Source organism: Mustela nigripes, chromosome 6, assembly GCF_022355385.1.
Source record: "Mustela nigripes isolate SB6536 chromosome 6, MUSNIG.SB6536, whole genome shotgun sequence".
In the NCBI taxonomy this organism is placed as follows: domain Eukaryota; kingdom Metazoa; phylum Chordata; class Mammalia; order Carnivora; family Mustelidae; genus Mustela; species Mustela nigripes.
The window spans coordinates 3481510-3621198 of record NC_081562.1 but is presented as its reverse complement, the minus strand read 5'-3'; the positions used below and the strand labels follow the sequence as shown (position 1 = coordinate 3621198).

The 139689-nt window shown below is 59.8% G+C and overlaps 1 protein-coding gene and 1 long non-coding RNA gene across 4 annotated transcripts; both read right to left on the bottom strand.

Moving 5' to 3' along the window:
* Positions 1-55053: 55053 nt before the first annotated feature.
* WNT7B (Wnt family member 7B) lies at positions 55054-102647 on the bottom strand. Of its 3 annotated transcripts, none has more exons than XM_059401780.1 (4): positions 102391-102647; positions 77882-78104; positions 63375-63646; positions 55054-57492 (listed from the first exon to the last, which is right to left on the bottom strand). In XM_059401780.1, the coding sequence occupies exons 1-4, from the start codon at positions 102484-102486 to the stop codon at positions 57013-57015; spliced, it is 1071 nt and encodes a 356-aa protein (XP_059257763.1). In that variant the 5' UTR covers positions 102487-102647; the 3' UTR covers positions 55054-57012. The 3 variants fall into 3 exon arrangements, with proteins under 3 accessions (XP_059257763.1, XP_059257765.1, XP_059257764.1); XM_059401782.1 differs by having other exon boundaries at positions 77878-78104; positions 102391-102644; XM_059401781.1 differs by lacking the exon at positions 102391-102647 and adding an exon at positions 98067-98238 and having other exon boundaries at positions 77878-78104.
* On the bottom strand, positions 87423-88499 carry LOC132019119 (uncharacterized). Its single transcript, XR_009404707.1, has 3 exons — positions 88280-88499; positions 87735-87878; positions 87423-87539 (listed from the first exon to the last, which is right to left on the bottom strand). It is a non-coding gene; the product is annotated as an uncharacterized LOC132019119 (long non-coding RNA).
* Positions 102648-139689: the final 37042 nt, after the last annotated feature.

Sequence of the window (139689 nt, the reverse complement as noted above, 5' to 3'; positions counted from 1 at the left end):
GTCCGAGGCGGTGCAAGGGCCATGTGGGGATGGAGCACTGACTCGGGAGGAGGGTGGCCAGAGGAGCAGCTGCAGCGGGGTCGTTGGGGGAGGGGACTGTCAGCCGGTGGCTTCTCTGGCCTTCTGTGCTAGGGGGCCAGTGAGAGCAGGGGCTGTGTCTGTCTGATGTCCCCTGTGTATCCAGTGCTTTTAGAGGCAAATCACATTCCCCTGCCCATACTCACGTATTGAAGCACTAACCCCAGCACCTTAGAATGTGACAATATTTGGAGATAGGGCTCTTTAAAGAGGTGATTAGAATGAGGCTGTTAGGGTGAACTTGAATCCAATCTGACGTCTAAGAAGAAGAAATTTGGCTACAGAGAGATAGCAGGAGTGTGTGTGCACAGACGGACTCACACGAAAATCAGCAAGAGGAGGCTCACCTTTAAGCCAAGGCGAGAGGCCTCAGAGGAGACCAGCCGCCGGCACCTTGATCTCTGGCTTCCAGCCCCGGGAACCGCGAGAGGATGGATTGCTGTTGTCGGAGCCAGAGTGCGGCGGCCCTAGCAAATGAATACCGCGCCACAGCGGCACTGAAGGCTGAATCAAGCAGATGCTCTCACCGTGGCCTTCAGCGTGTCCTGTGGGGAAGAAGACCTGTAAGCGAAGAAGCCACAGCCCTGAGGGTCTCAGTCTTCCCAGCCACAGCTCACACAGGTCAGGACGGCCGGGAGGGCCTTCCAGGCAGGGGGCCGGTGTGGACATCAGCCTGGGGCAAGAGACAACGGCCACCTCGTGCTGAAGGGTCATCTGCCTGCCTAAGGACTTCGGGCTGTGGCCTGAGATGATGGGGAGCCCCCAGCATAGAGTCTCCCTCTGGAAGCTGCAGGCGTGTTGGACGGGGCAAAAACAGGCCAGGCCAGAGCCCGCCTGGCAGAGGGGAGAGCTGCCAACTCCGGCCCCAGTCCCAGTGCTGTGTGAGCTCGGCGTGCTGCTGGGCGTCTCTGAGCACTGGTGTCCACCCCTTCTCCATCAAGCAAGAATTAAGGTGAGGACCAGCCCTCTGGCTTCGGTAAGGGGCTCATCATTGATGCTCGGCAACGGCATCTGTTCTGCTGGGGCCCCCATGGGGTGGGGGAGTAGACCCCAAAGAGAATGGTGCCCTGGCAGCGGAAGGCAGAGCCCGGGCTGGACTCGACCTTGGCTCCAGCCCCGCCCTGCTTCCTTCCACAGGACCGGAGCCAGTCCTACCTCTCCCTGTTCTCCTAAATACTTGCCATTCCTTCAGACTCCACCATAACGCTCTCCTTCTCCAGGAAGTCTTCAAGGACTTGGGTCCACCTTAACCCGCACCTTCCAGTACTCCCCGGGGTAGGCCGCTCTGCCCTAGAGTGTTTCGTGAGTGGGACTCAGAATAGGCACCGGGGGAGGGAAGTGAACCTGACACCGTTAGGAAACAGCAGGGCACAGGAGTCCCGAAATGGCCAGCAGAGCCCTGTGCCTTTCGCACACCTGCGCTCTGCCGACACTGACCTGCCTTTCCCGACGGCCCCGTCCCCACGCGCAGGGGCCTCCCTCGCTCCTGTACCCTTTCTAGTGGGCTCAAGTAGCGCCCGTTTTAAAGAAAAAGGAAGCCTCCCGTTCCAAGTTCCTTTTATTCATTATCTAGCCTAGTTGTCTTCAAACTTTTTGTTCACATCTCCCTAAAAGAACTTCGGAAAAAAATGATACCAACATTTCAAGCTGATACTTAAGTTTTTGATCTTTGGTCTTTATAGCTAGACGTAATATAATTTGCCATAAGTAGTAGAGCTACTTTAAAATATATCACTCCTTTCAGTAATTCGAGTAGAATTGAAATATCAAAAAATGTGACCCCCATCATAATCCATCTTAAAAATGAACATGCTTGTTTTAAAAATGCCTGGAAAGTTTACTCTAACTTTTCCTTCTGCCTTCTCTTTGATTTTCACACAGAATTCTATCCAAGTGCCCCCGTTTTAATGCTTGAAATTATACAGAACGCGCATGCTTTCGTATACTGAATTAAGTACTGACCATGACAGAATTAAATTAAAATCTATAACAAAAATCTGGAAAATATCTGAACACTTGGAAGTTAAGATGTACACTTCTAAGTAACCAGTGGGTCAAAAAGGAAATTATTAAATTTAAAAGATTCATCTGAATGATAAGGAAAAGGCAAATGTATGAACATTCTTGAAATGCTTGTAAAGTAAGGGATATGTAGGGCTTTAAAATGCTTTATTAGAAGAGCAGTTTAAAATCAATCATCTAGGGGCACCTGGGTGGCTCAGTGGGTTAAAGCCTCTGCCTTCAGCTTAGGGCATGATCCCAGGGTCCTGGGATCGAGCCCCACATCAGGCTCTCTGCTAGGTAGGGAGCCTGCTTCCCTTCCTCTCTCTCTGCCTACTTGTGATCTCTCTCTCTCTCTCTGTCAAATAAATAAGTAAAATCTTAAAAAAAAATCAATCATCTAAGTTTCCACCACAAACTAGAAAAAGAAGAGCCCATGAACCACTAAATAGAAGGACGTAAACAGTACCAATAAAAGCATGAGCCAATCACGTAGAAAACTGGCGAATAGTAGTGAAAATCCATAAAATCAAAAGCTGGTTCTTTGCAAAGATCGACAATATTTCTGAATCCCCAGTGAGATTGCTCCGGAGGAAAAAACCCACAAATTATGAGGAATGAAGGATGGGACATCACTACAAATCCTACAGACACTAAAGGAAAATGAGAATATGACATTATACCAAAACTATTTCTGTGAAAGATTCAGACTTTCAAAATGGACACAAAAGGAACTAGAAGATTCAGATAACCCTATATCTATTAAAGAAATTGAATTTGCGATTACTCTTTCCACAAAGAAAATCCCAGGCCTCTACCTCCAGTCTTAATGCCCTCGAAAGCACGCCTCACCTGGCAACCTGTGACCTTTCTACAACACAAGTCTGCCATGCCCTTCCCCTCCCCGAACTTCTTCAGGTCTGACTCCCCAGGATGACATTCAAGGCAGCTGGACCCCAGGGGGCCCTCATCTCCAACCGGGTCCTTCTCCCCTCCTCCCCAACCCCCCATCCTGGAGTGGCAGCACACCTGATTTCTACCTGTCCCTCTCTGGAGGCAGTACCCCTTGCCCCCACCAGGGGGCATTTAGGAATGTGTGCAAGTGTGAGTTGTCACACTCCCAGACTCTGTCCCCATCACGGACATTTAGAGGGCAGGGGCTGGGGTATCAGATGTCCAGCAGTGCCTGGACCAGGCTCCACAGTGAAGAATGACCCCGTTGAGAATGCCAGAAGGACCCCACGGAGTCACACCTGGGAACGAGCCTTGCTCCAAGCTCTCCCTGCTCCCATCTCCCACCCCTTCCTCACGGGGCCAAAGATAACTGGGCCTTTGGGGCTTGGCTTCAGTGTTGGAGAACTTCCCAAACACACACCCAGGATTTGGCCCCCCACTGCCACACCCTTTTTATTAACTCAAGGTCAGTTCAATTCCAGGACAGAGGCTGGATCTGAGTATACTCTGGAAAACACTAAGAAGGGGCATGGAAAGTTCTACTGTTTGCTCCGTAGCTATGGAGAAGCCTCCCCACTCCTGACAGAGAGGCTCCTGCCTAGTCTGCATTTTCCTGGATTTAAGTGGTTTTTCCAAGAGCTCTGGCTCCTACCTGGGCCCTCCCCCCTCTTCTCTTCCTGGTCCCCTTCCCTCCGGGCTTTGCCTCTCCCCACCCCCCAGGCCGGAGTGTCTACCTGTGGGCCATCCCACCCCCCAGGGCAGATCCTCAGGAGGAAAGGACAGAGTCTGTGGGATAAACAAGGCGAGGACAAGAGCCCTCCTGTGGCCCTCCCCGTGGCACTCCCCGTGGCACTCCCCGCGTTTGCCAGGACAGCCCAGCCACCGGTCTGGTGTCACTTTTTCAACATCTCGCACCGGTAATTACGGGTTGTGGGCTTTCTGAAATCTGCAAAATGCGGAGAAGAAAAGTCTCCTCGGTGCTGTTGTCCTTGATTCTCTGCTTCTCTCCGTGCACGGCTGAGTCTAAAGACCTGTCAGTCAAGGCGAGAGGATTAGCCTCACCCATGTGAAGGGAAAATTGGGAAGAAAAAAAAAAAAAAAAAAACCTTGTCTGAACTTGAAAATAAAAATGCTGATGTGGTTTTTATTCCAGAAACATATCTTACTGATTAAGAGCATGGGGAGCTACCGGCTCGTGGGTGGGCCGCCGGGAGCTGGCGTCCCCGCTCTGCCGAGGCCGAGGCCGGGCCAGGCGGGGGGCGGTGGGGAGGCCCCACAGGGACACGCGACCACGCACGTCCTCGCTGGTGGGCACGGCCGCACTTGCGTGCACACATGTTCCGTGGAGACGGGGCAGGGACCCTTCCCTGCCTCTGTCCACCTGCACACGAGGGGAACGGAGAGGCAGGGGTCCCCGTGGAAAGAGCGTGGACTTGGGGGCAGGTAGGGCTGGGTTTAGCCCCGTGCAGCTGCTTGTTAGCTGAGGGGCCCTGGGCAAGCGACACGTTCTGTGAGCCTTGGTTCCTGGGCATCTACTTGGTCGAGATCGAGATAAAGCAAGTGTGGTGGTTGACATGTCCGTGCCCGCGCACGACAGATGCTCTGTGAGCAGAAACCCCTCCAGGGGCAGCTCGATGCTCTCCTGCCCCTCGCCCCCACCCCTGCATGCCCTTGGTCCCCCAGGCCCATTGCCTCGCCCCAGCAGCCTTCCTCGGTCTGGGTTCTCTACCTTGGGCTCGCGCTGCGGGAGAGGCGCTGGCCCGGCGGGCCTTGGTGCCCACGTCTGCGGAAAGGGGCCGGTGCCTCCGCACACTTCGACCACACAGGGCTGTGGCTTGGCATGACCGCAGAGGCTGCCGCCAGGAAGGCCGACTGCGCCAAAGCCTGGATTCCTCCCGGCCCAGCCCGGCCCAGCTGGCGTTTTCTCCAGTTTCATTGGGTTGGGTTCCCGAGCGATGGCAGCGATCGATAATGCTGTAATTGGGGTGACCTGGGTATTTTCCTGGGCGCTGCTGCCGGTGACTCACGCTCCGAGGCCGCCTCCCGCTGTCGTCGGCGCAGGAGACGGCCGACTAGCCCGCTCAGGCATTCGGTTTCACAACTCTGCTGTCTGGATGTGAGGTCCTTGAGTCACCCGGAGATTCCACACCTCGGGAGATGTTTACGTGGAGTCTTTGTTCCCAGAGTCCTAATAGATACGGTTTTCTTTGCGGCACCAACCTGACACGGGGAGGCTTTCCAGCCCAGTCTGTTCTAGCACTTACTCTCCACTGTAAATCACGCACGCGCGGGGGAGCCGAGCTCCCGAGGCCCCCATCCTCCCGGCCGGCCTCCGCTGCCCCTCTCCGTCCTTCTGGCTGCCTCCACTCCACCCACCTTCCCGCTCCTCCCCGTCTCTCCCTCTCTTTCCTCCTGCATCTTCAGAGAAGTCCCCACCTCTGCCGGCCCCCGGCCCCCCACCCCCGGCTCAGGGCAGGGCCGGTCCTGGGGGGGGATCAGGGAGACACGCCCGGGACGCATGCTGTCCCCAGCCACCACGGCCGTCACCCCGTTCATCGAGCAGACGCAGGGTCCGGCGGCAGAAGGAGGGAGAACGCAGCTCCGTCGGCAGCCGGCCGCCGTGGCTGCCCCGGCGCGTGGCAGGAGGGGCGAGCCCAGAGGCCGGGATGTATGGAGAGGAGGCAGCAGGTCTGCACCGGCCCAGAACCGGGTTTCTCGCCCCTCTTCCTGCCTATCCCCCTGGAAACAGGGACATCCGCCAGTGCTGAGTCTGAATCCCGGGTGCGTGGCAGGTGCTCAGCCCCCGGCAGACAGACCAGGTCCCTGCTCTGCTGGAGCGGAAGGACAGGTACGGGAGGCCACTCCAGACATCGGTACGAAGAAGTGACAAGGGGAGCGCCTGGGTGGCTCAGTGGGTTAAAGCCTCTGCCTTCCGTTCAGGTCATGATCTCAGGGTCCTGGGATCCAGCCCCACATCGGGGTCTCTGCTCATCAGGGAGCCTGCTTCCTCCCTCTCTCTGCCTGCCTACTTGTGATCTCTGTCTCAGTCAAATAGATAAATAAAATCTTAAAAAAGAAGAAGAAGAAGAAGAAGAAGAAGAAGAAGAAGTGACAAAGTCCCAGACTGGGGATGGGGGTCAGGTAGGAGACCAGCCGGGGGAGGGAGGGTGGGGATCCTTCCCATAGCAGCGGACAGCCCGTGTGCCCCTGCAGTCGAGCAGAGGGATCAGCCCCTCTCTTCCTAGCTGTGTGGCCTTGGCCAAGTGCCTTGACCTCTCGGGTCTTTGGCTTCCTTCTGTATAGAGTGGAGGTCCCAGTAACCACCGCCTGGAGCCGCCAGGAAGGCCGGGTGAGCTAGCACACTGAGAGCAGTGCCCGGGGCACCTCTGACTGCATTCGATTCAGAGCCAGAAAACAGAGGAGCATTCAGAGGAAAATCCAATGCTGGCAGGTTGGCCCGTTTGCAGGGATTCCAGAGAGAGCCGGCTTCCCAGCTGTGGGGAGGCCGCGTGTGGCCGAGAGGTGATCCTGCACTGCCCTCTGGGGGATGGCCTCGCAGGAGGGAGAAGGATGGGCTGGCAGCGCCCAGGCCCCCCCAGCCCGCCCCGCACCCTCCGGCCTCCTCGGCTCCCAGGGCACTGGCGCTCTTCCCGTGGGACTCACAGGTCCACAGCCCCGGGGCCAGCCTCGGCAGGGAGGCCAGCGAGAGCTAAGGAGCCCCCGATGCTCGTGCTGACTGGCCATGACCGAGGCCTTTAACCCCCAGCAGTACTGCGACACGGCTGCCCTCGCGCCCACCCTCCAGACGGGGACGCTGAGGCAGAGGCGGCCTCACGGACGCTCGCTCAGGCTTGTCCTCCCACAGGCACAGCGCGGCAATGCCCCGCCGCCCGCCACCTCCCGTCTCCTCCCCGCAGCTCTCCAGCCCCCACTAGAACCTTCCGCAGCCTCCCTCCCCTCTGTCCGTACCCGACTCAGCGGTCTTCATTCACGCTCCCCCACCCCCCCGCCACGGCCCCTGGCCACGTGGGATTCCCGTCTGGCGAGGCCTTGTGCCCCTTCCGTGGCTGCCCTCGGCCTGGAGGGAGCACTCGCCACGGAGCTGGGTGCTGCAGGCGTGACCCGGGCACCTGATGTCCTTCGCCCCGTGGCCCGTGGGGCTGCATGCCCGCCCCTTGGCGTGGGGCCTTCCTCCCAGTTCTGGAAGCAACAGGAACCACGAAGCGCCTGTCCATCCCTTCCTGGCCTGACCCGCGCCCCCGTCCCCGAGCAGCCTGTGCACCGGGGTTTCTCCCATCAGCAGGACCCCGCTGTTGAGCCCACCCAATCTCCAGTGGAAAGTCCTTTCTCTGCTCTTTTCAAAAGCAAAACCCCTCGGAAGAGTTGTCTCGCCATCTCCAATTGTCCCTCTTCTCCCGTGAGCCTCTCCGATGCAGCTCACCCCTCCCCTGCTCCAAAGGCCACCGAGGACCTCATGTCCTTGCTGGTTCTCGTGTCCCAGCATGCTCCTGGGTGTAGTCGGTGGCATTTTTCTATGTCTACACCCACTCCTTGGAGATCTACCCAGTGTAGATCTCCACTGATACTCAGATGCCCCCATTTAGACCTGGCGTGGATGCCCCTGAGCCCCAGACCCTGGATCCCACTTCGTGCTCTGTGTTACCACAGGGACAGCGGTAGGTGTCTCACAGGTGAACACGTGCACCGCAGTGCCTCACCCACCCACCCCAGCTCTGCCCCTGCCCGTCCTCCCAAACCCACAAAAGAAAAAGTCCAGCCTTCCAGTAGCTCACACCGAAACCCTTACAGTCTTCCTGGACCCCCTCTTTCCTGAACCCCACATTCATCAGCATATCCTGTGGTTTTACCTTCCACGTATGTCCCAAATCTGGCCACCTCCTCGTCTAAGCCACTGTGAACCGTGTTCTTTGAGGTTGTTACAATTGCCTCCTCATGTTATTTTTCTCTGCCCAAAAACCTCCACAGGCTCATCACGCTCACAACGCTGCCCAGTGTCACTGGAGTTGATGGGGTCGCCTGCTTGGGCTTCCCTCCCTGCAGCTCTCACCCCACAGACTCCCAGATGCTCCTTAAGCAAGTGAGAGTGTGTCCTGCCTCAGGGCCTTTGCACGTGACATTCCCTTTGCCTAAACACTTTCCTATCAGATCTCTCCCAGCTCATTCCCTCATCTCCTTTCGGTCTTTGCCGAAACATCACTTCCTCAGTGACATCATGCCTGTAGCCTCCTGCCTTCCCTCTCAGCAGCCCTGCCCCGTCCTCTCTTCCCTGCTTCCTAACTGTCTCCAGCCAGGCCAGTGTCTGTTTCATGTTTTGTCCGGTTCTCAAGGGCGGGGATTTTGACCTTTCTGCTCAACGTTGCATCCCCCACACCCCAAACAGCACTGGCCATGGTGGGTGCCTATTAAGCCTCCACCAAGTGAACAGCACAAGGACAGCTCTTGGCTCCTTGCTCAGAAGCACGAGTCCCAACAGGAAGGTGCACGGACAAGCTTACCCCAGTTCCAGGGCAGCCCTGGCCCCTCCTTTCAGCCCCCAAGGGGCTTTGAGCCAGGTTAAGCAGGATGGATTCATATTCGGTGGTTCCCCGGGGCCGGAGTGGGTGGTTGTGACCCTTGTGCCCTGGGTGCTCAGTGGGTGAGCATCAAAGCCAGATTAAGTCCCAGCTTAACCCTGGCTGCCACATTCTTGTGACAGTGGTGGGCTGAGGAGACGCCATAGCCCCTGTCTCAGACTTGGACTCAGACCTCTGGGAGTCCTCACTAGCACACACACACATACACACACGTGTGTGCACACAGGCACACTGAACACATGCACGCACTTGTTAGCACTACCACCTAGATGCTAATGGTTGATTAGAGCCCTGGCACTGGCCTGGACCCCAGAAATTTAGTTCCCAGGCCTTCCTGGCAAGACTGTCTTGTTTAACAGCTTATTTCACAGGTCAGGACCCTGCCCAAGGACAAGACGTGATCTATGTCACCTTTTGCTCCCTATTCCGAGGGCAGAGTCGCCCCACCATGCCATGCTTGGACATGGTAAGGGAGAGCACCATCCCCCACCCCACCAGACACACAGTAGCCTCAGCAATCACCAACCCCAAATGGGCATGAGTAATGTAGGCCCCATCAGTCACCGAGGGAGCCAGAAAAGATACTCAACAGGCAACGCCCCGATCATCATGGCTCTCGAGAACCAGGTTGGGGATGACTGTGGTCCTTGTTACCGTGATTCGAAACTCACATTGAGATGGCCTGAACAGCAATGAGCACCCCAGCCGGCTGTTATCTTGTTTTGCCCCCAGCTGGGTTGATTGGTTTTTTGCCCTTCATCCTGGCCTGTCGTACCTCAGACATTTCTTGCTGGGTCATCAATCTGTTCGTCCAATTGAGGGGGAAGTGCCCTCTGAACCCCAACCTGAGCTATAACCAAGGGGCCCTAGGTCCTCCCAGTGTTGGCATCACTGAGTAAACATCAGGCTCTTCTATCTGCATGAACAAAGCCCCAAACATGCTTACCAGGAGGCTGGTTCTGGCCGCCTTGCCTCAGTCCAGGTAATGCTTACTGCCCTGACCAGCCCAGGTACCCTACAACCTGGGCCAAGTCACATTTCAGTCTCTGTTTCTGCTGAAGCTACACCACACCCACTTCCAAACCAGCAGCTGTGTTATCCCTTGGGAGGCCCTGGTGAGGACTTGCCATGAGAAGAGGGCTGGCATTTTATTTTATCCAACTTCACACAGGCTCCCACAGCCAGCAAGGAAGACATTACCAATACTTGGATTAAGAAGAGGGAGTCCTTCTGCTTCTGACCAAGATGAATAACAGGCCCATGTGACTCCTGCTGTAAACAACCAAAAGAATTAGCAGAACCAGACACCCTGACTGTATTCCACAAGTTCAGTGATAAAGTAGAGACATGGAGGATAAAAAAGACCAAACCAAACCGCATTGAAAACCACACTGCACAGGATAAAACACATAGTGGGCACAATAACATGAAATTAGCATTACAAGAGAAAAGATTAGCGAACTTGAAGACATGGTGATAGAGAGTATCCACAATGAAGCACACAGAGAAGAAAGAATCACCCCCACCCCCTGCAAATAAAAAACATCCGTGAGCTGTGGGCCAACTTCCATTGGCCTAATATATGTATAATCGGAGTCCCTGAAGATGAGGAAGAGAGGGAACAGAAAAAATATTTGAAGAAATAATGATCAGATTTTTCCAAAATGATGAAAGCTATAAACCCACAGCTCTAAAAGATCAACAAACTCCAAGCACAAGAAGCGTGAAGAAAACTACATGAAGGGACATTGTAGTCAAATGGCTCAAAACCAGTGAAAATGAGGACATCTGAAAAGTCACCATAGAAAAAGACATTACATAAAGGAAAAAAATAAGAAGGATGGCAGATTTCTTGTCAGAAACAATGCAAGTAAAGCAACTGCATTTTTTAAAGTCCTGGAAGATAATCTGTCACCTCTACTTATCTTTAAAAGAGGAATATCTTTTAAAATATAATTCCAGCAAATATATGCAGAGTAAAATACCTTTGAAAAGGAAAAGTGAGTAATGACATTTTCAAAAACATGAAAGCAAGAAGAAAATTCATCAGCAGCACACCTACACTACAAAAAATGTTACAGTCCAGGGATGCTTGGGTGGCTCAGTCTGCTAAGCGTCTGCCTTTGGCTCAGATCATGATCCCAGGGTTCTGGGAGCGAGTCCCACATCGGGCTCCCTGCATCAAGCTCCTTGCTCATTGGGGATCTTGCTTCTCCCTCTGCCTGCTGCTCTTTCTCTGACAAATAAGTAAATAAAATCTTAAAAAAAAAAAGAAAAGAAAAAAGAAATGTTATAGTCCTTCATGCAGAGGAATAATAATACTAGTTGGAAATACAGATCTACACAAAGATATTAAGAACACTGTAAATGGTACCTACATGGGTAAATATGTAACATTTTCCAAAATTCAAATCTCTTCAAAAGACAATTGAAAAGAAGAACTAAACAAATGGAACAATATTCCATGTTAATGGATTGGAAGTCTTAATGTGCTTAAAATGGAAATACTATCCAAACTAATCTACAGGTTCAGTATAATCCCTATCCAAATTCCAACAGCACTTTTCACAGAAAAGTCAACCCTCCCTTTCACATGAAATCCTAAGACATCCCAAATAGCTATCTTGAAAAGGAAGAACAAAATTAGAGGACTCATATTTCTCAACTTTCTAACATATTACAAAGCTACGGTAATCAAAACAGTCTGGTACTAGTGTGAGGACAGACCTATAAACCAGTGGAATAAATCTGAGAATCCAGAAATAAACCTGCATGTCGATGGCCAGTTGATTGTCAACAAGGTTGCCAAAATCATTCAATGGGGGAAAGAATACACTCTTTAACAGGTGCTGAGACAACTGCATATCCACAAGCAAAAAAATGAAGCTGGACCCCCTATCTCACACCATACACAAAAATTAAATGTTTGAATTTAATTCAAATTAAAATTTGAATTAAAATTTTGAATTGAAGTGTATCAACAACAACCTACCTATCAAAGCTACTATAAAACTCTTAAAAGATAATATATGAGTGCATCTTCCTGGCCTTAGATTTGGCAATGGAGTCTTAGATATGACACCAAAACCATGATGAACAAATAAATAAATTGAACTTCATTAAAATTAAAAACATCTATGCACCAAAAGACATTACCAAGACAGTGAAGAGGCAGCCTACAGAGTGAGAGAAAATATTTATAAATCAAATATCTAATAAGGGTATAGTATCCAGAAGATATAAAAGACTCTCTTACAACTCAACAGCAAAAACGAACAACCCAACTTTAAAGTGACCAAAGGAATTGCGTAGCCATTTCTTCGAAGAAGATACAAATGGCCAAGGACAGGAGGAAATGTTCAGCATCACTAGTCACTAGAGAGATGACAAACTAACATCACAGTGAAATACCACTTCACACGTTTTCACATGACCACGTGACACATAGTTTCCAACATTGTTTGGAACAAAAGAAATAAGCATAGGGAAGCGTGTGGAGAAACCGGAATCCTCATACATTGTCAGTAAAGATACAAAATGGTTTGGCTGCTGTGGAAAACAGTTTGGTTGCTCCTCAAAACATTAAACATAGAATGACCATAGAAACCAGCAGTTCTCCCAAAGAACTGAAAACAAGGACTTGAATCCTTGCACACCAGTGCCCATAGCAACTATATTCACAGAAACCAAAGGGTGGAAAGAACCGAAATGTCCATCAATGGATGAGTCGATAAACAAATTGTGGTTTGTCCACACAATAGAATATTCTTCAGTCATAAAAAGGAGTAAAGCACCGATATATGCTACATGTGGATGAACCTCGACAACATTAGGCTAAGTAAAAGAAACCAGACACAAAGGTCATTTTGTGTAAATGATTCCATTTACACAATATATTCAGAATAGGTAAATCCATAGAAACAGAATGTAGATGAGTGGTTGCCAAGGGTCCAGGGGGAATGGGGTATAATGTCCTAATGAGTGTGGGGTTTTATTTTGGAGGGGTGGAAATGTTTTGGAACATCTGTAGGTGGTGATTGTTCTACAATATTGTGAACAGACTAACTGCTGCTCGATTATTCACTTTAAAATTGCTAATTTTGCTATGTGAATTTCACCTCAATTTTTAAAGAGGTGACTGTTCACATCCATTTATAAAATAAGTGAAATGTATGGCAGTAGTATAAAGGTCGGGGGAGGAGTGGAAATACTATTATAAGGTTCTTACACTCTACTAGGTGAAATAGCATAATATCACTTGAAGGTAGACTCCGATAAGTTCAAGGTTATAGTATAAGCCATAAAGCAATCACTAAAATAATACAACAAAGAGATATAACTAAGGAGATGAAAATGGAATAATAAAAAATACTCCACCCAAAATAAGTCAGTAAAAGAGAAAAAAAGAACAAAAAACAGAAGGGACCAACAACAACAACAAAAAAATCAAAAACCCACAAAACAAAGAGACCTAATATGTCAATAATCACATGACATGTAAGTTGTCTGAACACCCCAACTAAAGGTCAGAGATTTTAAGATTGAATAAAATAATCAAGGTCTGGGGCACATGGCCTGGCTCAGTCAGAAGAGCATGCAATTCTTGATCTCAGGGTCATGAGTTCAAGCCCCACCTTAGGTGCAGAGATTACTTAAATCAATAAATAAATTTTTAAAAAATCAAGTTCCAATTATAATATTGCATACAGGAAATGCACCTTAAATATAAAGACACAAATAAGTTAAAAGTAAAAGCATAGAAAAAGACTTGCCAGTATCATGGTAATCCAAAAATGCTGGAATAACTTTATCATCCAAGTAAATTTCAGAGAAAAGACTATTATCAGAGATTAAAAAAAAAATCAAAACCCAGCACGTAATTATAAAGGTGTCAATTAATCAAGAGGACATAACAATTTTTTTTAAGATCTTATTTATTTAGGGGCACCTGGGTGGCTCAGTCAGTTAAGCGTCTGCCTCGGATGGAGTCCTATGTTGGGGTTTCCTGCTCATGGGGAGTCTGCTTCTCCCTCTCCCTCCCCTGATCATGGTCTCTCATTCTCTCTCAAATAAATAATAAATAAAATTTTTTAAAAATATTTCATTTATTTATTTGAGAGAGAGACTAAACATGAGTGGGGGAAGGGGCAGAGGGAGAGAGACAAGCAGACTCCCCACTGAGCAGGGAGCCTGACACTGGGCTCAATCCCAGGACCCTGAGATCATGACCTGAGCCAAAGTTAGATGCTTAACGGATGGAGCCTCTCAGGTCCCAAGAGGACATAACCATCCTAAATATTGAGAGCTTCAGAAAACATGAAGCAAAAGCTGTTAAACTGAAGGGGGAACTAAATCACAATTATGGAGAGAGATTTCAATATTCCTCTCTCAATTACTGATAGAACAAGAGACAGAAAATCAGCAAGGATAGAGAGGATTTGAGCCACACTATTAGCCAACTTGACTTAATTATAATTTATAGAATGATTCACTCAACAATAACAGAATAAACATTTTTCTGATGCGTGCATGGAACATTTACCAAGATACATCACATTCCACCTCATGAAATTTAAAAGGATTCAAGTTATATAAATTATATTCTCTTACCATGATTGAAATCTATAATATAAAGATGTCTGGGCAAGCCTCAAATATTTGGAAACTAAATAAATTTATATTATACTCCCATGAGCCAAAGAAGAAATCAAAAGTAAAATCAGAAAGTATTTTAAAATGAATGAAAATGAAAACACAACATATCAGAATTTGAGAGATGATGCTAAAGCAGAGATTAACTATGCCTATATTAGAAGATGAGATGCCTATATTAGAAAAGAAGTAAGATCTCAAATCAGTGACCCCAATTCCACCTTGATAAAATATAAAAAGAGCAAATTTAACCCAAATCAAGCAAAATAAAGGAAACAATGAAGAGCAAAGTGAAAACCAGTGAAATAGAAAAGAGAAAAATAATAAAGAGAAGAATGAAACCAAAGAAAGGCTATCTCTTTGGAAAGATCAATAAATCTGATAAAACTCCAAGCAGACTAATCAGGGAAAAAAATAAAAGAGAGAGAGAGAGAGAAGATACTAATTACTAAAATTAGAAATGAGAAAGGTGGCATCACTACAGACTCTACAGACAGTAAGAGGATAATAGGAGACTATTATGAATAATATTGTGCCTATAAACTTGACCACTTAGTTCAAACAGTCAAATTCTTAGAAAGGCATGAATTTACAAAGCTCACTCAAAAAGAAATAGATAGCCTGAATACCCCTATATCTGCTAAAGAAATTGACATTGCACAGAGAAAGCTGCAGGTCCAGATGTCTTCACTAGTCCATTCTATGAAACATTTAATGAATTCTACAGAAACTCCCAGAATATTAAAGAAGGGATGTATTTCCCAATTAACAATATATAAAAAGGACAACACAGCATAACAAAAGGAGCCTTTTTTTTTTTTTAGATTTTATTTATTTATTTATTTATTTATTTATTTATTTATTTATTTGACAGAGAGAGCACAAGTGGGCAGAGTGGCAGGCAGAGAGAGAGGGAGAAGCAGGCTCCCTGCTAAGCAGAGAGCCAGATGCAGGACTCAATCCCAGGACTTTGGAATCATGACCTGAGCTGAAGGTAGGCACTTAACCAACTGAGCCACCTAGGCGCCCCTAAGGAGAGCTTTTATCTAAGGATTGCAAGATCAGTTTAATATTAGAGAATTAATCAATGTAATTCACCATATTAACAAACTTGGGAAAAAAAACATATGGTCACCTCAATAGGTACAGAAAACACATTGAACATTGGACAAAAATCTACATCCATTCCTGATTAAAAACTCAGTAAACTGGAAATTGAAGGGACCTTCCTCCACCTGAGAAAAGGCATCTACAAAACACCTACAACTAACATCATGATGGAAGCATGAATTTTCTTCCCCTAAGATTCGGAACAAGACAGGATGGCTATTCTTGTCACTTCTATTCAGCACGGAACTGGAAGTTGTTGCCAGGGAAATCGGGCAGGAAAAATAAATAAAAGATCCCTAGATTGGAAAGGAGGAAGTAAAGGTGTCTGTACTCAGAGGTGACAGGATCTTCTATATGGAAAATCCAATGAATCTACAATAGAGATTTCAATAAGTTTGCAGGAATAAGATCAGTATCCATAAATTATCTGTATTTCTATATACCAGCAACGTGTAATCAGAAATTAAGACTTTAAAATTCATCTTATGCGGGTTCCTGGATGTCTTTGTCAGTTAAGTATCTGCCTTTGGCTCAGGTCAGGTCCCAGGACCCTGGGATCGAACCCCGCATCTCCTTTTACCTCCGCTACTCCCCCTGCTTGTGCTCTCTCTGTCAAATAAATAAAATCTTTATAAAAAGATGCATTTTATAATAGTGTCAAAAGAGTATGGAATACTTAAGAGTAAATCTGATGAAAGACATGAGAGATCTATTACCCTGAAAATTACAAAATATTGCCAAAAGAAATTACAGATCTTCATAAATGGAGAGGTGGACTGTGTTCACGGGTTAGAGGGACTCAAGATTGTGAAAACGGCGCTTTCCTCCAAAATGGACATGCGCATTTAATGCCTGGCGGCTCAGGCTGCAGCATCCTTCTTGTAGTGGCTGACAGATGACCCTTGCACTCCTGTGGAAGTGTATAGAACCTAGAAAAAACCAGAACAACTTTAAAAACAACAAAAGTGGACAATGCACATGATATTATTTTAAGACTTATTATAAAACTACTATAATCAAGAGAGTGTAGTATTGGTGTCAAGATAAATGAAGCAATTAAACATGATAGAGACCCACGCATAGACAGGCAACTTATTTTTGACAAGGAGCCAAATCGATTAAATGGAAAAATGATCGTATGATCGTTCTTTTAACAGACGATGTTAGAACATTCAAATATTTGTATAAAAAAAAAAAAAACAAAAAAAAATGAATAAACAACTGAAGAGCAAACTTCAACCACTATCTGGATCCACATACAAGAATTAACTTAAAACTAGACTGTGGAAATGGAAAGCCTAAAACTATAAAATCTTTAGAAGAACTTCACAATCTTGGGTTAGACACCAATTTCTTAGATACGACACCCAAAGCACGATTCGTAAAGGGACTTTCTTAAAGTCATAATTGGACTTGATGAGAGTGAAAGCTGGGATGCCTGGGTGTCTCAGTCGTTAGGGGTCCCAGGGTCCTGGCTTCTTGCTCAGTGGGGAGCCGGATTCTCCCTCTGCCCGCCACTCCCCCTGCTTGTGCTCCCTCTCTCTCACTCTGACATATAAATAAATAAAATCTTTGAATTTTTTTTGCTCTTTGAAAGATATTGTCAAGAGAATAAAAAGAAAAGCCACAGACTGGGAGAAAATCATTTGAAGCCCTTAACAGATAAGGGCCTTGTATCCAGAATATACAAAGAATTCTCGAAATGCAATGTAAGAAAACAAACAACCCACTTTTTTTTTTTTTAATATACAAAAGATTTGAATAGCATTCGCCAGGGAAGATATAAGAAGAACAGGTGAGATGGAAAGATACTCAATATGTTAGGGAAATGCATAGTAAAACCGCAGCAAGATAACCTCCACATCCATCTGAATGACTAACATGAGAAAAGCTGACAACACCAAGTATTGTCAAGGATGTAGAAAAACCCCCGCTGCTGATGGAATGTCTATAAAATGTCACAAGCACTTTTGGAAAGCACTTCGGCAATTTCTTAAAAAGTTAAACATACCCTGAAAACATGTCCACACAGAGCTTTATACATGAATATTCATAGCAGCTTTATTCGTAACTCCAAATGGGACACGACCTCAATGTCTATCCGCAAGAGAATTTAAAAAAAAAAAAAAAAAACCACCCGAGCTGTGAGATCTGTATATCCAGCAGAAGAAAGCACGCACTACTGATTCGCCCTACGACACAGATGAATTTCAGAGTCATTCTACTGCAGGGGAGCACCCGGGCGGAGAACATACTAGACGAGTCCATTTATCTAAAATTCTAGGAAATACAAACTAACTAATTGTTGCAGAAAGCAGAAGGGGAAAGGTAGGGCAAGGAAAGGCGGGCGGGGTGGGGGGCGGGTAGGGACTGACTGCAAAGGGACACTTTGGGGGACATGGGATTCGTTCTTGGTTTTGACAGATGCGAATACAGGTCAGAACTTATCAGATGGGTACCCTTTAAACACGTGCCATTGAGAATTAAACCTCAATAAAGCTGCTTTGGGAAAAGGGCAAGAGGAATGTTCCAGAACGGAGGCCCCTTCCGGCTCACAGCCTCACCACAGACGTACTGGGCAACAGAGCTGACCCAGAAGCGGAACAGCCGTCCTGGGGCTCATCGGAAACCCAGAGGCTCCGACCTCTTACTCTCCTCCTCCTGCGAACTGGCCTCGGTGGAATCCTTCCTGACCTCAGGAGGGCCCGCCCGTGACTGGTGAGGGCAGCACAAAAGGACCCCAGTCCCCATCCCACACACACAGAGCACGTGTGGCCAGGCAGAGGGGTAAAATATGTTCCGGAAGCATCTCAGGAGTAACCGTCTGCGAATCCACGTGGCAACAGACCCCACGAACAGACGCGCCCCGGGCGCCCTGGAGCTTCCACTCCATGAAATGAGCGGTTCCCCCTCACACCGGACCTGCAGCCTTGGGGCTCCATGCCCGTGGCCAAGGTGCTCGCACAGTGGAGAAGAGCGGGACACGGGTGCACGTGGGGGTTTTCTATAAAAATTTTGGAGTCTAAACGCTTGGGCTTGACCCCCGCGAAGAAGCGGGCGGCCTGAGGGCTCGAGCATTGCTGGATCTGGGTTTTAGCCACGGATGAGTCCCCCCCACCCCAGGCCCCCACCTGTCAAAGGGAGGCAGCCCTGGACTCCGAGACCCTAAGGAGAACCAGCCTCCGTGATGGAGGCTGAGAGCGGGAGCCGTTCCCACCCCGTCCTCAGTGTGACTTGGGGCCTCCCTCTGCTCACCCCCCGGGGTCGGATGCAGCTCAGGGCTCCGACATGTGTGGGAGCCCCTGTCCCTAGTTTGTCTGCAGCCCTGCCTCTGCCTGGCCCGCCCCTGACTCTCAGCACACGTCACCAACCTCTTGGGAGCTCAGTTTTCGTGTCTGTCAAACGGAGACGCACGTGGGGATCTCCAGGCCCCATCCGTGAAGGCCGCCTGAGATCAGGCGCGACCAGCACCCGTTACAGGGGCCGGAAGGAATTTTAAACCGAAGCCCTCCCCCAGCTGCTTGCCCTCTGCCAGAGACCAGGCGACCGGTCGCCTCTCTCTGCAGCTCTAGTTCCCGCCCCTGGCCTCGCGGGGGCCCAGGTGGATGTCAGTGGCCACCCCGCTCCAGAGCGGGTCCCAGGCAAAAAGAGAAGGGGAAGACCCAGGGTGCCCGAGTTCCCCTTCCAGCGGGAGAACGTTCCCATGGCAACGGTCCGGGGGCCTCGTCCTGGCCCGTGAGGCCTCATTGGTGCCCTTGCACGAAACGCTGGAGATGACACTTGGCCAGCCTTGCTGCTCACCCATCGCCCACCCATCGCTCACCCATCGCTCACCCATCGCCCACCCATCGCTCACCCATCGCTCACCCATCGCTCACCCATCGCTCACCCATCGCTCACCCATCGCTCAAAGGCACGCGTTTGTCTTCCCTCCCCTTGGAATGTGTCAAACACGTTTGAACAGAATCGCTTCTAATAGGGGCGTCCTCAAAGCCGCAGCGAGGTACAAAGACACCCAGCCCCCCGAGCTACCCATGGGGCCTTTTCGCATAAAAGCCTCCACTCCCTTCGAGATCAGACGTGCTTCTGGGATCCCGCCTGCCCCAGCAGGACAGATTGCCTTGGCGAGTCGATCAGATTCTAATTAGCACTAATTAGTGCCTCGGCAATCTGTGAGACAAGTCGCCGTCGACAGAACTGAAATGGCTCCTGTTGGTTCAGAGCGCGGAGGGACTCGAGCCCCGGCCGCTGCTCCCCTGTAATCCGCCCGCATTTGCCACCCCTCCCTTGGCGGGACCTTGGCCCGTTCTCACCTGCAGAGCGGGCCGTTGGGACGTTGCAGACGGTGGCACTGCTCCCGGGCCCAGGCCCCCAGCCAGCTGTCCTGCCCGCTGCTGCCCCCAGGGGCCCCCCGTCAACCTGGGTGTGCGGCACGAGCATGCACGGGTGGCACGGCCGAGGCACACGCAGGCGAGGTCCGTGGTCCTTCCCGCGGGTCCGCCACCCAGCCGAGAAGCCAAGGCTGCCGCAGACCAGAAGCCCCTCCCCCGTGCTGGTTCTGTGCTGGGGCTGGGGGCCCACGAGCCCCCGAGGGAGGATGGCTGCCTCGGGAACTCAGTCTGGGGAAGGTCGGGGTGCCAGGGGTTTGGGGCAAAACGCTCCCCAGGACTTCTGGAAGACAGACAGCGAGGAGCAGGGGTCAGAGCTGGGGGTCGGGCAGACGGAGAGGCGCAGAGCCCAGCGGAGGGCGCGCGGACCATCCCTCTGCCGTCAGCGGGGCAGGAAAGGAGCTGTCTCCCCACCACCTTCTCGCCCCTCAAATGCTCGGGGACCTGGGCACAGCCCATGTTTCCCAGATGGGGTAACGCCTGGACCCCAGTGAGCCCGGGGCCGGGGTCGGGGAGTGGGCATGCGCACAGCGAGGATGCCGGGACTGGCTCGGTGCCCTTCCCAGGACACAGGCCGCGGAGGGCCCCCTCCTCCACCGGGACCCAAGGGCACAGAGCTGCTTCTGTTAAAGGCCTGATGGGTTTCTCCCCTGGTTTCATACCGGTGCTCTGGAAAGACTTGGCTCTGTGGCAGAGACTGTCTCCAAAGCCAGTGAAGCTTCTGGAGCTCAGACAGGACACTTCAACGAGCCTCGGGTCCTCCTCCAGAGAAGGCGGCACACGGGCGGGGGTGGGGCTGGGCTGGCAGCACAGCTCCGGAAGGCTCTGGACCATTTCCTCGGGAGGGGGCCACTCCCCGTGAAGCAGGGGACAGGTGCAGCCACGACCTGACCCTGTGGTGAGCTTCTGGAGCTGGGAACAGCCTGGAGGAGACCCAGTGCCAGAGGCCACAGCGGTGGGTGGCAGCGCATGGCCCCAGCCTTCTGCAGCGACCTCCTGCGTCCAGGTCCCAGGCTGCTTCTGGAAGCCCTGGACAGCGGCCAGGTCCCGGAGGGAGAGCCAAGGGGGTGACTGGACCATGGGGAGAAGCTTTCTTCCCTCAGAGCCCAGGGACGAGCCTTGACCCCACGCAGGGTCTGGCACAGGGGACGGCGGAGTTGGCCTGGTCTGCTGACCAGCCCCGCTCCCGGGGACAGCCTTGCCTGCGTATCGCAGTTTGTGGGGCAGGAACGGGGTCAGGGGTCGGAGCGAGCTCCGCTTGTGTTCGTCAGACGCCCGGGCCTGCCTTGCCCGCTTTGGGTGCGGGGGAGAACATTCTGGCTGTGTCTGATGCATTTGGGGACGAAACTGGACAGGAGCCGCCGATTTCATTGATTTGCTAAGGATGTGGGAAGATGTTTCTTTCCCGCAAGATTTTTTTTTTTAAGCAGTATTTGGCTGGGCTTGGGTTTCTTCTTTCCTAATTGAATTCCATCTGTGCAGGAGAGAACAGAAAAAATACTGTTTGACTCTGCCTGGCCCCTCCCCCCACCCAGAGGAGGAGGAGGAGGAGGAGGAGGGCAGTTGCCGGGAGGGGCTGCTTTTCAGGCTCGTGTGAATGAGCGGAGCTGTCCTGACCCCATGGGCCTGCCGGGAACAGGGCAGGTGGCTCTGGGACAATACCCACAGGCCCTGGGCATCCTTCGGGGGCAGTGGCAGGTGCTGGGGATGGGGAGGGCCGGGGACCACCCGGGGGACAGAGCTCTGGAGGCAGCCCCGGGTCCCGGGGCTGGGGCCTGAAGGCAGCGGTGCTGTCCCTGGGACCCTGCTGAATGCAGAGGCCACCAAACCTGGTCAGATTGTTCTCTCCACGTCCCCTGCGGGGGCGGCCACAGATGTCCTGGGGGTGGTGGTTCCACAGACACAAAGGCCCTGTGGGGGCTGGGGCTGCGTTTTTGTTTGGGGTTGGACCAGTGAAGCAAGGGAGGCCTCTGCTTAAACTTGACCTCCCGGCACTCTGAGCGACCTCTCCACCTCTCCGTGGCTGGCCCCCGAGGGCTCGTAGTTAGCCCACGAGCTTCTGTGTGCTTCCCCGGACAACAGCAGTGGGCGGGTGCTGGTCCAACAGTGACAGTGACGTCCCCGCCCAGCAGCTCAGCTTCGTGGGGGCGTCGGCTCGCTCTTCCTGTACCCGAGGAAATAGAGGCCTGGGGGGCTGAGCCACTGGCCTCCCAGTTCCACAGCCCCACGGGGTCTGGGCCGGGATTTGAACACAGATTCCCGCCCCCGCAGTCCTGACTGTGGGCCGCCCCTCACCTCACTCTGTCTCTTCTGTGTCCCTGTGCCTAGCCCTGTGCAGGCAGATCCCCTGGGGTGGGGGACCCCCCCCAGCTGCTGGGGCTCAGCAGGCCCGTATCCCCGCCCCCTGGGGCCCACCGCCAGACCTCCCTGGAGTTTGTTACGCCTTTGGCGGGGTAGATCTGCCCACCGAAGACTTTCTGTGGCCACACTGCTCAATGGGAGAGTGACCCCGAGTGGACGGTACCCACACACTGATTCGTGGCCACAGCCAGCGGAGGGTCTGCCCCACAGTCGCTGAGCACCTGGGATCTGCTCTCCCCCGTGCCCTGTCTCACGGCCTCCTGGTCCTGCTGCTGCCGGGGTGGGGGCATAGGAATGTTAGGAGACTTGCGCACTGGGGGGCGGCAGGTGCCCCTCCCCAGGGAGGGCCCCACCCTGCTCCGGTTGCTGAGAATACAGGGGAGCACCCAAGCACCAGTCCAGTCCAGGGTTGACAGCCTCCCCCACGTCTGTCTCTGTGTTGGGGCAGCTCGCCACATAGTGGCCCACAGGCCGCTCACCACATACCTTGTGTATGTTAAGCAGGGAGCCCAAGGCAGCCCAGGAGCACCTACGAGAGGTCAGGGCCCCCAGCTCTGGCCTGGAGGTCGGATATTGTCCCCAGTGCCCAACTGACCTGTGTTTGGTGGCATTAGGCTGAGCACCTGTGAATTGTGCCCCTGCCTGGGGTTGGGGGGGGGGGGGGGGCGACAGCACGGCTCAAGGGGAACCTGGAGACAGAGACGTTGACGGACTTGCCCAAAGTCACAGGGCTTTCTGGGGAAGAGCCGCCTCCACCGCTCACCCGCCAGGCTCCCGGCCGCAGACGGATGAAGGACAGAGGATGCCCAGGGACGAGGCTGGCAGCGAGGCCCGGGACCTGGGGCTCAGAGTTCAGAGGGAGGCAGCTGCTTCGCGGGGTGCCGGCGCCAATCCTGGGGCCCCTCGCCCTTGTGCTTTCCAGCTCCCGAATTCAGGCCCCGTTCTGCAGAGGGAGGGAAGGGAGGTGAAGCTTGACAGGGCTGATGGGGGGCTGGGCCATGGCTTCAGGGGGCTGCGCCTCTGTTCCTAACCCACAGGCCCACAGGTGCAGAGCTGACCAGCAGGTCACAGCGAGAAGGCTGCTGTCCGCGGGGTGAGACACGCCCCGGAGGCCTCAGGGTGAGGCAGAGGGGCTGGTGCGCAGGCAGAGCGGGTGTGCCTCGCACACTCACGGAGCCAGGGAGAGCCAGGCAGAGGGGCCTGCCCGGGGTGGGACGGTCAGGGCGAGCTGGGGAGCATCAGGAGAGCCGGCCGGAGCCGGGCTCACCATGCCTATTCTCAGGAGGCCTGACCGGGCACCCGCGTGGGCTCCATGCAGCCCGAGCAGGGGCCTCTTGTGCTGGGCCCCTCCCCAGTGCCCGCTCCTCTCACTCCCGCGGGAATCTGCTTTTAGGACCTGCAGGGAGCTCCCCTGATGTCACTCGCGTTGCCCTGCCTCCCTCGCCCCCCGTCGATGATAATCACCGTTGCCATGATCACGGTGGGGGGGGCCACGTGGGTCCCTGAGCTTGGTCGTGTGCACCTGGGCTCGCTGCCCACGGTCCTGCTCCAGGCCCTTCTCACCACCACTCCCCAAGCTCCGCGGCGTCCTCTCTAGGCGTGCGCCCTGGGCGCAGTCCTGCCACAGGTTTTATCTGCTTGGAACAGTCCATCCCTGTTTTTCAGATGATCAACCCAGACACAGAGAAGGGAAGGAACTGGCCCAGGACCCCCGTGCCTGCAAGCGTCCAATGCCAGACTCCAGGGAGAGTTGGGGGCACCTGCGAGGCCAGGCCCCCGGGGTGGGGCATCGGGCCCTGGGCACAAACAATCCGGTGAGTCCAGCCCGGCAGGGCCTCCTCCTGTCCTCGGGCTGTCCCCGAAGACCCCGCTTGCCCTCCCCGGGATGCCCCAGGTATGGGGCCACGTCAGACCACCCCTCGCCAGGCACCGTGGCTGACAGCCGCAGGCAAGCCGTGGGCACGCGCCAGAGCCCGGGGCCAGCTGCTCTGTAATTTCACATGTAGCTGGGCATGTGTGTGTTATCGGGTGATACTTAAATCCTAACCTTTTCAAAAGCAAACCCAAGTAAGTGCATATTTGGGAACCATAATTCCAAGCTTGGAGGCGTCACCCGAGGCGGACTGGGAGCGTGGCATCGCGACCGCTAACCGAGCCCTCTGTGTCCTTGGGTTTGACAGCACCTCCAGCTGTCAGAGGGAGTTGTGACGAGAGTGGCTGTCTGGCCCCAGGTCCAGCTCACACCTCTTTAGAGCAAGGCCCAGAGAGGCTCCCAAAGCTGTGAGAGCTTTGCCGGGCCACTGGCCACAGCTGGGTCCCCGGAGCCAGAGGCTGGACGCAGGTGAAGGGCCCAGGAGAGTAAGATGCCCAGCGGCCCACACCGTTCAAGGCTCAGACGAGTGCGGTTGGGGCCACCGGCCAGAGGCCCCTGGGGAGGCCAAAGGGCTAGAAGAGGCCTCAGAGAGAGCTCAGGGTCCTGGTGGCGGGCACAGTGGAAGGCCCTCACGCTACAAGCACAGTGTGGGGCGTAGACACTCATGCCGGCTGCGTTCTTGTGGGCAATGGGGAGCTGTGGGAGGAGTTGGCGGGAGCAGAATGTATTTTAGGAAAAGTAAAAACATCTATCGATCCTAGCAGCTTACAAGCATGTTCTTACATGCTGTGGAGGTCAAGGCCACGGCTCCTGGCCAGATTACCCTTAACCCAGAAGATCCTGGCAAGCCACGGGGCCTCGGTGTCACCGCTTTGTTTACTCTCCGACGGGGTGGTGGTGGTGTCCGCGCCGAGCCATCGTGATGGGCAGTGAGGTGGCGCTTGTCCGCGGGAGCGACGAGGGCAAGGTGTCCCCCACCCAGAGCCAGGAGGAGAGGCCCGGGCTGATTCCCAGGCATGAGGCCGTCCCTGGGGGTGGCTCTCCCTGCCCCTGTCACCGACACTCTGGAGAGAGTGGCCTGGCTGTGAGCAGGGCAGAGGGTGGTCAGCAACCTCTGGAAAGGCATTTTCGTGCCAAGAGCCTTGCTTGGGTGTCAGGACGTGACCTTCGGGCCTGCCCCAGCTCCGGCCGTGGTCACCTGGAAACCGCCCCACCCGCCATCACTCGCTTGTCGCTGGTGCCCTCTGCCTTGGTTGCTCCCTTCTGTCCCGATCCTAGGCTTCATTCAGGTTGGGTCCAAGCCCCGTCCCCTGCCTTCCTGGACCCGGGATCTTATCCTGAAACATCTACTCAGTGCGTCCCTTGGGTGCCCATTCGGGGGGACAAGTGAGCCCCTCGGAGACCAGCAGCCCTTCAGGCAGCCTCCTGAAACCTGACCACCTCCAACCCCCTCCCCTGAGCAGGTGAGGAAATCCTGCTCAGTGTACACATCCCTGGACAAGACCTCTGCAGCCCCCTTCTGTGAGGGGGACTTCGGGACCTGGGGACACAGTCTCAGGCAGAGGGAGAGGCACCTGTGTCCACAGCCCCGCTCCCCAAACTCCTCAGCCCCCTGATCCCTTCTTATCATGCTCGTCCTCCAGAATGTCCCCTCTGTCCCCAGGACCGCCACCAGCCTTGCAGCCACCATGGTGCTCTCCCTGCCTGTCTGCTCATGCCCAGCTTGAACACGAGGGCCATGCTCAGGGAGGCCGTCCCCGGGGGCTGGAGGGCGCCCCGCGGTGAACCTCGCCCCGGGTCTGACCTGATGCTCCCAGACTCCAGCGCCCAGAGGCCAGGGAACAGAGGCCAGACCGAGCAGGGACTGATGCTTGCTTGCTCTCTCCAAACACCTCAGAGGGCTTTCTGGGGACTTACGCTCCCTCCATCCTCACTATCCACCAACGAATGCCCGTGCCCAGGTGTCTTCCCAGGCGAGTGCCTGCTGCAGTGGGTCCCAGCCCCCTGGCGGCAGACGGGGGACAATAGCTGTCCCCCTACTTCGAAGGGGACGGAGAGGGCCCAGGTCACCGAGAGGCACCCAGGTCCGGCAACTTCCTCGTCCAGGGCGGCTCCATTCCTGCTGCCCCCAGCGTGTGTGGACTGACACACCTGGCCATGCCACCCAGGGAGGGGTCAAGGGCAGCCCCACATCTGGCCCGGGGTTTGCGGCCGGACCCTCCGCATGGAGCGCCCGGGATTGGGAGGGAGGAAGCAGGCACAGAGGACTCCAGAGCCCACCAACTCTGTGGGCCTCGGGTCATCTGTGGTCCCGCTCAGCGGCACCCTCCAACCGACCTACCTCTCCATGGTCGTGCCTGCTACCTGCGCACACCGCCCTGAGTCCGCCATGTGGACACCATGTGCCGTCCCTCCTCTGGCCCTTGCTTGTGTCAGTCCTGCCCCTGCCATGCTCTTTCCCCTCTCCGTCAGCCAGGCTGACATGTTCCCTCTACACATTTAGCTCAAATGTGTACCTCTTCCAAGAAGCCCTCCCTGACTGCACCCCAGTCCAGCAAAGCCAGGGCTGAGGGCCGGTCAGGCTTTGAGGCTGGGGTCTCACAGCTATCTCGCAGGGACAATGTCTATCCACCACCACCCCCCACACTGGTCTGAGCTCCCCAAGGGCATGCTCAGGTCATCTCAGGGGGCTAACCCTAGACCCAGGACCTCGGGGGTTGTAGGAACGTGGTTAATGTTTGCAGAATCCCACGGGATATCAGCAGGCTGGAAGGAGGCCGTGATGAACATTGAGGTTCCCCCTGCCCCTGCACAGATGGTCTCTCTGATACCCTGGGCCAGGCCCCTGAAGGTTCTGGACTGTTCCAAGGGCAAGTTCATTCACAGAGCACCTGCTACAGGCCCAGGGCTGTGCTAGTGGATGTGTGTAAATGACCTAATTTCCTACTGTTCACAGCAGGTGGGGAAACGGGCTTGGGTGCGGGGTAGGGTTTGGCTGGGAGAAGCCCAAGGGCAGAGGTCGGCTTGCCAGGGTCCGGTGGGCTGGAGCTCTGTTGGGGCCCATCCTCTTGTGAACGAAGCTGGTTGGCCCCCTTCTCCTCCGGGCACGGGGACCTGAGCCCAGAGCCACCGACACACACGCATGCACACGCACACGCACAGGCAAGCACCCAGCACGTACACATGCGTGTGCATGCACACTTCCATTCCCCATCCTCCGAGTGCCCTCCGGGCCCCTGCTGCTGTCCTCCAGGCGGCCCACAGCCCTGAGCCAGGCCCTTAGTCACATCCTGGCGGAAGATCGTGGCCGGAGCCTGGTGGCCGGGGCCGGGTGGGGGCTTGGGCAGCCTCCCCGGGCACCACCTGACGGGGCATGGATCAGCCAAGTTGCTTCCTCATCAGAAATGCGCCCTCCCCGCTGGGGCAAAGCCAGGCCTGTCGGCAGCAGGCCGGGCCCTGCGGCTGTTTCTCGTACTCCCACGGACGCCACACGCTCTTGGCCGAGGGCGAAGCTGATGGGACCCAGATGGGAGCTGGGGCAGGCCTCAGAGGGCGGTGTGGGCCGCGGTGAGCCTGGGGGGCTCCACCTCCTGGTTTGGGGGCCCTGCTCTGCCTGCGGGAGGATGACGCCGACTCTGGCCAAGGCCCAGGTGCCTTCTCAGCAGGCCTGGCACGGGTGTCCGGGTGTGCCCCGCAGGGCCCCAGATGTGCTCTGGGTTGGGGGTGGCTGCCTCACCTGTGCGGATAGCAACGTGCTCCCTTGGGGTGGCCCAGGGATCCGGGGACAGCCATGGGCCAGGGGTAGTCAAGGCAGCCGCTGGATGTGGCAGGTAGAGCCCACTCTGCCCGAGGCCGGACTGGGACACTCCGGGTCCCTTGAGCTTTGCTTTCCCCGGGACATAATTGGGATAACCCGCACCCGGCAGTCTGGAGAATTAAAAGATGAAATTATTGTGCGTGTAGAGGCTGGGCCAGGCCCGGGTTCCGGTCCTTATTCCCCGGGCTTGCCCTCTGGCGCCTGGACCCCCAGGTCAGCCCCCTTGTGGCCTCAGACCCCAGTCTCCTTCCAGCTCCCCCCGGGGAAAGCTGGCTGCCCCCACGGCCACCACCCTTCCTCACCTGGACTAAACACAGGCTTGAACCGTCCGTAGCCGCCCCCTCCAGCCCACCCTGCTGAGGGCCCGGCCGTCCCCTCCGGCTCATTGTCAAGGCAGCCTCAAGACAATTCTCTAAAGGGCAGGAAGGAGCTCATCACCCCTGTGGGCTCCTTTCCTGTCAAAGGCCACCATCCCTCATCCGTGACCCCGGTGTTTTGGGGCACCCCCACCCATGCTGATGCCCGTGTAACTCCACCCCCAACAGTCTCATCCCCCCTTCTGTCCACGCCTGCTCCTCCCCACTCAGGGTCCATGGCCAGAGGCAGAGCCCACCTTCTGGACCTTCAGAGCTCCCTTCCAGGAGCTACACGGAGGAAGCCCGCTGTGCCCAGCTCCGGTGGCCGAGGGAACGGCTCTGCCCGGCCCCCCGCGGGTCCCCTCGTGCACTGGGCACTCCCTCCACCTCCCCTTCCCTGAATCTCCATCCCTGTGCTGAGCCCACAGGCTTGGCCTCTGGCCCGTGGTTGATTCTTGGTTCCCGTGAACAGAGGGGTGAGGACAAGGGGGCTCCCAGCCCCAGCCCCAGGCTGCCCATCACTCGGCCCCACCACACACAGTTTTTAAGAGGTTGCTTTGAGACAGTCGTGGGGCTCCCCTGAAGAGTCACTGGCCGCTGGGCTGGGGAGGTCTTGCACACTCAGACTTGGCGCTGTCCGGGACGTGGGACCGGGCCTAGGGCCCGTACAGAGTGGGTGCTGGCGGCGGTGGGAACCTGGGTGGTCTCTTGGCGTCCCTGGAGGCCTCCTCTGGGGCTTATGAGGAAGGCGAGGGGGTGGGAGGGGGTTCAGCCCTGAGAGCTGCCCCAGAACAGAGAGAGCCATCAGCAAGTCAGCTCCCGCTCTCCTGTTCTGACCCTGACCGCTCTGGCCGGCTGGCGGGGAGCTGGGGTGGGGGGCCCGGTGACCCCCGCCCCTCCCGCCAGCCGCACCGTGACTAACGCCTGAGCCCCCGCCCCGCCCCACTGACTCTGCCAGGCTTTGTCCATCAGGCCTTTCTTTCTCTGCCGGACCATGGAAAAGTCCGTGTCAGCGCCCGCCTTTGTCTGGCCCTGCCCGCCGCCGCTGTTCTCAGGACTGGACAAAGCCCGCCCGTTCGCAGCCACCCGGGCGGATGGAGCGATTCACTGTTTGGATAATTCAACCACAAAAAGCATGTGGCCCTTTCGCCTCCATCAGCTGGACTCAGCGCCCCCGGCCCCGGGAGAGAAAATTCCCACAGGCCCTAAGGCAGCCGTGAGCCCTGGAAAAACAGCGGCTTTGGCCTCTGACACCCCTTGTCCAAATCCCAGCGCTGGCTCTGAGGCCTGGGGCACATTACCACCGCTCTGAACCTTGCTTCCCCATCCTCCCCCGCCCACAGGGCTCTCTGCACCCAGGAGACAGCATGAGAGTGCCGGGCGTGTGTGCGTGGGAGCGCGGCAGACATGTTGGGACGCGTGCAGTAATCAGGCTGCTGTAGCAAGGGAGACGCCCACTAGGCCCCAGAGGGTTAGATCCTACACTCCCTCCATCACGATCCCATCAGATCTGAGACCGACTGCCAGCCCCAGACCACTCCCCTTTCTCCTTCGAGCGCCTTGTCCCTGAACACCCCATCCTTCCTTGCTCTGACCTCGGCCCTCCCTATCTCAAGAAGGAAGCCCTCCTTCCTTCCAAAGGCTCAGAACGAAACCCTCGACCTCTCTTGCCTCTTTTTCCTCTTTGACCCCACACTCCATCCATCAGCAAATCCCGTTGGCTCTGCCTTCAAGAGATGTCTAGAACCCAGCACCCACCCTCCCGCTCCATCCCCCGGCTGCAGCCACGGCTCTCGCTCTCCCGGGGGCTCCTTTCCACCCTCAGCCTCCCCAGTAGGCAAAGCTCACAACCCTCGAACGGGTCCCTTGAACTAGGAGGGACAGACCTCGCTCCCACCTCCCCTGCCTTTCCCGGACTCCGTTCCTGTCTCGCGCTGGAGCTGTCATCCTGGGAGGCACCTGCTCCCTGGTCTGTCTGCTCGTGCTTGGCCCACGGCACCTGGGACACCGGCGCCCAGCACGCAGCTGAGAGAAGTCACGGACGACCCGCCCTTTCAGTGGGGGACCCTGCGACACGAGAGCCTCCGGGCCCCTCCCTTGCTCCCTGACTGCAGTTTCCCCATCTGTAAGGTGGGCACGGACCCCCGCCTCCTCACAGCCCAGGGCTGTGTCATTGCCCACCCCCCCAACCGTGACTGTCCCTTCCTTGGGGCTGTCCAGATAGCCCTTGGCGACTCCTGTTTCTGGACGGAGAAAATCCGGGAGATCTCTAGAGACTGCCTAGAGATCCCCTCAGCCACACAGAACGTCCAAGAGAGTCCCGGCTGGCCCCCCGGCCCTGGGCCGCAGCTGCCTGGGGCTGATCAGTGTGGGGGGAGCCTCTCCGATAGCACAAGACCTGCTTCTGCCCGCTTGTGGGCCCCCCATCAGGGCCGGGCCTGGCAGCTGTGGTTTGAGGGCTGCAGTGAGCTGGGCTTGGGCTCTGCTGGGGGAGGGGCAGGCCTAGCAGGGACTGGAGGTCACATGGGCGGCATCCGGCCCGCAGACCTGAGCGGGACCCTGTCAGGGGCCTCGTCTGTCCCTTTCTTCCTGGTGCGTCCCAGGATCCACGGAATCAGCTGCCACAGCAGTGGAGAGGGCAGCCTGCCAGCCAGTCGCCTCGCTGTACATGCGGAGAAACTGAGGCAGAGGGCAGGCTCCGGCCAGAGGTTGGACAAGAGACTGGCAGCATCTCGTGACTATGAAACCCAACAGCTGCCCCGGTGGGCCGGGCTGTGCCCACTCGTCGCAGCCCCGCCAACTCCACAAAGAGCACGCACTGCAGAAATGTTTAATGTGGGGATTTCCTAAAGGTTCCCAAACTGTGTTCCCTGGAACCTCACAAGGCATGAAAGCTGGGCACACGAGGGCTCAGGCATCACAGACCCCTGGGTTTGGAGCCATTTCAGGGCCTTGTCGGGCTGTGGGAGAAGTGGCTTTGGTGCTGCACCACCGCCTGTCACGACCCTGCTGGGCCCTTCCCCACACAAGCTCTTTGGTCATGTCTTGGCTCACCCCACCTCTTCAGAGTCTAAGGACAGCGGGCGGCTCTCAGTGGCTGAAGCCCAGGGACCTGCAGGGACCCCCCTCAGTCTCCGGTCCCCAGGGCGCGGACAGCCCACCTAGACCCTCAGCAGCAGAAGCTGGGCCAGTCGGGGAGACCCCTGGGGTTGGGGCTGCAGCCCTGCTGACTCAGGACGCCAGAGGGCTGTCCGTCCCCACCCCCAGGACACAGCCAGCGCATCACCAACAGACAAGTCGTAGAGCAGAGATGTTCCCGCTCCTCCCACGCCAGTCCAAGAAAGCTTCCCTCCTGCCGGGGGGGACTGGGGGGCGTGGTGGGGAATGCCCACTCTCGCGAGCTCGGCTGCAAGTGCGGCCTGAAGACAGAATTCTTCCTCCTGCGGGGACGACCGCGCTCACCGACCCACCGGGTAGGGATGTGCCCAGTCGTGATACACGCCGGTTCCGTAGCTGCAAAGCTACCCGTCAGGGGCTGCGCGGATCAGCCTTGACCACTGGTTCTCGGCCCAAGTGACGGTCAAACGACCACGTTTCTGGGGTGACGCGGCGGCGACACACACAAAGGCGTCCCCGGGGGCGGCAGAACACGTGCTGCCCGCCGTCCCCCGGCCCTCGGCTTGGGAGGGCTGCTGCCAGAATCAGCCCAGGAGACCTCGGGTGTCGCTGTCGAGTGTTTGCAGACGGGGCTTCTCTAACCTTCCCCTGCGATTCTGTAAGGAAATCAGCCGCGATCTTAGCAACTATTTCAGCCAAATGAGCGCTGGGCAGCCTCCTAACTCTTCCAGGCCCACGAGGACTTGAGAACCAGAAGCCGTTCACATCCGGCCCCACGGAAGGAAGCAGGCGAGGAGGAGGGATAGCTGGACCCCCGGCCGGGGAGAGCTTCCCGAGACCGATGGTCGGATAGTCGGTGGCCGGTGGTCGGGGCTGGAACCGCTCGGCTGGGGGCAGCGGCTGTGGCAGCTGGGCTGGGGTGGGGGGTCCCCTGACTTACCTGGTGAATTCATCTTCTGGATCGAAATGAGATGGAACCAAGAGGCCCCCCCAGTTTCCCGGCACGTAAATTTCAATAGTCATTTAGAAGAATCATAAACAGAGAAAACTTGTTGGAGTGAGATTTGCTTTTTACCGTGCGTCTTTGGTTGTGGCATGTTTGCGCCCTGGCCAGAGGACAGACGGCAGTGGCTGGGGGCACGCTCAGGCTGAGGTGTTTCCACATTTCAGTGTAAAATATTAGAACCAAGATCTCCCTCCTTTGGCAGGGCTGGCTCTGGGCTCAGAGGGCGCCCTGGGCTACAGGGAGAGGACCGTGTCCACCAAAAATACTGTCACCCGCGGGAAGCTTGGGCGGAAGGTGCCGGCACGTTCACCTTTGGGGATCCTTACAAGCAACGTTGAAGGTTACAGGAAAATGGATAGAAATCAGCCCTAAAAACAATTAGTCCTTATTAAACACACATGCACTGGGCAGACAAACACCGGGACAAAGGGACAGACAGGGCTCAAAGACGTGGTGTGACTTAAAAGCCACATGCTATGGTCATTACCTTTTCATGTCCTGGTGACCGACGCACGGGACGGCCTTGCTCTTTCCGTGTGGCTTCCTGTGACTGGTCTCAACCGTATGAGAAATAGTCGTACCGGTTTCAAAAGGCCTTGAACCTAAGGGCACCTGGGTGGCTCAGTTCAGCTCTTGATCTGGGCCCGGGTCCTGACCTTGTGTCGCAGGCTGGAGCCCCATGCCAGGCTCTGCGCTCGTGGGGCGTCTGCCAGAAATCTGCCTCTCCCTCCGCCCCTCCCCTCCCCAACACATAAATATATATATATATATATATATATATATATATATATATATATCTTATAAATGATATAATCATAAAATGATATTTATAGAAATACATTTCTATAAATATATGTAATATAATATGTAAATATAAATATTCACAATTATAAATAAATAATAACTATATTAATTAATTGATAAAGAATAAAAACGGTTTTGAAGCAGACTACTTGGGAGACCCAACCCTTATGATAAAACTGGTCAAGAAATAAACATTCAAGCAACGGACAATTTAAATGATTTTTAATACCTCCCTGCCTTTGCTCTCCAAAAGCGACCTTGTTCAGACAATAACTAATTTCCCTTCTCTGACCTCCCTGCCCAGGGGCCCGGCTGGCCCTTCTGTCCCTCCCTGGGCCTGGGGTCTGTGTCCCTCCCCCTCAGGCCGCCCCCTTCCCGTGGGGCTTCCGTCCCTGCCCGTGCTGTCCCGACCTGCTCCTGGCATTGCCCCCGAGGTCTCATGATCCCCTGGACAGCCTCACGGGGAAGCCCGGGAGCCCCGGCCCCGTGCGTGAGACCCTGGTCTCCGCATAGCCTCGTCTTCCCAGGCTTCAGTGCGGCGGCCCTGATGCTTCAGCTCGATGCTGTTGCCTGGTCGGGGGCTTTCCGTCGTCCTGCAGAGCACAGGGAACCCGAGTGAGCCAAGTGCTAGACGGAGGAAGGCTGGAGCCAGGATCGGAACAAGCGGGGGCTCCAGAACTCCTTTCCCCACGGCTCTCCCACCCCGCCGTTACCGTAAACTCACGGGCGCCGCGTCACACCCACCAGCCGTGGCGGACCTGATGTACCGCTGTGCCCCACCGGCCCCTCCCAGAGGACGCGGCCCCTGGCGAGGGCCTCCCAGACCACCTGACTCACTCCGTCCTCCAACTCGTTCATTCACGCACGCTGCCAGCAGGATCAGGCGCCTCCGGCGGGCACCGGGCCCTTGGAGAGGATTCAGCCCAGCCCTTTCCCCAAAGGCTCCCCAGCCCAGAAAGGGGAGCAAGGAGATAAGCCAGTAAACCCCGAGTCAACTCAGAGTGGCGAGGGTCCTCGGACAGGCCTGCCTGCCATCCTCCGTCAGCTCTTCCTGGCTCCCTTCACTTAAACCGCCATCACCCCCTAAAGGAAGCCTCCCTGACCCTCAGACAGGGCTCCCATGGCCCCTGGGTCTTCCTCATCAGAGCCTTTCACAGGGAGGAAGGAGGGAGAGCTTCCTGGAGGAGGGGCTCTGGAGCGTTTTCTTGCAAGATGAGTAGGAGTCAGCCTGGCGGACAAAAGAGGAAAGACTCAGGTGGGCTCTGAGGTCCGGAAGGCCGGCTGCAAGGCCAGGGCGTTCGGTGGGGCAGAGATGTGGTCTGTGCTGCACCGAGGTCAGGAGCCCCCTCCCTGCTTGGGCCTGGGGGGAGCAGTCCTGGGAGGGGGATCCCTCCGAAGGACACAGGAGAGAAGCCGCTGGGACAACAGAGGACCCCAGCCATCCTTCTGGCCTCAACCCTGCCTGTACTCTCTCCCCTCGGATGCTGAGTTTAACCCCCAAGGCCCAGAAACAGTTTCCATCTGGCCAGCCCTGAAGCCCCTGTCCCCTGGGGCTCGGCCCTTCACCCTGGAGCTGCCTCCTCAGCCCACTGGTGGTCAGAGCACGAGCGGACACTGGTATGTGATGGGCCAGGATGGGGAACCACAGGAGCCTGTCCAGCTGGATTCTTGGAAGAGCTGCTTCCTCCCACAGAGGGAAACTAAGGCCCAGAGAGAAGCCACCAGCTTGCCAGAGACCAGAGGAGGGCAGCAACTTAACCAGGTCCCTGGAGACCACCCTCTTCGGGGGAGGCCGAGTAGTGGCCCTGGAGATGGAGCGATGGCGTGAGCGGGGAGATTGAGGCCAGGGCTCCCACTGAGGATGGCCCACGTTGGACCAGACTGCGGCCCGGTTGCTGTCCACAGGCTCCGCTGGCTCCCTGGCTCCAGCCAGGCCTCAGATGACGAGGAGATAGGGAGGTTTCTTGTAAAAACGGATGGGACAGCCACCTGCCTCGATGAACTTGTTACTTGCAAATATTTGGCCAGTTTTGAAAATGTCCTCCTTCGGAACCGGGGTTGGCTTCTCCCACCTAACAAGAGATTTTCTCAGGCCTACTGCACGCTGTCCGGCCCAGGCTGCGAGGCTCCGCCGTGGGCCAGCCTGGGCCTCATCACCAAGTCTGTCACGTGAGGAGCTGTCCAGTCCCCGAGAGTGCCCCGGTCCTCACATCCAGGGACACAACTGGGTGCCGCGTCTCAGACGAAGCCTTGGAGACTGTTTGCCTACTAGGAGCGCAGCACCCGCCAGGGCTCGTGTCCCCTCAGCTTGGCGACGCATCAGTCCCGCCTCTACTAGGGTAACTTCCTCCCAGTCAAGGGAATAGAAGTCCCAAACACAGCTTGTGAATTACAGAGAACCCCGTGGCCCACTGGGTGATGTCCCTCCAAGCCCTCCTCCAAGCTCCAGAACCTTCCATGGCTCCCAAACTGCCCAGAGAACAAGGGCCAAACTCCAAGACCTGGAGTTTCAGAGCTGCCACGATGTACCCCTTCCTCCTTCTCCAGGCTTATTCCCTCAAATGTCCTTAATGGGGCACCCGCCAGGCTCTAGGCAGCCCTGGCTCCCACTCTGGGGGTGGGACACGCAGGCCCGGCTGGCAGCGAGAGGTCCAGGTGCACCTGCTAGGAGGAGATGACCGTCTAGAGACTGAGCCGGGGGCAGGGGCTCACAGGCTGATGAGGGGTCCAGGCCCCCGTGGGGGAAGGCCCCCAAGAGGCAGAGTCAAGGTCAGGTTCGTCAGAGAGAGCCAGGCCCTGGAGTCAGGGGCTCTAAGCTCAGCCATCACCACCCTTCTCTGGCCAAGAGGCTCCGACCAGGCTGCTGCAGAGCCCTGGGGCTCAGATTTCTTACCCAGACGTGGGGGGGAGATCCCAACCCGCTGCAGACCTGCTGGGTGCCCCGAAATGAGATGAATTCATGTAACAAGGGGAAGCACGGGTGGGAGGCTGACCGGAAGTGCCCGTCCCGCGGATCCCGGGACCAAGCTGCCCAGGTGAGCTCTGGGCCACACGCTCTGGGCACGGTGCAGGTCACAGGGTCAGGAGGTCACTGCTGTGCTCAGTTCCCAGGCCCCAGTCTCCACCTGTGTAGCGGGGGTCAGGGTGGGCCCCCCACCCTCGGTGGGGACGGTCCAGGGAGGGAAGGCCTGGCGCTTGGCAGAGGGAGGCTGGCCTTTGTCTCGGGCTGCCTGACGCTCGCCGGAGGCAGTGCGGGCCCGGCAGGGGTGGGGCGGGCAGCTTGGCGGGCACCCGCCTCAGTTCCTTGCTTCTCACCTGCACCTACGCTGCAGGGGACCTACAGGGCTGCCAGGGGTCCTGAGAGCCAGGTGCCTGTGCAGAGCTCTCTGCGGCCGCTAGCCGGGTGCTTCCTTGTGGGCAGCAAGGCTCTTCTCCGGGTGGGCGGCCGGGGAGCAGCCTGGCACCCAGAGGCAGGAAGAACAGGGTCCCAGGACCCAGTGACCGCCATGGTAGGCGCGCCTAGCCAGTCCCAGCCCCAGGATCCCTGCTCCCTCGGCCTGTGAGTGAGGGGCAGGGCTGCCTGGAGACCGCCCAACAAAGCCCATCTCCCCCGCCTCCTTGGACTACCCCATGGTGCCCCGGGCAGCCCTGCTCGTGGACTTACACTCCGGCTGGTCTTAACGTTCACACGTCTGCCTGGCGCTTTACAGTTTGCAAGGGGCCTGCCTCGGAACTAGGGTGAGTGCTTACCCACCAGGGGTCCATGGCCCTTGTTTGCAGGTGAGCCAACGAGAGCTCAGAGAACAGAGCGACCTGCCCAAGGTCTCACGGGGCAGGTTTCCCTTCTCTGTCCCAGCCACGGAAGCCTTGATGGCGACTGCTCTCTAGAATGGCTATGGGAAGCGGACAGTGGGAAGGTCCACCTCGGGGCAGTGCAGATCCCCACCCCAGCTGCCAGCAGGCCTGGTCTGGTTAACGAAATGCTTAATAGTCAAGGGCCAGTGAGGAATTCCCGCCTCCCCTCTCCGCACATGCACACACGCACTCACCGAAGCCTGGAAAACAAATCCCCCCACCCCCACCCCTCCCACCCAGAGGTTTGCTGGGGCCTAGAAGTCACTTCCAGGGACCACGGGGCTGGCAGAGGACACACCCCGTGCAGCAGGCCAGCTGCAGGCACAGCCCTTCCTACATGGCAACTCTTCAAAATAGCATCGATCATTTTTCTTTTTTTTTTTTAAAGATTTTATTTATTTATTTGACAGACAGAGATCACAAGTAGGCAGAGAGGCAGGCAGAGAGAGAAGAGGAAGCAGGCTCCCTGCTGAGCAGAGAGCCCGATGTGGGGCTCGATCCCAGGACCCTGGGATCATGACCTGAGCCAGAGGCTTTAACCCACTGAGCCACCCAGGCGCCCGGTCAATCATTTTTCTTAATTAAAAAGAGCATTGCACGAAGACTCCTGCACAGCACATAACACGGGAAAGCTGTGGTGATCGAGACAGGGCGGCGTTGGCGAAGGGACAAACGGATCACGGGGCAGAACAGAGAGCTTGGAAACAGATTCATGTAAACGTAGTCGCTGATCTCGCCAAGGAGCAGACACACGGCGGAGCCGGGACCGGCTCCTCAGCAAAGGGCACCGGGACACCCGGGCATCCCGCGCAAAACAGCAAATCTGGACACAGACCTTATGGTCTTCACAAAAATCAACTCAGAAAGGGACATAGACCTACGTGTCAAACGCAGAACTTTACATAATAGACTCCTAGTAGATCACAGAGGAGAAAACCTGGACCACCTCGGGTTTGGAGATGACGTTGTAGACACAACCCCAGAGGCTCGGTCTGTGAGGGAGAGAATGGATGAGCCAGATGCATCCCACCTAGAAACTTCTCCGAGGAAGACACAGTCGTGAGAGTGAGAAGACAAGCCACGGTGGGGAGAAAACCATCGTAAGACGCATCTGCTAAACGGCCACGGTGCTGAGTAACAGAACCTTAACTCCGTGATAGGAAAGCGAACTAAAAAAGGGGCAAAGATGTAAAGAGATAACTTACCAAAGATGACAAATAAGCATCTGAAAAGGTGCTCCCCTTCTGTATCATCGGGGGACTGCAAATTAAAATAAGATACCACGACACACGTCTGAGAAAGGGCAAAATTCAGACCACCCACCGCGCCCAGTGCTGGCAACAATGTGGATGGAAGGACTCGGGTGGGTGGCTGGGGGACACGAAGAAGGGGGCGGCCACTGTGCGGGACGAAACGCATTTTTTTAAAAAATGTGGTTTATTTTAGCGAGAGACAGAAGTGGGGCGGGTAGCAGAGAGAGGGAAGACTCTCAAACAGGCTCCATCCTGAGCTCGGATCCCGACACGGGGCTCGATCCCACGACCCTGAGATCACTGACTGAGCTGAAAATCAAGAACTGGACCCTTAGCTGATGGCGCCATCAAAACCAACCATACTCTTTCCCTATAACCCAGCATTTGTGCTCCTCGGGGTTTACTCAGATGAGCGAAACGCTGATGTCTACCTAAGGACCTGCCCACAGATGTTTCTAGCAGTTTTACTTGTAATCGCCACAACCTGGAAGCAACCAAGGTATCGGGCAGGTGGACCGACAAATAGATTGTGGTTCACGCAGCTGACATGCAGCCCCCTGAAGAGGAGTGAGCGGTAAATGCACATCCGTAAGGGAAAGAAGTCTGTGTGACAAGACCCCATACTGTGGGGTCCCCACTCTGTCACATTCTGGGAAAGGCCTGGAATATGGACCCCGTGAAGGGACCAGTGGTCGCCAGGGCTGGGTGGACAGAAGTAAACAGAGATGTGAAACACCAAGGATTTTTAGGGCAGTGAAAATACTCTGCAGACTGGAGGGTGCTGTGATGGTGGAGCGATGTCATTGTTCATTTGTCCAATCCCGTAGAATGCACCCCACCAAGAGTGAGCCCTAACGTCAGCTACATACTTTACGAACCATAACAGGCCCCTATCGGCTCGTCAACGGGGACAAACGGGAGATGTTCGCCGCAGGCATGAGGAGGGCAGCATAGAAGAAGTCTGTACTTTCCCCTCGATTTTTTTTCTTTTTTTCAGATTTCTCTGAAAAATGCTCTAAATTTTTTAAGAGTGTTACATGAGTTACGCCCACACGCAACAGCGTAGGGGAACCTCGCAGACGCAATTTCTGTTTGTTTGCTTATGCATTCCTTTTCCCCAGCTTTCCTAAGGTAGAACCGAAACCTAGAAAGTGTACGTATTTAGGATTATTGCCATCAAGCTAGGGGACATACCCTGCACGTCGTCTTCTTTGGTTTTGGGGTTTCTTTCTTTCTTTTTCTCCTTCTCCTTTTTTTAACAAACACAATGTTGAACAAAGGAGCCAGACAGGCTTTGTGTGACCCGTTGACGTGAGGACAGGCCGTGTGACCCATTCCTGTGGGGTATGCAACAGGCAAAACGAATCCACGGCCGTGGGAGTCGGGAGCGTGGCCCCCGGGTGGGACAGCAGCCAGGCGGGGATCGAAAGGCTTCTGGGAGTGGGCCGTGTTCTGTTTCTGACCTTGTGCCCGTTACGTGCAGGGTTTGTTTTGTGAAAATTCGTCGAGCTGTATATTTCTGTGTCCACTTTCCTGTGGGTTATACTTCATTAAAAAGTTCCAGAAAAAATAATGTTTGTGGGAGAAAACTGGAAATCCCAGAAAGGGGGAAGATGGGTCCTGTCGTCCACCCTCTTCCCACTGGGAGGGGTCCTCGACTCTAGGTGGCAGATGACATGCAGCCCCCACTGACCCCACCTGCATCCCGGGCTGGGTTGGGGGCTCCAGCCCCACTGGGGGCTGAGCCCCGAGCCCGCTGGGAGGAGGGTCGGCAGGTCTCGGGAAGGCCTCCCGGCACGGGTGAATCACTGCATCTTGGAAACATGTTCCCTTGGTTCAGGAAACCTCCCCTCAAAGCCACCTTGGCCCGTCCCAGAAGTTGGGACACTCAGTCCCCGCCTCCAAGGGCCTCCCCAGGTCGGTGGCCCCAGCAGTCAAGGCCCGGGTGTTGAGGGCCAGGGATGCCTAGGGCTGCTCTAGGACAGGTACCTGAGTCCTCACGGTGGTGGCTCTGAGCGATCCCAGGGTGCCCCTCGCCCTCGAGAGGCGGTGGCAAGGCGGGAGCCTGGGCCAGGGCTGGGGCTGGGCCAGTGACATCATGAATCGAGCTTGCCAGTTCCTTCTCGACCTCGGAAACCCCAACATCCCGCTCCAGGAACTGGCCTGTGGAATTGGCTTTGGCTGGCCGCCCCAGGAGTGTGGCGGGGAGGCCCCACACACCCCCCACCCCGGCGGCCTGTCCCTGAGGCGCCCCCTTTCCTTCAGGGGCTCCCGGGAAGCCCGCACCAGTGTGAGAACCAGCAGGGTCAGCTTCCTCGGTCCCGCCCCCGCCCCCACCCCCAGGAACTGCAGGAAAAATAAGCAGCTGTCCCCTCTCCGCAGCTGGAAACACCACCACAGCCGGAGGCCTCAGACCAAGCTGTGGGGCTGACTCACTGTCCGCCCGGGTGGGGGCAGTGAGAAGGGGCTCGGGGCTGCCCCGAGGAGCCCCACGGTGACCTTGGGTCAGGGCCACCCCTATCTGGGCCCCACACTGTGCCCTGAGCCGGGAGGACCCGGGCTATGCCCGCCCTGCCGCACCCCTGCTCTCCCACAGCTCAGCCTGAGACCTCCGGCGCCGACCTCTCCTGACTTCAGTGGCCTCGTGGCCTCCGCCAGATGCAGGCCTGGGCACCTCTTGCTCTGACCACAGTTATGGACAGCGACGGTGGCGGCTGCGGGGCAGGGGTCTCCCCGGGGCCACAGCCAGAGGAAGGCCTCACAGAGCAGGGTGGGAAATCAGATGTTTCAGAATGATTTCAGGCAAAGGCCTCCCAGCAAGCGTTGCCCAGTTTGGGGTCTGCCGGTCCGGGAGGGGCCAGCGATCTGGAGGCCGCCCCCACCCCCCCGCCGGTCTATCTTCTCTCCCCCTCCCCCTCCTTCCTTCCTTCTTTCTTGCTCACTGATAAACTCTAGATTTCTCCAAGCCCGCGCCCTCCTACAGATGGAGGGCACGGTCAGGAGGTGGCCCTTTCTCCCGGGCCTACGTTTGGGCTGGTGAGGGACACTCCGGACCCTGCCTGGCTCCGCATTCACAGCCTACACGAGAGCCTCCCCTGGGGCCTGGGGATCCTGGGTGCCGCTCTGTGCTGGGCCTGGGCTGGACCCTGAGTCCTTGGAGACGGCTCTGACATCTGGGGACAGGTAAGGACAAGGGATGAGCTGGACAGAGGACATTTGTCACAGGGGCCTGCTGTGAGAGCGTGTGGCCGGCACGTCCCAAGAGAGGCTTGTCTCAGGGGAGGCTCTGCCAGGAGGACTTGTGCTGGGTCTGGGGGTGTTGGTGGGGAGGGAGCCTGCCAGCCCAGGCGAAGGTTCAGAGGGTGCTGTGTCTGGAACAGGCCACAGGAAAGCATGCCCAGGGCCAGGGGAGCTCCAGGGAGACCGGCCAGGGCTGCCCCGCAGGCTCCCCCTGGCTCTGGGGTATGACAAGGGAGGGGCCGGGAGGCTGAGCAGAGGGCCTGGCGGGGCAGGGCGGATCAGAGGGCAACCGGAGCCCCCGCTGGGTTCCCACACCGGACAGTGGGGCAGGTGTGGCCTCAGGGTCAGCTGAGCGGCGGGAGGCTGGGGAAAGCCCTGGTATCTGGCCGGGACAGGCGGGCCAGAGCCCCAACCAATTAACCTGCCCAGGGAGATGCTAAGGGGATTTGCCTTTTGTCTGGCTAATTATTCTGCATCTACACTTTCCCTTTCCTAGGGAGCTCAGACCCTTTGCAGAGCTTTAATTAAAAGGAAGCCGCTTTCTCAATTACCCCAAGGGTGGGGCAACCAGTGAAAACCCCAGAGGTCGCCCTCCCGGGCCCAAGCAGAGGCTCTGGGGCATCTTCCCAGGGCCCAGCTCCTGCTCCCACAATGCTGGGGGGATTATCCGCCAGGCTAGGAGGAGGCCAAGGCCCCAGAGGGGAGCTTCAGTCCTGAGGCCAGAGGCCCACCAGCACTGGCTCTCCTGCCTGACCCCCCCACCCCCCAGCTCCAAGACATCCCCAGAAAAAGGCGGGAGGCCCTGGCAGCTCAAGGGAGGGGGACTAAGGCAGTCTGTGAGGTCTCACCGAGAAGAGCCGGGGAATCTCCCAGGACTGTGACAACAGGGCCATTTCCTGGGCCCACCAGACCTGAGTGGTATGAGGCGAGCACCGGGTTCAGCCCGTGAGACCCCCGTGCGCCCGGTCCGCAGCCCTGTGGGGCACCCGGAAGAGTCAGAGAACATTCACCGCATCGAGAAGACAGGCCTGGCCTCCACCAGCAGCGTGGGGCACTCAGAACCTCGTGCAGCTCTGACATGACCTTGCAGCCTGGGCACGAGCCCCATTTACAGATGAAGCACCAGGTCGGTGGGACTGAAGGAACCAAGGGCTTCCCCTTGGGTGTGCACAGACCCCAGACTGACGAGGACTTTGTGCACCGAGGGGCTCAGGCCTGCTGCAGCTGAGAGCTGGGGGGCCCGGGGCAGCAAGGTCAGGTGCAGGAGGAGGAAGAGCCTCCTGCGGGGCAGACCCGGCAGCCGCCCTGTGTCCTAAGAGCCTCGTTCACACTCTCGAGTTCCATGTGTCTTTGGGGTTTAGCTGCTCCGTTAACAGCTGCCGTCAGGAACAGCGGCGGTGGAAAGCCAGGCGCCTCCTTTGTACCTGGAGCTGTGCCTGCCGGGCATCCTCACCCAGGACCGTTAGGAAAATCCCCATTTTACAGAAGAGGAAGCTGAGGCTTGCAGAGGTTAGGCCGCCCAGCCCCAGGCATGGGCAGAAACAGGAGGACCAGGCCAGGACCTCGAGGCCACCCTCTCCTACCACACCAGGCCCTCATGTGCAGGTGTCTCTCCCAGCAGAAGCGAGCCCCCCAGACTCTGCTCCGGGCCTGCACTCGGGCGGGCGTCTGGGCCTGGTGTCGGCAGAATGACACTATCGCCCCGCACGGTCTCCAGCGACCCTGCAGCGCCCGTTCCTGCCCTCGTTTGCACAGCACTGGGGACTTCCTGGAGGAGGGGATGGATGCACGAACCAGCCTTGAAGGATGTGTAGGGGTTGGCCCAGCAGAGAGGACTAGAAGGTCACCTTAGGCAAGGAACTGCGTATGCACCGATTTGACCCCTGAGTCACGAGGCCATGGCCAGGGCCACCAGGGATAGAAGCAGAGTCAGTGGCCCAGGCTTGATATTCAGGGCCTGAACACTTAGACCCAAGCCCCTGCTAGCCTAGGGACACTGAGACGACTCCCCACGCCCATCCGGCCCTAGAGCTCCCTGAGCTTTCCTGCCCGCAGCCTTGCCTCTGGAAGTCCTTCTCCCAACCCCTCCAGTTAGATCATGGGGGTTAAATTCTGCCTAGAAAGCTGGGGGGTGGTCCTCCTGGTCTGAGCCCCACAGTGCTCCTTCTGCCCAGATGATTCTCTTTGGGTCCTGGATCCTTGTCTGATTTCCTGGCTGGCAGCTTCTTCCAGCAATGCCAAACCTTTCTCACTCCACGGGGTCCAGACAGGAGGCCCAGGGTCTCAGGAGTGTTGGGTGATGGGCTCCACTGTCCCCTCATGAGACTGATCAACACTGAGCCCCACCCTCAGTCCCTGGGCACAGGGGGACTGTGCCCGAGCTCCCCTCTCCATGGGGTGACACCCAGCCGTGGGCGGTGGCAGCCGGCCCTCCTGGGAAATGGCAGGTGCGTCAGGAAGCAAACTCTCGCAGCCAAGCCAGGCTGCACCCAGGAACACGGGTCCCTGCGCCGCCTACCCTGACCCAAGACCTCAGTGGCCGGTTAGCACGCCGAAAATCTCTGAGCATTCCTGGACTAGTTTTTTATGCGATGGTCTCATTTAGGAACATTTGAGAGCAGAATCTCCCGGCTTTGGCTTTCTACTGGAACTTCCCGTCAGGGCCTCCAGCTGAGCGTGGGGCATGGGATTGGAGCTGGGCTGCTCTGCCCCAGGCCAGCCCCGGTGTGGGGGGAGGGGTTGAGAAGCCCAGCTTCAGGCAGCCTCTGTTTGGGGGAAGAGCCAGGAGACCTGTGTAAATAAACTGTGTGGCCTGGGGCAGACCCGGTCCCTCTCTGAGCCTTTCGTACCTTCCATGAAACTATAGAGTTGGACTCCTTTCGTGGTTTTTCCGACATTTTTAAAAAAGTTTTTATTTTTATATATTTGAGAGAGAGGGAGTGAGCCAGAGGGGGAGGGGCGCGGAGGGGGAGGGGCGCGGAGGGGGAGGGGGAGTGACTCTTCAGCAGATTCTATGCTAAGCACAGAGCCTGATGCGGGGCTGATCTCAGGACCCCGAGATCATGCCCTAAGCTGGAACCAAGAGTCAGATGCTTAACTGACTGTGCCACCCTGGCACCCCGATTTTCTGACATTTTTAACAGCAGAGCCCCTTTGTCAAACTAACCCTTCTGTGGAACCCTGACTGTCAAACCCGACCAGAGTCGCTCTATGTTGCTGGGTCTGAAGGCCAGAGCCCCTGTCCCCAGCAGCCCCTGGACACCGCACAGAGCCTGGGGCTCCCCGAGCACAGGAGAAAAGCGGCGGGAGGCACGCCCCAGCCCGTACCCACCTGGAATGACATGAGAGCCAACAAAGGTAACTCGGCTGGTAACTCGGGCCCAGACCCCTCCCTCCAATCCTGCTTCCTGCGAGGTAAGGCCCACCTAGCCATGTGCCCAAGGTTAGCTGCACCGCCTGCGGATGGGCTCAGGGCCCGGTACCACCCCCAGCACCGGAACATCCCTGGACCTGGTTCTTAGTTCACTGTTGGCTGAGCGGTCTTGGCATACAGTGGGCGCTTAATACATGCATTCACTGGACAAAGGCTCCACATGAGCGCCTAATCTTGTAATCTAAACCTAGTCAGGGCCTCAGGCCCAACCCCCCACTCCCACCACCCTTGCAGCAGGGGGTGGGGGGGGTGTTGGGGGAGGGACGTCGCTGGGCCCAAGCAGGAGCCTCGGTTTCTCCTTAGATGGTTTTCTGCTACTGACGGCATTTTCTCATCATCGAACCAATGTCTGGGACACATCTGTCTACTGGGTCAACAAAACACGGCTGTATTTCTGCTCTGTCCCAGGCACTGTCACCGGGCCGCTATGAGGAGGAGGCAGCAGTGTCCCATCCAAGGGTGCGTGTGCTGACGGAACCAACCAGAAGCCTGGGGGACGAGCTCCGTGAGAGGTCTGGGGAACAGGTCGCTCCTAAGTTTAGAGCCTAGAAGGATCTCTGAGTCAGTGACCATCACCCTGAGCCCTGAGGAGCAGGAAGGCAGCCACCGCCGCGCAGAGGTCTCGGAAAAGAGCGTCCCAGTCAGAGGATGTCTCAACCACCTCCACAGGCACGTCAGGGGACAAGACAAACGCCCAGGGTCCTACGCAGACCCTAACCAAGTTGGAGGTGACCTAGAGAGCCCTGGGCAGGAGGAAATGGGTAGGGACAGAGCAGTGACGAGAAGCCTCAGGGCCACCACTTATCAATGTTTGTGGAGGCAACACCTGGAGGAAGGGCCTGGAGCCGTGGACTGTGGTGACCCGCAGGGCTTCTTGCTGGTGCTGGCGTGGGAGTGAGGCCGACCCAGGCCTGCTTCACCCCGGGTGGTCGGGGATGCCACGAGCTTATGTTTCTGTCCAAACCCAAACTCTGGGGGCGGCACCTCCTGGTCTGCCGTCTGCCTCGGTGGACCCCTCCCTGCTTGGCCTTCTCCTCCTCCCGGGGAGTCTGTCTTCATGGAGACCTCACGGGGTCCGTCAGCCTCAGGGGTGTCCAGGTTCGAATCCCAGAGCCTATTCGGTGTTTCCCTCTATGGGACGTGTGATTAAGGAAGGGCCGGGAGAAGGGGGATGAGCCCGGCTTGTGCTCGGGCCCCAGATGCCATCCCAGGGGGCCTTCTGAGAGGGAGCAGATGCCGGGGGTGGGGGGTGTCCGATGCCCAGGGAGGAGCAGGTCACACAGAGAGACGGGCAGATGCTGGCCTTGGAGGCTGGAGTGACCCGACCGTAAGCCAAGGACGCTGGCAGCCACCCGGAGCTGCCGCGGTCCTCCCTCTCCAGTGCTCAAGGGAGGCAGCCCCACGGACACCTTGACTTTGGACTCTGGTCTCAGAACCCCCGGAAAGTAAATGGCTGTTGTTCGAAGCTCCCCTGGCTGGTGTCTCGTCAGGGCGGCCCTGGGCCAGGGTGCGTCGGGAAGGCGCCGCAGGGAAGCCGAGCTGCCGTCCCACGACGCGGCTCAGGGATGCGGGTGCCTCTCCCTGAGGCCGCGAGCGGTCTGGGGAGTGTCCCCCTCACGTGTGCCCGGGAGCCGATGCGGAGTGGTCAGAATGGCGCCCCAAGGGAGGGCCACCTGCCCCCCACATTGCTAACTGCGAGGAGTCCGGAGCAGGGGAAGCCTTCTTCAGAGCAGGAATTTCTAGAACGTGGGATTTCCAAGCGGCTGCCCCTCCGGAGAGGGCAGGTGGTCCGGGCCGGCGGGGACAGCAGGCTGAGCTGGGCGGGAGGCGGGAAGCTGCCTGGCCAGTTCCTTAGAGGACAGCCGGGGCGGGTGGGGCCCTGGGGAGGCTCCTGGAGCCGCAGGGTGGGGCCGCGGGGAGGCAGCGCTGGGTGCGGCGTGTGGGGACCGGCCAGGCTCCCTCCAAGCCAGCGTGGCTCCCCCGAGTGAGCGTGTGCTTCAGGCCCCAAGCCCGCCACCCGAGCCCTTTTAAGAATAAAAACAAATATTTGTGTAGCACGTTGTGTGTGTTGGGGTTTAGTTTTCTTCTGGAGGCTAAAAATAGGCGCATCTCAGTGTCCCTGCGGGGATTCCTCCCCGCCCCCCCCCCCCCCCCCCCCCCACGTTGTGCAAGGCCTGGCCTGGCGCTCTGGGGCTCGTGCCAAGTTTTGACTTAACTGCCAGTGACAGGGCATGACGGTATCAGAAGACGGTTATGGATAAAGGTGCCCATTACGGCTGCGCGGGGGGCACGTCCCCGTGGGCTGACCACGCCCGGCGGGGGGGGCAGGGGGGCAGGGGGCAGGGCCAGGGCGCCCACCCTCTGCCCCCACAGTCATCGCAATCACCCACCTGCATTTCAGAGTCAACAGACAACAGTAACACGTTAGGGGTAGCGCGGGGCACCTGGTGCAGAGCGGGGCGTCCCGGAAGAAGTGACGTCAGGGCGACCAGGAGGGCCCCAGAGGGCCCCAAGGAGGGTGGTAGGGAGGGGTGAGTGAAAAGCGTGCAGGCCTGTGGGGGATGGAGGGCGAGTGGGGAAACGTGATTGGCCAGTTCGGGAGTCTGAGCGGGTGGGGCCCGCCAGACGGCCCAGGGGCCCCAGCGACACAAGGCAGCATTCCAGGGGTACCGCTGGGACATGAACCTGGGGGTCCCTGGAGAGGGGACTGTGCCAGGCCCTGTGGAGTCCCAGGGGGACGGAAGCAGTCTGGGGATATGCCGGGTGCTGCTGGTGGGAGCCAAGGGTCAAAGAGATCGCTGGCCACGGCAGCCAGGGAGACAGCTTCCTGACCACTAAAACCCTGTGATGGGGACAGGAGGGGACCCTGGGGTCCTGAGGCCCAGCCTCAGTCAGGGGTCAGCCAAAGGCAAGAGGCCCCTAGCAGGAGCTCGAGAGGGGTCGAGCACCAGCTGAAGGGACCCTGGAAGACCAGAGAGAGGCTGAGACCTGGGTCTTCCAGGCCCTGAGCCAGAATATTGTCCTAGGGACCTCTGTAGCACGTAGGAGTAGTGAGCACACAAGTCTAGGGCACTGGTGTCTTCCCAGAGCACCGCATTTCTCAGCATCCCCAAGACCTGCTTGGGTACGTTGGCCTGGCGCGGACCCACACGGGGTCCGTCCACAGGCAGAATTTCTCCAGCGAGACAGTCGGCTTCCAAGTCAGGGAAGGACAGGGAGGGGTCTGCCAGGCCCTACCGCACCCCTCGACTGATGAGCCTGCCCAGGGAAGGGGCCCCTGAGCAGGTGGGTGGTCGAGGGGCTCCCCGAGGTGAATGCTTGGCTGCCTGCTTGAGGGGCACGTCTGCCCTCTGCTCCTCAGTCGGCCTGGACCGTGAGGAGGGCGGTGGCGGAGGGACGGCTGTTGACTTCTGCTGACTCATCACTGGCCATGCCGCCGCACCCTCTTCACCGTCCCTAGGCAGGTGCTCTCATCCGAGCTTACAGAGGGGAAACTGAGGCAGAGTGGGGCTGAGGTCACAGAGGCAGGTAGTGTGGGACCCAGAGCCCCAGTGTGTTTCCGGGGGCCCAGCTGTCCTGGCCTCTCCTTCATCCACAGGCCACAGACGGGACGAAAGGGTAGGGGCTCCTCCAGCCTCCCCACCGAGCAACAGGCTGGCCCGAGTCCTGGTTCCTCCCCATCCCACACGGGCCCTGGGGTAAGTCCCTCCCCACGGCTCTCAAGGGACCGCTGGGGCTCCCAGCCTGGGCGGAGCCCGGCACTGGCCTTCTCTGGGCCTTTCCTTCTCTGGAGATTCCTGTCCAAGGCCCCAGCTCCCCTCGGGAAAGGTTGCTGCCCTGTCTGCCAAAGCCAGCCAGAGTCCGCTGCTTCTTTCATGGAGCTTCCTGCCTGGACCACATCAGGAACCCCCTTACCCCGTCTCCTTGCGTCCTGGCTCCGGGGAGAAGCCCCGGAGACTTTTCCCAGCGGACGATCCTAGGAGAGATGAAGGTACGCCACAGCCCCACCGGCCAAAAACCTCGTGGGTCCTGTCATTGGGACGAAAAGCTCCAGACCGCACGGGCGCCCATGACCCGGAGCTGCTATCTGCCGAACCACTTCCCTGCTCTCCCTTCCCTCACTCGGTTCCAGCCACGGCACCCCCGCCCCTCCCCCAGACTGCCCCTCACTCTCTTTCCTCCGCGCCCCTGGCCCGGCCGCCCCACTGCCTGGAAGTCCCTCGACAGCTTCCTCCCTCCTCTCCCTCACATCCTGGCTCATCCACGTGGCCTGCTCTGACCCCCCCCCCCCCCCCCCACCCCTGCTCATCCCACCTAACCTGCCCTGGCTGTTTCCTTCTCCCGGGCTGGATGCTGGATGGCTCACGACGCTTCCCACATGCCCCACAAACACTTACCACCTCGTGCGCCTTCCAGACTGTCGGCTCCCCTTGGTGGCTTCCCCAGCACCTGACACATGGCGGTGCCCAGTATTTGGGGAACACACGAACAAGGGTGAGGCAAAGAGAGTCTCCCCTCCGGAGGGAACTGCGATGTCAGGCAGAAGGAGCGGGCAGCTTTCCCAGAGCCTGGCGCAGTCCGCCCTCCTCCCCGGCCCAGAGATGTGACGCCTCCCAACCACGGAACAGAGAGTCTTGGATCTGAGCTACACAGCCGAGCCTCTGCCCCATGAGAATCGTGGGATCGGAGCACCACGGAGCCGCATCCTTCCCTGTCTGTTACGTGGAGATCAAACCATGCTTGCATTCCCCTAGTGATGGTCAGAACTCTGTCTTTATAGCTCTGGCCCCGAGAAAGTTCTCCTAATATGGCCGGAGGCCTGCCCCCTTGCCAGGCCTCCCAGGGCTGCCCTGAAGTCTCCTCAATGAGGCGCTGACCTCTCTGAGGGCCTGCAGGCCCCTCCAGGAGAGAGGGGCCCTTTGAGATGAGGGAGCTCTTCACCCTGCCATAGGCACTCTCCTCACTCCCAGAGAGAATCGTCGTGACTCAGCTATGTTGCCACCGGCTGGCCTCCCTCTCCCAGAGAGCTTGTCACTGAGATTTAGTCGATCTCTCTTCCTTGGGAACCCAGAGGGGGAAGCAGTTGTTAATCACCCTGCCCATGTCGGGAGCATCAACAAGGCTGTCCCCCCCCCCCCCCCGGTCTCAGCAGGCAGGGTGCGCCCTCCCAGACTGGTTGCAAGAGAAGTTCAAAATCCTGGCATGGCCTTGTTAGCTCAAAGAGGCTGGACCTGGGGGTGGCCACCGAGGCTGTGGCCCATCCTGGCTCTGATGACGACCCTGGGATCAGCCAGTCCACATGGAGCAACTGAGGCCCGGGGAGGCCTCTCCTCAAATGCTTTCAATGAGCTGGTGGGACGAACCCTTGGTAACCAACAGCTGTGGCCCCTAGCCCAGCAGAGGGACCAGGATGGACCAGGAGCAGCCTGACAAGGGCCCCAGCACCTACCTTTTGCTCTCCAAACACTTCACAGCCTGAGGACTCCAATTTGAGCTACTTTTCTACTGGAGAACAGGGGCTCCAGACAGGGGCTCAGGGAAGCCAGCAGGCACGCAGGCTCTTTGCCCAGAAGTCACCGGACTCTGTTGGGTACCAGGGGAAGGGCACCTGGGGTGTTCCTGCCAGATGCTGGAGACCATGAAGCTCAAATGGCCTGGGGTGTTCCTGCCAGATGCTGGAGACCATGAAGCTCAAATGGAAGGTTCCCTTATGGCCTTCCAGAACCTTCTGGAACCTTATCAGGTGTGAGGGAGCTCTTCAAGCTCTGCTCTCCCCACTGCCCAGCCCCCAAGCCCCATGCTCCACCATCCACACTGTTACCCCAGGCCACGTTAGAGCCTCTCTCCCCCGGTCCCATACCCGAGGCATCCCGTTTCCCGTGTCCCTCCCACTGCCTTTCTCCCCTTTTTTCCTGGGCCTTGGCCTGGATGCCAGCTCCTCCAAGAAGTCTTTACTGACTACCCTAGTGTCTACCCAAGGGGGGTTCCCCACGGCTCTGCATCCCCAGACCCTACTTTCCTCCGTTGCAGCCTTGTGTATAGGGGCCGATGGAGCCTGTGTGTTCACCATTCTGTCCCGCATCCGGGCTTGGGGTCGATGAAGCGAAGCATTCACTTCGCATTCAGCTCTGGGACCCCCAGTGCCTAGCCAAGCTCTGGGCACTGAGGACTTTAGCAATGACGGACAAGTGGGCAAAAGAACGTGTGACTATTCGGATGCCGTATCCCGTCCTGTTTGGTGGAAAAGCCAGGGGCTCAGGAACCAGGAGTCTGAGCCGGGAACCAGGGGACAGACCTTGGGCAAAAACCCCCTCCCCACCAACCCACATTGAGGTAGGGATGTGGGGTACACAGGTCAAGCCAGCAGAATGGCCCCAGCTGGCCCCCAGCCCGAGCGGCTCAGGCAGGGGGCCTCTGGAGCTGCAGACACCTGGAGAGGCCTCCCCAGGTGTCCTGCCCAGAGGGGCCAGTCTGGACCCCTTGCTGAGTCAGTCCTAGAAGGACTAGAGTCCTGAAGGCCACCCTCAGGCCTCAAGGTGAGTGGGCTGGCCATCCATGGGAGACCAGTGGCCCCAAGGAGGCTACCTGTGTCCAAGATCTGGAGGGTGTCCCAGGCCTGCCCTGTCGGCCACTGGCCTCTGCCTGCAGGTGGAGTAAGAGGACCCCTGATCCTGGACCTACCGGCCTGCTGGGCTGCTTCCTTGCAAGGCTGTGAGGGCTTTCTTTTCTATCACCTCCCATATGAAAGCAGAATTCCAGCCACATCCAGAGACACAAGAAGGGGAGCTGGCCAGGCAGTTCCAGGCTTTTCCGGGACAGGCTATAAGGAAGCCCCGATCCCCAAAGTTTTTGCCAACCCCCTGGCCAACCCTCCCCCTCCACTAGGCCTCTGCTGGGGCCTGAGGGGGCTGCTAAGCCCACAGCCCTCTCGGGCCTTCTGAGACTCACTAGGGCCTGGGACGCCCAGGCCAGGCTGCTGAGTCCCCAGGGCCCTGCAAGGGAAGGGCCCTGTGATGGGAAGGCAGGCGGCATCCCAGGGAAGGAAGGTGGACGCAAGCTCAGACCCACAGGAGGGAAGGGGGCCAGGACAGCTGTAGGCGAGCTCCAGGCTGACATCCAGCTGAACTTTCTGGCTCCTGGCGGCTCCGTTCCTGGCCTGGTGCCTCCAGGAGCAGCCCTGGCCGCTCTGCTCAGGGGAACTCACACTTCCCCTGTTGGCCTGAGTGCAAAGAGCTCCAGCTTCCGCTCACCTCTCTTCCCCAGCCCGTCGGCCTCCTGCTCTGGGAGTTGCGAAGTTCGTCTAGACTCTAACCCAGATCCTGCCCGCGGCCTTCAAGCCAGTCTTTCTTGTTCCATCCTCGGTGGAGGCAGAACACGGCCATCACCACCACCCCTGGACCTGCCTCGGCCATTCTCTTCCCGCTCGTCTCTGTACAGCCATAGGCAAGGTCCCAGGGCCTCAGTTTCCCCTGGTGGGAGGAGGCATATGAGTCGGGTAGAAGGAAGACCCCAGAGGACAGTTCAAATCCTGACGTTGCCTCTGCTGGCTGTGTGACCTTGGGCAGAACTCTTCATTCTCTGTGCCTGGGTTTTCCCATCTGTAAAACAGAGCTAGCGCTGACCTATGTAGGGAAGGGGTATTGTGAAGATGGTGGGTACTGTGAACCAGACCCTGCGTCTGGCATGGTGGGAGTTCAGGGTTCCACAGAGCCTCTCACTTCTAAGGTCCCTAGACCTGCTGGGTGCAGGGACAGTCACAGCAGCAGCCCCCCTCTCCATCAGCAGAGAAACTGGGTGGAGGGTAAAAGAAACATCAGGGCCCCAACAAGTTTGCTGGAAAGTGAGCATTATGGGAAGGGGTGTGGTGGAAAGGCCTTCCTGGCCAGAGGGCACAGCTCCGGGGGAGGCCGGGCAGGGGCAGGGGGTGGTGTGGAGCTCCACAGGGAGCTCTGGGAAGGGCTGGCTTGCCGGCAGGGCAGGGGGATCTGCGTGGAGGCAGGGTGGGCACAGGCTTAGGAGAGGAGACAGAGGATCAGGAAGGCCTCTGAAGGCCTCGCCAAGGAACAGCCTGTGAGACCTGTGAGCTCTGACCGCAGACAGCCTGGGCGGTCCTGCGGGGGGGGGGGGGGGGCGGGGGCACAGCTGGGAGGGGTCCTGGTGCTAAAGCCCAGTTGTGAGCCAAGTGTGGGCAGGGGCACCCTCCACACCTCCACACACAGAAGGAGAGAGGTGGGCTGGGCCGGCACCACTTGCTCCACTATACCCACTCTAGAGAGGAAAACTGAGGCCCAGAGTTATGCCAGCACCCACCCAAAGCCTTTTCCTATCTGTCAGGCTGTCTCAGCCAGGGGCTGCCCCGGAGAATAGGCTGACACTCAGGGCAGGAGAGCCAAGTGAAGAGCCAGAGCCCCAGGAGATCAAGGCCAGGCGTGAGTCGCCACTATCCCCAGGGCCCAACCCAGGGCCCAGCCTCCAGCACCACAGAACAAGCGAATGAGCAAGGAATGAATGAATGCCTCATAGTCTGCCCACATCTGGCACCCGGTGACCGCCTCTTGGAGCACGGTGGGAAGGCAGGTCTGGGGAAGGAACACCCCTGGGCCATCATGGAGAGGGAGTCAGATACCTGGCATGCCCAGCTAGCTAAGAGCAGGGCGCCTGGAGCCCAGGAGGCAGACGCACCATGTGGAGGAGAACTAGCCACTGCGGGGGATGGAGGCTGTCTGGGGATGCTCCTGAAACTGTAGCCTCAGAGGCGGAGCCCGGGGCTGGGGGTCAGGTGGGCCCCCAGGCAGGCTGGGCGGTGTGAGCTCCACACCTCAGGCAGGGCCCCTCGGAGGATGTGCCAGGTGGCCCTGGGAGGCTGGGGCTGGGGTTGAACCATGGCCAAGAAGTAAGTACAGTCTGGGCACCGGGGCTGGGGCATTCTTGAAGCTCTTTCCTCATTCCTGGCCCTGTGGGAGTAGCCGGACCCCGGCTGCAGCCACCACCGCGGATTTGCTTACCGTCTCGCAGGGAACCAGGGCCTCCTGCGAAACTGCCCGGCCCAGGCGCAGGCCCCACGGGCCCCACTAACCACCAAGTGCTGGCCTGGGCCACCTCCTGCTCTCAGATGGGGAAACTGAGGCTATAGATTAGGCAGGGCCACCCTAGAGGTTACCCATGCCTGGCTGTTGGAAGGGTTGGGCTTGGGCTCCAAGTCCAGAGCTTTCTACATCCGTCTTCCTGTCTCCACACCCTCCAAGACGCCTCCTCCTTTAGAACCCCACCGAGTAGCTCCTCCGCTGGGGTCTGGGTCTGGGGCCAGGCTCCGTGGGTGCCCCGGCGGGCACAGTGTGGACGGGGCCTTGTTTGATCAGCGGTTCCGCCCGATGCCAGGCTGCCGGGACAGCGGGCAGTGGCCAAACCGGCCCCACCGCATGCCTTCCAGCCCTCGGCAGGAATGCCATTCATCCTTCTATGCTCACACGGCTACCGCAAGTGCGGGGGCCCGGCGGCACCCAGGCCTCCAAGGAGAAGCAGCAAGGCCTGGTGGCCAGCCAGGGGCTGCTGGGCTCCCAGGGGCCTCGGGCTGTCTTCCCAAGCCTGGGAGGGACTAGAAGCACCCAAGGGGGGCACCTGAGCAAAACCCCACCAGACACAAAGGATAGATCCACAGGGATCCCAAGACCAGTTGGGGTCCAAAGCAGGAGACAGATGGATGGAGCCAGGCCTCCTGGCTGTGGGTCTTCTACCCTCAAGCCCCCCTTTCTCCTAAGAACAGCCCCCACCCAGCCCCATGAGTTGGCTCTGGCACCAGACCTGTGGCATCCTGTCCCCATACCCTGAGCCCAGACTGTCCAGAGACAGCCCGGGCTGTCCAGCAACCCAGCATCTGTTTTCAGCCACCACCGGCGGCCCCTGCTGGGAACTGTGGCCCCCAAAGGTGCCTGAAGGCTTGTACGACTCAAGGCCTCCCCTGGAACCTGTGCGACATGTGAGGACAGAGGTGCATGGGCACAGTGCCTACTCAGCCTGCACAGAGGGGAAAGGAAATCAGAAGGTGAGGCCCCTGAGGGCCGACGGGGCTTGAGCCTCAGGGTCCCCGTGGACAGCACGTTCGTCCCCACCCCCAGGGGGAGAGAGCCACAAGGGCGTCGCGTGGGCTCCGCACACACTCACTTCTGATTCCAGCTTTATTGGGACCGGACGCTCCCCTCCAGGGAAGGCAGGACACAGCCCATCCGAAACCCACCAGCTCTCTTCAAGTGGGAGGGCCACGGGGACACGCAGTACCCCGACCGCCCCCGCCCCCGCCCCACCCGGGCCACACTGACCCCTCTCACCCGAGGGAGGGGCTGCCGCTGACAGACTCTTGAGGAGGGTTTCGGCAGAGGCGCCTGGATAATACGTGTGACTCGATGGCATCCAGGGCCCCAAGAGTCCATTTCAAGCAGAAGGAGGAGCCTGGCTCGGGGCACTGCGTGAGGCTGTCCCCTCCCTCCAGTACCCAGTGTAGGTCACAATAATTTAAAAGACACGATAGACATTTCGACGCTATATAACAATATAAGTTAACCGGGCCTGTGGACTTGGAGTGTCCTGGGACCCGGAGAGGAGGGGACCGGGGCGGGGCATTCACCGTGGCCTGGAGGTGCCGGGAACAGCAGCTGATGGAGTGTCCTGGCATCCCCACGGGGTAGATGCCAGGGCCAGGGCCCAGAGAGTGTCACTCACCCCAGGCTAATGTCGGGCCCACTTGGCTTGTCAGCTGCCTGAGGACACATTTCCACAGGTTTCTGCATGAAAATACCCTAAACTGGGGGCCGGGGGGTGGACACACGAGCAGCGGAGGGCAACACACCAGGAGCCAGCCGCACACCACCCTTGCCGGCAAGCCACTCCCCGAGGGAGGGTGGACGTGTTCGCAGAGGACATGTCAGCCCCGAGTCCCAGGGTTCTGGTCTCTCCCCAGCCCGCACATGAGACCTGAGCAGGGACCCCTCTCAAGTTTGAGGGTGAGTTGAACTCCAGGGGAGGGTGGGTGTGTAGGTAGGGACCCTGGGGGAGGGGTCTGGAGCGCAGACACCTGCCGGGACAGCAGGCTGGCTCTAAGCTTTCTCAGCATTGGAGTCAGGGCCCAAGGAGTAGGACTGGACACAGAGGCCATAGAGAAGCCCCAGCAGGCATCTCTGGGGGTACAGGTCCCTGTGTGGCGGGCGGCAGGGAAGGAGGGGTACAGCCCGATTTCTCAAAACATGGGGGCAGTCTCAAGCCACCCTGGGTGTCCCCAGAGCATGTTGCCCAGGGTCAGGATGCACGAGCCAAGGCAGGAGCCTCCGCTCATCACTTCAGGGTCTCTGGCTCATTCTTGAGCCCTTCATCTATCAAAGAAGGCAGATACCCCTGACCCGCCCCCCACCCGCCAGCCCACCGCCAGCCAGCGCAGGGCTGTCCAAGGCTTCCGGTTGGCTCCGGGCAGGAGTGGGCTCTGTAAACTGAGGCTGCTGGGCTGGCGGGGGCACTGGGCAGGGGGGACAGCATTAGGGAGGGGACGCAGCACTCCTGGAGCCTGAGGTGGGGGACATTTTGATTTGTGTGATACGATTTTCAAGAAGGGTCCCTGTCCGTGGCTCTCCTCGGCCCTCTGGGGGCAGGGTCAGAGGGTGCTGTGCAGGGGGGATGCTCCCTGTCCAGAAACGGGAGAGCAAGTGGGGGTCCCAGGGGCTGCGCTCACACGGGGTACACTTAGGACTGGCTATGCCTTAGTGCTACTCTTCTCTGATACTAACGACACATAAATAAACTTGGTCAACATCTGCCCGGGCCACCCCGAGGCCCCGGGCGGCGGGTGCGGCCAGGGGAAGGGTCCCGCGTGGGGGCCCGCGTGGCGTGGCCGGCCGCATGGCATTTCCACGTCGTCCGTGCCACCAGGCGGGGGAGGGGACGCTCGAGTCCCGGAGGGTCCGCTTCCCCAGAGAAAAGCAGGAACTCCCTAGGCCCCAGAGGGACACCTCTGGGCTGGTCCGGGACAGGGCTCGGCCACAAGAAGAGACCAGCGGGGCGGGAAGGAGCCCCCCGCAGTGGGGGGCGGCGGGGGGCGCGCGCCGAGCGGTGTGCGCATGCGCGCCGGCGGGGCGCTCACTTGCAGGTGAAGACCTCGGTGCGCTCGCTGCACGTGTTGCACTTGACGAAGCAGCACCAGTGGAACTTGCAGTTGCACTGCCACACCTTGGTGTACTGGTGCGTGTTGTAGCCGCGGCCGCAGCACATGGTGTCGCAGCCGTCCGCGCCCGGGGACGTGCGGTTGCACAGGCGGCCCTGCGTGCCCACGCTGCCCGTGGCCGCGTCCTCCTCGCAGTAGTTGGGCGACTTCTCGATGTACACCAGGTCCGTCTCCATGGGCTTCTGGTAGCTGCGCAGCTGCTTGATGCGCAGGAAGGTGGGCTGCCGCAGGCGGCTGGCCCGCACCACCTCCACCTGCACCGCCGCGTTGTACTTCTCCTTGAGCATGTGGCCCACCTCGCGGAACTTGGGCAGCGTGGTCCAGCACGTCTTGGTGGTGCACGAGCCCGACACGCCGTGGCATTTGCACTCCAGCTTCATGCGCTCCTCCAGGACCTGTGGGCAGCAGGGCTCAGTGTGCGGGGCCGGGGCCTGGGCTACCCCGCCCCACCCCCGACCCCACCCCTCCAGGGCCTGTGGGCAACAGGGCAGGAGCTCAGGTGTGTGCACGGGTGGCCCTGGTCTGGGCACCCCGCCCCTACCCTCCCCTGCCCCCCCCCCCCCCCCCCCCCCCCCCCCCGACTTCCCGCTGTAGGGTCCCGCCTGAGTGCCTCCCCGGCCCAAGCCTCCCTCTTCTCATCCACCTAGTGGGGCTGCTGACCATAGGTCCCCACTGCAGAGGACCTCGGGAAGGTCCAGTGAGAATATCCGGGATGCAACAGAGCCCGGCGTATGCTTATCAAATGTGGTTCACTAAATTTTCACAATCCTTCAGGTCAATGCGCCGATGTGGAAACTGAGGCCCGGCGGCACGCGGCTTCCTGCACATCGCAGGGCAGCACGTGGAGAAGCTGGGGCTTCCGCCCAGCCTGGTGGGGTGCAGGTGCCCCGCGGGGAGCCCCACCCAGCTACGGTCGGTTCTTAGGACGTGCCAGTCCCCACCTCTCCTTTGTACTTCCGCCCTCCTGCCCAGGGTAGGGCCCAGTATGTAGTTGGTGCTTAATAAAGGACTGTTCAGTGGTATTTGCACGGAGCTCTGTGCGTGTCTGCTGAAGGACAGAGTGGGGGGACGAGCAGGGGTGAGGGCACGGGTCAGCGAGGCCCAGGCGTGCCGCCTGCTGGGAAGCCGGCCCCCGACTCTGTTGTTCTTTCTTCCCGGCTCCCCGAGGGCCCGCGATGGGCGCAGCCGTGTGTTTTCCTTGGGCCTCCTCCGTGGTCCCGGAAGGCCGATTCCCAGAGCCAGCCCTGACCCCAGGTACTCATTTACCTGGATCGAAAGGGCCCTGCCAGCAGACCTGATTAAAGATGGGGAATCATTAGCCGCCGGCCCGCGGCTGAAGAAGGACCATTTGTCAGCTGTCTCGGCCCCACGGGCCTCACCTGGGCAGCCCCACCCGGAGGGAACTTGGCCGCCCCCCCCCCGCCCCCGCCTCCTGGGCCAGAACCCCAGCCCTGGCCCAGACGAGGAGCCCCACAGGGAATGAATGACTGAATGAATGAGAGGAACATCGCACAGGGCCCGCCACTATCCTGATCACTTTCCCTGCCCTGCCGTCATGGCGCCCTGGTCTTGGGCAAGGACCTCGGGGGCCCACAGTCCAGCATGGGGAACGGAAGAAGAAGCCTACGCAAACCATCCAGGGTGGGGGTTCCGGGGGCTGGTCCCTGCCGTGGTAAGGGGGCTTCCCGCAGGAGGGGTGCCTGCATGGAGTGTGGATGGGGAAAGACGAGCTGCTCATCTGGGCAGAGAGGACAGTGCTCCAGGAGGGGGAGGGGGCAGACAAGGTCTGTGGAGGAGAGGTTCGGCCCACGTGAGCGTCTCGTGGGTGCTGGGTGGCCCCTGAGGATGGTGTCCTGGATGGGAGGGGGTGGGGGTGCGTGGGACTGCCTGGTCCAGCATCCTGTGGATGATGTGCTGCGGGGGAGACCTGGAGGCTGGCATGGGGAGAAGGAGGGGAGGCCCCACTGTCAAGAGGAAGGAATATTCCAAGCTGGAATTACAGAGCCATGGGGTGTCTGGGTTGAGGCATGAACCAGAAGTCTGCCCTGGGGGTCTATGGAGGGAGGACCCCCTCCGGGGGGGAAGCACATCCTGTCTGCCTCCTGCCCCTCTCCCCGCCCTCCTGTCCGTCCTTTTCCCTCCCTCACCCGTACCCCATGTTCGTCTTTGCTTTAACCCTCCCCTCCCCAGAAAGACCCTTCCCCCACCAACCCACCCTTCAAGGCCAGCAATCTTCTCTTGCCCTGACCACACTGCCTGCCACATACGACCCCCAGGCCAAGAGCTGACCCGATGGACGGCCTTCTCAGAGTCCCCAGTGCACTGGGCTGCTGGCCCAGGAGATGCCTCCTCCGACAGGCTGTGATGGCCTGAGACCCGCCAGGGCTGTCCAGGCCAGGTGGCCCAGGCTACCCCCGCCCCCGCCCTGCCCCCATCTCCCTGTCCTCACCAAGGCCAGGCGGCCCCACACCCACTGCCCGCCCGGGCACATTCAGACCACGCGCGGCCAGGCCGGGACGGTGGGCAGATGAAGCCGATTGGGCAGCTGTCTGCGAGTGGGGAGCCGCATCCTCGCTTGGCTGGGTCCCTGGGGACCGAGCCTGTCCTGGGAAGTGATCACAGGATTCAAGAATGTGCCGTTTCCGTCTCCAGCGCCCTCGAGATAAGAGTGACAGCGATGGTGGCGCCAGCCCTGCTGCCCCAGGAGACCACCTGGGAGGGCGCAGCGTGACCAGCCTCGCCCAGAGAAGTGGGGCCTCGGTTTCCCCCATCGGGGGTGGAACGGGGGCCTCCAGGAAAAGGCCAGCCTGGTGTTCTTTCTGGAATAAGGGCACGGCCCAGGCTCTGGGAATAGTGCTCTGTTGTGGCCAAGCTTCGGGGGGGGGATGTGTTGGTCACAGTATCCTCACGTCCACAGAAGGCACATAACCCGCCACTTGGGCACTGGCCTCGGGCAGGAGGGATGGAAGCAGCACATACGCCTCACACATTGCTTTCTGGGGCCTCAGTGGTGGCCTGACCCTCCGTGGGTGTGTGAGGCCCGGGGTGGGGGACGGTAAGGTCCACGTCGGCTTCACCCTCTCGCCCCGGCCACCGTGTGAGTTGGGCGTGGGCACGGGCACCAAGCAAGGGAGAGAGGGAGTCCTGTGCCCCCTCCCCCCACCTGGGGACCCAATGTGGCCAGCAGCTTCTCTACCAGGGATTTGCATAAGTCACCCCTCCTGGACCCTGGGTTTTCATCCAGAATGGTGAGCCCCCTGGGGCAGGACCAGCTTGGACCCAAGATGAGGTCAGGTTAGGGCTGTAGCCCCTAATGGGGGTCCTGCCTGAGCTCCTAGGGCTTGGGACCCTTCTCAGCAATGGCTTTAGACCTCTGTCACCCCCAGGAAGAGCCCGGGGACATCCCAACAGCAGACCTCCCCGGCTGGGCTGGCTCCTGCCTTACAGGGCAGTAGGCGCGAAGATCTGCTACTCTGGCGTGGCCTCCCTCTGCACCCAACTGCTCCTGCCCATCCCGTTGGGACCGCACAGCAGGATAACTGCTCAGTAAAGGCCATGCTGTCCAGGGGAGGGCTGGGCAGGGCGGCCCTGGTGTCAGTCTCGCAGAAGCTGGTGGTACGTGGGTCTCCTGCTCAGCCTGTCTGACCCTATCCCACCAGGGGCCTGGTGAGCTGAACAGTGTCTCCCCGTTAGGAAGCTCAGGATGTGCCCTTGTTTGGAAATAAGCCTTTGCAGGTGTAATTAAGGTTCGAGAGGAGGTTATCCTGGATCAGGGTGTGTCCTAACCCCAAGGACAGGTGTCCTTGTAAGGGACAGAAAAGAAATCAGGCCCAGAGCTGGAGACCACGTGCAGATGGGGTCAAGCAGGGTTATGAAGCCACCAGACAAGGAGCCACCAAGAGGCAGGCAGGGTCCTGCCCCAGAGCCATCAGAGGGCATGGCCCTGCTGAACCCTGGGTTTAGGACTTCTGGCTCCAGAACTATGAGAATAATTTCTGTTGCTTTGAGCCATCCAGGCTGTGGGACTTCACGTGGCCCCGGTGAGCTTGCTTCCCACCCAACTTGCTGAACTTTGGCCCCAGAGAGTCAGACGTAGCCCGGACACACTCTGATGGGACCAGAAAGAAGGTCTAGACTCAGCTCTTATGGAAACCTCAAAAGCCATGCCCCCACCCCACCATGATCAGTGCTGCGGGGAGCCGAAGGACCCCTGCCCTGCAGGGTCATGGCTGTCACCACCAGTGTCCTTTGCCAAGGGCTCGGGCCGCACGCGTGCTTCACAGCTCGGGCTCGGGGGTGGCTGGAAGGCCCTCAGGGAGGGGGACGAGGTGCATCATGTCACTGTGCAGGGTGCATCATGTCACTGTGCAGAGGAGGGACTCGCAGACAGGGAGGAGTGGTGCTGGCCCCAGAATCCTGGCTGCTGACCCCAGGAGAGCTCCTTCCTGCAGCCTGCCTGCCCTGCTGGGTCCTCTCCCCACAACCTGCCTCTCCCCTACTCCCCGTCTCAGTTCACGGCTTCACGGTCCTAAACCCGATGTGCTGACCCTCCCGCACCCAGGCCCCCTGCCATGACGCCTACGGCCCAGAATCCAGCCAGAATCCTGCGTGGTTGCCGTGGCCCCCTGCACTGGGAGGCCTATCCACGTGCCAGCCGCTTGCCTGCCTGGACACCCTGAGCTGGGCCAGCAGGCCCCCTGCACCGCATACACTACCCGAGGCACACCCCCACCCCACCCACCCCGGCCCCCCAGCCCTGCCTCGCTGGCGCTGCTCCCTCCACCTGGAGGGCGCTTTCCCCCATCTCTGCGGCTTCCTCGGACTCTTCCCACCAAGCACGAACCAGAGCTCAGGCCACGGGAGCCGTCAGGGCTTTGGCCGCCCACTGTGGGCCTCCGCGGCCTCATGTGTGAAATGGAGATGGTGAGACCTTCTTCCCAGGGGTGTTAGAAAACCCTGCGTCAGGACCTAAGCTACTGCAGAGGCTCAAGGGCCAGCGGTTGCACCCAGGGCACAGCACACCTCCTCCGGGGAGCCCTCCTCATGCCTTGCCTTCCTCCGCCTCTCCCAGCTCAGGTGGAGACCTGACTGCCCACAAGCTGTCTGTGAGCTCCTCGGAGGCACAGACTGTGTCACTCCTTTTTTCTGTCTGTCTGTCCCTTCGTTTTACAATCATTTACTAGCCACTGACTGCTTACGTCTACAAGATAGTCGATCCCTTGGCCTGGCATTCAAGGCTGTCCCAGCCCGGGCTTTGCTTACTCCTTGGGCAGCCCCTGCCCCGAGCACGCCCTCCTGCCGGGGCTCTTCTCAGCGCTGGCGAGTCCTTCAAGGCTCTGCTTAGACATCACCACCCCCAGAAAGCTTCTGCTCCCTCCCCCCAGGGTCTCCCAGCTCTCACTGCCCCAGGGTACGGCCTCTGTACCCCTCATGAGGACCCAGCTGGTGCCGGGTCTTCCTCTGCCTCGTCTCCTGTGCCTGGCCCAGCTAACGCCTGGCCCAGAGAAGGGACAAGGAGTGTTTGTTGAGTGAACGAGTGTGCAGCTGGCTCACTGTGGTCCCTGGGGCAGAGGCAGGCAAGTCTGTCCTGCAGAGACCCGCAGGGCCTGGTGCCCGGGGCGCAGCCCCTGGGGCCGGGGAGCCAGACCTGGAGAGGCGTTCCGCTCGGCTGGCGCCCTATCTCGGGCCATCTTGCCGCCATGGCGGCCGCTCCTCCCAGCCCAGTATCTGGGGCCCTCATCTCCCTGAGGCGGGGCCGGGCTCGCCCTGACTTCTGCCCCAGTGTGGTCCTGCCCGGACCTCCTCCGTTACTGCCCCACCGCGCTGCTCCGCCCGGGTGTGAGGCTGGCGGCTCCTGGGGTTTCCGCCCTTCCTCAGGCTGTTCCTGCCTCCTGGGAACATCCCTTCCTTCAGTCCAGCAGGCAGTCTGAGCCAAAGGTGCCTCCTCCAGGAAGCTTTCCCGGTGTGCTGGTACGACCCGTCTGGTACCAGGGCAGGGACACGGAACTATGGCCCAGGGGCCACCCCCACACTGGGTCCTGGTCTCAGCCTTGCCACGCGCCACTGAGAACCCGAGCCCCACCCCCAGCCTCAGTCTTCAGACCTCTGGAATGGGAACCTCAGAGCTGCCGGGAGGCTCAGACGGGGCTTCGTGCCCAGTGCCCCCCACCGCACACCTCCAGGGTCCAGGCCCCCAAGCACACCCCCAGGTGGGGAAGGAGAGCCCAGGTGAGGCCGCAGCCGCTCCCCCTGCCCCCGCCCGGGCCGCCCGCCCTACCTTCCTGCCGGCCTCGTTGTTGTGCAGGTTCATGAGGCGCCGGGCGTTCTTCTTGATCTCGCGGGCGTCCACGAAGCGCCGGGAGAAGTCAATGCCGTAGCGCACGTCGGCGGAGCACCCGCCCCACTTCCAGCCCTCGGCCTGGTTGTAGTAACCCTGCTTCTCGCGGTCACACCCGCAGTTGCTCAGGTTCCCCTGGCTGCAGGCGGCCGTGACGGCGTGCGCGACGCCAGCTGCGGTGATGGCGTAGGTGAAGGCGGCCTCGCGGCTCCCTGCAGGGGGATGGTGTGCGCATGGTGAGGCCCCGCAGGGCTCGGCTCCGGCCCGCTGCTGGCCCCTGGTGCGACCCCGCCTTGGCGCTGGCCCTCTCTGGGCTGCCGACTCGGCTCAGGGGGTGGCAGGTCCTGGGTCTCAGGCCATGATGAGGACGGTGCCTGGGGTTCCGTGGGCACTCGGTGTGGGCCCTGGCCCCACCACCAGCGACCACTGCTATCTCTCCCTGTCCCAAAAGCCTGGACTGGGTGGGGCGGGGGGGGGGGGGCAGAGAGGGGTGCATTTTCCCCAAACCTGGGAGAGATCCCAGGCGCCGTCACCCAGCAGCCGAGAACCAGGCAGAATCCACACATCTCAGAGCACCCCAATTCCAGGCTCTGTGTTGCCGCCTTCCTGTCTCTGACCACCAGCTGTCACCCATCACCAGGCCCAGCTTCCTGCACCTTTCCTCTCTTCCAGCCTCCCTGCCTGACTCCGAGGCCCCCAGAACTGCCCAGACCTTGGGCTCCAGTCCTCCCCAGCTCCCTCACGCCCCAGCCACCAGCCTGGGAGCCCACAGTGCAGTTTGGGCTCCTCTGTTCTATACCTGCTTTGCTCCTCCTCTGCCTGAGCTGGGAAGGGCCCGAGGCCAGCCGGCTTCCCCGTCCCGCCTCCCCGTTCTCGGCCCCAAACAACAACTCTTTCCTTCCAGTGCTGTTCACATGCTCCTGGGCGTCTCCTGGTCTTTTGAAGGGAATTTCCTCCCCCTTCTCAAATCCTAATGACCTTCCAAGGCCGGGTCCGACGCCTCCTCTTCCAGGCAGCCTTTCCAGACTGCCAGCCAGCAGGGAGCCCTGGCTGACCCCTTCCCCTCAGCCCCAGATCTGGCTCCTCATCGCTCGTGACTGTCCTCGGAGTCGGCTCTGTCACTGAGCCGTCCTGGCTCCAGAGGGGCTATGGGCTCCCCGCTGGAGGGCTTCAGCACTGATTCAGTCTTTATTCTCCACGGGCTCTGGCTGGGCATCCGGACACCTTGGCCCGTCCCCTCTTGCCCATGAGCTCCAAGGCTCTCTGTGGGCCACGTGGCAGGTATGTGTGGCCCTCCGTAGCCGGCACCATGGGCGTGGAAATCAGGGACATCCCCGTGCTTGCACAGGCCCCGTACCTGTGACCACCACTACCCCATTACTGCGGCGAGAGCAATCACCCCCAGATGGGGAGGGTTGAAGTTCAAGTCATGTCCTTTCCATGAACATCCATGAAGCACCACCGACTTGCCCGCCGTGATCGGCCTTGGGTATGTGCTCTCGGGTCTACCTCCTCACCTACCAGCCCTCTGGGGGGAGCTTCCCCTGGGGCTCTCCCTCTGTGGGGTTCCTGTTCCCTGGGGTTTCTCCCATCTGGACTGAGGACCAGGGTAGGACCTGCTGGTCTTGGAGGCCCCGTGTGGAGGAGGCTTCACCTCTGTCGCCAAAGAGAGGCGACGGCACCCTGGCAACTTCCCTCCTCTGAGGGAGAGTGGTGTCGGGGGTCCTGGTCTGCAAAGGACACAGGACTGCCCCGGGGGCCCTTGCTGCCCACCCCTGCCCCCACCCTGCCTGGGGTCAGTGCCCGATCCCCCGAGACCTGCTGACCAACAGCATGGGTTCTGCGCCCCCCGCCCCCCCCCCCCCCCCCCCCCGTGAGAAGAATCTCTCAGCACAGATCCCTTTTGAGAAGCACCAAGGCCCCCAGCCGGGCACTGTCCAGGTGGGCTGGCTGGGAGCTCCAAGGTCAAGCCCAGGGAGAATATGGGGCCTCGGCCTCCTCGGATTCAAGTTAGGTCAAGGTGATCTGAAGGGAAGGGCATCGCATTACCGAGCTCCCGGCTGTTGCCCAAGCCCAGCAGGGTCTGCCGACAAGCTCCCCACATGGACCCTTAGGGTGCAGGGGAGTGTGCGGTAAACTGCATCAGGGGTTCCAGGATAGGAGGTGACCACGGAGCTCTTCGAGAAGGGCTGAGGGGTCCAAGAACCTCGATGATGTCCCCACCTGCCTCTCTGAGTGGCGGAGTCTAGGAAGGCTTCCTGGAGGAGGTGACACCTCCTTAAGTAAAGGGAATCTTAACAAGAAGTTAGACTTAACTCCCTGCAAGTGCATAGGAGTGTGTGTGTGTGGTGTGTGAGGGTGTACGTGTATGGCGTGTGTTTACGGAGTGTCTTTGTGGCCCGTGGCCGTGTGCGGTGGGTGCGTGTGCTCTGGGCAGGGGACACGGCAGGAGCAAAGGTGCTAAGGTGTGAAACAGGTTGCTTATCTGGTGCTAGAAGTATGAGCTCAAGCGTAGGAAGGAAAGAGGCCATCGGGATCAGGAGGAGCCAGGCATGGGTGGCCAGAGACACCCCTGAAGCACACAGTGCTTTCTGTCCTGGTGCCAGGACCAGGGCTGCGGATCCCACACCAATGCTCTCACTCGCCGTCTCTCCCGGTGCACTAGACACCCTCACGCTCGCGTCTGTTCTCCCCGAGCACTGAGACAGTCGTGCGAGGCGCTTCATCATGGTTCCAGCCCAGGCAAGCCCATCAAACTCGGGGTTAGTGGCCGGAGCAGGATCGGAACCCAGGCAAGTGGCATCAAGGCCCAGAGAGGCCGAGGGAGGGTGTCTTTGCAGCTCAGCGACTTCATGCAGAAGAGAAGGGGAGAGGAGGCACCTATGGGGGACTTTGGGAAGGAGATGCCGCTCTTTGGACCCTCTGTGGACCTTGGGGCTCAGCGACCGGTCGGCAGGGGAGCACAGGTGGGAGCCAGCCTCAGAGAGGGCACGTCCCAAGCTCAGCGCCTTGGAGGTGGGGTAGAGATCTCACAAGATTGTGCAATCACACCTAGAGGCCTGGCCCATGGAGTTACAAGTCCCAGGATGGAGTGGGCGTTCCCTCGGAGGCCCTGGGACAGGCCACCCAGCCCCCTTCTGCCCAAAATTCAACTTGGCGCCTCCGGCGTCCTGCTGTCCCAAAGCCTGCAGGCCGGCAAGCAGGTCCAGAGTCCCGTGCGCTTGGAGGACAGTTCTCAAAAGCCTCCCTCTGTCCTTTGTGAGAGTTCCCGGCACCCCCCGGTTTATACCCAAGCCCAGCACCGACTCCGGTTACTCATCGGTTACTCACAGGGCGGCCACTCCCGCTAATTCCTTTTTTATTTGGTTTTAATGAGCCAAACCCTCCGTCTGGCCATGAAGACAAGGGGGAGGTGATCGGGGAGCGAGTGGCAGTTTGGGGAGATTCGCGGGAGGCGACGTTAGGTCTTAGATCCGGGGTTTCACCGCCCCGCTGTCCGCACACACACCTCATGTCATTCCCACGACAGCCTCATGGAGCAGGAGCGTCACTGTGCCAACCCACAGAGCTGGATACCGCACGGGGTGTGGGGGACAGTCCCCCCCACAGCCACTCTCGGGGCCCTGTGCCCGCCCCCCCGGTACATCTTCCCCCAGAGGAGAATGAGTGGGTGCTGGGTTTAGGCGGAAGCCCCTCGAACCTCTGGGCCTTGCTCAGTGACGGCAGGTGGCTCTTGAGATGACCTCAAGCCCCTGGACCCTGACCTCACCCATCCCCACCTACCATTCCCCTCGCAGCCTAGCTTGGCCAGCCTCACTGAGGGGGGAGGCGGGGGGGCGGGGAGCAGAGGCAGCTGCCTGCCCCCGACACACCCCTAGCCTTGAACAGAAGAGCGGCCTGGTTCCCTGATGCTCGCCGGTGGGCACCGGCCTGCTGCTGCCCAGGTCCACGTGTCCGCAGCTCCCTGTGCTGCTGGCCCAGCGGAGAGGCTGCTGCTCCCTGCTCTGTGGCTCCGGGCAGCTCCCACACCATCTCTGAGCCTGTATCCCCATTTGTCAAGTGGACTCACATTTCTCTCCTGGGGCTCCACTGCCCCAGGAGAAGCTCCAAGAGCAAACAGGGCAGCTGGGCATGGCCCTCACCATCCCCACATGGGGAGCCGGCCTGGGGCCTCCAGAGTCCACGGGGTTCCAGAACAAGCCCAGAACAAGCCCAGCGATCACTCTGCTTCCTCCCAGGGGCCGATCCACTCGGCCCTGCCCCGCTACCCCCTCTCCGCATATTCTGCATAAACCCAACACATCTGGAGCAGAAGAACCTTCAGAAACCACTGCCGCATGGGTAAACCGAGGAACCAGGCCCCCTTGAGGGGCTGCCCAGCTCTATGCCTTCTCTCCGACAGGTTGTGCAAAGTCAAGCCCTCACTGACCCCGCCGGACGACAGGTTCAGAGAGAAAACGGAGGCAGCCCCTGGCTGGCTGCAGGCCCTCACGGTGCCAGCCAGGCCTCGATGTCCCGAGTGAGGGTCCTGCCCAGGACAGCAGGACCTAGTCCCTCCTGTCGTCCCCCCTCCCTGACCCAATGGAGGACACTTGGCACCAGGAGGTCATTATGAGCAGCTGCTGGAAGGGACAAAAGCTTCCTGAGCAAAGTGGGGCAGAACTGAGCTCCCCATTCCCTCCTGGGACAGAGCCGGGGCCTGAGCCCACCCTCCCCACACCCCAGAGGCTCCCCTCGCTGTCTACTCAAAGCTACCTGCCGCTTGGGTGCGTGGCATACTATTTCTAAAAGGCCATAACGGAGCTCATTGCCGGTCTGGGGAGGCAGGGTGGGGAAAGTCACGTGGTTCGCTCTTAGAAGGCGAGTCAGGAATCTGGGACCTCAGAGCTAAGGGCCATCCAGGACCGTCCCTCTGTCCCCAAGCAGGAGCCTCAAAGGTCTGGGGCCACACACATGTCTGGAGGGGAGGTCAGAGTCTGACAGGGGGAGTTCAAGGCTAGACCTGACATTGGCCAGTGGGGCGACCTTGGACCAGTCAAGGGGCCCTTTCATTTCTCCGTCTCCCCACCTGCCAATGAGGCTAACAGCTCCGATACGGCCAAGGGGCTGTGCCAGAAGGCCTGGGGAGCACGCCTGACCCCGCAAGTGACACGCCACATGCGGGGTCTTTGTGGGTGTCCCTCTGCATGTGCACACACGTGTGTGGCCCCGGGCATGTACCCGGGCTTCCACATGCACGCGGCTCCAGGAGCGTGAGAGCACGCAGGCACCTGCTCACATCCCGGGCAGGGGCCCAGCACCCTTCAGCTCCCCTTGCCTCTCTGCCAACCTGTACTGGCCTCTCTTAAATAAGGCATTTTCTTCTTCTTTTTGTTTTAAAGATTTTATTTATTTGAGAGAGAGAGGGATCTAGAGGGAGCGAGAGAGAGAGAACTAGTCGGGGAGGGGCAGAGGGAGAAGCAGGATCCCCGCTGAGCAGGGAACCCCATGTAGGGCTGGATCCCATGACCTGGGATCATGACCTCAGCCGCAGGCAGACGCTTAACTGACTGGGCCACTCAGGCGCCCCGATACGACATTTTCTACAACTCAATAATGAAAAGGCAAATAACCCAATGAAAAATGGGCAAAGGATCTGAAAAGACATTTCTCCCAAGACACTATAAATACAGCCTGAGCACAGGAAAGATGTTCGATGTCCCGAGCCATCTAGAAAATGCCGATTGAAACCACAGTAGGCTGCCATTCCAGCCCCGCCGGGATGAGTAAAACAAGTCAGACGGACAATAGTAAGTGTCAGCGCAGACACGGGACACCAGAACCCTCACGGGCTCATGGGGGGAGGGGATGGAAAGTGCCACAGCCATTTTGGAAACACTGGGGCAGCTCCTCATAGAATCACTACAGGACGCAGAAATCCCCTGCAGGGTGTGGCCCCAGGAGACCCGAACACATGTGTCCACACGGGAGCTGCGCTGTAAACACGGCGGCGGCGTTGGCAGCTGCCCGTGTCCGTCGCAACGAACGGATCCGCAAGAGGTGGGCGGGCCAAAAAGGGAACAGTTCCCCACCCCAGGAACGACTCGAACATGGACACACGCCACGCCATGGAGGGCGACACGCTCCACAACACGTATGGAGTGAGAGACACCAGCAAAGGTCAACCATCCAAGGTCCAAGGTCCAAGGTCCAAGGTCACCATCTGGTGTGCGATCCCACTGAGGTGAGATTCCCAGAATAGGGGCACCCATAAGGACAGGAAGCAGATGAGCATAGTCAGAGGCTGGGGGCTTGGAGGGTGATAGCCGAGGGGTGTGGGGTTTCTCTCCGCAGTGAGGACAATGTTCTAAAATTAAGGCGATGTTGGGTGCACAACTCCGTGAAGAGACGAGAAAACACAGAATTGGGCACTGAAACAGACGAGTTGTGGGTTATGTGGATTCTCCCTCAACAAGCTGTCTTAAAAACATACAGTATTTGATGGTTTTTAGTGGTTGTGCACAACTTCTCTTCTATTTAAACAGTAATGGTTAGGATGCTGGGCTCAGAGGAGGCAGGTGACTGGCCCAAGGTCACACAGCAGGCCAGCCACAGAGCTGGGATGTGACCCGGGATCCCAGAGTCACGCTCAGACCGCTCCCCACCCGACGGACAGGGAAAGCACGCTGTCCTACCTCCCATCCCGATAGCCACGACTTGCGACCTGGGCTGCCGGTGCCCCCAACACCAAGCACAGCCCACTCTCCTGGCCAAACCCCCAGAGCCCCCAGGGGTGAGGCCCCCAGGTCAGGTCAGGGCCAAGCACACAGCCCGGAGGGGGTTCCCTGAGAGCACAGGCAGATGACTTGGGGGTGACCAGGGAGGGCCTCTCCTGGGGACATCTTGCAGGATGAGATATAAGTCATGCACGAGTGCAGGGAACAGTGTGCAGGCAGAGGATACTGCAAGGCTAAGCCCCGAGAAGGGAACAAGATGGCGTGAGTGGTCTGACCCCGGGGAGAGGGTGAAACATGAAATGGGCCATACCACGTCGACTTGGGGAGCCCATGGGGAGGGGGCTGGACTTTAAGGGTTCCACTGTGACCAACATTGAAAGGGCGCCTCTGGCTGGCTGTGGGCAGCGCAGTGGGACCAGGGCATACACGTCTGGGTAGGAAACACTAGTGGCTGGCCAGGCAGAGGAAGTGAGATAGGCCAGGCCTGGGACACAGTCTAAGTGTGGAAGCAGTGAGACCAGCAGGTGGACTTGGTGAGGGTTTAGGGAAAGATAAGTCCAGAAGTCTCCTGAAGGGGGGCTTGGGCAGATGGTGGGGCTGTCGCCGAGACTGGGGTGCAGAGGTTTAGTTTTGGGGGAAATCAAGGAGCTGCCTTGGCCATGAGCAGATTGAGGCCCCCAGGATGCAGCGGAAGCAGGGGAAGCTGGGCTCTGAAGCCCTGCCTGGGGGCCTCTGGCCCTGCTGTTGACCATCACGGGGGCCAACCCAGGTGGAACCGGGGGCCACCCAGCCTTTCACTCCCCTGAGCCTGTTTCCCCCTGTAGCACGGGAATGAAGCCAGTGCCATGGGTTCTAATCCTCTTTAGCCGGGAGATTTTGGATCTTCCTGGGAAGCAGGTCAGAACAGAGAAGCCGGGGCTGGGGTGGGGTAGGGACAAGGGTTGGAGTGGTCCCCGAGTCCTCCAGGCCTGAGGCCTGGCCAGTGGGACCCCGCCTCTCCCAAGCCTAGAAGTGTCTGGGAATACCGTCCCCATCCCCAGTTCACGGGTGGAGAGATTGAGGCGAGGGAGGCAGGCGACATCCAGGCCAGGTCAGCCGCTCCTGTGTCACCCAGGCACGCAGGCGCAGTGCCCACATCCAGGTGTCAGGGAGCAGGAGCTGGGGGGGGGATGCCCAGGGACCCAGGGTGGGGCCAGTGAGGCTTCCTGGCCCCTTGGCCGCAGACAGGGCTCAGCCACCGGCCCCAGGCTCACAACTCCTACTGCACACATGGGGCTCAGGCTCGGGGACCCCAGCACAAGGCAGGGGACAATGGAGATTCAGCGGCCCCAGGGACACGTCCAAGCCCAGCAACTTCCTAAATCCCTGTTTGTGCAACTGAAGGAGGGCGCCCAGAGCCCCGGGCCTCAGGCCCCCACCCCAGCTCACCTGTGGTTTAGTCATGGTCTACACACTAAGCTCTGCCTGCTCCTGTCACAAACAGAGCCCTGGAAAAAGCACACACCAGGTCCGAACACGCCGGCAGCGCCTGAGCGCCCGAGGCCTTTGTTCTGACCCAGGGATGCCCTCACGTGCCACGCAGCCACCCTCGACGTGGGCCGCGCTCCAGCTGGGCACGGGGGTCCCCAGGCCCAGAGGGGGCAGAGCCTGGCTTAGGGCCACATTGCGAGGGACCCCCCCGAGCCAGAGCCTCGGGATCTGTGTCCCAAGCTGGGATGGCCTTCCAAGAGCTGGCACCCTTCCCTGGAGCTCTGGGGGGGGGGGGGGGGTGGAAGGCCCCTGGTGTACCCTGGCTTCCGGCAGCCCCTCTTGTGACCGTCCAGCAGGGAGGTCAGCCTCGAACAGCCTGCGCTTATGAACGGTGCCTCGTCCCAGCTGTGGCATATGACCGCAGCTGTGTGGGGACACGGTGGCATCAGAACCCCTTCCTCCCTGAGTCTATCCTGGCCCCTGGTGCCAGGAGTTCTGCTGGGACACGGGGCTGGCCTGCCCGGTTCAACCCTCGAGGCCCTAGTGCTCCGTGACCTTGGGTGGGTCATGATCCTCCGTCTCAACGTCTCTGATGTGTGGACAGTAGAGCTGGGACGAGCCCGAGGGAAGGGCCCACCCGCAGTGGCCTTGGAGGGGCTGCAGGCAGAACAGAAGTGATTCTCTCAACACCGAAGGAGTCAGGCTTGGAGAACAGCTGAGGTCCAGCCAGGCCTTGACCCTCAAAGGCCAAAGGTGAGGCTTGCCCACCCTGTGATCTGTGTCCTGCCTCCGTAGACCAGAGCCTGGAGCCCGGAGCCCGGAGCCCTGGACCCCTTGTCCGTGAGAGCCTTGGGCAGAACCCCAGAGTGGGCGCAGAGGAAGTGGAGGGCCTTCGTAGCTGCCCCCACCCTGACGACAGACCCCAAGTTCCAGCTGAGTCCTGGCCCCAGCCTCAGCCCCTGGTATGGGTGGGTACACAGACGGAGAGAGCGCGAGCCTGTGCCCAAGGTACACAGTGGGGGCCCAGGGCAGCTGGTTCACTGGCTCTCCCTGCTCTCACTCCCGGGGTGGCCTTCACTCTGCCTCCCGGCCCCCCTGGACTGACATACAGCAGGCGCTCCATGCATGCAGGCCCTCACCCTCCCACTCCTGCCCTGCCCCAGGAAGCAGCCAGCGAGTGTGACTCTCTGTCCCCTCCCCATCTGCTGCACCCGAAGCCGGAGCACCATCGCTCCAGAGTGGAGACAGTTGGATCTGGGTACGAGTGTCTGCGCCGGCCCTGCCCAGGCCGCGCCCCTGAGAACGGCACCACCCAGCAGAAGTCCTACGTGAGCCCCACATGTCACTTGAGAGTGAGAATAAGCAGGGGGACTTGGTAAGCTCGTGTCATTAGCCGGCATCCAGACGTCACCACGCCAACGCGGGACTGTCGTAAAGGTCAGCAAAGGGGTATTTACTTGCTCTTTTCCTTTGGAAGTTTCCCAAAATCTGTCGTGTACCTGACACTTAGGGCACTTGTCCATGTGTGCACATCGGCCAACAGTGGCCGGAGCCCTCGTCCCTCCCGGAAACCCATGTCACGCCTCCCTTGGGCCCCGGACAGCAAAACCGCAGGCAAGGCGCCCGGGCACAGGGTCGGCCGCCTTCTCCAAGGATCCTGCCCGTGGCTGATTTGGAAGTCTCGAGACCCTCAGATACTCAGAGGTCACTCTGCCCCCTCGGACTGTCCAGGACCCGATGGCCTTTGCTGAGCCCCTGCCGCAGAGCCAGCCGCCAGCCCCGGGCAGCCACGTGAGCCAGGATTAGGGGTGGCCCCTATGCCTGGTCATGTCTGAGGCTGCACATGATGGGCGGGACTCAGCGTTCCCTGGTAGCGGGGGGGTGCGGGTGAGAGCTGGAGCCGCAGCCCCCCTGTCCACTGCCAGTGGGTCCCACGGGGCTCGGGGCTCAGGCGGGGGTGGGGCAGTGGCTGGAGGGTACCAGTGTTCGAGAGAAGTCCCTCTCCTGCTCAGAACCTCCCTTGCCTTCTGTGGGTCCTCGGGGTCCCTGAGCCCCAGCTCTGCCCCTCCACCGGACTCCCAGCTCCCAGCTCCCTGGGTCACCCTTCCGCAGTTCCTAGAAAATACCAGCCACTTTCTGGCCTCTGGGCCTTGGCACTTGTCCCCTCTGCCTGGAACCCACTTCCTTACACTCACCCTAGGCCGGGCTGGGTCACTCGGATTCTCCCTTGGGTCCCATCTCATGCATCACCCCGTCAGGGAAGCCCCATTCGACAGTCCCAACCCAATGACTGTGCCTGTAAGAGATGCTCTGCCTTGTTCTGGGTCCCTGGGGGCCCAAGTGTCTAACAAGCATCCCTGGGAAACAAGTTTACCACCCGGCTCTCGTGTTGCGCCCCTACCCCAGGGCGGAAGAGCTGGGGACACGGTCACCCCCTCCCCAAGCTCACTGCCAGCTAACAGAAGAGCCGGGTCCAGAGGGGCCTGGTCACAAGCATCCTCGCTAAGCCAGGAAATAGGCCTGGGGGGGCCTCTTGTTGCCGGTGGGGGGGTTGCCGCCAGACATGAGGTGACACTGTGTGGGGGTCTTGACTCCCTGAAGGGAGCAGAACAAGTGGCTCCTGGGGGGGGGGGGTGCGCCTCAGGGCAAAGCCAGTGCAGCAGCATTAGGAAGATCTCTCTCGTGTGGCAGAGTGAGCTCCCCGTTCCTGGAGTTATACAAAGAATAGCACCAGCTGCTGGAAAAGGGACTGGAACCTTGCACAGGGGTTCATTTGCCCATTGAGGGCTTTCCCTTCGGCTCTCAAGATTGAGGTATGGCCCAAGGTCACAGGCAAAGCCTGAAGGGGGCCCTCCTGCCTACCCAGGACATCCCCCCCACTTGGGGCCAATCATTCATTAATCAGCACCGCCTGAGCGGCTGCTCCCACGAGTGCCCCCGGCTGCCTGCCAGCTCATGGCCCGTCTCCCGTCTCGTGCCCGGGGCGGCCTCATGCCTCTGACAGGGGCGGGCTGTGCCACTCAGCCCCACTTCCTGCTCGTGACTCCCAGCAGCTGAGTCCTGGGAGGGACAGGTGCCCGCTCGGACCCCCGTCACGGCGCCCGCAGGACCCCCGAAGCCAGAGCCCTCCCGGCTAAAACGGGAGCCGGGCCTTCCCTCACAGGGGCCGGCCTGGAGCCAGGGAGGGCTTCGGCAGGGCAGGAGGCCTCGGCCCAGGTGGTAGGGAGCCCACCCCTCCCACCCCCCGGGGCAGGGTGAAGGAAGAGCCGGCCCCGGGGCTGAGGGACCTGGAGGACGAAGCTCCCGAATGTGCCTGGCCTGGCTGTGGACAGGAAGAGCCAGGGAGGGGGAAAGAGCCTTCTCCGGGGAAACGAGCTGTGAACAAGCAGAGCAGAGGGGACAGGCCTCCCAGGGCTGCGGGCAGCGGGGGCAAAGCCACCGAGGAGCCAAGGGTTGGCATGCTCTGGGGAGAGGAGGAAGTCAGCCAGGGAGACGCTCTGGTTTCCAGAAGGGATGAAGGGGGGGGGGGGGGAGGCGTGACAGGGATCACCCAGACTCTGGGTGAAGGAGTTACCTTTATCCTGGGGTAACAGGGAGCTACTGCAGGTTTTGGAGGAAGGGAGTGACATGGCATGACCAGGACTGGAGGGGGGGCAGGAGGAGGCATGGACAGCTGCCTGGGGAGGGACAGAGAGGCAGGCCCTGCAGGGGCGGGGGGGCAGGGGGGGGGGTGGGCAGGGAAACGCAGGTTTCTGCTGAGGCAACAGGTGCTTAGGTCAGGGGGGAGGCAAGCATGGCAGATTTAAGCAGCAAGAGGCCGAGCCTGTTGAGCCAGAGGTCCCCTCGGGTGACGCTTACTGAGTGCTCCCCAGGGAGCAGCCACACTGGTCTTGGCCGCAGGGGAGAAATGACTGGGGCTGGGCTCAGGGCTCAGGAGACACAGCCAGAGTGACAAGAGGAAGCCCCGGTGAGCTGGAGCCCAGATACGGCAGAGGGGCGCAGTCGCCCACACGGAGGTCATTAACAGCCTGGACAGGGGTGGCGGGAACTAGAAGGTGTGGGATGGAGGGCACGTATTGGGAGCAGAGAGCGCGGCCGAAAACTGCCTCTGAAACGCTCGTGGAAGGGAGAGGAGGTGCCTCAGGTCGGCTCCCTGGAAGCAGAGGCCGAGAAGCCCAAGCCATGAAGAGCAGGGCGCCCCCACCCAGGCAAGGGCAGAATTTAGCCCCCCCTGAGTGAGTCTGTCTGTGGCTGCAGCAGACCCTCCCTTCAAGGCCAAGCTGCAGACCTTCCTGGGCTCGTGCTGGGCCCAGGACTGGTCTCCAAGAAGGAAGAGCTGGGAGCTGTTAGCCATGATCCCGGCCAGTAAAGGTAATGAGGGTGGGCACTGGTAAGTGTCCACTATGGGGCAGGGGGTGCGGCACGGGTCATGGGCTGGGGCCAAAACCTCTCCACTTGGCCTTTTTATTGGCATTTATTGTGGACCACATGTGAGCCTCCCCCTGCCTGGGACCCTACCCTGAGAAGGGTCTCTGAGTGGCCACAGCTCCCTCACTGCCTTTGTCTCTTGCAAGTCCAAGCGCCCACCACCCTGCCCAGCCACAGGACCATGTCCACTGCGTGTCTCTCCCCATGGTGAAGAAGCAGGTTAACCCTCGCGGTGGGAGATGTGGACCGGGATCGGAGCCCCAGTCCGTCATGCGTGAACCTGCAGCCGCAGGTGACCTCCTGACTCAGCGGCGCCGTGGGGTTGCTCGCAGTGGCCTCAGAGACCAGAGTCTCGGGAGCGAGGGGCCAGGGAGGCAAGCGGACCCCTGGCAGGGAGCAGGCAGGAAGCAGGCAGAGAGCAGGCACCAGGCACCCGGCGAGGACTCCCTCCCCCCTGCAGAGGATGGAGCAGGGAGCCCCGCCCTCCCCTGCAGGCACCTGCAGGGAGGGAGCTAAACTTGGGTGGTGGGGCCCCCGGGAGGGGGTGGGGCCACCCTCCCGCCTCTGCCAGGTGCCACCCACAGGCTGCTCACCACAAAGGGGCCTCAGGGGCTTTCCCCTGCGCCACCCCAGCCCTATGCCAGGCGTTCCAAGCCCCGCAGAGCTTGGCTCTGGCCTGGGTCCCAGCAGCTGTGGCTCCTTGGCCCACTGGGACCGGAAGGACGTGCTCTGCCTGCAGGTGGGGGTCTGAAATCGCAGGGTACCCCGCAAGCCTGGCACGGTGCCTCCAAGTGATTGCGCCCCCGTCTGACCCTCCTGGAAGGGCAGGTCGCCTCTCCTCCCACCCCCACCAGCTCAAAGGCAGTTTCTCGTGAACCTACTGTGTGTAGGCCCGGGAGAAGCCCGGGAGAGGCCCTGGGGGCCCAGGTGACAGCCGGCTCGCTCGGAGCTCATGTTACGGCTGAGGACCCGGAGGCCCTGAGTGGCCCCAAGGGCCATGCCCAGGGTCACGGAGCTGAGTTCCAATCGAGGTGAGGCTCTGCAAGTCCCACTTTGCCCTCTGAGCTCTTCCCAACTAGGCCTCAGTCCCCTTCCCTGTAAAATGGGCACCGGGGAGCCTCCGTCGGGGCTGTGTGAGGACACGGAGGTGGCGCATGTGATCTAGGAGCAGGACACGGCACACTGGGACACGGCCAGCAGACCTCTGGCCACTCCTGCTTGGCGCCCTGCAGTAGCTGCCACTGCCCAGAGCATCGGAGGCCCAGGCCCCTCCCCAGCCCCACTCCCCCTGCACCCCCTGCCCCCCGCCCTGCCCGCCAGCCTGTCGGATTCCTCGGCGCTCGCACACGTGTGCGCACAGCATCCCACGCGTCTCTGCTTGCGAGCTCCCTCTGCCTGGAACACTTCCCCATAAAGGGCACCAGTCGCCTCCAGCCCCCACACCCCAAACCCCCCTGCAGGACACAGACGAACACAGACGAAGGCAGGGAGAGATGATGCGGCGTGCCTCCTTCCACACAGCCGCCGAGCCCTGCGTCTCTAACCGCCACACTGCGCTACCCGCTGGCCGCCCAGGGGCTCTCAGCCTTGCCAAAGTGCCGCGTCCTCCAGCCCCACGGCCCGGCAAGACACCCCTCGGCCACTCACACAAGTGGGGTCTCCCTGGGGTGCTGCCCCCTCCAGGCCAGGCTTGTAGAGACACTGGGGCTCGTGCCGCCCAGGGAGGGTGGGCAGCCCCGCACAGCTTCCTGAGGGGTGGGGGGCGAGTGCCTGGCCCCCAGAGCCCCGAGACCGTGGCTGGGTCCCTGCAAGCCTTGAGGCGCCCTTACCTACACGGAGCTCTTGCCCGAAGACGGTTTTCTCGCCGAGGGCGGAGCAGTTCCAGCGTCCGAAGCGAAACTGGTACTGGCACTCGTTGATGCCCATCTGCGCCCCCTCCCCAATCACGATGATGGCATCGGGCCGGCTCTGGCAGATGGCGCGCTGCCGCGGGGCCAAGCCGGGGATCTTGTTGCAGATGATGTTGGCTCCCAGGGCCACAACGGACGACAGCGCTCTGCAGAGAGGGGAGAGGACACGGGGAGGTGAGTGGTGGTGCGGGGCAGCTCGCCCTCGGCCTGCCGTCCTGCCTCACTCAGTCTCTCGGTCAGCTGGTGGACTCTAGGCGCCCTACATGCCAAGCTCTGCCACCAGGGAACAAAACACAGATCCCTGTCCTAGAGAATCCATCTCCCCTGGACCAAAACACGTGATCCCAGCCTGCAAAGGTGCTCATGCCTACCTTCTCAGCCTCCGCACGGCCAGAGCCGTGGGTCACAAGTCCCGGGAGTCAACAGTCCCACAGAATGCAAGAACCCCAGCTCCCCATGCCTCTGAGTCAGACACACAGACTCCGGGTCAGAGGACTTCACGCCTAGGATTCGCCCAGCCACCCCCGAGAGTATACCCCCAACGCCTGACCACTGGGCTTCCCCAACACTAACAGCTCCTGGCCCAGGCAGGACTGCTGAGCTGGCTGGTCCTGCTGGGAGCCAAACCTAACTCCCCTTGCAACCCATCTGTAATCTTGGGAAGGCGCTCTGCCTCTCTGAGCCTCAGTATTCACATCCGTGAAATGGGAGTGTAACACATCTGCCCCCCAGCCCAGCACCACTACTACCACATAGGCTCAGACCAGACAACTGCAGGGAGAAAGGTTGCATCCACGGGGACGGCTGCTATTGTCATTCACTTGTTTCTGGATGACTGCGTAGACTCGGGAGGAACTAGAGGCAGATGTGAATTGAGCACCTAGTATGTGCTGGGCTGGGCAGGGTCCTCTTTGCAACATTGTATCCTCAGAGTGGCCCCCTGGGGGCGCCATGTCACTAATCTGGAGCCCTCTGGACACTGGAGGGCACTTGCCAGGCTCCCGCTGTTCACATGAGCTGTTCCTGGTGTGTTTCTTTTCGGAGAGGACATTCCCCTCCTGTACAGGTAACCATTTTCAAGGGTTCGGGTCTGCAGCACTCAGTCACGTTCCAACATATTTTCCTCACCCCAAAATGAAACACCATGCCCCTCAGCAGACACTCCCTATCCCCTTCCCTCCCCCAGGCCCTGCAACCATGAATCTGCGATTCTAGACTTTTCGGAGAGATGAGGTCACATAATCTGTGCCCTTCCGTGTCTGGCTGCTCTCACTTGGCATCATGTTTCCGGGGTTCAGCCCCACTGTGACAGGTGTCCGTGCTTCCATCCCTTCTGGGGCTGAGTAATATTCCATCGTGTGCAGCGACCCTCTTGTGTGTATCCACGTACCAGCTAGCGGCCGCTGGTGCTGCTACGAACACGGGCGTGTAAGGTGTTGTTTGAGTCCCTGTTTTCAGTTTTGGGGGGGCATATTCCGAGGAGTGGAATTGCTGGGTCATATGGTCGGCTTTTGAGGACCCACCAAACTGTCCTCCTGAGCAGAAACCCTTATTAGTTTCTGAGCGCCCGGGGGCGGGGGCGGGGGCGGGGGGAGGACAGCAAGCGGGAAGGAGTTGGGGGCTGGTTTGGGCAGACCTACGGGCAACAGCTGAGTTTCAGAGTGCCACCTGGCTTCCAAACCAGAGACCAGACTGGCTTAGTGAGGGACAAAGTGTGGGAATGAGGGAGACCGCCAGGGGCTCCCCAAAGCCGACGTCCGTGCGCTGGCCTCCCGGCGCCCTGCGCTCCCTGCTCCTGCCCACTGGCCGGAGAGAAACAAGCCCGTGTTTTTCCAGGGCAGCCAAGCACCCACAGCCAGCTGGGAAAGTCCCCATGTGACGTGAGCACACAGCACGTGCCTCAGGCCGGGCCCCCCTGCGACACTCAATCCCCACGGCCCGCCCGCCCCACTCACTAATCTGGCCAAGACCCCCCTGGGTGTCCCACGGTCACAATGGGCAGAAATGCCCAAGGCTGGCGCGGAGGAAGAGCATCTGGGCAGGCTGGGCTGGGAGCGGGCTGGAATCTGGGGAATTCAGCCCAAAGTAATTGTAGATGCTCAGAAAACCGACCCGGGGAACTGAGATGGATGGGAACCAGCCTCCAGGCCTCGGGACGGAGCCCGCTTGGGATCCCGGACACTGAAAGCTTCACATTCCCAAATTCTTCCAGCCATCTCCAGGGTGCAGACCCCCCCCCCTCCACTGCCTGGGACAAGAACCCTGCTGGGGGTGGGAGCTTGGTCAAACAGGTTCTGAACAGGGCGACCTCAGTGGACTGAGGATGGACCCCAGGGGCCGAAACAGATCACCGCAACCCTGGTCTCCCGCCTCCAAGCAGACCCCCCAGCCCTCTTGCCAGGACCCAGGTCTGACCGTGTCACTCCCCTGCTCAAAGCCCATCCATAGCTCCCCAGGTGCCTTGGCGTGGAATCGGAGGCCTCCGGGATCTGGCTCCTACCACCCCACCATCTTTGCTTGCGCTGGTCCCTCTTCCTGGGATGCCTTCCTTCTCCCTTTTTCTGTCAGGCAAAGTCTACCTGCCTGTGCCCAAGCACAAGTCCCCTGAGCTCAGACGCCTTGGCCCCCAGGCATCCGAGGAAACACACAGTGGGCACTTGTCTCTCGAGTACCAGCCTCAGCCGTGGGCTCTCACTGTGGCTCTTCACAGCCTTCCCAGCAGACCACAAGGCCCTGAGCACAGGGCCAGGTCCCGGCTAAAGGTGGGGTTCCTGGGACTGATCCCGTAGGTGCCCATGAGTGCGGACTGGCTGAACAAGTGAATGAGTGAGTAAATATTCACAAATGATGGTAACAAAAGATGACCCAGCTTAAAGACGGCCCAAGGGGGGCACCTGGGGGGCTCAGCGTGTTAAAGCCTCTGCCTTCGGCTCAGGTCATGATCTCAGGGTCCTGGGATCGAGTCCCACATCAGGCTCTGCTCAGCAGGGAGCCTGCTTCCCCCTCTCTCTCTGCCTGCCTCTCTGCCTACTTGTGATCTCTGTCCAATAAATAAATAAAATCTTTTAAAAAATGTAAAGTTTTAAAATTTTAAAAAATAATAAAGAAATTTAAAAAAATTAAAATGGTCCAAGGACTTGAAGAGCTATTTCTCCCAAGAGCGATAAATGGCCAACCAGGAAGTGAAAAGGCTCGGAATAGCACTCCCGTGAAGAGGTCAGAACAACAGAAAGCCTGAGGGTTGCTTGGGGAAGATGGGGTCAGGAGAGGGTGGTTGGTGAGGGACGTTGGGGAGGGTATGTGCTATGGCGAGTGCTGTGAAGTGTGTAACCCTGACGAGGTACCCCTGGGGCAAATAATGCATCGTATGTTAATAAAATTCATGAATAAAAACAATTAATTAAGTTAATTAATAAAATTAATAGACAAATAAATTTATTCACTGATAAATAATAAAAACAATTTAAAAGAATAAAATAAATTTAATAAATAAATTAATTAAAATAATTAATTTTAAAAAGAACAACAGGAAGTGCCAGGTGTCGGCTGGCGGTGGGGCCATTGGAGCCCTCGTGCGTCGTCGCCAGCAGGAAGGCAAAACGGGGCAGCCACTGTGGACGACCGTCAGGAAGTTCCTCAAAAAGTGAAATGTAGAATTATCATAGGGGCCGGCCATTCCACTCCTTGGTCTATGCCCAGAGCTGAAGACAGGTGAAGATAGGTGTTCAAGAGAGGTGGATGTTCATAGCATTGCTGTCCCCAAGAGCCAGAAGGAGGAAAGAACCCAGATGTCCACCAGGGGATGAATGGGCAGACAGGCCGTGGTCCATCCGAACCATCGACCCTCCAGGGAGGGACCTGAAATCCAGTACGCTGGGCATACAGGCCCCCGGACTGCGCGCCATACGCCAGCATTTGCACAACGTGTCGGGGAAGGACAGAAAGCGGCCCGCAGCCGCCCAGGGCCACAGGGAGGAGACGCGGGGAGAGCCGGCTGGGCGCGCGTGGCGGCAGAGTCATGGAGCCCAAAAGAGGCCATGGGGAGTGCGATACGCCGCTGCCTGACACACTTTCCAACGGTTAAAGTGGCGAATTTTATGTTATGTGTATTTCAAACCCAATTTTTTAAAAGTCTCTCTACGCACAGGACTTCTGCCCCCTTGGACAGCGGTGGGCTCGGCAGGAGGGGACAAGAGGGTCCTTGCCCAGCCGATCCCCACTTGTATGCTTCCCAGGACGTGTGGAGCCAATGAAGCAGGGGGCAAAGGAGCCCCCGGCAGCCCCCAGTACCCAGAGCACAGGTCAGAGGTGAGGTGAAGACATCAGGGAAGATAGTCACGCAGTATTTTGTGCCAGGAACATAAATACTCAGATACAGCTGCTAATTCAAAATCATTTTGCAATTGTCTTCTTTAAAATGTGGGGGTTGATCCACTCATGTAATGAGATACGCGCATTCTGAACACCAGCCGCGGACCACACGGGCCTCTGCCGGGCTCAGGCCTCTCTCCTAACATCCTCGCGGCAGAGCTGTGCAGACCGCAGCTGAGAGAGGCTAGGGCGCGTGCCTGGGGCTGCACAGCCAGGCTCAGAGCCGGGTCTCTGCTTCCAGAATGCAGGCAGAGGCCCATGGCAGGTGCATAACAAGTACCAGAGCCGAGAGCCGGAAACTATGCCCACTTCTTAGTCTCTAAACACGGCTTTAACTCCTTCTCTTGCTTAAAATCCTCCAAGGTCACTCATTCCTTCAGTCCGGGTCGATGGACAGCTTCCACGGCCGGAGTCCTACCACCCTGCCCTTCCCTCCCCTGCAGCCCGCGGGTCGGTTCACTCACAGCGCGTCTGCCCACCGCCCCCCTGAGAAGGCCTGGCCCACCCCAGCCTTGGCCACGCTCTTTCTTCCACCTGGAGGGGCGGGGGCTGCAGTTATGGGAATCCTCGTTAGGGAATCTGCCAGAGAGGAAAGGGCCCAAAACGCGTGGTAACTAGAAATCGGTGACCTCAAGGAGGGGCAAGGAGGGGGGAAGAATGGGGGGGAAGTGGGGGAGAGGGAGGGGGCATGGGGGGAGGAGGGGGAGGAGAGGGGAGCAGCAGGGGGGAGGAGGGCGAACGCAGGCCACACCCTGATTGACTGGCACCCCAAGCAGCAAGACCCCCCACCCCGGGGGGCTTCTCGTCCTGCAGCTGCCCACCCAGGTGCCCTGGGAGAGCTGGCAGGGAGGTGCCGAGTGGCCCTGAGCACAGAGACACCAGGCTGGTCACTCCGGCTTCAGTTGCTGACTTTTCCCATGGAAAGTTCTGTTCCAGACTCCTCTCGGCCTTGGGACAAAGGTAAGACGGCAGGATGAGTGGGCAGACGTCCTCAGCCCCGGCCTGGGCCAGCCCCATGAAGGGAGCCTGCGGGACAAGGGGTTTCTGCCTTGTCCCGGGGACTGCGGACGGGCCCCTGGTCTCCCACCAGAGGTGCGAAGCCGCAGGCACTGCCTGCAGTTTCCTGGCCCCGGGCACAGGTCACCAGCAGGGGCTGCCAAGAGACAAGAGGAGGCTCATCCTACCTGCTAGAGGTCCCAAGGGGCCAGGGCTGCCTCTAGGACTAGGGGATCCCAGGGGTTAGGGGCGAGATGAACACAACCAGGTGACAGGTGGTGCAGAAGAGGCAAGAGGGTGAGACCCTTGCCATGACATTAGCCGGGTACCATGTCACCCACCGGGCAGCCCTGTAGGGCAGAGGCTGGGAATGTGACACTGGTGCCAGCCGGCTTGGATGGAACCCTGGCTCTGCCTCGCCCGGGCTATGAGACCTTAGGTACGTTTCTTAACCTTTCTGTGCCTCGGCTTCCACATCCGCAAGGTGGGAATCCCGATAGCGCTGCTGGGCGGAGTCCATGATGCCGGCCAGTGAGGAGACGTCATCAACCTTGGCTATTATTAACCCTCCCTGGGGACCTCCGTTCACTGAGCCCCCAGGAGCCAGTCCCTGTGGGGATCAGGGACCAGCTGTGTTCATCACGAGGACCAACGTGTACACTGGCAACACCCGCCGCCGCACATACCATGATTGGGTTCATTCCTGGATCAGATGCAGTCCAGGGTCTAGACACCCCAGGAAACAAGTGCTCGCGTTCACCAAGGGCGCGCCCTGGTGTCTCCAGCACACACTGGGAACCACCACTCAGGTGTCCGTCAGCAGGAGACCACGGCTGGCGTCGTCACGTGCAGGAGGTGACAGCAGTGATAAAGGGCAAACAGTGTACGTGTGTGAAAACACGTGTGACACCCCCCACACACACACTGCCGGACAGGAGAACATAAAAGCTCCACACGTCAGAAGCTACCCTTAGCTCGGCGGCCCAGACCGGGAGGGGGCCCCGGGGAGCCTGCTGGGTTCTCCAACCCAAGCTGAGAAATCGTTTCCATGCATGCCCACACCGCAAAAACGCATCAGGAGGTCCACTCGAGATCTCTGTATTTATGTAAGTTACATCTTAACAGAAAAGCCAAATGTTGCAATACAAAACTTCTTAGGGCTGGCAAAATCAGAATGAAAACACGTTTTCTTACAAAAGTTAAAGTAAGGAAAGTACGCTTGAGAAATACAGTAGGAAGGGTGACAATCACGCCCTTGTGCCTTGTCTGTGCGTGCCGTGCCGGCGGCCATGGAAGGGGCAGGGGGGTGGGGGGGTGACTGCTAATGTCTCCCTCAGCAGGTGCTGTGAAGGCTGCTGTGGGCCGGGCCAGCCACCACCTCCTCCAGGCAGCAGCGGGCTGGGCCAGAGTGCAGCCCGAATCGCGTTAAGACCCCATCTAGGTCAAGCCCCACTCTGGCCAAGGCCCAGGTGGGGGGCTCCTTGGGGCGGCCTCCCTATCCTGACATCCTTGGGGAACAATATCTGGGCCATCTCATACTCAGGGACACCGAGACCCAGAGAGGAGAAGGATGGGGGAGCCAGTGTCCCCCCTCCGCCAAGGACTAGAGCCACGCTGCCCTCCCCTATCTCCACACAGGACACCCCTGCTTCACTCGGGAGGTCATGACCTTCCAAATCCTGCCCCAGGAGCCAAGCGTCTAACCTAAATGCCTCATGCTGTTCAGAGTTAGTGTCTCGGGGCAGAAAGGACACCTCCCGGGCGTTAGATTCTGGGCTAAGAGCATCCCTCAGTGGGAAGGTATTTATTATTATTATTATCATCATCATCATCATCATTATTATGTTACTCCCTCAGAACAGGAACCAGAGGTCCAGAAAGGCCCAGCCACCCACCTGCTGAGTAGCTCAGGGAGGGAGGGTAGGGAACAGGGTTTGGGACCCACACTTCGTGCCCCCAGACTGGCCCGTGCCTCCTCACCCCTGTCTCTGACCCTCAAAGATAGTGGGGAGCCTGCTCGCTTGTTCGTCTGGAGAGCCATCCTCCCGCACTGGTCCCCCGGGGGGAGGGGCAGGAGGCCCCCACGGGGGCCAACCCGCTCTGGGAGCCTTCATCAAGTGGTTCTGGAAGGAGGACCCCAGTCCGTGCTGGGGGCTGAGTCACGAACTCTCTCCAAACAGTCCGGCCTCTCGCCCTGCTGCGGGTCCCGGGGTGTCAGGGGTCTTATTCCCGCACTGGGCGCTGCGCCTGGCACAGACCCTCAGTGGCCATCACGGAGCGAGTGAATGAAAGAGGGCAGAGGGAATGAGTGGAATGCGTGAATGGAAGCGTTCACACCCACTGAGTGTGAACAGCGACCCCCAGCTTCCACAGGGAGCAAGAGGCAGTTGAGACATCCTTAGTGGGGCGGGGTGGGGAGAGGCGCAGGCTGGGTGGGCAGGCAGCTGGGGGGTCTCATGGCATACTCACGTTTGCACTTAGACTGCTACAGGTTAACTTAAAAATTAGCTTCTATTCCCAATCTACGTATGACCGAGAAAACAGCCATCCACACGTGAAGGCCTAGCGCTTAGTGGCGGGAGGTAGGCAGAGTGGGTCCAGGCCTGTGGGGTAAGGCTGCCCCGAAGTAGCCCTCGAGAGGGCTTTGATCCATTGGTACTACCAGGGACAGGACAAGCTGTGCCTTTTTTATTTGAAGAGCCGGAGAGAAACGGGACCACGTGGCCGAACAGCCTCTTGGACCCCGAGGAAGCTTCGAGCTCTGATCTGTGTGCAGGGCCCTAAGATGACGGGCAACGATGTGGCCTTGCGTCCTCAGGAGGCCACGGGACCCAGGCACCCCCACCTCAGTATCCTGTTTCCCTTACAAACTCCCCACCAACCGACCCCACAAACCACAGCCCAGGATACAGATGCCCCGGTAGAGGGGGCCGGCCCCCCACCGACAGCAGCGACCTCTACCCAGCCCGGCCTGAGCTCCTCTTCCGCACCCCCTCTCTGGACAGAGAACCAGCCATAATGCAGCTCCCCCACCCCACTCCCAGGCTTCTGAGCTGGGGCAGCCCCTGTCCTGAACCGACCACAGAATCCTGGGAATGTTCCCTAGGCTAGGACCGGGGCAGCCCTCCACGGGGGTGACGCAGTATCCAAGCGCTTCCCAGAACTCAGACCTCATGATGGAGCCTGCTGGACCTCAACAGCCCTGACCCCTCCCCCACAAGCCACAGGAACCAGAGGGGGTCACCAGGGGATAGCTGTCCCTCCCTGGGTCCCCTTCCCCCTGCTCAGGGGGCGACTACCACTTCTAGGAAGGTTGGCGGTGATGTGAAAGGGCTTCCCCATGCCCCCTCTGCCCTCTGGGTCACCCACCTCCCTGCCCCATAGAGCAGGACGGCAGGCCTGGAGCCCGAGCCAGGCCCCTACCTCCCTGAGCCATCAGGGCTGCAAGGACCACCCATGAGGTCAGCCCCAGGCACCCCCTTATCGCTCCTCCTACATCACTCCACCCCCACGCCTCTGCTCTCCTCCCAGACCCACTGACCTCCCCATGGCAGAGCCCTTCCTCCCAGAGACCTTCGCCCACCTGCCCCCCAGGGGGCCAGGACTCGGTGCTCGACCCCCTCAGGCCTTTCCTAAAGCCCTTCGAGGTAAGGCTTATCCACCCCCACAAGCTGTGAGTTCCCCAGGGCAGGAATCCCCAAAGTAGCCCCGCACCCACCCCAGCCCTGAGCTAGCCTTGGACTTGAACGCCCAACCCAGCCCCAGCTCCCTGGGAGGTGGGGACAGCCTGGCCAGGCCTGGTCCAGATGCCCTGTCTCCCTCGGAGGCCCCATCCCCGGCCCCGGTCCCTGCTGCCCAGCTGCCCAGAGCTCCTGCGGCCCACGCTCCTGGCCCGGGGCGCTTTCTAATTCTTCCTTCTCGGGCATCCTCCGGCAAAATATTTGAAGAATGTTCTAATTATCTGCGATCAGCCAGAGAGGCGGGCCTGGGTCCACTTGTCCAGGAAGTAACTCCGCAAATACCTGGGAAGACAGCAGCTGGCCCCCACGCCCACCCACCCCGTGTCCCCCCCATTGTCTCCATCAGGTGGACAGGGGTCAGCCCAGAACTTCCCAGCCATCGGCAGGTGGCAAGAGGCTCTTTCCTGAGCTCCAGAGCCAGCAGCAGGCCTTGGGGGGGTGGGGCACAGCTGGTGGTGGCCTCGGTGCTCCTGCCTGTCAATTGGGGATAAGAAGGTCTTCCTGGTCTGGAGTCACTCTGCAGAACCCCCAAGTCACCATCGCAGTGCCAGAGCTTGGCACCCAGGGGGTCCCCGCAGCCCTCCTCTGTGGGGTGGAACAGGATGACACGGAACAGCTGGAGCAGAGCCGGACACAGCTCCTGCAAAGGCCCAGGGGCACTCCACCCACCTGTCCTCCTGGCGTTAAGTCTGCTCATCTCCTTCCCCTGCTGGGACTCTTGGCCCTGTTCAGTGGGCAGCATGGGCCTTGGGGACAGCCCCAGACCTCAGGAAGGCCGCCTTTAAGGTCTGTTCTGAGCCTCAGTCTTTCCGTCTGAAAATAGGGATGATCAGCCCTGTTTCAGCCAATGGCTTCTCCCCCTACTGGCCTGGAGGGGGAGAACTTGGGGGAGGGGGGATGCCCTGGAGGGAGGGACCTACCGAAATGACCACCCTTCCTGAGTGGCATCCCCCACCCTGCCCCCCACCCTGCCCCCCCTCCCCCCACAGCTCCTCAGGGTGGGTCTTGCCGGCCTAACCTTACAGAGGAGGAAGGGGGCTCGCAGAGAACACACAGAGGGAGCTGCACGGGCGGTGGGCAGGGGCTGCCCCAGCGGAGGTGCAGAGAGGGTGGAGGCAGGAAGGGGCCCAGCTGGGCAATGAAGCCCTCCCTCTAGCCCTCCCTGCCCTGCCCAGGCCTCAGTTTCCCATCTGCATGAGGGACCGAAGCGATACCTGTGGCTGTATCCTAGGGCAGGTTCTCGGGGCTTGGGGTCCTGTGCTCAGGGTCTGCTCGGCCGCTGACTCTCGCTGGCCTCAGCTTGCCCATCTGTCCGATGGGCAGAACAGCCCCAGCTCGCAGGTGGGGCTCCTGCAGCCGAGCTCCCTCCAGCACGGGTCCTGCCTGCTGCGATCTTTCCAGCCCACTGCCCGGCTCAGCTCACTGCCCGCGGTGTTCCCGGGGAAGAGAGCACAGCGTCCGGCGGCTCCCTCACGCCCCCCGCGGGCGCTTGCCCGCCCGCCCTCCCCACATAGCTGGCATTCCTGGCCTGGCATTCTGGGACCCCACCCTGGAGGGAAACCAGGCAATCCTGGGAGGAAGCAGGCAGCGGACAGGGGTCTCGGGCAGGGCTGAGGCTGCTAGAGGGGGACAAGCACAACCAGGGGCACGGGGAGCCGCAGATGAGACGGCCCCGGGCCCGGAGGGTTCATCCAGCCCCCACATCTGTTAAGTCAGTGAAATCAGAACCTCGTCCCCTCACTGTGACCACAATGGGTCATTGACTTCTGACCTCAGAAACTTCCAGACCTCTGTTGGGAAACCAGGACCCAACATGACCCTCCCGGGTTCAGGCCATACTGACCGGCAAGGCAAGAGGTGCCCAGACCCCTCCAGCAGTCTGGCAAGATTCCAGGCCCAGTTTGATGCCTCTTCCTCCGAGAAGCCTGCCACTGGTCTGCCTTCTGTCCTCTGTCCGCTCATGGTCACAGCTAAGCTGGCCTCCAGAGGAGGCTGCGGGGGGCTGAGGTTCAGGCAATGGACCTACTTCCTGCACTTTCTGCTATATTCTGGACCTTCCCAGGCTTCACCCCTGATCTTTCTTCTCAATTCCCGTGGTACGGGGGGTTGGGGGAGAGGGGACACTGAAACCCCGAGGCTCATGGCAGCTGAGCCTGCATAGTGAGCTGAGACCTGAGCAGGGTGAGACCCCTAGCCTTGGTCTTGGCCTAGGCCCCAGTGCTGCAGCTCTGTCAGACACCGGGGCACCCTGCAGGCCTGGGAGACCAGGAGGTCAACCTGAAACCACAGGACCGATGGAGGGACAGACAGGTGAGGGGGACAGGTGGGAGGAAGCTGGCAGGGCATCTGGCCCAGGGCCAGGCCAGGAGTCTAGGCGCCTGATGGGTCGGCCAGCACCTCAGCCTTCTGGGCTGGTCTGAGCAGTGGGTTCAGGGGCCTTTGTCCCTGTAGGCAGGGGACACTGGACTGTCACCTCTGTGCAGAATGCGGGGCAGGGCCGAGCTCCTGGTCCTGAGACCCGGCCTTGGGTGACATCCTGGGGGGTGGGGGGCTTCTGGGAGCGGTTGGAGGTGGGGGCCTATCTGGGCCACAGGACCCCTCAGAGCAGAGCCCAGCCCCACCCAGGCTGTCCCCAGTTCTATGGCCCTGCCCCCTGCTCTCACCAAACCTGGCGGTTCCTCTGGGCCAGAGCACCCTGGGCAAGGCTCCTTCAGCACTCACCTCACTTTTTAAGCACCCTGCTGCCCCCTCTGAGAATTTCTGGACCATCGGGGAACCCCAGCCCACTGCCTCGGCTTGGATGCTTTACGGCACAGGGTGCTCATCCCCCCCCCCCCCCCCCCCGGGGCGGGCCCCCCCCCCCCCCCCCCCCGGCCGGGGGGCTTCCCGGCAGGGGGCGCCCCCCCCCCCCCCCCCCACCAAGGAGTAGTCCACTCCCTCCTCATCAGGCGGCTGTGATGGCCCACATGATGGGGCTTGCACCTTCAGAACCCCTCCCTGGGCTCAGCAATCCCCCTCCCACCCCATGCCCTGAGTGGCCCGGAGTCCTGAGCACCACCCCTGCCTTCCGCAACCAGCTTCCAGCTCTCATCCAAGGCCACACAGACACCTGGCAGGGATTTTACATCAGCGCCAGGAGCAGGACCCAGCCCTGCAGCTTTTCTCTCCACTTCTGGGCTCTCTGCCCCAGGCCCTAAGGACCTGTTTCCCCTCAACCTCCCCTCTTCTCCTCCTCCCCCTGCAGGAATGTCCAGCTCTGGAAGAAAGGCAGTGAGAGGGAGCCAGGGGTGGCTCTGGGCTCACACTCAGACTCGCCTGCAACCCTGGGCTCTCCCTCCCCTCCAGAAGGGACTGGCAAACAACCTGTGGCCCAGGTCCCTGGATGGGGGTGGGGGCGGGCAGGAGGCGGCAGGCGCTGGACCACAGGGAGGACGCCCCCAGCAAGTGCACTCCTGGCCTTGTGGTTCCTGACACAGGTGGATGGTCCCTGGGACAGACGTGGGCTCCCCCAAGGTGGGGGGGGGCCAGCAGCACCTGGAAATTCCCAGTACTCCTGCCAGCGGAGAAGTCACCATGAGGAGACCTAAGTCAAGGAGCCAGGAAGGCACCCAGCCCCCCAGACCACCCCTGTGGCCACTCACACGCACGGGGGCGCACACTGGGGGCCATCCCTGGGCAAGTGGGTCCTGACTAGGCCGACGGGCCTCGCTGGGACCCAGATGCAGAAGCTGCCATCTGACCGTCCCAGAGGGGGTTGACTGGGCCCTAACTCAGCATGAACTTCGAGCTGCACTGGGTGCTAGATGGAGGGGGCGGGGGACAGGGCCCGGAGGGCTACTTGCAGCTACTACCACTGGCCGGGCCTCCGAGTGTGCTCACAGCGCCCGTCTGCCCCAATCAGCGCCCGTCCACCCTGTGGGCCCTGCCTCGGGGAAACCTGTCCCTGTCACACTCAGGGGCCTCCCTTAGCTCGGGGTGAAGCTGCCCACCCCTGTCCTGCTTGACACTTGCTCCCCCGGGGCTCCCCGGGCCTGGGCCTGCCCTCTGCCACCCTGACCTCGCCTCCCACGGCCCCAGCCAACTCTGAGGGGCCGACGCCCGCTCCCAGTGCCCCCTCCCCGCCCCACGGCTGTCCGTCGGCCAAGAACTCCACTGTCCCCAGCACATTCTTCAGGGCCCGGGTCAGTAGAAGGTCTCCCAGGATCTCCTGCTCTCTAGGACCCCACGGGGCTTTGCGTACATGATGGGGAAGGAGGGAAGCTTCCCAGTACCGCCCCGTACACGGGCGGCTTCGCTTGCCTGTCTCAGGGCTGCTGTCGCTGAGAAGGGCAAGCCCTGAGCAGTGACGAGCCCTGGCAGGAAGGGGAGGTGGGGACAGAAGGGCTCTGAGGCACCGAGACCACCACCCACGGGGACAGCCCCAGCCAGAAAAGGGGAGGCTTGCCCCAAGTCCATGGTATGCGGCAACTATGCACCTGCCGGCCCCAGTTTGAAGGTCAGGAGCTGGCCAGTCTGGACCACCTCCTCTCTCCCTGCTCAAGCCAGTCTCAGAGCCCCTTGGGTTGGGGCCCAAGGCAGGAAGGGACCCGGGAGCAGAAATCTGAGGGCCTTTTGGTCCCCTCACACACCTGGAGAGACAGGTGTCCCTCTGGTTCCAAGTGTAAAGATGTGGAGGTGGGAGCGGGGAAGAGAAAGAGAGACAGAGTGAGCCCTCGATCAGAGCCTCATGACTCCTGGTCGCTCGGCAGCTGTAAGGCACAGGTGTGATCGGTCCCTCGCAGACAGCAGATGAGAAGGCAGACAGGCCTGGGCTCCACCTTGAGCGTGACCCCAGGGGTCCCCAGCACTCTGCCCCTCACGAGCCTCACCTCGCCACCCCCCACGTGGGGGCCCCTTGCTTAGCTCCCTTTTCTGGCAGCTGGGGGAAACAAAGTCAGAGCAGAGCCCAGCTGGTGGGGGGCGCCCATCAGCCCCGTGACAGACGGCCTCTCCAAGAGACCTGAGTTTTCCAGAAGTGGAAGGTGGAGCCCTGGGCCCCCTCCCCGCTCCCTGGGTCAGGGGTCTGTCCTGTGGGCAGGCAATTTCTTCTGAACGAACTCTGGTTCAAAAGTGATTTTCGCCCCTTTGCCACTTGGGACAGTGAGGGCCTAAGTCTCAGCTCTGGATCCCTCACACCCCCGCAGCCCCTAGGCCTGCTTCGGGAGGGGGGCAAGCTGAGACATCGCCCACCCTTGTCCCAAGGCTCCCTCCCTCTGGGGTCCTGCTCATTCGCGGCTCCCGCTGGGCACGTGCCTGGACTCCTGCACAAGGAGCACCTCTGGTCTGGGAGGCCGTGGAGGAGGGTCTGGAACAGGGGTGGCCTTGGAGGGGCTGAGGTCTGAAAAGGGCTGGCGGCCCCCAGTCTTATCGGGATGGGACTGCGAGGGGATGCTGACTCGGGCCCTTCTGGACCGCGGCAGATGCCTGGGGGGCTGCGTGCCGGTGAGGCTGGTGTCCTCCCCGTCCTGGACCGGGCACCTTGCTGGCCTTGGGGTCTGCAGGAGGACGGCCACCTGGGCAGCACAGTTCTAGTGAGCTGCCCTCACACCCCCCGACTGAGGGCTTCGTGGTGTCATCTGTGCTCAGAAGCTACCTGCTCAGGCGGGAGGCTGTGGGATGACCTTCCCGGGGCCTCCGTATCCTCAGTCACAGAGCGGGCCAACCACAGCCGTGGCTGCCTTGCACAGAGGACCCGTGAGTGCTGGCTTCCTTCCAGGCAGAGCCCTTGCCCAGCATCCCGGGCCCTCAGTCCTGTATCGGCTTGTATGCCTCCAGGGTTGGAGAGCTCACTGCTCCCCTGCCAACCACAGGCTGGCCCAGTGGCCCAGGCCTGGGGCTCCCCCCCACGCCTCGGAGGCTGCGGACACCCTGCGTTGAGGGCAGGACCGGGAGGGCGCCCGAGCAGGCTGAGCAGCTCTGTGATGGAGACAGGATAGATGGAGAAAGCGAGGACAGAGCGCACCTGTGCCCACCCCCACCCCGTTAGCCAGCCCAAGGGGAGGCCCCAGCCCCGCGCCAGGGAAGGAGGACAAACGGAGGTTTTGTCCTTGGCCAGCGGGCGGCCCGCACCACACAATGACCCTTTCATCAGGCTGAGGGAGCCCTGGGTCGAGGTTTCATCTGACAAGAGAGAGCTCCCGGCCCCTTGTCCCTTGCTGGGGGAGTCAGAGGGTGGGGGGTGTGGGGGGCTAAACCCTATCTGAGCCGGACCCAGGGCCATGCAAAATGGAAGCTCCGTGGCAACTAGCTGAAATCCCTCCATCTGCCCCAGGCAGGGGGAGGCCTCCAGAGGTTAAGTAACTGGCCATGGGCTGCACAGAAAAGGACCCTGTTCTGGGTACCCCCAGACCTGAGCTGCCGGAGGGTCTGGATCTCTACGTCTCTACAACCAAGAACTCCACCCCACCCCACCCCATTCCCCCGCTGCCACCACCCATGGGGTGCTGCCCAGGCTAGCCTGACAACAGAGCCTTGGCCCAAACCCCCAGGAGGAGTTCTGAGCTCCCCATACCCATAGGCTATGCAGCCCGCCCCCCCGCCCGAGGCCGGCCTGAGACTCTGGGGAACATGGTGTGTGATTTGTCAGCGTCCACAGCGTCCCTAGAGGACCCAAGCGTGGAAACACTGTGTAGTCAGGGCCTCAAAACTCACCTCCCTTGATGGTGGCCCCTCCCTGCAGGGCACCATGTACCTGCCCAGATCACCCCAGGAGGCCGCAGGGCCCTGGGGACACCCTTCTCTGCTGGACCACCACAGGGCGAATTTCTTCTCAGAGGCAGTGGCAGAACCAGTTCCAGACCAGGAGGGCGGTTATGACCTCGAGAGGGCCTCTCTGCTCATCAACACCCCACTTCCTCCAGGAAGCCCTCTGAGGTCACCCCCAGAGAGTTCAACACTCTTCCCTGAACACTTACGGCCACGAGGCCCCCCCCCTGCGTCCCAGGTGGCCGGCCTCCCTGCGCCTGACTGCTGAGAGCGACCCCATCTCCTGAGCACTTACTGTATACCTGACTGCTGAGAGCGACCCCATCTCCTGAGCACTTACTGTATACCTGACTGCTGAGAGCGACCCCATCTCCTGAGCACTTACTGTATACCAAGCACCCTGGGGGCCACATCTCTGCATTTGCTCACCGAGTCCTCACGGCTACTCCAGAAGTTTCAGTCCCCCTAGTCCTGGCAGCTCCAGGGCAAAGCCGAGCTCCAGAATGCACCCAGGCAGCTAGGGCAGGAGCAGGGATGGGAACCGGAGCAGAGAGGACTCAAGGGAAGCTGCTAGGTCAGAAAATGAGCCTGTCCCCGCTGCGGGGCCTCGGGGTGGCTGCAGGGCACAGCGGGGCCTGGAGGAGGCCCAGGAGGACCACCTTCCCCTTCAGGCCCTTCCTCTGCACTCAAGCGCACACTCCCACACACACAGGGTCAAAAGAAGTCACCCCCAGAGCGCACCATTCCCCCTTTGATTGTGGGGCTCCGGGAGCATGTTGTGAGGGAGAAGCTCCACTCCTGCAGCTCAGAACAGGGGTCCCCGGAAGTTCCCCGCGCTCACCCGCGGTGCCCACTGCCGCACAGAGCCACATGTGCCTTGGAGTCCAGGTGGCCTGCAGGCCCCACGTGTGCCGGCAGAGAGGAAGTATCTCCATCTCCCAGCCACAGATGAGGAGACTGCAGCCCAGAGAAGCTCCTGGACCGGCCCGAGGCCATACCGCAGAGCACCTCCCACACCTGGACAGATGCAAGCCGGGAGCTGCTGCTCCCAGGGGGAAACCGATGCAGGCTAAGCTGGGCGGCCCGGCTCTGCGGCCACACAGGCTTCACTGCCCGGGGAGGGGGCCTGATTCATCAATGCCCGCCGCCCAGGGTCATGCCCACAGAGTTTCTGGGCCTGCGGTTGGCACCACCAACAAAGCCACAGTGGCCGAGCCGGGAAGAGGCCCAGCCTTGGCAGGGCCGCGGTGAGCGCCCCCCACCACCCCCCACAGCCAGGTGGTCGGTGAGTAACCGCCCCGTCACCCATGACTCACTCAGCTCCCCAGAGCGGGCGGTCACCATGAGAGGCTCGTACCGGAAGACCTGGGGGGGTCACTGCAGCCAACCTCCACATCTGGGAGGAGGAGGCCAAGGCCGGAAGGGACCTGCCCAGGACAGGAGGCCAGCCCGGTCCTGGCACGAGGGCCCAGCCCAGCTGACCATACCACAGCCCTCTTCTGGGCCTCTGGTCCCCCACCTGCCCTCCCGGAGGCCCTCCCTGACCCACCCCCCACTCCCCCCACTGGCCCCAGAAGCTTCTGTTCTGACAACAGTAGCACAGAGAAGGGTAAGGCTGGCCGGAGCTGCCTCGCAAGGGCCAGCCAAGCTCAGCATCAGGCGGGGGCTCAGGGCCCTTCCAGGCCAGCACACCCGTCCGACCCAATCAGTGGCAGGGGCCCAGGCATGCATCTGGGATTCACTATGCACGGACCACAGCCCAAGACAGGGAGCTGGGAGAGCAGCCCAGATGAAAAGGGCAGGATCAATTGTCCACCAGTGTCTGTGATCCCAGCAGTGGGATGCCTTCTGGAAAGTTCTCTGGAGCAGAAAGAAACCTCTGCCCAGGGCTCCTCCTGCCCCTGGAATCCTCGGATCCCACAGGGCCAACCTTCCTAAGTATTCCCGCCGGTAGTGAGGTGGGGTTACTGTTGACCCCCTACAGTTCTCAAAGCCCTTTTGCACGGGCCCCCTCAACGGCATCTGGGCACCAGCGCAGAGCCGCCCACCAGGTGCTGCCCACCGTTCTCACTGTCATCTGTATCCTGGGGGCCCTGCTCCCACCTGTGGCCTCCTCCAGGCCAGCCCAGTACCCACCAAATGGGGCAGGAGAAACCCCAGAGCTCCCGCTCTGGCTCCTGGGAACAGCGAACTGAATCTCCACTCAGGAAAGCCTGGCATCAGGGCTTCCCCCCAGGGGGTGGGGGCTGAAGATCAGGTTGGGCTGGCGTGAGCAGCTATTCACCGAAGGCAAGGCGGGGAGCAGGGTCTGCTTTGCTGCCCCTAACCCCCTACCCTGGAACCCAGCACTGGCCCAGGAACATTTGGAAAACCGTCGCCTTTGGAGAATTTCTCCCAACAAAGCTGGCAATGAACACGCAGGGAGCAAGCCCATGTGGGCACAGATGGTAATCACTGCAGCCCTGGATGGCGGGAGCCCACCGGGAAGGAAACCCTGGGGTCTACACACGCACACAGGGCCCACCACCTGCCCCAGAGCCCCTCACAGCCGCCGCTGCTGTTCTCTGCAGCTCCTGAGCCTGTCGCCCAGCTCCTCCTCTCCGATACCCACTCTAGACAAGCCCCAGAGTTCTCCTGGTTTCCTACCCCTGCACACCTCCCCATTAATGCCAAACCGCGGCCAGCTGGCTCCAAAAATGATTTCTTTAGGCCTTTAGCTGCTGATTGTCTAGCTTAAGATTGAGATGGGAGGGGGTGTTCAGAGGAGGGGGAGGCTTTCCACCTCTGACCTCTGAGAACTAGAGGCTGGGATTCCAAGCCCCCCTTGGTTGATTCATTTCCCGGGAGGGAAGCCGGAAGCAGGACTCTCTAGCCTGGAGCTTTCCTAGCCTGATTTCCCCAAAGATCAGTCGGTCCCAATCCGGCCCCTTTCCCTGCCTGGGGCCGCCGGTCCTCCCCCTCCCACCTTCCCCAGGCGATCCCTCTGCAGCCGGGCTGCCCGCCGGGCCTGGAGCACTCTCTGCGCCCGGACCTTGTAATTATGTCCCACAGCCCGGGAAACCGCGGGCCTCGCAGCATCTGGCTGCGGTTGCGAACTTTTGTTTCAAGATGCGCGACTATTTATAGAAGGAAAACTGGTAGGATAGTAATTTCCTAGGAGTTGGAGGAGAAATTGGCTGCGCCTCTATTAAAAGGGGGTGGGGGCACGGCGATTTATTAGGACTGCGGCCGCGCGGGAGGTGGGGGTGGCGCGGGGAGCGGGAAGGCAGCGCCTGCCCCCTCTGGCCGCGTTAGGCGACCCCGGACGTGGCCCGCGTGTAAAGGAGGGGGAGGAGGAGGGGAGGAGAGAAGGGGAGGGAGAGCTAGCTCTGAGGTTTAATCAGTAGCATCCAGCTTAAATTCCCCCAAACGGCGGTTCCATAAATCAAACTTCTTTTTAAATCGGAGGCCAGAGCATATGCGTCCCATTAGGAATCGGGCGAAGCCACTGCTGCGCCGACGCGCCCCCTCGGCTCCCTGGGCCAGGTCGGGCCCTGCCTGGAGCTTCCCCGAGCCGGGTGGGCGCTGCCGGTCCCGACGCACACGCGCGCCCACGCTCCGCGCGCTGCCTTGGCCGGGACACCCGGGCGCACCTCGGCCGACCGCAGGCTCGCTGCGCGCGTCCCCCTCGCCGCCAGGTGAGGAGTGGGCAGTGGCTGGGTCGGGCAGCTCAGCGCCGCGGGAAGGCGCGAGAAGCCGCAGCCACCACCAAGGACAGCTCGGGCGCTGTCTGGTGGGGCGCAGAGTGCACGTGTGCACCAGTGTGTACGCGGGGGAGCGGGTGTGTGCGTGCGGCTCTCTCTCGAGGGCGGCCCAGGCGGGCCGGCCCCGCGAATTTATAAAGGGAAGGGAATGCCGCTGGTCCGGGACTCCGGTGGGACAGCGCAGGGAATCCCCGCGCCGCCGCGCGCCCTCCCGCCGCCGCGCTCCGTGCGCGCAGTCTGGGCCACCCGAGCAGAAGGGCCTCTGGCGAGCCACGTTCTCTCTGACCCCAAAGCCGTAACTTCTCACTGCTGCAGCCGCCCCCAAGTCCTCCCCCTCGGCGCTTTAGGCAGACGAAGACGCCCAAAGTCCCAGCCTACCGAGCGCGTCGGGCACCCGGTGCCCCGCCCAGGGACTCCACTGCCGAGTTTCCTACCCGCCCGGCTCCTGCGCCGGAGGCCGAGGAGAGGGCTTCCTCCACCCCCGCCCGCCCCGCGCGCGGCCCGCGGCACTCACAGGTAGCTGCCGCTGGACAGGATGAGAAAGATCTGCGGGCAGTACACGGACAGGAGCGCGCCGCGCGGCGACAGCAGGAGCATGGTGGGCCGGCGCTCCTGAAGGGCTTGGCGGGCCCGGCGGGCAGGGCGCCGGGGCCAGCTGAGGCCGGGGTCTCCGCGGCCTTCCCCGAGGTGGGGCGGCGACGCCAGGCGCTAGGGACCCCGGCGCGCGGGCCCCAGCGCAGGATTCGTCCGTGCCCCGCCGCCAGGGCCGAGCATCGCGCTGGGGCTGGGGCTGGGGCTGGGGCCGCGGCGGGCGCTTCGGCTGGAGCGCGGAGAAAGGGGACGGGCAGCGGGTGCGCCTCGGCGGCTGTCTGGCCCTCCGTCCGTCGATCGGTCGGAACCGGCTCTGTCGCTCGCTCTGGCTCAAGTCTCCAAGTCTCTCGAGGCGCGCAGCTGCCATTGGACGGGCCGCCCCTACATCCGCCTCCTCTGCGGGCGGGTTTTTTAAAGGGGAGGCTGACCAGAGCGTGCGACAGGAGCCGCCCCCAGGGCTTGCCCAAACTGCCTTGGCCCGTATCCCCCCACCTCCCCGCCCAGCTTCAGCGAACCACACAGCTCCGGCCGGCTCTGGAAGGTGCACCTGGGGGGGAGGCACCTCGGCGTAACTGCGCGGGGGCGTGCGCTCCTCTTGGGGGGCTGTGCTCGGCAGTCTGTTCTCGCGTTCGCATACATGTGCCTGCATGTGCCTGCGTGTGCCTGCGTGTGCCCGCGGGAGCGTGGGCGCGTCTGTGAGGGCACAGGTGTGTGCGCACAGACGCACTGTGGGTGCTGCACCTTCGCCCGCGTGCGCCCCTGGGTTTGGTTAGGCGGGCTGCGAGTCGCACACGCTCACCCCAAACAACCAGGCCGGCCGGGTCCGGCAGGACTCACCTGTGCACATGCGCACTGGTGTCTCTGTAGGGTTCTGCCTCGGCGCCTCTTTGGAGAGGCAGTGAAAGGGCACCCCTAATTGGTTCATGGAGAACCCCAAATTTGGCTTCCCCCTCTCGCTTCTTTTGCTCTCCTTTGTCGGGTCGATTGGGGGAGGTGTAGGGAGGAGCAGATTCACAAGGACCCACTTCCTAAACAATTCTTCCCGTGATTTTTTTAAAAGCCAGAAACCCACTTCTTATTTTGAGGTTTTGAGTCCCACCTCCTGCTGTGTGCCAAGCCTAGCTATATATGGATGATCTTGCAGAGACAGTGCGGACCCTGTCCACGGAGCACAAGGCAGGGATGAGGACGAGAGGTCTGTGCGGATATGGCCAGTGGTCCAGGGATGGGGCATTTCCCACCTTCTAGACGCGGCCTGGAGATTCCTGCCCAGCATCCAGACGCAGGGGGCTGCCCCTTCACCTTCATCCCGCTGGACCCCTCTGCCTCTCCCAGGGCGAGAATGGAGCAGGGCTGAGAGTGCCTGAATTCCAATGGCTTGTCCCTGCCCTGGCTTGGCTTCCCCGAGGGCTGGAGGCTGTTCAGTCCAAAAGTGAGGAACCGTGACTCCCCAAAGCCATTTGTTTTGAAATTGCTCAAAACCTGAGGCAAACCTCCTCTTGGGGCCCTGATCCCCAAAGGTGTGGTGAGGCCCCAGTTCTCCCTCCCTGCTGGTGTGGAAGCTTCCCCCAGGGCTCCACATCTGTGTGCTGGCTGCTTGTGCACAAGTGGGGGAGGTTCCCGGTGTGCCTTCACAGACACGCACACACGGGCCTGGGTGGGGCGGGGGGAGGGCATGATCACGAGTATCCCTCAGTGCATGTCCCAGTGCACACATCTCTGACACTGGCTTGGAACTGCTGCGGCCTTAAAATCCACCACCTGGAGGAGTCCCCAGGGTGGTGAGACCGAGGTCATTGACAGAGACGGCAGCTGGGCTGGTGAGCACAGGTGTTTACTGGGGCCCCACCTCTCCCCCCAGGGCACAGGCACCTAGGACAGACATTCCTTTGCTGTACCCCAAGAAGGATGAGAAGGACTAGAAGGACGTGCTACTGTGACCCCACTTTTCGGATGAGGGAGGCAGACTGGGAGATTAAAGCGCCCATCCAAAGCCACCAATGAAAGTGAGGGGAAGGAATGAAGCCCAAACCTTATCCTGGATGTACTTCATTCCCAAGTCATTAACCCTTCTGGTCACATCTGGGCCCAACTGCCCCCCCCCCACCCACACCTTGTGCAACCAAGATGGCTTGCAAAGACAGCAAGCCACACTCCCCCCACCCCCACCCAGCAAGGTGGGCTGCAGGGGCTGTGTAGTGACCCAGGTGGAGTCCGCTCCCCTCAGTGGATCCCATTGGATCCCTAGCTTTCCCGGACGTGGTTCTGCAGGGTGTTCGGAGCCTTGGTTTTCTCCTCTGCCCCCAGGAACATGTGTTTCAGGCGGTACAGCAGGGGAAGGAGCTGCCCACCCTGGGGTCCCTGAGTGGAGGCAGAAGGCGGCATCTGGCTCTCTTGCCGGCTCCCAGAGAGGCCTGCACACAGGCTGGGTCTCCCTCCCTTGTCTCTCTCTACTCAGACACAGGCCACCACCGTGTTCAGGATGGCCAGAGCCACAGTCCCATTTACAGACCAGAGAGGGAAGCTGCTTTGTGTCTGGGGGTCAGTAGGTCCATCACACAGGCCTCTCAGCTCTGCAACCAGCCCTGGGAGCCCAGGATGGGCACCACCTTGATCCCTTTTTGCTGCCTGGGGTGGGGAGGGAAAGGTCCTGGAGTGCTTCCCACAAGCTGGGGGGTGGAGGGCTGTTCTGTTGGATGACTCCTGTCGAGAAATGGGTGCCGGTGCTAGGAGGAGGGGTCCGCGGTGGAGGCCAGAGCCAGTCCCAGCTCTGCCTCTTACTCTTGGGGACTAGTGAATTGGCGTCCCTTGCTCAGTTTCCTGATCCTTAAAACGGGGACCTAACCCTAGGATGGCCAGGAGCGGACAAGGCCTTAGTGCTGAGGACCAGGGAGAGCCTCAATATGCCCATGACTTTTGGGGCTCTAGGGAGAGACACTGCAGGGCTGCTGGGTTCCGGACACAGTGCCTCCCTCCCAACCCCCAGCCCCTGGCGGACGCAGTGCAGCTCCCTCACCTCTATATGGAACACCCAAGAACACAGCCTGCACAGACCAACAGTAAACAGAGCCACCAGCAGCCCTAGGCTCACCAGCCCAGGCCTGCAGAACTGAGGTTAGGGCTGGGTCTTCCCGCCCAGGCCTCAGTCCCTGCCCGCTGGGCCTCAGTTTCCCCATCAATAAAATGGCGGACGGGGCGACCGAGGGACCGGCGATAGACGGAGGTGATGATTCTCAGGTGGTGCTTCTAACCTCCCAGCCTGGGACGCCGCGTCTCCGCCTCCCCACGGCCTGTTCACCGCCTGTTCTCCGGCCAGAGGCCGCCACTGGCGCACAGTAGGGGCGCAAGGCGCGGCTGGGCGCGGGCGGTGGGCGACCCCCCCCCAACGAGGTGCACCGCACCCCCCTTCACGGTCACATCGCCCCCCCCAACCCCCACTTCGAGCAGGGCCGAGACAGCTTCTGTCTAAAGGAGATCGCAGCCCAACAGGTAAGGACTCGGCTGGGTTCAGGAATGTGGAAATACGACTCGGAGCTGCTACTGCAGCGAGCAGTGAGCCCGGCCCGCCGGGCCGCACGAGGGGGAGCGCGGCGAGAGGGGGCCGGGCCGAGGGCCCAGGGCGGGCGGGGGCTCGGGCCCCGGACCGAGCCCGAGGCGCCGGGCCCGCCGCGCGGCCCATCCCGAGCCAGCCGGACGAGTTGTCAAGGCAATTTCAACACGTCCGGGTGATGGATAGGGTCGAAGGGCTCGGGCAGGTGCCCCGGCCCGGCGGGCTCGCGGCCCGGGTGCTCGCCCCCCGCCCGCCCAGGCCTCCCCGGCCGCCCGACGCCCCCGGCTCCTGGCCCCGGCGCGCCCTCCAGACGGCGAGCGCTCGGCCCGGGCTCGGCGCCCAGCGCAGCCCGGGGGAGGGAAGGCGCGTCCCACCCCCAGGGCCTGGAGCCCAAACAGGTGAAAGTACGCGCCGGGCACGCTCGCCGCTACCCGCGAGCCTGGCCGCCGCCGCCTGCGCGCCCCGCTCTCCTTCCACCGGCCCCGGACTCGGCGCACTTCGGGAGTACCTGCCGTTCGTGGCGTTTGGGGGCGTCTCTGCTGGGCCGGGGCGAGGGTCCGACACGCAGGCCAGCCCCGGATCCCCAAGAGCCTCCTGTACTTCCTCGGGCCCTAGGTCTCCGCCGGGACCCTCTGGAACCGGTTCCTCCTGGCTGCCCCTACCCGGGGCTACGGCCCCTGCCCGCGGGGATACTCACCCGAGCTTCACGTAGAGGACGCCAAAGCAGAGAAACACGTAGAAAATCCACTTGCGAAAGTTTCTGTGCATGATCCAGGGAGGGGGGCTGCGCCATAGACAGCGGCGGCCGGAAGGGACGCGCGAGCGGGGCGGGGAGCCGGCAAGGGCAGGGGGCTTCGGTGAACCGCTCTCAGCCAGCGCTGCGGCTCGGGCGGCCGGCGACGCGCGAGCACCCGGCGCGCGCTGCCACCATGGTGAGCCCGGGGCGCCGCTGCCTCCGCCGCCGCGTGCGCCCGGGGAGTGACCTGGGCCGGGAACCGCGACCTCGGAGCAGGGCTGAGAGATCGCAGGGCACGACGAGCGCCGGCGGGGGCCGGGCCGAGCTCTGCGGGCGGGCGGGCGCTGCCTCCACTGGGCGCAGCCGCCTGGGGCCGTGCGCGCCTCGCCGAGCTCCGCCGCGGCCAATGTGTCCGCACTTGTCCGCCTCCCCAGGTGACTCGCGGCCCCGGCAAGCGAGCTGCGAGAGAACGAGCGCGCCCCAGGTAGGAGGATCCGCCTCCCGCCCGCCCTCCTCGCTCGCCGCGCGCTCTCTCTCCCTCGCTCCCGGGCTCTCCCCTCCCTTTTCTCCTCCCTCCCCCGTGACACACAAACACATCCACCCCCCCCCCCCAACATACACACCCCTCCCCAGGCCCGCTCCCTTCCAAACGGCCTCCCGGGACTGGTCAGGAGGAGGGGAACTGGGTGTGCGGAGTTGGGCGGGGGTGAGGGGGGTGGGGGCGCAGGGGAGGGTACGTCTCCGAAGAGACACCTGCGGTGGGCCTGGCCTCGATGCTGGCAAGGGGGTGGGGGTGGGGCGCGGGGGGAACGTCTGGTACAGATCGCAGTGCCCACTCTCTTCCAGTCTCTAGTGCGGGGGAGGCAGAGACCACCCACCCCCATAGGCGTTCTTGGCGGGCTTCCCCTTCCCCCAGCAATTATACACTTGGGGTCCTCCTGGGCCACACCCTTAGCCCAAGTATCGCTAGCTCCCTTACAGACCTCCATGGAGCCCTCCCCCAGCACCCAGGGTCACCCCCACCTGTCAGCACTGCTGCGGGAGAGACTACCCCAGAGGGGACAGGGAAGGGACAGACAGGCCTAGACTGATGCAGGCGGATGGCTCGGCAGTCATCCTGTAGAAGCCATTGGACTAAGCACCATGATGGGAGTGGATAGAAGGATGTTGAGGGACCCCCTTGGCTTTGGGAGAGGCTCCCCACCCCCAGGGGTTCCCTGCTTCGCCTCTCCCACTGCCTCTGCTCAGTCTCCTCTGCAGTGTCCAGCTCAGTGTCCACGTTCAGAGCCCAGAACTCCAGGTCTACCTGGCTGCAGCACCTTGCACACCCCCAGTGGTCCTGCTTGGCACAGCCCTGGGCAAGTGGGTGGCCATCGGGCAGACCCTGTCCCAACAGAGCTCTGTCTTTCCCAAGGGGCAAGCCAGGGACCAGCCACCTAACGGCTGATCTGGCCAGGTTCCTCTGCTGTTCCGCGAGTTCTCAGCCCTGGACTCCGTCAAGCCACTCTTGGAGGAGTGCATGGAACTGGGAAGCACTTAATTCCCGAGGGCCAGTAAGAGGGAGACTCGCTGTGGAGGGCATAGGGCAGGGGCAATTGTTTCCAGCCACCCTGAGTGCCACCTCGCCAAGCCCCAGCCTGGGGAAGCCTAACTCAGAACCTACTTACTTGCACCCCTGCGTTCCTGCTCAACTCCCCGCCCCACACCCTCTTAATCCTTCTCAAGTCCCTAAACCTTCGCGCGCAAGCCATTCCTCGGCCCCTCGACTGGAGGCCAGGCGGATGGGGAGGGTTCCCAGGTGGAAACGTCGGTGAGTAATCACAGGCAGGGAAACTGAGGCACAGAGAGACGTGGAGGGACCGTGTCAACCTCGCTCAAAGTGTTCCTTGCGCCCCGGACATCCCGTTCAGTGAGAACGGAGCGCTGCAACCGGAGGAGGCGAGGAGCCCTACCCGCCCGCGGCAGGAGCGCGGCCCGCTGGGGGCGGGGAGCGGCGGGAGGAGCCGGCGCGCGGGCGGATGCTGCCACCCGGCGGCGACACCGCGGACGCTCGGAGGGTGCGTCCGAGCCCGCACTGCGGGGCCCGGGCGTCGCGGGCCGCCGGGCCAGGCCGGACGCCGGGCTGCGAGGCGAGCGGTGTCCCCGACCGGATTAGAGTCCGCGGACCGCCCCGCGGCCCCCCAGCCCCGGTCCCAGCGTCCGTCCATGCGGCGAATCCTCGGGAGCTGCGCGGCGCCGGCGGGGCTTCCCTGCTCGGGTCTAGCGACCGCGCCGCACCCACCGCCGCCCACCCCGGTCCGATGCGGGCCTCGGAAGCAGCCGGGCAGGGTGCGGCAGGGCGGGGAGAAGAGAGAGTTGCGGCGGGCGAGCGGGCGGGACCCCTGAGTTCGCTTGGTCTCGACCTGTCGCTCTGTGCCTCAGTTTCCCCGCGAGGACCGGACGTAGAGCAGAGCCTCTCCAGACGCGGAGGGACCGTGTCGCAGCGTCGTGCTGCCCCCTGCTGGCCGCGTCTGGCAGGCGGCGCGGGACAAACGTCGGGAGGGCCGGTATGGCGGGGCTGGGTTCAAGACCTCTAAGTCGCTTCCTCAGCAGTCTGTGATTCCTCCTCCGTGTCTCCAGGGGAGTCTCTGAATAGCTTCAAGGTTGGGGGAATCTGGGGTGGGAAAGCTCTACGAATCCCCTTCCCGTGTGTGTTTGTGTTTGTGTGTGTGGACGGGTGCACACCCTCATGTACATACCAAAACACCAAACTAGTTCCTGCCCCAGGGCCTTTGCACTGACCGTCCCTTCTAGCGCAGCGCTCTTACCCAGGTTCTGTGTGACCCCAGCGTAAATATCACAAATCGGAGGGGCCCACACATTCCTCTTCCCAAACATATTCACTGGTATTCTCTATCCTAACAATCTGCTGTTCCCTTTGTGACATTGAAGACAATATGCCATTACTTGCTCCCTATCACTAGCCTATAAGCTCCATGGGCCCATCTTCACATCTGCTTTGGTTCTCACTCAGTCAAGTGCTCAACAAGCAGTTGTTGAAGGAACAGATGATTCTCCAGGAGGCAGCCGACATCCACAACCCATAATGTTACAAGCCATGGAGAGCAGGGACTGGACATTGCATCCTTTCAACCTTGAGACGGGGCTCAAGCACCATCTCCAGCATTGGCCACACCCTGTTCTTGCTGCCTTTCTCCTGCCTTGCTCTTGAGTCTTTTTACTGGCTTCAATGTCCAAGTGTTTCCTGAGCCCCCACAACTCAGGTTGCACTGAGTGTGTGTTGGGCACAGTCTAGACAAGGAGCGGGTCCCCAGCTGTGGGACCTCACACAGCCTTGTGCAACGGAGTTATCACACTTATTGCATAAAATGAGGAACTAAGATGAAGAAGGAAGTGCTTGGCCAAGGTCACACGGTTGGTGAAGCTGGGACTCGAACCCAGGTCCATCAGGCCCAGACACTGGGATCCTTCCACTGCACGTCTCAACCACCAGGGAGACGGGGTCTGTGCCCCATGGAGTGGAAGATACGGGGCACACCGCCCCCATCCTGATGCGGGGAATCCCCAGTTCAGTGAGGGAGCACGGTGTGGGACGAGGCCCAAAGACAGCAGGCCCAGAGGAAGGTCCCAGCGGCACTGGGCAAACCCTTGGGGTAGTGAGGTACATGAGAAGGGCCTGAAAAGGAACAGATTTGTGGTAGTGGAATTTCTAATGGCCCCCAAAAATGTCCTGCCCTAATCCCTGGGACCAGGAATATGACAACATATCACACCCATTCCTGTACATGGCAAAGGTGTGATAAGGTTACGAATCAGTTGACTTTGAGTTCATCAAAAAGGATCATCCCAACGCACCTGACCTAATCCTTCCCGCCCTTAAAAGCAGAGAATATTCTTGTGGCCTCATGGCAAGGAATGCAGATGGCTTCTAGGAGCTCAGAGCAGCCCCTGGCTGACAGCTGCAGTGGACTGGGGACCTCAGGCCTACAGTTACAGGACCTGAATTCTGCCCGGAAGCCACCAGCTGAGCCCCTGCCCTGTCCACATGTGGGTTTCCACATTGTGAAACCCGGAGCAGAGAATCAGCCACGCCTCGCCGGCCTTCTGAGCACAAAACTGTAGGGTCACAAATGCATGTAGTTTTAAGCTGCTACACTTGTGGAGATCGACCACACAGCAGTATGAAACCAGTACAGTATAATTTGGACACGCAGAGATAGGGAAGTGGAAATCCAAATGATCGAACCGTATGAGCAAGGGCTTCTGGGTGCTGGGAAGTCGTGGAGCAAAGTAAAAGATGAAACCAGAAGGAGACAGGGGCTCAGACAGAGAAGTCCGAATGCCATGCCGAGGAGCACGGACTCCATTTCAAGGGCACTGGGGAGCTATTGAAGATTTACAAGGGAGAGAGCCCACCTGAAGTGGGCCCTGAATGGAGTGTCCCCAGCTTGCCTGAGCAGCCAACCCCTAGGATGACTCCAGACCTACTTCTGCAGGATGGTCCTGGGGAAGGGGCCTGGGAACCTGCATGTTTAGTAAACACTCAGGTGATTCCGGAGATCAGCACATTTGGGGAACGCTCCTATTGGACAAATACAGAAACAGTTGAATATTCCGAGCCCACATCCCAGATCCTCTCTGTGCACGAGGTTTTCAAGAGCCCCTGTCGGGGGGTAGTGGTTGTGGGGAGGAGCCCCCCTTGGTGGGAGGGCAGAGCACCTTCTGGTGAGTGGGAACCAGAGCCCATCTGGGAGAATAGGCTGAGGGAAACAGATGAGCTCCAGCGGAAGCCTGAGAGAGCCTTCCCGGGAGTCTTCCTGACGGCCCCAGTGTGCTGCCAAGGGCTCCCCCAGAGAAGGGTGGACCGAGACCGAGCTTCCCCCTCTCCCTGGGGGTGGTGGCGGAAAATGAGGACCCCACGCCCCCAGACAAGTCCTGGAGCTTCACAGGACTGCACCGGTGCCCAGGGGCCCCGAGAACTAGAAGGAGTGAGCGCCTGGAGCCAGTGTCTGTCACCACGAACAGAACGTGCAGCCCACCCTGCGACTTCTGACCTCCGCGGAAGTTCCAGATCCGGGATGTCAGGTGTCTGCCGGCGGGCTCAGGGCCACCTTGGAACAAACTTGCTGCTCAGCTCAAAGGTGGCAGGGGTCAGGTTGGCCCCTGCAGAGGCAAGCATCACCCATGGTTACCTTGGTGACAGGCTGTCCTCCGCCTGTCTCAACAATCAGGTGAGTGTCACTGCCTAAACTTCTGGCGGACGGAGGCGCAGAGAGAACCCCACCAACCCGGGCTGAACTGTGATTCGAGAGAGAGGTGAACCTTTCCTGTATCATCCCCTATGGCGGGGAAGTTGTTACAGCGGCTGGCCTGACTTACCCTGACTAATGCGGACCCCGCCTGCCTGGCCATGCAGGCTGACTCTCCCCGACGACGTGCCACTTGAACGCAGGGAATCAACAACTCGGCCTCGGGGGCAGGAGACATGGCCTAGAGCCCCTGTTCAGACTTCCAGCTTAGAGTGGCTCCTGGCGAGCAGCAACACAGCTACTGCAAGACAGAAAATAAAAGTCCAGGCAAAGCCCCGTAGTCAGGGATGGCTTGTAGGCGGGTGATCTACCTTCAGTCATCAGAGGCCTGCACCTGCCCCCAAAGGATCGTCATGGGGGAGGGAAAAGAGGGCAAACTGTCCCTGTTTAGCTCTGAGACTTCCCACCCCGGCTTTTGCAAGTCAAAGGGAGGGTCTAAGAAAAGCAAGGAAGGAGTTGACAGTGTCACGGCGCGATGGAGAGAGAACTGGCGCCATCTGCTGGATGAAGGCCACGGGCTGGGGGAGCCGGAGACCATAAAGGACATGGGACTCGGGATATTTGGGGCCAGAAAGGCAGAAGGGCGGGTGGGAGCTAGGACTAGGGGCCAGCACTAGGAGAACACTCGGGGACAGCGGGGGCCGGACTTTGAAGAGTTGCTTGGACACGCTTCAAGAGAATGCCACGTGCTTGCCCGGGAGAAGGGCTTACTATTCAGAGGAATGACCAACCATCCCAGGACAGAGGGGGTCCCCAGGATGAGAGACTTCCAGTTCTAAAACCATACAGTCCCAGGAAAGCCAGGCCACGTTGGTCACCCTACCACAGTACCTCTTGTTCTCATTGCTTCGGATCCGGAACCTTCCACCAGTTCCCAGCACCTGCCAGCACATGGTCCATGAACGGTCCATCAGAAAGACGTCTGTCAGCCTGGGACCCAGGATTTCCACTCCCTCCCAGATGTCCCTGTGCAAACAACTTCCCCTCCTTCTTTTCAGTGACCCAGGACACTCAGAAGCCCCACAGGACAGAGGGTGGGAGCAGCGATGGGCAGCGAGTATGGAAAGAAAGAAAAGTGCTCCTATTGGTATTTGCGTGGGAGCTGGCCTCAGTGAAAATCACCCTGAGGGCTCCACACACCACATTTGCGGAGGGCGGTTAAAGCCCTCCTCAGGCTCTAACTTTTTGCTCCCACCCCGAAAGGAAAGATGAAAATGGGTGACCCAGGTCCTGAGAGTAAGAATTTTGATAAGAACTGTACTGATCCAGGATGCGGCAGACGTCTTCCGTAAAGGACCAGACAGCAAAGCGCTCTGGCTTTGCGGCATGCAGTCTTCTCTAACACGTCCACTTTCTTTACAGCTCTGTAACAGCGTCAAACCCACTCTTAGCTTGGGCATTTGACCCCAGGCCAGTGCTCGCTGACCCCTGTATTAGTCAGACTTCTGCCATCACAGATAACAGAAGCTACACTGTAAGGAATGGAAAAGGAGAACCAGCGATTCTTGTAACTGGAGCTTCCAAGGCAAGGGGAGCTTCAGGTACAGCTGCATCCAGGGCTCAGGTGAAATTGCCAGTGATTTCTGTTTCTCCTGCCCTTGGTTCTGCTCACCTAGAAGTTAGCCTCAGCCTCAGGCAGTCCCTCTCCACCCTGCCCAGTGGCCTCTGCCAGCTCAGGCCTCCGTCTTGGCACTCACAACGGCGAGGAAAAGAGCTCCCTTTCCTGCCTTCGAGCAGCACCACAAGATGGCCTGTCGCTGCTTGTGTGTAGTCTGGACTGGGTCATGGGCACTGTGGCTGCAGCGGGAAGCATGGGCCTGGGTCCCATGGGGTTTGGGAACCCAGGCTTGGGTCATTCTCATCCAGAAGGCACAGACTCAGAAAGGGGAAGCAGCGGCCCCTCGAGGAAGATGGAAGGAGACGAGTGAGTGCCAGGCAAGAGGAGAGCCAGAGTCCGCCACACATCACAAATGTTCCATTTAACACAAACGTATAGGACAGGATCCATTCATTCATTCAGCCTCAGCACGGCCCTGAGGAGGGAACAGAGCCACAGTGGGGACCGGGTGGGGCTCGGGGCCTGGAGGGCGTTGCAGCCCCAGAAGCTTGCTGCTGCACGTTCCATCAGTCGGCCAAAGAAGAAAGGCCACGGGTGTCTCTCCAAAGATGCCAATGGGACACTGAGGAAAATTCAAGGTCCGTTCCTCATGTGAGAAAAACAAGCAGACCACAAACAGAAACTTGGAAACCTTGGACCAGAGACTCATTCCCATGACGGGAAGTACTTGGACTTCACCAGCTCGCCCTCACCCCCTCCCTGCCCCCAAGGCCAGCCATTTGTGCCTTGGGTGTTCTGGGCTCTTGCTATGCACCCCCCAAAGCCATTCAGCCTGGAATCTGGGGCAGCAGTCTGCGGCCCTACCTCTGGGCCGTTTCCCTGCTGTTCCATGCTGTTCCCCATCTGAAATTCCTTTCCAGCTCTGACCACTGACGTCTCGAGCTGTTAGGATGGATCAGGCCATGAAAGACGCTGAAAGCCAGGCCAGCACCTTGGACCGTGCACCATGGACGTTCGGGTCTGGATCACTCTCTGTGATGGGGTCTCTGCTGTGCCCTGAAGCCCACACCTGCTAGACCCAGGTAGCACCCTTCCCCCCAGTTGTGTCTCCAGTCATTGCCCATGTCCGCTGGGTGAGGTGGGGGCAGTTCGGGCAGATACAAGGCTTGGACGTTTCTGAGTGGAGGATGCAGGTTCCACACCCAGTGCCTGACATACCCACCCCCAACATGCAAGTATTGTGTTTCTATTGGCCCCTCTAGGCCTTTCCCAGCTTCGGGTCTGGAGGATGTGGCCCCAGCTCCTTAGTTTAGAGACCTCCCCAGTCATCCTGCTGGTACCACGTGATCCACTCAGACCCTAACAGCAGAGCTTGAGCAAGACACAGATGTACTTTTCTTTCCCATAAAAGAAGTCGAGAAGTAGGAAAAGTAGGACTAGGATAAGGGTGGTACATGTCACCTGGGACCCAGACTCCTGCTAGCTCCTCCCTCTGCCTTCTCAAGCATGTGTCCCTTCGCCTCTGAGTGTGAGATGGCTGCTAGAGCTCTGCCATCACAGCTACTTCCCAGGCCCTAAGAAGGAAGAAGGACCAAAGAAGGGCATGCTTCGCCTGGTTCCTGGACACACCCACTGACTTCTCACTGGCCAGGACTTGGTCACATGGCTAGCTCTAGGTGCAAGGCAGGCTGGGAAATGTAGTCTTTTATCTGAGCAGTATTACACCCAGCTAAAATTGGAGCTCTGTTATGAAGGCAGCTGCGGAGATGGTCACCAACCTCTCCCCACTCTGTGATCAATTCAGATGTCCCCTGCCTGGATCCACCCAGCCGGTGGGCAACGAATTATTCAGACCTCCTCCCTGGATTAGTATTATTATTAGTAATATGGATTATTCAACCTAGCCTGCAGCCAGGTCCGGGAATTCTGTGCTGAAGGATAAAGGAACAGGCGGACACACCATCCCACCCCCGCTCCCAGCCGTTCCTGTTCTCCAGAAGAGAGCTGAGTAGGACCCACGCTGGGTTGCTCCAGTCAAAGCCGTTGAGGCAGGCAGGGCTGGGGAGGTGCGGGAGAGAGGCTCGTTGTCTAACGGGAGCACTTCTGTTCTCTGCTCCTTGCCCGTGAGCTGCTCCCTCTAACTTCTCGTACCCTCCGTGCCTCTGAAACCAGGTGTAGTCTTTAGAAACCAGGACTGAGTCCCCAGCTTCCCCAGCCACGCGGGGAGTGACTGGCCGACCATTTGGGGGACTGGGAAACTGAGCTGGGGACTCGCCCTTAAGAAGCTGGATTAACTGAAATGTTATTGCAACTGTAGCCATAATCCCATTTGCCGCGTTGATCTCCCAGAATGAATGGGGTGTTCGTTCCTTGTCTCGGGCCCCAAAAGCCATGGCCCCGGAGCTGACCACTGAGTGCCAGGACACCTGGGACGTGGCCTCCGTGCCCCCCATGACTCACAGTCAATATCAGGTCGGAGCCTGTGCTCTAAGGGGGGGAAGAGAGCCGCTGCCCAAGGAGGGAGAAAGCTGCCAGAGTCACCCGGTGACCAAGACAGGACTCACACCCCAGTGTACTGGCCCCAGCATCCAAGGGGGCCCCCTGGGCTTCCTGCACCATAACCCCTCCTTTAGCTGTCACAATCCAGCATCCTACCCACGGACTGGGGTCCCCGGCCCTCACGAGGATTTGCTTGCTTGCACACATCGCCCAGTGCAGGGACTCCGGGCGGTGGGGGCCTTGACCCCGCCCCTCAGCCCCTCCACGGGGGCTCCTCATCTCAGCCTGAGACACAGGCCACCCGACGGCAGCATCCAGGCTGCCAGCATCCAGGCTTGGCCCAAGAATTGCCTCTGCAGCTCAAGTTCTGGGCCTCAGTTTGGTCAGCTGTGAAATGGGAGGTTGTCACTGAAGCTGAGGCCTTGGCCAGCCGTAATGTCCCATGACCTCCCTCCCCAAATCTGGTCCTCCCTCAGAGCCCGCCGCGGAGGACACGGACCCTGACCCAGGCCTTACAAGCCAATGTGGCTGGAATGAGAGCTTGCAGGGGGAGCGGATGGGCCTGGAATGGACTGATGTCGGGTCTCCAGTCCTTCACAGGAGGACGGCCGCAGGAGCACATACGTACGTATGTAAAGCAAATACATCCCGGGGGCAGGTTGCCTGACAGGGTCCACGGGACAGATGTATCTTTCTGTGGCCAGGAAAGTCCTCTTAGGGGCCCAGAAATAGAGGTGCAGACTTTCTGAGGCCCCAAGATATTCACTATTCCCCCTGGGACCTGTGGTCCAGGATGGGCAAGTGTGGAGGACCCCCAGGATAGCAGCGCATTGTCAATGATTTGGGACAGAGGCTCATTCACCAGCCCCAGGGACGGCAGGAGGAAGAGGGGAGACCACTGGCTGCATCTGACGGAGACCCAGAGCCCCGGGGTCCCTGGGACAGCCACAGAAACCGACACGCGCCTAGGGCTGTGCACCAGACAGGGGTGTTCAGGGAAGGCTTCCCGGAGGAGGGTGGCTGTTGCTGAGCCCTGAACGATGAGCCAGGCGGACCGCCCAGGGAACAGTCTTCTGGGCTGAGGGACCAGCATGAGCAAAGACATGGAGGGGAACAAGAATAAGGTCCATCCGCTGAGGAGGGAGGCCACGCGGGCCTTGGTTTCCCTGCAGTGTTGGTGAGTGACTTCCTTTCAGAAGCTCCACGAAGCTTCCAAGAAGTTTCCTTCAGAAGCTTTGATCTTTAGAAAGGAATAATGCCTGCCTGTCCCCTAGCGTCCCTGCAGGCACGTCCCTGTGGTCCCCAGGAGCACTGTCCCTGCACCTCCCCCTCACCAAACCCACTTGCACTGAGGCTCCAGCCCAAGCCCCCACCAACCCCTCCAGCCCCACAGACTGTGTACGGTGACCCCTCATGGTCTGTTTTTGGATACATTGCCTCTCCCAGCCCCGCTTCACCATGAAGCTCCTGAAACCCCTCATCAGCCCACTGAGGTGGCTGGCACCTCCTCCAAGGAGCCCTCCTGGTTGCCCCAGGTAAGCCCAAGATGCTCCCTCCCCTTGGTCTGTGCAGCCCCTTTGCCCTTCATCTCAGCCTGGATCCTGAAGTGCTGTCCAGGGGCAGGCGCTGTCCACAGGCCAGGCTACTGTGGGTTGCCTGGGATGACCGTGCAGAGACCTTCTTTGATGAGTGATGGAGGGGGTGGCGGAGAGGGTGCGGGGGTATTTTAGAACATAACAAGAAGGAAAACCTCTTCTCCACCCACTGGGTCCAGTTTTGAACCTGGATTTGCCCCCACATGTTATAAGCCTCGGACAAGAGCAACCACTTCTGCCTCAGTTTCCCTGGAAGTGACTGGAGGAGAGGGTTAGGTGACCCAGTCATGCTAAAAAGTTCTGTACCCGGTTCTGATGTGAGGGTTCTTTTCCCCACCAAGCGGTCCTTGGACACCAGCTGGACGTCCTACAGTGGGACTGGCTGTGACTGTCCACTAAGAGACAGCGTGGGGCCCACGGGTTAAGGACCCAGTCCCACAAATCTGCCCCCACCTTCAGAAGCCAGACACAAGTCCCCCTCGTCCCCTGTGCTTCTGACCGATGGTTACAAGTCAGGGGTTCCCATGACCCCCTCCTGGGTTCCATGAACTTGCTAGCAGGGCTCACAGAGCTCCGAGAAACGTCCCACTCCCACCCCGCAGGCTTGCAGGCACGGTGCGCTCAGCAGCGGCCCCAGGGAAGGAGGCAGAGGGCGGGGCGTGGGGAGGAGGCACCCTTCTCCTGCCCCCGCTCCCACTCCCCAGCCTGGAGGTGCTCTGGGGTCTTGACTCAGTTACGTGGGCCTGAGTGATGACTTCAGTGGCCCCTGGCGACCCATCCGACCTCCACTCCGGCCGCTCTGCTCTAGGGGTCAGGGAGGGGGTCGGGAGGGCGGAGACGGAAAACCCCCACCCCCTCACCCACCACCAAGTGGGGTCTCCTGGGGACCAGCCCCCAGCCTCAGGTGTGGACCAAGCTTCCTCGTGACCGTGACAGAAGACCCTGTTGTTCTGAGGCCAGAAATGGCCTGAGGTCCAGCTCCGTGTTTCTCATGATGAATCCCAGTGTCCCCGTCCCAGCTCTGCCCATCCGTCCTGGGCCCGGGGCCTCTTCCATCTGCATGGTCACCCTCTCCGCCGTGGGCACAGTCAGAATAAGGTCTGGGCCACAGAGCCCCCAAAGGCTGGCCCGGCCTGGGGACAGAGCTGAGTCGAAGGAGGTGGGTCCCTGTGAGACACGGACCCAGAGCTCCTCGGTGACAAAGCCGGGGACTCCTCCCGTCCTGGGCTCGCAGCCCCTTCTGTGCCTTGGGGCACAGCACTCACGCCTGAGGAATCAGACGTCTCTGCCTCCCCTTGCACCCTGCCCACTGTGCTTCCTGACCTGTCCCCAGACTCGAGGCTGCAAGTCTTTGTTCCCAGGCAGCCCTTGACCTTGGAGTCCGCCCCCTTCTTGGTTTCTGCTCCGGGTCCCCGACAACTCCCAGTGCGCCCACCAGAGGGCGCGCTGCAGCCGGGAAAGGATGTGACCGCGGGCTCTGGCCGTGAGTCAGGGACGCGGCTGGAGGGACAGACGTCCAGAGAGCCGTGTGTCCCCCGCACGGCATTCACCTCTCCGTGGTGACAAACTGGGGGGTGGGGGGCTGTGAGGTGGACGTGGCGAGGGCCCAGGTAGCTTCCGGCTGCGCCCCCGCCCCACGGGAGACACGGAGACCCAGTGGGCAGGAGGAACGCCGGAATGTGGGGCCCGCATGGGGCCGAGGGCGCGGAACGGGACTCCCAGAGGCCACCCGAGATGGCTGACGAAGATTGGTGCACATGGCTCAGGTGTCGCGCCTGCCTTCCTCCTCTGGCAGACACATCCGCGGTGTGTCCACTCCGGGCCATTGTGGCTGGAGCTGCAGGCCACGTGGGGGCGGCCAAGCCCCTGCTCTCTGCTCTCCTGGGGTTTGCCCACGCGTGGGGCCCGGGTCAGACACTGTTTCACTTTTTTATTTTTTTAAGACTTACTTGTTTGCGAGCGGGAGCCCTGGGGGAGGGCAGAGGAGAGACTCTGGGGCCGACCCCCACTCCCCCCGCGGAGCCTGACTGGGGCGGGGCTCGATCCGGGGACGCCGAGATCACGACCTGAGCCGAGGTCAGGAGTCTTGCACTTAACCAGTGGAGGTCCCCAGGCACCCGGTGTTTCACTCTTGGAGGGACTGCCAGACTGTGTTCCCGGGGCCTGCGCCCTGGACACCCCGGCCGGAGCGCCCCGGTTTCGCCGAGCTCTCTTGTCAGTGCGCCCCGTGTTTTATCTTTATCCTGATTGTTGTAGCCTCCCAGTGGATGTGAAGTGTCTCCTTGTGCTTCCTGCCTTTCTGGGGTGGGATAATACCCTGTGCGCTCCCTCGTGGTCCGGAGGGAGAGGGACCGCGATGCCACACTAAGTCCCCAGTGGTGGCTAAGGCAGCGATAGGGGCCGCGGAGCTGGGGAGAAGTCAGCGCTTCAGGGAAGTTTCTAGAAGGCGTGAGGGTCGAGGTGAGTTGGCCAGCAGAGCAGGTGGGCGTCTACTGAGGCTGGGGACACCGGGGCAGCAGGGGACACACAGACAGTCCTCCTTGATGGTGGCAGAGACCGGAGGGGGAGGGAGAAAGGGCCAGAAGCTACACACATAGACACACACACACACACATCTCACACGCACACACCTTACACGCACCACACACACGTGCACTCCCCACACACTCCACACACCACACACAGACACACACCAGAGAGAGACACACTCATACCCCGCACACACGCACGTTCTGCACACACAGGTGTGCACGCCACACGTACACACACTCTCTCCCTCCGTCTCGGCCCCACCGCGGCTCCCTCACTCAGCAATATGTCAAGCAAGATCTTCCCGGCGGCGTGCTGTGCGCTGGGCTTTATGCTAAGAGATGTCGGAGATTCCAGAATAGGCAAAAACTTGAGTGTCTTCCCCTTGGAAAAAAAAGAACAATGGGGCCGACTCTAACGGGTGAGAAAGCCGGTCAGAGCTGCCGCAGGCCCCTTCTCAGTGCTGGAAGAGTCCTGGACACCAGAGAGAGCAGAGAGCCGGCAGATCCTGGAGGGCTTCCCAGAGGCAGCCCTGCTTGGCTGAGTCTGTGGGGTGGGGCGCAGAACCCACGGGGTTCAGGATGCGCGTGGCCCTGGGCACAGTGGGCTGGGGGACCTGGTTGAGGGCCACAGACAAGGGACAGTGGGCAGCAGGCGGGGCCTGAGGCCGGGACAGAGCTGCGTCCTTGGCGGAGGACCAGGGAAGCTGGGCAGGGCTGCGGCTGGGGCTCAGACCTCAGGGCGGGAGGGCAGCTCCTCGGTACACATCTGCTCTTTGGGCTCCCAGCGGGCTCTGCAAGCCGGCCTCTTGGGCCACAGGCCTGGTGGCTGGGCAATCATCCGTCACAGGGGCCAGCCCTGGGGTCACAGAGGAGGGGGGCGACCAGCAGCTTGGACCCCGTCTGGTCACCAGAGTACCAGCCCCCTGTTGCTGGGCTGCACCAAGAGTGGGGCTGGTCTGTGATGAGGTCACAGGTGACCTGCCCAGAGCACTCTGCAGAGAGTCTGTCGGCTCCCTCGGCCCAGGCTCGAGGGCATTTCCAGGGTGGAGAGACAAACACACTTGGGGGTGGGCGGTATGGGGGTCATGATCGCTGAGCCCTGCAGGGTGTAGAGGGGACTGCCAGGTTGGCCTTATGCAGGGAAGGCAGGGTGGGAGTGATTGGGGAGAACTTACGCGGTCCCCCTAGATAGGGAAAGAACCAAGACAGGCAGGTCCCAGCGCCGCTCAGGACTGTGGGGTGCGGCGATGAGGTAGTGGATGACACATCAGCACAGTTTTTTTTTTTTAATTTTTTGAATATTTTATTTATTTATTTGACACAGAGAGAGAGATCACAAGTAGGCAGAGAGGCAGGCAGAGAGAGGGAGAAACAGGCTCCCGGCTGAGCAGAGAGCCCGATACGGGCCTCCATCCCAGGACCCTGAGATCATGACCTGAGCTGAAGGCAGAGGCTTAACCCACTGAGCCACCCAGGTGCCCAACACAACGGCACATTTAACAGGAACAACCTGAAGGGGAGGGACGCTACTGCAAGGGCGGAGACAAACTTGAGCCATGGGGCAGCACTGCAGCTGAGACCTGGAGGAGAGCAGGTCAGGCAGAGTGCACAGCTCATGCAAAGGCCCTGCGGTAGAAAGAAGTTCTGCATAACCCAAGGACACCGACTGTGGAAGAGGCACAGATGAGGAGGGTGAGATTTTCTGAAGCCCCCCACTTACCTCCCAGACAGGGTCCTAGGGCCCCTCATCATTTTAAAGCTGAAAGGAATCAGTTTGAGTCGAATGGAGACAGCATCTCTGGGAATCTGGCACCCGAAGTCACAGCGCCTGGCTGCGGGTTCACTCCAGGACACGCTGTCTTCCTGTGTGGCTGGGATGGGGGTGGGGGGGTCTGGCGCGAGGCCACCCCTCCCCCACTGGCGCATTGTCTGGCAGGCCGGAAGCAGCTCCTGCCCGAGGCAGGCGGGGGCGTGGGGACAGTGAACCAGTGACCGGCTCCTTGTCCACCCAGAAGCCTCTAGCGGCGCCACTCTCTGTGATCAGCCCCCACTCCCTGGCCTGGACATCGGGGCTGGGGGAGGGGGACCCCCCCGGCCCCCCCAGAACCTGAAGTTGAGGAGGCTGGATATGGCTGTCTGGCCCCCACCTGCTAGCAGAGGCGCCCAGGCTCAGATCTCATCCCTGCCCTTCGGCTCACCCCAGGACCACCCAGTCAACAACTGGGTGGGCAACCAAACCACCGTTGCCCCAACTGCAGATGGCAGCCACTCCTGGGCCAAGACAGAGGGGGGAGAAATGCCAAGACCTAATTTACAAGTGAAATGTCTCCAGGATGGGCCACCTCCTCCTCCCCAAAGAAAAATAATCCATGCTTTGGGTTCCCACTAAGTCAGTGTAGCCACAGAGCCTCAGCTCCTGGCCCCATGGGAATTTGCATCCAAGATCGGTGGAGGGGGGTACACAGGTCAAACCTGGGACCCTACAGGCGTCCACTGGCCCCTCGTGGTACACTCTGGGCTGGGGGCTCTAGGGACTGACACATCCCAGCCCGACCCTCCCCCTGAGCACTCTGTCCCTAGAGCATCCTCGAGGAAAGATGGGCATGTCCAGCCTTAGGAGGTGGAGCTCTGCTGACCCACGATGCTGGTGGTCCACAGGGTAAAGTGAGTCAGCTCGGAGTCCTGCTTTTTCTCCAGCTGTCCCTGACTGTGACAACACCACGGCCAAGGGTATCCAGCCTCAGACACTGTCTGTCCAGACAAGCCTCAGGGACAGCATGTTTTCCTCAGGGTGTCTGGAAATGGGGACCTGCTCCTCCGGCCAGGACCAGGACACCAGCAGGTGTTGGCCAGCCCTGCCCTGTCCTGAGGCTCTGTGACACTTCTCGGGTCTGGCCCCTCACCCCATTGAGCCTGCAGCAGTGCCTTCTCAGGGTCACTCGCTCATCAGTCCCCCACAGCCACTGTCTGGGACAAGAACACATGTTGGCCAGGGCTCTGGCTTCTCGAAGCTTCTTTTATTGTTTTTCTTTCAAAATGTCTCAGCCATTTGCTTTCCAAAGTCTATTTTAATGTCAGAAGCTGGCAGGAATCTCTGTGATCCCTCCCCGAGACATCTGCCTCCTCTCCGCTGCTGCCTGGCCAGGTGTGGGTGCCGGTGTTGTCGAGAGTGGCACGTCTCCCAGGGCAGGCAAGGGTGGTTATGTCCCTCGGTCTGAGGAGTCATGGAGTCCGAGTAAATGAGCAGATCAGAACTGGGCGTTCAGTGTGAGCATCTGAGGGCCTGGCACACGCGCCCCCCATAACCTTCTGTGGCTCCCCATCGCCTCGCTGAAGGCACAGCCCTCCTGAGCCTCCGGCCTGCTCCCTCGTCCCCAGGCACACGGGAGCCCGGCCTCCCGGTCTTTGCCAACACAGGCCTCTCTGGCCCAGCAGGCGAGCGCACAAGTTCAGGGTCAAGGGACCTTCTCGGTTCCTTGGCTTCGGGGGCTCCGTCCACTTGCTCTCATCTGCCTTCAGCATCCTTCCCACCTGCTCTCCCGGACCTGGCCTCCTCCTGGCTGCCCGTCCTTGGCTTCCGGCTCCCCTTTGAGGCTCCCTCCTGCAGGCAGCCTCCCCTGATGGTCCCCGCCTGCCCCCAGGCTCTCACAGCCCCCTGGAACTTTGTCCATCGCCCATCGCCCTGTCCCCTGGGCTCCCGGAGACAGAGGCCTGGAGTGCCACCTGAGGGCCTTGTCCGATGGGAGGAGGAAGCTCAGTGTGGGGACGGGCGGGGGGCACTTTTGTGCCTGCTGCACTCAGGAGCCCAGGGCCAGGCTGAAGGAGACGCGCCGGGGAACAGAACAGGAGAAGAGAGAGAAACGGAGAAGAGGGGTACCGCTTAACCTCTGCCTGTGCGTTCCCCTCCTCCCTGAAGCCTTCCGTGTGCACTGAGCACTGAGTGGGCACAGGTGTGGGTGCAGGGGGTCCCCACACCACACAGAGGAGGGGAGCATGGATTTGAGCCCAAGCCCAGGGCAGGGCCTCTCGGGCCCCCGCCACCACGCTTTCCCACATCACTCAGGGGTGGGGGCATCTAGAGAGCTGTGGCGGCTAAGAAACCTAGAGAAAGGAGTCAGGCCTTGCCCAGAAGAGATTTGGGGGTGCAACAAAGATGCAGCAGGACATGTAATTAGAACAGGAGATAAAAAAAAAAAAAAAAAAAAAGGAACAGAAAGCGAGGACAAGAAGTCAAGTCTAAGTGGAGCCAGAGACGTACTCAGGGCTTTAGTTCAGAGCTTCCCAGCAGCCCAGGCAAAAAGAGAAAGCGGCAATTTACCCAAATTCTAACTCCAAGGGTAGAGTTTGAAGGCATTAGGTTTTTATGTCAAAGCTTCCCTCCTGGGGAAGGTGACATGGGGACTGGGGCCTTAAGCCCAGAGAGCAGTGCCTAAAGCCAATGACTTAGTGTGGAACTTTCTTCCATTCTGCATACATTCTGACCAGCAGCTCGGACCAGACCTGGGCTGAGCTCTGGGGGAAACTCTGAATCGGGCTGCTGGGACATACTGATCCCCCCATCGGCCAGGCCCTCAGCACGTGCCCACCTCCGCACCTGGCTTCGTCCACACAGTGGCCTGGGCCTGTGTCTATCACTCCTTCAACTGTACAAGGGAGGGGGTGGTAGAACCTCGCAGGCTTGCAGGTGCAGAGCCCACAAAGGCCAGAAGGTGTCATTTGGAGAGAGACAGGAGCAACCGCTCACGGATGCTGGGGGCCAACCTGTGTCCTCAGCTTCCGCATTTGCTCTGTTGGCCGCTGACGGACGGCCCCCAGCGCTGGAGCCTCACCGCGGCCACATTCTTAGGCTCACGGACTCTCTGGGTCCAGAATTCGGCAGGGCACTGCAGGAAACGCCTCGTCTCTGCTCCACCGGGTCCGGGGCCGCGCAGGAGGGCAGGTGGGTCGGCCGACCGCTCCCTGCTGTGGGCTGCGACCCTTCCAGGCAGCGGCTCCAAACCAGGTGGTCCCCAGAAGGAGCGCCGAAGGGAGCCGGCAGAAGGGTGGAGCTGCTGCAGCCTCGACCACCCCCTAGCCTGGGAGCGGAGGGGAGCAAGACGCCGCCCCCGACAGGGCCTGGCGAAGTTCTAGAAGAAACGCCATCGAGCTCCCGCCGATTGTTGGCTTTAGGCCCTACTCTCTGGGCTCCGCAACAGGAAGGACAATCTCTCGAATGCCGAGGGGCACTTGGAACGGCGGTTCTGCCTCTCAGGGCCTTGGCGGATCACAGGCCTTTTACGTTGTCAGACCCACCGTCCCCCGCTGCAGCCGGCCCTGCGGGCTGGCCTGGATGGACGCCCGCAGACCCCGTGCACTGACAGGGGGCTCGGCTGGCGGGGGGTGCTGGCACGAGGCCAGGGGCTTGGGACCGTTGCTCCCCTCCCCCCGACACACACACCCCTTGGCTACCACCCCGGTGACCCACACCGAGAGTGCGGTCTGCTGCCTCGGCATGGGGACCTTGTCTGGCACAGGAACCGCAGGGGGAGAGGAGACGTCCACTCTGAGAGGGGCCCCCCCATGCTGGAGGCCACCCGAGGCCAAGAGCAGGGCGGTGTCCTTCCGTGGAGGGGGAAGCCACCCACCCCTCCGCGTCCCAGCTCCGGGTCCCCTAGCAGGCCCTGGCACAGGTGGCAGGAAAAAGGGACGGACGGACGGAGGGACAGACTGTAGGGGCCATATGAGGGCCAGAGTCGGGGTGCAGCCCCAGCCAGGCAGGGAGCGGCGGGAGGGACGGCGCTGGGATTGGGACGGTGGGGCGGGACAGGCCCCTCCCGGCACGGCCAGGCCTGGTGGTGACGTCACCCGCCCTGTTCTCTTCCCTCACACCCCTAGAGTCCAGGGACCCCACTTCCGAGGCCCGGGGCTACATCATGAAAATGCTTTCTGGAGGGGGCCTGGCCCTCCCCTTAAGGAGATTCGTTTTGATTTAACCCCCACATAACAGCGTCTCCGCTTTCCTAAGTGCAGCCAGCTGTGCGGGCCGCCAGGCATCATGGCGGCTTCCCTCCCACCTCGGTACCCCCGGCCTGGACCCGAGAAGGGAGACCCTGGGACATGGGAGTGCTGAGAGCCAGAGGCCTCTCGTCTGCACCAGGCCCCGCGGGGGCAAAGCTCCCCCTCGGCCGGGCCCGTGGGGGCGTCGTGGCCTTCTGTGGAGGGAACAAATGGATGGCCTAACCGGCCACTGTCCCTAGGGCCACTCGCAGCACAAGGTCAGACTCCTAGAGGCTGTCGGCCCAGGAGCGACGTGTCCCTAGCCTCCTATACCCCCACCCAATCCTTCTGAGACACCACTCTCCTTTTCGGGGCCGCTTGGTCTCCCCAGCCTCCTGACAGGCCCCAAGTCCCCAGGAATGAGTCCCTCTCTCCTGCCCCCAGCTACCCCCTGGTGGCAAGAACCCTCAGGGCTGGACTATGTCTTTCTCCTCCCCGAATCCCTCCCCAGATCCCTCGTGAGCACTGTCATTACCGCTCTACAGCACAGAGAGGTTGCGTGAGCTCCCCAGTGACACACAGCCAGATAGGCAGGGGCTGCCTAGGGTCCAGCACATGAAGGGTCTGGAGTCAGGCCCTGCCCTGGGTGTGTCTGCAGCACAACCTTCTTGGGCCTGCTTCCCTCTATTGACTTGAAGGCCGAGGTTACAGGCAGCAAGACCGATTCCCCAGGGTCCCCTGTGTGCATCAGAGCCTCCTTCTGCATCAGAGCATCCGATCGTGGTCTTGACCCCCAGGGCGCCACTGCATACTTCCCGGGCAACTGTGCATTCAGAGGCCCGTCTCCAGAGCAGTGGGGTCTGAGGGCACCTAAAATGACAAGGGAAGTGGTAGTAAGACTGGCTGCCTGGCTGGGCCCTCCGGCCCTGACCTCCGAGGTGGAGTGTTCCCAGAACAGCCTGGGCAGGACGGGAGATTTGGTCCGTGCCCCCTGCCCCCTGCCCCCTGCCCCTGACCAGGACCAGGACCAGGCTAAGCCTCCCACCAGCCAGTCTTGCGACTCCCATTCCCATCTCCTTCCTGGTGGGAAATCCAGGGACTCAGTGGCACAGATGTGGGGCTGGTGATCAGACCCCTAGATGCTGGCCCCGGTCCCACTCTGACTTCGCGTCGGGCCCATCCTAGGCCTGGTCAAATCCTCCCTCTATCTGGGCCTCGGTTTCCCTACCAGCGAAATTTGACCCTTGGGTTCACTTGAAGGATGCCCCCGTCCTCTAAAACCTTGCAGCTTTGCTGGACCTCCAGCGTGTCCCCAGCCTGGTGCCAGCACCGTGCCCACTGTGACGGGTACCCAGACTGGGCGCCAGGGACGGCGGTGAAGTCTGGCTGAAGGGGCCTGAGGGTGCTTCATGGATACCGGGGAGGTAGAAGGTGTCCGACGTCAGAGGCCAGGGGGCACTCACAAGCACAAGCCCCTGGAGACGGGATCCAAGGGCACATCCTAGCCAGGGAGCAATCAGCCCTCCCACCGCCACCCCGAGGACACCGCTGGAAGCACATGTGCCCAGATGCATTCATAGGGTTCCCTCCAGGGAGGTACCCTCTCCACAGAGCCTGACTGCCTGTCCTGTGAGGCGTCAGTGATCAGCACAGCCTCCGGTCAGGGGCTGGCACATGCTGGGCACTCGCCGAGTGCAGGGCCTGGGTCTGGAGGCTAAAGCAGGCTGCGGGTCTGGGGGCTCCTGGGGCGAGTATGGGCCCTTGGCTCCCCTCTGCCCCAGGGTTGGGGGTCTCAGGATCGTGACACCACCTCATCCCTACCCCTGCCCCTGGGGCCCAAATGCACACCTTCCTGTTCCCGTGAGCCGGGCCCTTCTCTTCCCCAGGTGTGTGAACCCCGCCCCCGCAGAATAGGGAGGCTCAGCGCCCTTCATCGAGGCCCAGGTGGCTGCTGACTGGGTTGGGGCACCTTTCCCATTGAGGTGGGACTGCAAACGTCACCAGCCACCAGCTGAATCATCTCCCAACGGGGCCGCCCGTCTGGGCCACTGAGCCCTCTGGATCTCTATACCCTATCTATAAAGGGGTCCTCACGACAATACCCCGCCTGTGGGGGGATGAGAAGCTCCAATGGAGCAAAGCCCTCAGCTAGGGTACCTAGTGGGTGCCTTGTGGGTACCTCTGGGTCTGTGGGTGCCCCCCCCGCCCCGTAGGTGTCGCCAGGCTAGAAGGGCTCATGTTTGTGGGGTTTGGGGATTGGGCTGCCATGTGCCCATATGGCCACCAGGGGACAGTAGAGGGGAGCAGTTCTGCTCTGGGAGCGGGAGTCGGGCCCTCCCCAGCCCTGCTTTGTGCAGGGAAAGCAGCAGGGAGACGGAGGAGGCCCAGCAGGGTCACTCTGGGCCAGCAGAGGAGTCTGGGCTCGGATCCTGGCCCAGCCACTAACTCCCGCACCACTCAGGCCCGCCTGGCCCTCCCCGGCGCACCCGGTGCCGCTCTGTGGTCCCTGGGTCCCTTCCAATGCGGAAATTCGAAGCAAGGCCTTGAGAGAGGCTTCCCCCACACAGCTGCAGCCCTGGGCCGACAGACCTGGGGGGCTCCTGGCATTCAGCTGAGGCCCCCTCTCCGACCCCGGCCCCCAGGCGCTTCCAGTCTGCAGATGGGGAAATTGAGGCCCAGCCAGGAGCAGGGGCTCGGCCCCTGTCACTCAACAAACACGAGCAGACTCAGGACGGGCTGGGCCTATAGACACCCGGGCCTGCCCCGCTCCCTCTGCACACCACCAGCGTCCCAAATTCCACCCAGAGCTGGGATCCTGCTGGGCCCAGCCTGAGAGAGGGAACCTCCCCCTGGCTCCCAGGGCCGGGTAAGGGCCCCATGCGGCCCCTGTGGCTGTTTCGGTTCTTAGGGTCCCTTCCTCCTCCTGGGAGGGTGGGGGCTGTGAGGCCACCTGGGCCCATGGCCCCAGCCACCCCGAATGGAGCTGGCAGCAAGAGGGGATTTACAGGGGAGGGAGGTGAGTCACCCTCGGACCGTCCGGCTCAGTGCCCACGCCCCTCCACCCCAGCGTCCCCGGCCAGGAGCCCCAGGAAGGGGAGCTGGAGCCTGCCTTGCACGGGGCCCAGAGAGGCCCTGCGGGGACACCGGGTGGACGGCCTCGGCAGCCTTCCGCGTGCCAGCCCCGCGTTTGCTCTCGGTCCGGGCACCGGGAGCCGGGCGGCCTCACGCTCTCTGCTCGGCGGCCAGAACAGACTCTGTTCCAGGAAGATGCAGCCCCGCAGGGCAGCGTGGGCCCAGCGTGCAGCTCCCAGCCCTGATCCGGGGGCAGGGGTCCTCCCTCACCCCCGAGGGGCGCATGCTTTCCTGCTCTGGGGCTGGGCCCAGCGCGCCCCCTCTGGGCCACTGGGTCCCCACAGGGCGGTGACACAGTTGCAGGGTGGGGACTCTCGGGGTCAGTGGGAGGCTGCAGGCCCAGGCTGGGGCCCCGGGGGGGCCGAGGCCAGGAGATGAGTCAATGCCTGGGGTCTCCCACCTGCCTGGAAAGGAGGCCGCCAAGCGCTGGGCCCAGAGCCCCGCTCCCCCACACCTGGCTCCCTCAGTCGCCCCAGGGGCAGCCTCAGGCCGGGCAGGGCAAGAAGGCCACGGCCGCCATTTTCTAGCCGAGCTGGGGCCTGGCCAGCAGCGTTTCCCAGTGGCCTCCTCCCGCGCTGCAAGCGGCATTACCTCATCAGGAAGCCATTCCGGAAAGGAGCTGCAAAGCCCCTGGGAGTGGGAGTGGAAAGGAGCTTTCCAAGGGCCCTCCTGGCAACCTCGGTGCCCGACGAGGGCAGGCGTCACGCCTCCGGTGTCTGCCTGCCGAGCGACCGCTGCGAGGGCAGCTGGCTTTCGTCAGCTTTTCGGGGTGACCGGGCCAGGCTGGAGCAGGCCGGCAGCGGGGCCCTGCCCTTGGCCGGCTGGCTACCCGGCGGGCCGAGGATCTATTTCAAGAGCCGGAAACGAACGGCTGGGCGGGAGGGGGAGGTCAGGTTCGAGCTCACTGTGGAATCCCAGCCCTAGTGGCTCCTGCGCCTCAGTTTCCCCCACCCCAGTCCAGCATCCCCCTTGGTTCTTGGCCCCCTCCAACCCCGCGGCCACAAGGAGCACTGGACATAAGTGGGCACGTGACCCTGCTCCCTGCCGCCTGCTGATATAAAGCAGAGGCCCGGCTGCTGCCGGCAGCTGGCTCTGAATGGGCTTTTCTAGGCCATGTGGTCAGGGCTGAGAGGGGTGGGGGGGGAGCCAGGGTGCTGGGGAGAGAGGAGGAGCTTCCCGCACTGCCTGGGGTGGTTCCTGAGGTTTGAGGGTCCGCAGCGGGCAAAGGGAGCTCCCAGCCCTGGGTCCCGGCCCTCTCACCCAGCTTAGATGCCAGAGAAACTTCTCAGCCTGTTTCCCATCTGTAAAACAGGGCGAACAGTGGCCACCCACCTGCCGCAGGGGACAGTTGAAAGGACCCTTGAAACCATGTAAAACAAAATAGGAGGCACAGGCAGGCAGGCTCCTGTGGGAGGCCTGTGGGCAAGCACCAGCTCTGGCCTTCCCAAACTGTCAGGGCAGGGGGTGGGGGGTTGGATCCTCCCAGGACACAGGTCTGTCTGACGCACTTCCCGACTAAACAAACCCTTGTTCCAGAGTACGGGAAACTGTCCTCCAGCCACGACTGACTGTGTCCATGCCCAAGCTCACCATAGCTTTTTGCCCACTCCCTGGGTCTAGGAAACTCCTACTCATCCTGCAAAACTCCAGGTGAGAGGCCCCCTCCTCTGAAATGTCCCACGAAGTTGCCGTGAGAAGCGGCACACACGTGTGACTACCTGGGCCCCGTGCCAAGGAGAGGACAGCACGCTCGTGGCCGTCCTCGTGATTAGTGAGAAGGAGATCCAGAAAGAGCTACTGGAGCAGGAGTTTGCAGGAAGGTTTTCTGGCTTGGGATTTAAGCCCAGCCCCAGCGGATGGTAGAACTTCTGGAAGAGGAGAGGGGGACCCCGCAGGCTGGGACTAGGAAGTAGCCTGCGGCTTCTAAATATGGCGGCCAAGTCCTTGGTGCTCCTCCCACCGAAAGGTGGAGTCCCTGTCGGAGCCTCCCGCATCTAGGGAAGGCTTGTGACTTCTTCAGCCGGCAGCGGGCTGCTGGGGGACTTCCAAGGCTGAGTCATAAAGGGCCGAATGGCTTGCATCCCAGAGCCCCGAGCCGCTGTGTTAAGAGTGAAGTTCAAGTCCCCCCCAGGCCTCCGGGCTGTGAGGAAGCCCTGACGCCCAGAGAGCCCGTGTGGAGGCCCCCTGGCTGCCAGTTCCAGCCCACAGGTCCCCCTAGTCCCAGCGCCAGACCCGTGGGTTAAGATGGACCCCACCGGCTGCAGCCCCTCCCGCCCCAACAACTCAGGGCATCCGCGGGGGAATCGGCCCCACTGGGCCTTTCGGGGTCCCTGACCCGCAGATTCTGTAAACAGAATAACATGGCCATAGTTCTCTCTCGCTGTTCCGGAACCATCTGTTACACTAGCTGACCGGACCAGGTGGCACTAAGAGCCAGGCCCACGGCAAGACGGTACGAGCCCAAAACTCAGTCGGTCCCAGGAACAGTCTCCCCAGACTCCCGAGGCATCCGCAGCCCAGCCTGATCCATAACCCGTCCTGGGGAAGTTCCCTCAAAGGAGTGGATCCCATCTAGCCGCACCCTAGCCTCATCACAGAGCCGTTCCCAAGTCACTCTCCAACCCCAGAAGAGGGTCTCCCCTTCTCAGAGCTCCCATGGGCCTTCATAGCTTGGATGTTTCATGGGCCAGAAGCTCTGGGGAATTATCGACGCTCCGTGTCATATGTCCATTCCCTTGTGCCTCAGTGTCCCCACCCATGGCATGGGGCCCCGGACTCATGATCTCTGTGGTGTCTGTGCCTGACTATTGGCTCGTGTGTCTCCTCCTCACATCCTCTTATCCACGGACTCTGCCTCCCAAGAAGGAGGGGCCCTACCCGGATCCCACATTTCATGCTCAGCACCCGGCACCGGGCCTCAGCCCAAAACGAGGATGCCACTGTTGCTGACTGAACAAATGAGTGGATCAGCGAGTGAATCCTTCCCGGCTCCTTCATTCCAGCAGCGCGACTCCACACCCACAACAGCTACCCTTATACAAGCAGCTCCAGGAGTCGGCTCTCACGCGTGCTGTGTGCTTCACCACCCTTCAAGGCAGCCCCTTTCTTCTTGGGGCAGCTCTGATTGGAGAGTTATTTCACTGAGCTGGCCTCCTTCCTGGGCCCCAGGGGTGGGTGGCTGGAGAAGACGGGAGGGGGCCTGTGGCAGAGGAAGGAGCCCTTGGTAGCCTGGTCCTCAGAGTCTGCGTGTGAGGAGCCCTGGACGGCTAGAAGTCTCTGGGCTCTCTTCGGCTCAGCTGTGGCCCTGGGCACGCCGAGAGCAGAGCTGGGGCGGGACAGGTGGTCTGTGTCGTTTCCATGGCTTCGGGGCCTCAGCCTGCCCAGGCTGGCCTGGGAAAAACGAGCCGGGCACTGAGCAAGCGGGCCTGTGACTGCCAGGGACAAAGGCTGGGCTGTTTAGGCGCTCCTGGCGGCCAACTGGGCCTGCCTGGCGGTCCAGGAGCTTAGACTAGGCCAGCAGGGCTAAGCAGCCAGGCTCCCAGACGGTCCTTTGGGCCCCTGGGGAGCAGGCTGTGGCTGTGGGCATAGAGGGGGGAGGCAAGAGGGCTCAGGCTGGTGTGGGGGGCAGTGACCCAGCTCCCTCCCTGCCGAGCCTGTCCGGAGACAGAGAACAGCAGAAGCTCCTCAGATAAAGGAGTAGGATTTCTCCCTCCGTCTCTGTCTCTGAGTGACATGCCAACAGACCAGGGCGTCAGCTGCCACAGGCCGTGGGCCACCCCTACCCTTCCTAGGGGGACCCCCAAAGACAGACCAAACACGGGCCCGCGTGGGAAGTGTTTTCACTGACTCCGTGGACAGAGGCCATCTCTGGCTGCAAGCCAGGCAAACACAAAGTGGAACCATGCTGGGGTCCCGAGGCAGCCCCCCGCCACCTCCAGGGATGGGGGAGCGGGCGGACAACACCCCCTCAGCCGGGCACCGCGGCCTGGCTGCCCTCAGAGGTGTCGGTGACATATTCTGTATTGTCTGGTCCCCTCTCTGCCACTTTCTCCACTCCCTCCGGGTGTCTCCTGGGGTCCCTCCCGAAGAAGCAGGGCTCACATGAATCAGTGCTCCAGGGCTGGCTTCTGGGGAGAAATAGAGCAAGCCAGGAGCTCACAGACGGTCTCTGTGTGCATTTCAGTCCTGGGGGGCTGTCTGGAGCCCAGAGACAGAGGAGGCGGGGCTGCATCGTCCCAGAAGCCGTGACTCTGGGGACTGGGGAGCCTCAGCAAGGAGGGGCACTGAGGCCAGAAGAACCCAGAAGCCAGAAGCCAAGAGATGCTGGGGTGCACTTATAGGAAAGGGGCTCAGAGCAAGGGGTCCACCCGAGAGCAGCTCGCAGGCCTATGGAAGCCCCTTACGCCCTCCATCTGGGCTTGGGGGGTTCCCTGCAGCCCTCACCTGCACAGATCTTAGGCCCTATGGCCGAGGAGGGCTGCTGGGCTCAGCTCGGCCTGTCTGACAGCACAGGCTACCAGAAGGCCCCTCGGAGGCAGGCCTGTGGGAGGAGGGTCTCAGAAACAGCCCAGGGAGCAGAAGGCGGGGGGTAAGGATGCAGCCACAGACCGAGGCAGGACGGTGCGGGGGCTCCAGAGCAAGGGCGGTCTCTCGAGCTGGCCTGAGTTGGCCGGCCTTAAGCTCTTGTCTGCATCCATCACTGGGTGTGGCTGGCCCAGTGAGGCTCTGACCTTGAGCCAGGCAGCTCAAGGCCAACCCTGAAGGGGCGAAGGCCTGGGGCTGGGGCTGCGGGTGCTGGAGGGAGCCCCGCTGTGAAGGAAGGGAAGGCTCAGAGCACCCACAGGCCAGCTCTGCCTTGGGGCCTCCCTCCTGTCCAGCTACCCTGGACATCCCGCCAACCCCTCACACTCCGCCTCCCCATGGCTGAGGTCTTCAACGCCCCAGGCTCCTGTGCCTGCTGCTCCCGGTCTAGGGGTCCCAGGGTGCCCGCCGGGGGCTCGCCACCTCTTCCCCTCTCTCCATCGTCACCCTTACGTGTGGGCCTGAGCTCCCCAAAGCTGGCCTCCACTCCCCAGCCAGCGACCTTTCCAAACCCTGTGACTGTCCCCAGGCACCTACATGGCTTATAGCCCTTGACCCTGTTTCCCGCTCACCCCCACCTTTGTCACCTAAAACCCTGCCTTGCCCTTTCTCTGAGTCACAGCTGATGCCTTGAGAGGCCTTCCCTGGCCCTAGGCCCCAAATCAGGGCTCTCAGCATCTTACTGGCTTTGCTGCTATAGGCAGGAGAACTCCTGTGGGCTCTGGGACGGGGCCCTGTCGGTCTCCTCCGTGTGCCCAGCACGGGTCCGGGGCACAGCAGGCCCTCAGTGAGCACAGGGAAGGAGGAGGGGGGAGGGGGGAGGGGGAACCTGTAAAGGAGGGACTGACACCAGTGTGACCGCGGACAATTTGCATCACACTGAAGATTCCCTTTCCGGCCCCAGGACCCTGGAGACCCAGGAACCAGCTCAGAAAATGTCTTTGAACTCTGGGAGGAAGAAAGAAGCCACCTTGGCTGAGGTCTGAGAGGCCCTTTGGAACTTTCCCAGGAAAGGGCTCTCGGGGGCGGGGCTGGGTGGCTCCCGGATGCCCGGATCCCGCAGGACAGTCCCACCCCGCCCCGCCCCCCGCCGCCCCTCACATCCCCAGTGGCAGCTGAGCTGAGTCAGGGCCTGAGTCAGCTTCTGCCTCCCGCCTGCCTCCCGAAGGGCTCCCGGCTAGGCCCCGCCCCTGGCCCCCCAGCGCCCAGCCCTGCAGCACCGAGTGCCCGCAGCCTGCACTGCTCCGCGGCGGGGCTCAGTGTTGGAACGTGCACAGATCTGAACGCAGAGGTCCCTGCAGCCACCTTCCCACGGTGCTGCCCCAACCTGTTAGATTGTCACACGGATAAGTCCTCATCCCAGGTGCTGGCGGTGGGGGACGGTGGTGGTAAGAGGCGGTCCCCTGACCTGGGGCAAGGTGCTGCCTCACCCACCTGCTTTTCGGAGGCCTCCCCTCCCCTTCCAGACACCCAACCCGCCATGCGTGCGTCCACACCCTCCCCTCCACGTCCCCACCTGCCCATCCAGGCCCTGGCCGGTCCCCTCCGCCTCCTCGGCGGTCTCCTTCCAGCTCTGCCGCATCTCACCCCTCCCTTCCCTCCAGTGCCAGGCTCGCTCCAGTGCCAGGCTCGCTCCAGTGCCTCCCTCTGCAGGGAAAAACACCCGCCGGGCCACACCCACCTGCCTCCGGCCAGGGCCACCGCCAACCCCTTTGCATCCGCCAACAAGCCCCTCGGCCATCCTCCACCAGGAGGCCCCCATCAGGGTCCGTGACGAGCTCTCTCTTGCCAAAGCGGAGGTGATCCAGCCAACACTCCTCCTTCTGGAAGTTTCGGTTCCTGGGCCTGGGCGCTCCTTCTTTGCATGGTGGCTGCCCGGCCTCTTGGTTGGTCTGAACCACCCCCAGACTATAAGGACCGGAGCACACTGAGGTTTCCCACGTCCACATCTTCTGCTCTGCTGCAACCCCAGGGCCCCACAGCAGTGTTACTGCGGCGCCCAGAGGGTGTGGGGGCGGGGACTTACGGAGAAGAAAGAGAGAGCCGCAGTGAGACCTTGACCTTGACCTTGACCAGAGACCCCTAATGCACACGTAGGCTGCTGGCTCTGTCTCTACTGTGCAGAATTAATTTGTAGAACCCTGGACGATAGTCCTCCATCTGCCTTGTAATCAAATTTCCCCAAATTCTACTCTGAAAGAGCTGGTACTTACAAGCTTTTTTAAAGTACTTTTTGTAATATATACTATTGTATCCTACTATTATAATATGCTTATAATTATAAAGAAAAAACTCCTAGTATAGTGAATTTTTTTATATAATTTTAGAATTTTCCTCCCTCTCCTGGATGATCTGAAATTCCATTGTGAGGTACCTTCACGTGAAATCTTGAGATTTTTTTCTTTGTGCTCTTTCTGGTATCCTGTTGGGCAGTCACTGAGCATTTCCAATCTGAGCTCTTACATTTTCCTTCAGCTGTAGGGAATTCCTGCTTAGTATACAACCATGAATTCCCTGCCCTTCTCCCTAGTATCTACTCATGGGACTTCTTACGCATACAGGACACTTCTGGATTTATCCTTCTTGGTTCTCAATGAGAAGCCAGATGTCAATGACATCATAATTTTCCTACACAGAGCAAGTCGGGTTTTTTGTTCCAAACATTTCAAGATTTTCCTTTTTCCTCTGTGTTTCAGAAGTGGCTTCTCTTGTGTTCCTCGTGCTTGGGGTTTGTTGAGCTTTTTGGATCTGTAAGCTAATGTTCTCTGTTAATATTGAGATGTTTTCACAAATTATTTCCTCAAATTTTTTTAACCCCCTCCCACTCCCTCCACTCCTTCTGGACCTCCAATTACATGAATTTGGACCACTTGATGGTCCCACAGGTCTTCAAAGTTCAGGGTTTTGGGGTTTTTGTTTGTCTGTTTTTCCAGTCTTATTTCTCTTTTCTCTTTCACTGACTACTTTCTACTTGTGTGTCTTCCAGGTTCACTGGCCCTTTCTCCTGTCATATCCAGAACTGGAGTCCACCTAGCACCTTTCTACACTTTCAGTTACTTGTATTTTCAGCTCGAGATTTTCCACTAATAATTTCCATTTGCCCCTGGAGAGGCCCTATCTGTTTAATCATTGATGTCATCTTTTCATTTAACTCATTGAACCTATTTTCCTCTCCACATAGTTTCCTTGGAATTCTCTGAATATATTTAAAGCAGCCGCTTCGAAGGACTGGCCTGCTCCATCTGAAAGTTAGTCCCACTCTGAGTTCACCTCTGTTCCCGTCCCTGTTGCTTGAATGATCTAAAAATGTGGGGTTGAAAACTGGCCATAGGAGTTCATACATTGTAGAAGCTCAGGAATCGGGAGCCAAGGCAGAGGAGATCAGGAGGGGCTGGAGCTCAGGAGGGGCTGGAGCGTGCCAGGAATGACTGGTGTGGGAGGGGAGGGGACGGATGTCATTTCACATTGTCGCTCTTCTGCCCATGCCTGTTTGCCTCACCACGCATCCCACTGAATCCTCCTGTGCGAGAGTTCCCCCTTCAGGAAGTCTCCCCAGTCATCCTGAACAGGACAGGACCCCTTGTTAAACACAGTTCTAAGTACTTGCTACAACTGCACTAACTATAAACTTGTTTGCGTACTTTCTTCCCTTCGATCTGTCCCCCCACTCCCCTGGAAGGTGAATGAGAGTGAGTGAACAGCACGCTGTTACCACGAACCTGGCACACACAGAAGCTCCATAAATATTTGTTTAATGAATGAATGTTGCCCATTTTGCCTCCAGGACATTTTCCCAATTTGCTGTCTCCCAGCAACACGTTAAGAGTGTCCATTCCCTGAGCTCTTCCTGCTACCCATCATCTTTTGTCAGCCCATCTTCCATCTTTTTAGAAGCTTGTTCAATCTAAGAACTGAAAATTTTATCTTCATTTGCAGCCTTCGAGATTAACCCTCTTCTGTAGATGGATTAGAAACTTGAACTTTCCCCTCTGTTTTCCTCCCATAACCCTTGCATTTATTTTGTCTCATCAATTTGCAAAGGGATTTTTTAAAATATTGATTTAGAACAATTCCGTAGGGTCTGTATTTTTTCACGGCCCTAGTTTACCTTTCAACTCTGCTTATATTGTTTCCCCCCCCAGGTGGGAATTGTGTTGCTTAACCTTATTTATTTTTAAAAGGTATTTATTTGAGAAAGAGAAAAGGCAGGGGGAGGGGCAGACGAAGAGGGAGAGGAAGAGAAGCTCCAGGAGACTCCCTGCTGGGCACAGAGCCAGTGGAGCTCAACCCCAGGACCCTGAGATCATGACCTAAGCTGAAATCAAGAGTCTGATGCTCAGTGAACTGAGCCATCCAGGCGCCCCGAAGAGTGGACTCTTAAGCCCCTCTATTTCCCCCTCCCCCTACCCACTTCCCCCCAAACCCCCGCAACCACCAGTCTGTTCTTTGTATTTAAGAATGTGGGTTTTAGGGGCTCCTGGGTGGCTCAGTGGGTTAAGCCTCTGCCTTCAGCTTGGGTCATGATCTAAGGGTCCTGGGATGGAGCCCTGCATTGGGCTCCCTGCTCAGCAGGGAGCCTGCTTCCCCCTCTCTCTCTGTCTGCCTCTCTGCCTACTTGTGATCTCTCTCTCTGTCAAATAAATAAATAAAACCTTAAAAAAAAAAAAAGAAAGTTTGTGTGCCTCTTTTTTCTCTGTTTGTTTTGTTCCTTAAATTCCACATGTGAATGAAATCATATGGTATTTGTCTTTCTCGTACGGTATCGTTTCTCTGATTGGTCTCACTTAGCATCACACCTTCCAGGTCCGTCCATGTTATAAGTGGCAAGGTATCTTTTTTTATAGCTGAGTAATAGTCCATAGTGTATGTATGTGTGTGTGTGTATAAATATATATAATATAATCTATAAATATATGATGCATTTTTATACCATTTATCCATACATATATGTATATATATAACATCTTTATCCATTCATCTGTCAGTGGACGCTTGGGCTGCTTCCATATCTTGGCCATTGTAAATAATGCTGCAGTGAACATAGGGGTGCATATGTCTTTTCAAAGTAGTATTTTCATTTTCTTTGGGTGCATACCCACTAGTGGAATTACTGGATCATATGGTAGCTCTATTTTTAATTTTTTGAAGAGCCTCCATACTGTTCTCCACAGTGTCTGCCACAATCTGCATTCCACATGTAGAAATCCTCCTTTTTATATAGTGAAAACCTTTTGTTTAGGGCCCGATGTGGGCTTTATCTACCTCTAAAGAGTTTTATCCACCTCAAAAATTATGTAAATAATCATAGTTTCTCTCGGTTTGTTTATGATTTTGTTTTTCTAAATTTAAGGGTATTAATGTACCTCAAGTTTATTTTGGTGGAAGAAGAAAGACATGGACATCATGTCATGTCACTTTTCAGAACGGTTGCTAATTTCCCCGTCTCTGGATAAAACAAAAGTAGACATATACAGAGAAACTTGTGCGCCACACCTTTCTCTCTTTCTAGACTTTCTATTCTGTTTATTGATTCACCCATCCCAGGGAGAGTCTTAGAATTTTTTGAAAATGGTTGCTTTGTATTTTACTAGTAGGAAATCCCACTTGAAATTCCTTTATTCTGCTAACACTTACTGAGCTCGTATTTTGAGTCTGACACCGTTGTAGGTGCCGGATACGCAACAGTGATGGACACAGGCAGGAATTCTGTTTTCATGGAAACTATGCTCTGTTCACACACCCACTGCTCACCCCCTCCCTCCTCACCACTCTGGTGTCCCTTACTAGTGACCAGTAAGTGGCAAGTGATCTCAGTGCTGGACGGTAGGAGATAAACTTATACACAGACCACGGTGTTCCCAGTATTCAGAATCGACTCGTCCAGAAACCAAGGGGATCCGATCCAGGAAGTGGGACTGCGTCCTCTGCCACCCATCCCCACGATCTCAAGATTCATTCAAGTTGGGGTCCTGGTTTCTACAGGGACACACATACAACAGGGCCCACGGGGGCAGGCAGGAGGACTTCTCAGAGTCAGAGAATTCACTGAGTGGCCTTTGTCACTTATAAGATGGTGACGACATGAGTAGGCCAGGACAGTGACCACAGTCCAGCAAGGGTGATACCCCCAAGGGCTTGGGTCCCTCGGCGGCAAAGGTCCGGGACCCCCTTCCCAGCCAGGCAGCATAGACCTGTTGAGAAGCTTATCAGGAACCTGCACTGGAGGCAGGAGGTCACGGGCGACAGTCACGGTCTCATCCCACCCGGGTGCTTCTCTGAGAATGTGGCTTGGACGCCGGAGGAAGCCACTCTGCGCTCACACTCACACGGCCCAGAAGTGCTGCACCCAGATCCATGGAGCCGTCCTCCACCAACAGTGAGAGGAGCTGGCGATAAACTCGTCCTGCGTTCACCCCCTGGGTACACATTTCTAGGATGTATTTCCCAAGTACCCCAGAGGTTTCCGGAAGATCGAGTACCAGTTCCCAGTAGCCGCAATCAACCTGAAAAAGCATTTTGGGTTTTTTTAGATTTTATTTATTTACTTGAAAATGAGATAGCAAAAGCCGGGGCAGAGGCAGAGGGAGAAGCGGGCTCCCCGCTGAGCAGGAAGCCTGATGCAGGACTCGATCCCAGGACCCCGGGATCATACCTGAGCTGAAGGCAGACACTTAACCAACTGAACCACTCTGGTGTCCCTGATAAAGCATTTTTTTATTGGTTTCCTCCAGGATCTCATTCCCAACTAAGCAGCCTGCAAGCAAGCTTTCGTGTTGGGCTCTGCGTTCAAGGAAACCAGATTAGCGCCCTTGCCAAGCGGAGAGACAGATGACCAAAAACGAGCTCATGATTTTGAATAAATATAGTAAGTGCTCTGACAGCATGTTAACTCAGAGTGAGGGGACGGGGCTGTGACTTGGAGCTCTGTTGTAGAAGGAGCAGCCGCTAGCCACATGTGACTATTGAAATTTCAATCTGAGTTGACGAAATGAAATGGAATTTAAAATTCGGCTTCTCAGTAGCACTAGCCACGGCTGAAGTGCTCAAAACTTCAACCAGTCACATGGGACTAGGGGCTACTGCCTTGGCAGTTCAGATCTGGAACCTTTGGACTGTCTCCGAAAGTTCCACGGGACAGGGCGGTTCTGCACGGCTTGCTCGACACCGGCTTCTCCGCACTAGGTTGTTGGTGTGACGGCAACAGTCCGCACGCTGTCAGCCGTACTCTCCGTGTTCAGCGACGGACAGAAGCAGATACTAATAAAATTGGGAGAGAGAGTCTGGGGGTCAGAGGAGAAGGAAGAAATCAAGGGAGGGGGAGGGAAGAGGGAAGGACAAAGGGACCAGGGCGGGCAGCTTAGTCGTGGGCACAGAAGGTGACTCCAGACCATCCAAATGGAGACCAAAGCCTTCTTTTACCATATCCCTTGTGGCCCTCACGACACTCAACGAAGCCTCGGGCTTCAGGTCTGAGTCTTTCGCCCCCTTGGGCACGAACCCTCTCTCTCAGCAGGGCAGGCAGAACAGCCCTGCCCGGCCAGCTTTGCTCAGACTCCGTGGATGGGTCTTGGACGCTCAGACCCCTTTTCCCTAGCTCCCCGCTCACTCCCGCACAGAGCAGTTCGGGGCTGGGTGCCAGAGGAAGGGGGAGGGAAGACAAAACTGACAGGGCTTCGTGAGGGCCTGGGACTCAGAGGGAAAGAGAGAGCCCGGGAGAAGTACCAAGCAGATGCTGGCATTTACTGAGCACTTACTATGTGCCAGGCACGACGCTAGGGCTGCTAGCTGATTCCACGGATGATGAAACAGGACGGGGAAGGCAGGGCAGCCTGACTGAGGGCACAGCACGAGGGAGGCCAGAGCCAGGGTCAAGGCCCGGCAGGCCAGCTCCAGCACTGTGTCCTTGACCTCCAGGACCCCCCAGGATGAAAAGAGCACGGCTCTGGGAGACCTCACCATCACCCCCGACCAGCCCCGGCCAGCCCCGCCAGCTGCCCACCGGGATCCCTTCTGCCTGGGTCCCAGCCCCAGGGTGGCGGCAACCCATAGAGGAGGTCGTCCAGTGCCCGCTGAGGCTCCGGCAGCTCATTTCACACAGGAGCCCCACCCATGATGTCAGCGCCGCCAAGACATCCTCATTCACTGCCCCCACTCGCGTGACAGAGCCCAGCTCCTCTGCACAGGATCTGTGGGGGACCCACCGCGTCCCAGGTGCTTGCAAGGAGCCAGGACGGAAAATCTGACTCGCCTCTTCCCCCAGCGTGGGATCACTTTTCCATTGCTAATTTCCGAGGAATCCGGTGAAGTAGTGGAAAGATCTAGAAGGCGGGAGACCTGGTTCTCTCCCTGGCCTGCCGTGGTTTTTAGACAAGAGCCCCCAGGGCCTCAGTCTCTCCTTCGGTTGGCCGGCCTCCAGGGGCCAAGATGCCCAGGGCCCCATCCCATCCGGTTTTGACTCCAAGATGCCCCGGTGGCGGTGAGAAGCTGAGGGGTTTCAGGACAGCCGCCAGCGGACATCTGGGGCTTCGCAGCGTTTGTGGGTTTTGTTTGTTTCCAGAATGTGTCTTTTGGGAGCAAAGACCAGTCAACCATGACTTACTGATTTTATTTCAGAAATCATGCTGTAATGCTAGGAGTATGAAGGACTTAGGAATTCACAACTGGGTGTCCCTCTGTAGCTGCCCTCTCTGGAGGTCTCAGCTTTGTCCCGGAGGCAGCCACATCTTGAGTCGCAGAGGACCGTCAGGAGGCCCCTTCAGCTGCCTGCCCTGCGAGCCTCCTACCTTTTTGCCACCATTCCACTTTCAGCCAGAATCAAATCAACCCCTTGCCATCACCTCTTCCAGGAAGCCTTCCCTGACTCCCCAAGTCCTGCCCAAGCACCTGCCAGGCCCCCACCCCAGTCATGGGGCCTGCATATCCAGCATGTGTCCCCTCGTGTAGACACTTCCCATGCTGACCGCAGCCACCCTGGTGTCTAGCGCTGTGTCTGTGACATTTGCTGCTCCGTCAGCAGGAAGGGGCAAGGATGTGCGTGGGGCTGGCTTTCGGGGCCACATCAAAGGGCCACCCCTATGCACATAGCTGCTCCTGAGCAGCTCCCCAGATCTTGGGGCCAAGAAGTGTGCTTTTGCTCTGAGGCCGAGAGTGCTCCCCACCTGCAGAGCCTCAGGAGCTCTTTACTCACGCACCCCTCCCCCATCTCATTCTCCTACCCCACTTCTGTTAGCCCGGCCTGCTCTTGTACTGTATTGTTTTTTTAAGATTTTATTTATTTATTTGACAGAGAGACGGACAGCGAGAGAGGGAACACAAGCAGGAGAGCATGAGAGGGAACACAAGAGGGAGAAGCCGTCTCCCGGCGGAGCAAGGAGCCCGGCACTGGATCCCAAGACCCTGGGATCATGACCTGAGCTGAAAGGCTGACGCTTAACCACTCAGCCACCCAGGCGCCCCTCCTGTATTATATTTTAATTTTGGTATTTCTAGGGCGGCTGGCCACCTGTGAGGCAGAGTGTATAATGCAAAGAAGAGGGGAAATGGGCCTGAGGAAGGGACTTCCCTAAAGTGCATTCTCAGTGCCTTTGCCTTTTAGAATATTCCCTCTGCTGGGAGTGCTCCCTGAATGGGGAGTGCTCCCTCCGCTGGGGGGTGCTCCCTGTGTCAGGAGTGCTCCCTCTGCCAGGATAACCCCCTATGTCCTAGAAGCAACCTCTGTCCACAATCTCCCCTCTACCTGAGGCGCTCTCCACTCTCCTCTTCTCTGACAGGAAACTACTCATCCTCCTTAAGACTCAGTGCAGGCAACTCCCTCCCAAGAGGGTTCTGGGACCCCCCCCCACTGCCTCTCCTGTGCACCCCCTACACCACATTGTCTCCAGCACATTCACCATCTGCTTCCTCACCCATGCCTCCCCACCCCTCCGGCCTCCAGCCAGTCTCTGAGCTCCCCAAAGACAGGGACGGAGTCTATAGCCTTTGGGGGCTCTGCTCCAGTGTCCGACCCAAAGAAGGAGTCCTGGCTGTGAAAGGTGCAGCCCTGTGTTCCAGTCCCGTTCTTTAAAAAGTGGTCGTACTTA

Bases quoted from the DNA above. Each gene is read 5' to 3' on its own strand.
- WNT7B (XM_059401780.1), bottom strand. From the start codon at position 102,486: ATGGCGCAGCCCCCCTCCCTGGATCATGCACAGAAACTTTCGCAAGTG. The intron at 78,105-102,390 runs GTGAGTATCCCC...CCCTCTCTGCAG, and splicing joins GTCCTCTACGTGAAGCTCGG to AGCGCTGTCGTCCGTTGTGG. The intron at 63,647-77,881 runs GTAGGTAAGGGC...ATCCCCCTGCAG, and splicing joins TCTTCGGGCAAGAGCTCCGT to GGAGCCGCGAGGCCGCCTTC.